Below are 143,054 nucleotides of genomic sequence, written 5' to 3' on the forward strand. Positions count from 1 at the left end.
AATGTAAAAACTCTACTTTGTGCACTTCCTCTGTAATCCCTCCTGGAAATGTAAGAAATCTACTTTGTGCACTTCCTCTGTAATCCCTCCTGGAAATGTAAGAAATCTACTTTGTGCACTTCCTCTGTAATCCCTCCTGGGAATGTAAGAATGTTGTGCATTTCCTCTGTAATTCTTCCTGGAAATGTAAGAACTTTACTTTATGCACTTCCTCTGTAAATCCTTCTGGAAATGTAAGAACTTTACTTTGTGCACTTCCTCTGTAATCCCTCCTGGAAATGTAAGGACTCTACTTTGTGCACTTCCTCTGTAATCCCTCCTGGAAATGTAAGAACTTTACTTTATGCACTTCCTCTGTAATCCCTCCTGGAAATGTAAGAACTTTACTTTATGCACTTCTTCTGTAATCCCTCCTGGAAATGTAAGAACTCTACTTTGTGCACTTCCTCTGTAATCCCTCCTGGAAATGTAAGAACTTTACTATTCTGCACTTCCTCTTTAATCCCTCCTGGAAATGAAAAAAGTCTACTTTGTGCACTTCCTCTGTAATCCCTCCTGGAAATGTAAGAACTTTGTGCACTTCCTCTGTAATTCCTCCTGGAAATGTAAGAACTCTACTTTGTGCATTTCCTCTATAATTGCCCCTGGATATGTAAGAACTTTACTTTATGCACTTCCTCAGTAATCTCTCCTGGAAATGTAAGTACTTTACTTTATGCACTTCCTCTGTAATCCCTCCTGGAAATGTAAGAAATCTACTTTGTGCACTTCCTCTGTAATCCCTCCTGGAAATGTAAGAAATCTACTTTGTGCACTTCCTCTGTAATCCCTCCTGGGAATGCAAGAATGTTGTGCATTTCCTCTGTAATTCTTCCTGGAAATGTAAGAACTTTACTTTATGCACTTCCTCTGTAAATCCTCCTGGAAATGTAAGAACTTTACTTTGTGCACTTCCTCTGTAATCCCTCCTGGAAATGTAAGGACTCTACTTTGTGCACTTCCTCTGTAATCCCTCCTGGAAATGTAAGAACTTTACTTTATGCTCTTCCTCTGTAATCCCTCCTGGAAATGTAAGAACTTTACTTTATGCACTTCTTCTGTAATCCCTCCTGGAAATGTAAGAACTCTACTTTGTGCACTTCCTCTGTAGTCCCTCCTGGAAATGTAAGAACTTTACTATTCTGTACTTCCTCTTTAATCCCTCCTGGAAATGAAAAAACTCAACTTTGTGCACTTCCTCTGTAATCCCTCCTGGAAATGTAAGAACTTTGTGCACTTCCTCTGTAATTCCTCCTGGAAATGTAAGAACTCTACTTTATGCAATTCCTCTGTAATTCCTCCTGGAAATGTAAGAACTCTACTTTGTGCATTTCCTCTATAATTCCTCCTGGATATGTAAGAACTTTACTTTATGCACTTCCTCAGTAACCCCTCCTGGAAATGTAAGATCTTTACTTTGTGCACTTCCTCTGTAAATCCTCCTGGAAATGTAAGAACTTTACTTTATGCACTTCCTCTGTAATCCCTCCTGGAAATGTAACGACTCTACTTTGTGCATTTCCTCTATAATTCCTCCTGGAAATGTAAGAACTTTACTTTATGCACTTCCTCTGTAATCCCTCCTGGAAATGTAAGAAATCTACTTTGTGCACTTCCTCTGTAATCCCTCCTGGAAATGTAAGAACGTTGTGCATTTCTTCTGTAATTGCTCCTGGAAATGTAAGAACAATACTTTATGCACATCCCCTGTATTCCCTCCTGGAAATGTAAGAACTTTGCTTTATGCACTTCCTCCTGGAAATGTAAGAACTTTACTTTGTGCACATCCCCTGTAATCCCTCCTGGAAATGTAAGAACTTTACTTTATGCACTTCCTCTGTAAATCCTCCTGGAAATGTAAGAACTTTACTTTATGCACTTCCTCTGTTATCCCTCCTGGAAATGTAAGAACTCTACTTTGTGCATTTCCTCTATAATTCCTCCTGGTAATGTAAGAACTTTATACACTTCTTCTGTAATCCCACCTGGAAATGTAAGAACTCTACTTTGTGCACTTCCTCTGTAAATCCTCCTGGAAATGTAAGAACTTTACTTTATGCACTTCCTCTGTAATACCTCCTGGAAATGTAAGAACTCTACTTTGTGCACTTCCTCTTTAATTCCTCATGGAAATGTAAGAACTTTACTTTATGCACTTCCTCTGTAATCCCTCCTGGAAATGTAAGAACTCTACTTTATGCACATCCCCTGTAATCCCTCCTGGAAATGTAAGGACTCTACTTTGTGCACTTCCTCTGTAATCCCTCCTGGAAATGTAAGAATGTTGTGCATTTCCTCTGTAATTCTTCCTGGAAATGTAAGAACTTTACTTTATGCACTTCCTCTGTAAATCCTTCTGGAAATGTAAGAACTTTACTTTGTGCACTTCCTCTGTAATCCCTCCTGGAAATGTAAGGACTCTACTTTGTGCACTTCCTCTGTAATCCCTCCTGGAAATGTAAGAACTTTACTTTATGCACTTCCTCTGTAATCCCTCCTGGAAATGTAAGAACTTTACTTTATGCACTTCTTCTGTAATCCCTCCTGGAAATGTAAGAACTCTACTTTGTGCACTTCCTCTGTAATCCCTCCTGTAAATGTAAGAACTTTACTATTCTGCACTTCCTCTTTAATCCCTCCTGGAAATGAAAAAAGTCTACTTTGTGCACTTCCTCTGTAATCCCTCCTGAAAATGTAAGAACTTTGTGCACTTCCTCTGTAATTCCTCCTGGAAATGTAAGAACTCTACTTTATGCAATTCCTCTGTAATTCCTCCTGGAAATGTAAGAACTCTACTTTGTGCATTTCCTCTATAATTGCCCCTGGATATGTAAGAACTTTACTTTATGCACTTCCTCAGTAATCTCTCCTGGAAATGTAAGTACTTTACTTTATGCACTTCCTCTGTAATCCCTCCTGGAAATGTAAGAAATCTACTTTGTGCACTTCCTCTGTAATCCCTCCTGGAAATGTAAGAAATCTACTTTGTGCACTTCCTCTGTAATCCCTCCTGGGAATGTAAGAATGTTGTGCATTTCCTCTGTAATTCTTCCTGGAAATGTAAGAACTTTACTTTATGCACTTCCTCTGTAAATCCTCCTGGAAATGTAAGAACTTTACTTTGTGCACTTCCTCTGTATTCCCTCCTGGAAATGTAAGGACTCTACTTTGTGCACTTCCTCTGTAATCCCTCCTGGAAATGTAAGAACTTTACTTTATGCACTTCCTCTGTAATCCCTCCTGGAAATGTAAGAACTTTACTTTATGCACTTCTTCTGTAATCCCTCCTGGAAATGTAAGAAGTCTAATTTGTGCACTTCCTCTGTAATCCCTCCTGGAAATGTAAGAACTTTACTATTCTGCACTTCCTCTTTAATCCCTCCTGGAAATGAAAAAACTCTACTTTGTGCACTTCCTCTGTAATCCCTCCTGGAAATGTAAGAACTTTGTGCACTTCCTCTGTAATTCCTCCTGGAAATGTAAGAACTCTACTTTATGCAATTCCTCTGTAATTCCTCCTGGAAATGTAAGAACTCTACTTTGTGCATTTCCTCTATAATTCCTCCTGGATATGTAAGAACTTTACTTTATGCACTTCCTCAGTAATCCCTCCTGGAAATGTAAGATCTTTCCTTTGTGCACTTCCTCTGTAAATCCTCCTGGAAATGTAAGAACTTTACTTTATGCACTTCCTCTGTAATCCCTCCTGGAAATGTAACGACTCTACTTTGTGCATTTCCTCTATAATTCCTCCTGGAAATGTAAGAACTTTACTTTATGCACTTCCTCTGTAATCCCTCCTGGAAATGTAAGAAATCTACTTTGTGCACTTCCTCTGTAATCCCTCCTGGAAATGTAAGAACGTTGTGCATTTCTTCTGTAATTGCTTCTGGAAATGTAAGAACAATACTTTATGCACATCCCCTGTGTTCCCTCCTGGAAATGTAAGAACTTTACTTTATGCACTTCCTCCTGGAAATGTAAGAACTTTACTTTGTGCACATCCCCTGTAATCCCTCCTGGAAATGTAAGAACTTTACTTTATGCACTTCCTCTGTAAATTCTCCTGGAAATGTAAGAACTTTACTTTATGCACTTCCTCTGTTATCCCTCCTGGAAATGTAAGAACTCTACTTTGTGCATTTCCTCTATAATTCCTCCTGGTAATGTAAGAACTTTACTTTATGCACTTCCTCTGTAATACCTCCTGGAAATGTAAGAACTCTACTTTGTGCACTTCCTCTTTAATTCCTCATGGAAATGTAAGAACTTTACTTTATGCACTTCCTCTGTAATCCCTCCTGGAAATGTAAGAACTCTACTTTATGCACATCCCCTGTAATCCCTCCTGGAAATGTAAGGACTCTACTTTGTGCACTTCCTCTGTAATCCCTCCTGGAAATGTAAGAAATTTACTTTATTCACTTTCTCTGTAATCCCTCCTGGAAATGTAAGGACTCTATTTTGTGCATTTCCTCTATAATTCCTCCTGGAAATGTAAGAACTTTACTTTATGCACTTCCTCTGTAATCTCTCCTGGAAGTGTAAGTACTTTACTTTATGCACTTCCTCTGTAATCCCTCCTGGAAATGTAAGAAATCTACTTTGTGCACTTCCTCTGTAATCCCTCCTGGAAATGTAAGAAATCTACTTTGTGCACTTCCTCTGTAATCCCTCCTGGGAATGTAAGAATGTTGTGCATTTCCTCTGTAATTCTTCCTGGAAATGTAACAACTTTACTTTATGCACTTCCTCTGTAAATCCTTCTGGAAATGTAAGAACTTTACTTTGTGCACTTCCTCTGTAATCCCTCCTGGAAATGTAAGGACTCTACTTTGTGCACTTCCTCTGTAATCCCTCCTGGAAATGTAAGAACTTTACTTTATGCACTTCCTCTGTAATCCCTCCTGGAAATGTAAGAACTTTACTTTATGCACTTCCTCAGTAATCCCTCCTGGAAATGTAAGAACTCTACTTTGTGCACTTCCTCTGTAATCCCTCCTGGAAATGTAAGAACTTTATGCACTTCTTCTGTAATCCCACCTGGAAAGGTAAGAACTCTACTTTGTGCACTTCCTCTGTAAATCCTCCTGGAAATGTAAGAACTTTACTTTATGCACTTCCTCTGTAATACCTCCTGTAAATGTAAGCACTCTACTTTGTGCACTTCCTCTTTAATTCCTCATGGAAATGTAAGAACTTTACTTTATTCACTTCCTCTGCAATCCCTCCTGGAAATGTAAGAACTCTACTTTGTGCACATCCCCTGTAATCCCTCCTGGAAATGTAAGGACTCTATTTTGTGCACTTCCTCTGTAATCCCTCCTGGAAATGTAAGAACTTTACTTTATGCACTTCCTCTGTAGTCCCTCCTGGAAATGTAAGAACTGTACTTTATGCACTTCTTCTGTAATCCCTCCTGGAAATGTAAGAACTCTACTTTGTGCACTTCCTCTGTAATCCCTCCTGGAAATGTAAGAACTTTACTATTCTGCACTTCCTCTTTAATCCCTCCTGGAAATGAAAAAAGTCTACTTTGTGCACTTCCTCTGTAATCCCTCCTGAAAATGTAAGAACTTTGTGCACTTCCTCTGTAATTCCTCCTGGAAATGTAAGAACTCTACTTTATGCAATTCCTCTGTAATTCCTCCTGGAAATGTAAGAACTCTACTTTGTGCATTTCCTCTATAATTGCCCCTGGATATGTAAGAACTTTACTTTATGCACTTCCTCAGTAATCTCTCCTGGAAATGTAAGTACTTTACTTTATGCACTTCCTCTGTAATCCCTCCTGGAAATGTAAGAAATCTACTTTGTGCACTTCCTCTGTAATCCCTCCTGGAAATGTAAGAAATCTACTTTGTGCACTTCCTCTGTAATCCCTCCTGGGAATGTAAGAATGTTGTGCATTTCCTCTGTAATTCTTCCTGGAAATGTAAGAACTTTACTTTATGCACTTCCTCTGTAAATCCTCCTGGAAATGTAAGAACTTTACTTTGTGCACTTCCTCTGTATTCCCTCCTGGAAATGTAAGGACTCTACTTTGTGCACTTCCTCTGTAATCCCTCCTGGAAATGTAAGAACTTTACTTTATGCACTTCCTCTGTAATCCCTCCTGGAAATGTAAGAACTTTACTTTATGCACTTCTTCTGTAATCCCTCCTGGAAATGTAAGAAGTCTAATTTGTGCACTTCCTCTGTAATCCCTCCTGGAAATGTAAGAACTTTACTATTCTGCACTTCCTCTTTAATCCCTCCTGGAAATGAAAAAACTCTACTTTGTGCACTTCCTCTGTAATCCCTCCTGGAAATGTAAGAACTTTGTGCACTTCCTCTGTAATTCCTCCTGGAAATGTAAGAACTCTACTTTATGCAATTCCTCTGTAATTCCTCCTGGAAATGTAAGAACTCTACTTTGTGCATTTCCTCTATAATTCCTCCTGGATATGTAAGAACTTTACTTTATGTACTTCCTCAGTAATCCCTCCTGGAAATGTAAGATCTTTCCTTTGTGCACTTCCTCTGTAAATCCTCCTGGAAATGTAAGAACTTTACTTTATGCACTTCCTCTGTAATCCCTCCTGGAAATGTAACGACTCTACTTTGTGCATTTCCTCTATAATTCCTCCTGGAAATGTAAGAACTTTACTTTATGCACTTCCTCTGTAATCCCTCCTGGAAATGTAAGAAATCTACTTTGTGCACTTCCTCTGTAATCCCTCCTGGAAATGTAAGAACGTTGTGCATTTCTTCTGTAATTGCTCCTGGAAATGTAAGAACAATACTTTATGCACATCCCCTGTATTCCCTCCTGGAAATGTAAGAACTTTACTTTATGCACTTCCTCCTGGAAATGTAAGAACTTTACTTTGTGCACATCCCCTGTAATCCCTCCTGGAAATGTAAGAACTTTACTTTATGCACTTCCTCTGTAAATCCTCCTGGAAATGTAAGAACTTTACTTTATGCACTTCCTCTGTTATCCCTCCTGGAAATGTAAGAACTCTACTTTGTGCATTTCCTCTATAATTCCTCCTGGTAATGTAAGAACTTTATACACTTCTTCTGTAATCCCACCTGGAAATGTAAGAACTCTACTTTGTGCACTTCCTCTGTAAATCCTCCTGGAAATGTAAGAACTTTACTTTATGCACTTCCTCTGTAATACCTCCTGGAAATGTAAGAACTCTACTTTGTGCACTTCCTCTTTAATTCCTCATGGAAATGTAAGAACTTTACTTTATGCACTTCCTCTGTAATCCCTCCTGGAAATGTAAGAACTCTACTTTATGCACATCCCCTGTAATCCCTCCTGGAAATGTAAGGACTCTACTTTGTGCACTTCCTCTGTAATCCCTCCTGGAAATGTAAGAAATTTACTTTATTCACTTTCTCTGTAATCCCTCCTGGAAATGTAAGGACTCTATTTTGTGCATTTCCTCTATAATTCCTCCTGGAAATGTAAGAACTTTACTTTATGCACTTCCTCTGTAATCTCTCCTGGAAATGTAAGTACTTTACTTTATGCACTTCCTCTGTAATCCCTCCTGGAAATGTAAGAAATCTACTTTGTGCACTTCCTCTGTAATCCCTCCTGGGAATGTAAGAATGTTGTGCATTTCCTCTGTAATTCTTCCTGGAAATGTAAGAACTTTACTTTATGCACTTCCTCTGTAAATCCTTCTGGAAATGTAAGAACTTTACTTTGTGCACTTCCTCTGTAATCCCTCCTGGAAATGTAAGGACTCTACTTTGTGCACTTCCTCTGTAATCCCTCCTGGAAATGTAAGAACTTTACTTTATGCACTTCCTCTGTAATCCCTCCTGGAAATGTAAGAACTTTACTTTATGCACTTCTTCTGTAATCCCTCCTGGAAATGTAAGAACTCTACTTTGTGCACTTCCTCTGTAATCCCTCCTGGAAATGTAAGAACTTTACTATTCTGCACTTCCTCTTTAATCCCTCCTGGAAATGAAAAAAGTCTACTTTGTGCACTTCCTCTGTAATCCCTCCTGGAAATGTAAGAACTTTGTGCACTTCCTCTGTAATTCCTCCTGGAAATGTAAGAACTCTACTTTATGCAATTCCTCTGTAATTCCTCCTGGAAATGTAAGAACTCTACTTTGTGCATTTCCTCTATAATTGCCCCTGGATATGTAAGAACTTTACTTTATGCACTTCCTCAGTAATCTCTCCTGGAAATGTAAGTACTTTACTTTATGCACTTCCTCTGTAATCCCTCCTGGAAATGTAAGAAATCTACTTTGTGCACTTCCTCTGTAATCCCTCCTGGAAATGTAAGAAATCTACTTTGTGCACTTCCTCTGTAATCCCTCCTGGGAATGTAAGAATGTTGTGCATTTCCTCTGTAATTCTTCCTGGAAATGTAAGAACTTTACTTTATGCACTTCCTCTGTAAATCCTTCTGGAAATGTAAGAACTTTACTTTGTGCACTTCCTCTGTAATCCCTCCTGGAAATGTAAGGACTCTACTTTGTGCACTTCCTCTGTAATCCCTCCTGGAAATGTAAGAACTTTACTTTATGCACTTCCTCTGTAATCCCTCCTGGAAATGTAAGAACTTTACTTTATGCACTTCTTCTGTAATCCCTCCTGGAAATGTAAGAACTCTACTTTGTGCACTTCCTCTGTAATCCCTCCTGGAAATGTAAGAACTTTACTATTCTGCACTTCCTCTTTAATCCCTCCTGGAAATGAAAAAAGTCTACTTTGTGCACTTCCTCTGTAATCCCTCCTGGAAATGTAAGAACTTTGTGCACTTCCTCTGTAATTCCTCCTGGAAATGTAAGAACTCTACTTTATGCAATTCCTCTGTAATTCCTCCTGGAAATGTAAGAACTCTACTTTGTGCATTTCCTCTATAATTGCCCCTGGATATGTAAGAACTTTACTTTATGCACTTCCTCAGTAATCTCTCCTGGAAATGTAAGTACTTTACTTTATGCACTTCCTCTGTAATCCCTCCTGGAAATGTAAGAAATCTACTTTGTGCACTTCCTCTGTAATCCCTCCTGGGAATGTAAGAATGTTGTGCATTTCCTCTGTAATTCTTCCTGGAAATGTAAGAACTTTACTTTATGCACTTCCTCTGTAAATCCTCCTGGAAATGTAAGAACTTTACTTTGTGCACTTCCTCTGTAATCCCTCCTGGAAATGTACGGACTCTACTTTGTGCACTTCCTCTGTAATCCCTCCTGGAAATGTAAGAACTTTACTATTCTGTACTTCCTCTTTAATCCCTCCTGGAAATGAAAAAACTCTACTTTGTGCACTTCCTCTGTAATCCCTCCTGGAAATGTAAGAACTTTGTGCACTTCCTCTGTAATTCCTCCTGGAAATGTAAGAACTCTACTTTATGCAATTCCTCTGTAATTCCTCCTGGAAATGTAAGAACTCTACTTTGTGCATTTCCTCTATAATTCCTCCTGGATATGTAAGAACTTTACTTTATGCACTTCCTCAGTAATCCCTCCTGGAAATGTAAGATCTTTACTTTGTGCACTTCCTCTGTAAATCCTCCTGGAAATGTAAGAACTTTACTTTATGCACTTCCTCTGTAATCCCTCCTGGAAATGTAACGACTCTACTTTGTGCATTTCCTCTATAATTCCTCCTGGAAATGTAAGAACTTTACTTTATGCAGTTCCTCTGTAATCCCTCCTGGAAATGTAAGAAATCTACTTTGTGCACTTCCTCTGTAATCCCTCCTGGAAATGTAAGAACGTTGTGCATTTCTTCTGTAATTGCTCCTGGAAATGTAAGAACAATACTTTATGCACATCCCCTGTATTCCCTCCTGGAAATGTAAGAACTTTACTTTATGCACTTCCTCCTGGAAATGTAAGAACTTTACTTTGTGCACATCCCCTGTAATCCCTCCTGGAAATGTAAGAACTTTACTTTATGCACTTCCTCTGTAAATCCTCCTGGAAATGTAAGAACTGTACTTTATGCACTTCCTCTGTTATCCCTCCTGGAAATGTAAGAACTCTACTTTGTGCATTTCCTTTATAATTCCTCCTGGTAATGTAAGAACTTTATACACTTCTTCTGTAATCCCACCTGGAAATGTAAGAACTCTACTTTGTGCACTTCCTCTGTAAATCCTCCTGGAAATGTAAGAACTTTACTTTATGCACTTCCTCTGTAATACCTCCTGGAAATGTAAGAACTCTACTTTGTGCACTTCCTCTTTAATTCCTCATGGAAATGTAAGAACTTTACTTTATGCACTTCCTCTGTAATCCCTCCTGGAAATGTAAGAACTCTACTTTATGCACATCCCCTGTAATCCCTCCTGGAAATGTAAGGACTCTACTTTGTGCACTTCCTCTGTAATCCCTCCTGGAAATGTAAGAAATTTACTTTATTCACTTTCTCTGTAATCCCTCCTGGAAATGTAAGGACTCTATTTTGTGCATTTCCTCTATAATTCCTCCTGGAAATGTAAGAACTTTACTTTATGCACTTCCTCTGTAATCCCTCCTGGGAATGTAAGAATGTTGTGCATTTCCTCTGTAATTCTTCCTGGAAATGTAAGAACTTTACTTTATGCACTTCCTCTGTAAATCCTTCTGGAAATGTAAGAACTTTACTTTGTGCACTTCCTCTGTAATCCCTCCTGGAAATGTAAGGACTCTACTTTGTGCACTTCCTCTGTAATCCCTCCTGGAAATGTAAGAACTTTACTTTATGCACTTCCTCTGTAATCCCTCCTGGAAATGTAAGAACTTTACTTTATGCACTTCTTCTGTAATCCCTCCTGGAAATGTAAGAACTCTACTTTGTGCACTTCCTCTGTAATCCCTCCTGGAAATGTAAGAACTTTACTATTCTGCACTTCCTCTTTAATCCCTCCTGGAAATGAAAAAAGTCTACTTTGTGCACTTCCTCTGTAATCCCTCCTGGAAATGTAAGAACTTTGTGCACTTCCTCTGTAATTCCTCCTGGAAATGTAAGAACTCTACTTTATGCAATTCCTCTGTAATTCCTCCTGGAAATGTAAGAACTCTACTTTGTGCATTTCCTCTATAATTGCCCCTGGATATGTAAGAACTTTACTTTATGCACTTCCTCAGTAATCCCTCCTGGAAATGTAAGATCTTTACTTTGTGCACTTCCTCTGTAAATCCTCCTGGAAATGTAAGAACTTTACTTTATGCACTTCCTCTGTAATCCCTCCTGGAAATGTAACGACTCTACTTTGTGCATTTCCTCTATAATTCCCCCTGGAAATGTAAGAACTTTACTTTATGCACTTCCTCTGTAATCCCTCCTGGAAATGTAAGAAATCTACTTTGTGCACTTCCTCTGTAATCCCTCCTGGAAATGTAAGAATGTTGTGCATTTCTTCTGTAATTGCTCCTGGAAATGTAAGAACATTACTTTATGCACATCCCCTGTAATCCCTCCTGGAAATGTAAGAACTTTACTTTATGCACTTCCTCCTGGAAATGTAAGAACTTTACTTTGTGCACATCCCCTGTAATCCCTCCTGGAAATGTAAGAACTTTACTTTATGCACTTCCTCTGTAAATCCTCCTGGAAATGTAAGAACTTTACTTTATGCACTTCCTCTGTTATCCCTCCTGGAAATGTAAGAACTCTACTTTGTGCATTTCCTCTATAATTTCTCCTGGTAATGTAAGAACTTTATGCACTTCTTCTGTAATCCCACCTGGAAATGTAAGAACTCTACTTTATGCACTTCCTGTGTAATACCTCATGGAAATGTAAGAACTCTACTTTGTGCACTTCCTCTGTAAATCCTCCTGGAAATGTAAGAACTTTACTTTATGCACTTCCTGTGTAATACCTCATGGAAATGTAAGAACTCTACTTTGTGCACTTCCTCTTTAATTCCTCATGGAAATGTATGAACTTTACTTTATGCACTTCCTCTGTAATCCCTCCTGGAAATGTAAGAACTCTACTTTGTGCACATCCCCTGTAATCCCTCCTGGAAATGTAAGGACTATACTTTGTGCACTTCCTCTGTAATCCTTCCTGGAAATGTAAGAAATTTACTTCATGCACTTTCTCTGTAATCCCTCCTGGAAATGTAAGGACTCTATTTTGTGCATTTCCTCTATAATTCCTCCTGGAAATGTAAGAACTTTACTTTATGCACTTCCTCTGTAATCTCTCCTGGAAATGTAAGTACTTTACTTTATGCACTTCCTCTGTAATCCCTCCTGGAAATGTAAGAAATCTACTTTGTGCACTTCCTCTGTAATCCCTCCTGGAAATGTAAGAAATCTACTTTGTGCACTTCCTCTGTAATCCCTCCTGGGGATGTAAGAATGTTGTGCATTTCCTCTGTAATTCTTCCTGGAAATGTAAGAACTTTACTTTATGCACTTCCTCTGTAAATCCTTCTGGAAATGTAAGAACTTTACTTTGTGCACTTCCTCTGTAATCCCTCCTGGAAATGTAAGAACTTTACTTTATGCACTTCTTCTGTAATCCCTCCTGGAAATGTAAGAACTCTACTTTGTGCACTTCCTCTGTAATCCCTCCTGGAAATGTAAGAACTTTACTATTCTGCACTTCCTCTTTAATCCCTCCTGGAAATGAAAAAACTCTACTTTGTGCACTTCCTCTGTAATCCCTCCTGGAAATGTAAGAACTTTGTGCACTTCCTCTGTAATTCCTCCTGGAAATGTAAGAACTCTACTTTATGCAATTCCTCTGTAATTCCTCCTGGAAATGTAAGAACTTTACTTTATGCACTTCCTCAGTAATCCCTCCTGGAAATGTAAGATCTTTACTTTGTGCACTTCCTCTGTAAATCCTCCTGGAAATGTAAGAACTTTACTTTATGCACTTCCTCTGTAATCCCTCTTGGAAATGTAACGACTCTACTTTGTGCATTTCCTCTATAATTCCTCCTGGAAATGTAAGAACTTTACTTTATGCACTTCCTCTGTAATCCCTCCTGGAAATGTAAGAAATCTACTTTGTGCACTTCCTCTGTAATCCCTCCTGGAAATGTAAGAACGTTGTGCATTTCTTCTGTAATTGCTCCTGGAAATGTAAGAACATTACTTTATGCACATCCCCTGTAATCCCTCCTGGAAATGTAAGATCTTTACTTTATGCACTTCCTCCTGGAAATGTAAGAACTTTACTTTGTGCACATCCCCTGTAATCCCTCCTGGAAATGTAAGAACTTTACTTTATGCACTTCCTCTGTAAATCCTCCTGGAAATGTAAGAACTTTACTTTATGCACTTCCTCTGTTATCCCTCCTGGAAATGTAAGAACTCTACTTTGTGCACTTCCTCTGTAAATCCTCCTGGAAATGTAAGAACTTTACTTTATGCACTTCCTCTGTAATACCTCCTGGAAATGTAAGAACTCTACTTTGTGCACTTCCTCTTTAATTCCTCATGGAAATGCAAGAACTTTACTTTATGCACTTCCTCTGTAATCCCTCCTGGAAATGTAAGAACTCTACTTTGTGCACATCCCCTGTAATCCCTCCTGGAAATGTAAGGACTCTACTTTGTGCACTTCCTCTGTAATCCCTCCTGGAAATGTAAGAAATTTACTTTATGCACTTTCTCTGTAATCCCTCCTGGAAATGTAAGGACTCTATTTTGTGCATTTCCTCTATAATTCCTCCTGGAAATGTAAGAACTTTACTTTATGGACTTCCTCTGTAATCTCTCCTGGAAATGTAAGTATTTTACTTTATGCACTTCCTCTGTAATCCCTCCTGGAAATGTAAGAAATCTACTTTGTGCACTTCCTCTGTAATCCCTCCGGGAAATATAAGAAATCTACTTTGTGCACTTCCTCTGTAATCCCTCCTGGGAATGTAAGAATGTTGTGCATTTCCTCTGTAATTCTTCCTGGAAATGTAAGAACTTTACTTTATGCACTTCCTCTGTAATCCTTCCTGGAAATGTAAGAACTCTACTTTGTGCACTTCCTCTTTAATTCCTCATGGAAATGTAAGAACGTTACTTTATGCACTTCCTCTGTAATCCCTCCTGGAAATGTAAGAACTCTACTTTGTGCAAATCCCCTGTAATCCCTCCTGGAAATGTAAGAACTTTACTTTATGCACTTCCTCTGTAAATCCTGCTGGAAATGTAAGAACTTTACTTTATGCACTTCCTCTGTTATCCCTCCTGGAAATGTAAGAACTCTACTTTGTGCATATCCTCTATAATTCCTCCTGGTAATGTAAGAACTTTATACACTTCTTCTGTAATCCCACCTGGAAATGTAAGAACTCTACTTTGTGCACTTCCTCTGTAAATCCTCCTGGAAATGTAAGAACTTTACTTTATGCACTTCCTCTGTAATACCTCCTGGAAATGTAAGAACTCTACTTTGTGCACTTCCTCTTTAATTCCTCATGGAAATGTAAGAACTTTACTTTATGCACTTCCTCTGTAATCCCTCCTGGAAATGTAAGAACTCTACTTTATGCACATCCCCTGTAATCCCTCCTGGAAATGTAAGGACTCTACTTTGTGCACTTCCTCTGTAATCCCTCCTGGAAATGTAAGAAATTTACTTTATTCACTTTCTCTGTAATCCCTCCTGGAAATGTAAGGACTCTATTTTGTGCATTTCCTCTATAATTCCTCCTGGAAATGTAAGAACTTTACTTTATGCACTTCCTCTGTAATCTCTCCTGGAAATGTAAGTACTTTACTTTATGCACTTCCTCTGTAATCCCTCCTGGAAATGTAAGAAATCTACTTTGTGCACTTCCTCTGTAATCCCTCCTGGAAATGTAAGAAATCTACTTTGTGCACTTCCTCTGTAATCCCTCCTGGGAATGTAAGAATGTTGTGCATTTCCTCTGTAATTCTTCCTGGAAATGTAAGAACTTTACTTTATGCACTTCCTCTGTAAATCCTTCTGGAAATGTAAGAACTTTACTTTGTGCACTTCCTCTTTAATCCCTCCTGGAAATGTAAGGACTCTACTTTGTGCACTTCCTCTGTAATCCCTCCTGGAAATGTAAGAACTTTACTTTATGCACTTCCTCTGTAATCCCTCCTGGAAATGTAAGAACTTTACTTTATGCACTTCTTCTGTAATCCCTCCTGGAAATGTAAGAACTCTACTTTGTGCACTTCCTCTTTAATCCCTCCTGGAAATGAAAAAAGTCTACTTTGTGCACTTCCTCTGTAATCCCTCCTGGAAATGTAAGAACTTTGTGCACTTCCTCTGTAATTCCTTCTGGAAATGTAAGAACTCTACTTTATGCAATTCCTCTGTAATTCCTCCTGGAAATGTAAGAACTCTACTTTGTGCATTTCCTCTATAATTGCCCCTGGATATGTAAGAACTTTACTTTATGCACTTCCTCAGTAATCCCTCCTGGAAATGTAAGATCTTTACTTTGTGCACTTCCTCTGTAAATCCTCCTGGAAATGTAAGAACTTTACTTTATGCACTTCCTCTGTAATCCCTCCTGGAAATGTAACGACTCTACTTTGTGCATTTCCTCTATAATTCCTCCTGGAAATGTAAGAACTTTACTTTATGCACTTCCTCTGTAATCCCTCCTGGAAATATAAGAAATCTACTTTGTGCACTTCCTCTGTAATCCCTCCTGGGAATGTAAGAATGTTGTGCATTTCCTCTGTAATTCTTCCTGGAAATGTAAGAACTTTACTTTATGCACTTCCTCTGTAATCCTTCCTGGAAATGTAAGAACTCTACTTTGTGCACTTCCTCTTTAATTCCTCATGGAAATGTAAGAACGTTACTTTATGCACTTCCTCTGTAATCCCTCCTGGAAATGTAAGAACTCTACTTTGTGCACATCCCCTGTAATCCCTTCTGGAAATGTAAGAACTTTACTTTATGCACTTCCTCTGTAAATCCTCCTGGAAATGTAAGAACTTTACTTTATGCACTTCCTCTGTTATCCCTCATGGAAATGTAAGAACTCTACTTTGTGCATATCCTCTATAATTCCTCCTGGTAATGTAAGAACTTTATACACTTCTTCTGTAATCCCACCTGGAAATGTAAGAACTCTACTTTGTGCACTTCCTCTGTAAATCCTCCTGGAAATGTAAGAACTTTACTTTATGCACTTCCTCTGTAATACCTCCTGGAAATGTAAGAACTCTACTTTGTGCACTTCCTCTTTAATTCCTCATGGAAATGTAAGAACTTTACTTTATGCACTTCCTCTGTAATCCCTCCTGGAAATGTAAGAACTCTACTTTATGCACATCCCCTGTAATCCCTCCTGGAAATGTAAGGACTCTACTTTGTGCACTTCCTCTGTAATCCCTCCTGGAAATGTAAGAAATTTACTTTATTCACTTTCTCTGTAATCCCTCCTGGAAATGTAAGGACTCTATTTTGTGCATTTCCTCTATAATTCCTCCTGGAAATGTAAGAACTTTACTTTATGCACTTCCTCTGTAATCTCTCCTGGAAATGTAAGTACTTTACTTTATGCACTTCCTCTGTAATCCCTCCTGGAAATGTAAGAAATCTACTTTGTGCACTTCCTCTGTAATCCCTCCTGGAAATGTAAGAAATCTACTTTGTGCACTTCCTCTGTAATCCCTCCTGGGAATGTAAGAATGTTGTGCATTTCCTCTGTAATTCTTCCTGGAAATGTAAGAACTTTACTTTATGCACTTCCTCTGTAAATCCTTCTGGAAATGTAAGAACTTTACTTTGTGCACTTCCTCTGTAATCCCTCCTGGAAATGTAAGGACTCTACTTTGTGCACTTCCTCTGTAATCCCTCCTGGAAATGTAAGAACTTTACTTTATGCACTTCCTCTGTAATCCCTCCTGGAAATGTAAGAACTTTATGCACTTCTTCTGTAATCCCTCCTGGAAATGTAAGAACTCTACTTTGTGCACTTCCTCTGTAATCCCTCCTGGAAATGAAAAAAGTCTACTTTGTGCACTTCCTCTGTAATCCCTCCTGGAAATGTAAGAACTTTGTGCACTTCCTCTGTAATTCCTTCTGGAAATGTAAGAACTCTACTTTATGCAATTCCTCTGTAATTCCTCCTGGAAATGTAAGAACTCTACTTTGTGCATTTCCTCTATAATTGCCCCTGGATATGTAAGAACTTTACTTTATGCACTTCCTCAGTAATCCCTCCTGGAAATGTAAGATCTTTACTTTGTGCACTTCCTCTGTAAATCCTCCTGGAAATGTAAGAACTTTACTTTATGCACTTCCTCTGTAATCCCTCCTGGAAATGTAACGACTCTACTTTGTGCATTTCCTCTATAATTCCTCCTGGAAATGTAAGAACTTTACTTTATGCACTTCCTCTGTAATCCCTCCTGGAAATATAAGAAATCTACTTTGTGCACTTCCTCTGTAATCCCTCCTGGGAATGTAAGAATGTTGTGCATTTCCTCTGTAATTCTTCCTGGAAATGTAAGAACTTTACTTTATGCACTTCCTCTGTAATCCTTCCTGGAAATGTAAGAACTCTACTTTGTGCACTTCCTCTTTAATTCCTCATGGAAATGTAAGAACGTTACTTTATGCACTTCCTCTGTAATCCCTCCTGGAAATGTAAGAACTCTACTTTGTGCACATCCCCTGTAATCCCTCCTGGAAATGTAAGAACTTTACTTTATGCACTTCCTCTGTAAATCCTCCTGGAAATGTAAGAACTTTACTTTATGCACTTCCTCTGTTATCCCTCATGGAAATGTAAGAACTCTACTTTGTGCATATCCTCTATAATTCCTCCTGGTAATGTAAGAACTTTATACACTTCTTCTGTAATCCCACCTGGAAATGTAAGAACTCTACTTTGTGCACTTCCTCTGTAAATCCTCCTGGAAATGTAAGAACTTTACTTTATGCACTTCCTCTGTAATACCTCCTGGAAATGTAAGAACTCTACTTTGTGCACTTCCTCTTTAATTCCTCATGGAAATGTAAGAACTTTACTTTATGCACTTCCTCTGTAATCCCTCCTGGAAATGTAAGAACTCTACTTTATGCACATCCCCTGTAATCCCTCCTGGAAATGTAAGGACTCTACTTTGTGCACTTCCTCTGTAATCCCTCCTGGAAATGTAAGAAATTTACTTTATTCACTTTCTCTGTAATCCCTCCTGGAAATGTAAGGACTCTATTTTGTGCATTTCCTCTATAATTCCTCCTGGAAATGTAAGAACTTTACTTTATGCACTTCCTCTGTAATCTCTCCTGGAAATGTAAGTACTTTACTTTATGCACTTCCTCTGTAATCCCTCCTGGAAATGTAAGAAATCTACTTTGTGCACTTCCTCTGTAATCCCTCCTGGAAATGTAAGAAATCTACTTTGTGCACTTCCTCTGTAATCCCTCCTGGGAATGTAAGAATGTTGTGCATTTCCTCTGTAATTCTTCCTGGAAATGTAAGAACTTTACTTTATGCACTTCCTCTGTAAATCCTTCTGGAAATGTAAGAACTTTACTTTGTGCACTTCCTCTGTAATCCCTCCTGGAAATGTAAGGACTCTACTTTGTGCACTTCCTCTGTAATCCCTCCTGGAAATGTAAGAACTTTACTTTATGCACTTCCTCTGTAATCCCTCCTGGAAATGTAAGAACTTTATGCACTTCTTCTGTAATCCCTCCTGGAAATGTAAGAACTCTACTTTGTGCACTTCCTCTGTAATCCCTCCTGGAAATGTAAGAACTTTACTATTCTGCACTTCCTCTTTAATCCCTCCTGGAAATGAAAAAAGTCTACTTTGTGCACTTCCTCTGTAATCCCTCCTGGAAATGTAAGAACTTTGTGCACTTCCTCTGTAATTCCTCCTGGAAATGTAAGAACTCTACTTTGTGCATTTCCTCTATAATTGCCCCTGGATATGTAGGAACTTTACTTTATGCACTTCCTCAGTAATCCCTCCTGGAAATGTAAGATCTTTACTTTGTGCACTTCCTCTGTAAATCCTCCTGGAAATGTAAGAACTTTACTTTATGCACTTCCTCTGTAATCCCTCCTGGAAATGTAACGACTCTACTTTGTGCATTTCCTCTATAATTCCTCCTGGAAATGTAAGAACTTTACTTTATGCACTTGCTCTGTAATCCCTCCTGGAAATGTAAGAAATCTACTTTGTGCACTTCCTCTGTAATCCCTCCTGGAAATGTAAGAACGTTGTGCATTTCTTCTGTAATTGCTCCTGGAAATGTAAGAACATTACTTTATGCACATCCCCTGTAATCCATCCTGGAAATGTAAGAACTTTACTTTATGCACTTCCTCCTGGAAATGTAAGAACTTTACTTTGTGCACATCCCCTGTAATCCCTCCTGGAAATGTAAGAACTTTACTTTATGCACTTCCTCTGTAAATCCTCCTGGAAATGTAAGAACTTTACTTTATGCACTTCCTCTATAATTTCTCCTGGTAATGTAAGAACTTTATGCACTTCTTCTGTAATCCCACCTGGAAATGTAAGAACTCTACTTTGTGCACTTCCTCTGTAAATCCTCCTGGAAATGTAAGAACTTTACTTTATGCACTTCCTGTGTAATACCTCATGGAAATGTAAGAACTCTACTTTGTGCACTTCCTCTTTAATTCCTCATGGAAATGTAAGAACTTTACTTTATGCACTTCCTCTGTAATCCCTCCTGGAAATGTAAGAACTCTACTTTGTGCACATCCCCTGTAATCCCTCCTGGAAATGTAAGGACTATACTTTGTGCACTTCCTCTGTAATCCCTCCTGGAAATGTAAGAAATTTACTTCATGCACTTTCTCTGTAATCCCTCCTGGAAATGTAAGGACTCTATTTTGTGCATTTCCTCTATAATTCCTCCTGGAAATGTAAGAACTTTACTTTATGCACTTCCTCTGTAATCTCTCCTGGAAATGTAAGTACTTTACTTTATGCACTTCCTCTGTAATCCCTCCTGGAAATGTAAGAAATCTACTTTGTGCACTTCCTCTGTAATCCCTCCTGGGAATGTAAGAATGTTGTGCATTTCCTCTGTAATTCTTCCTGGAAATGTAAGAACTTTACTTTATGCACTTCCTCTGTAAATCCTTCTGGAAATGTAAGAACTTTACTTTGTGCACTTCCTCTGTAATCCCTCCTGGAAATGTAAGAACTTTATGCACTTCTTCTGTAATCCCTCCTGGAAATGTAAGAACTCTACTTTGTGCACTTCCTCTGTAATCCCTCCTGGAAATGTAAGAACTTTACTATTCTGCACTTCCTCTTTAATCCCTCCTGGAAATGAAAAAACTCTACTTTGTGCACTTCCTCTGTAATCCCTCCTGGAAATGTAAGAACTTTGTGCACTTCCTCTGTAATTCCTCCTGGAAATGTAAGAACTCTACTTTATGCAATTCCTCTGTAATTCCTCCTGGAAATGTAAGAACTTTACTTTATGCACTTCCTCAGTAATCCCTCCTGGAAATGTAAGATCTTTACTTTGTGCACTTCCTCTGTAAATCCTCCTGGAAATGTAAGAACTTTACTTTATGCACTTCCTCTGTAATCCCTCCTGGAAATGTAACGACTCTACTTTGTGCATTTCCTCTTTAATTCCTCCTGGAAATGTAAGAACTTTACTTTATGCACTTCCTCTGTAATCCCTCCTGGAAATGTAAGAAATCTACTTTGTGCACTTCCTCTGTAATCCCTCCTGGAAATGTAAGAACGTTGTGCATTTCTTCTGTAATTGCTCCTGGAAATGTAAGAACATTACTTTATGCACATCCCCTGTAATCCCTCCTGGAAATGTAAGATCTTTACTTTATGCACTTCCTCCTGGAAATGTAAGAACTTTACTTTGTGCACATCCCCTGTAATCCATCCTGGAAATGTAAGAACTTTACTTTATGCACTTCCTCTGTAAATCCTCCTGGAAATGTAAGAACTTTACTTTATGCACTTCCTCTGTTATCCCTCCTGGAAATGTAAGAACTCTACTTTGTGCACTTCCTCTGTAAATCCTCCTGGAAATGTAAGAACTTTACTTTATGCACTTCCTCTGTAATACCTCCTGGAAATGTAAGAACTCTACTTTGTGCACTTCCTCTTTAATTCCTCATGGAAATGCAAGAACTTTACTTTATGCACTTCCTCTGTAATCCCTCCTGGAAATGTAAGAACTCTACTTTGTGCACATCCCCTGTAATCCCTCCTGGAAATGTAAGGACTCTACTTTGTGCACTTCCTCTGTAATCCCTCCTGGAAATGTAAGAAATTTACTTTATGCACTTTCTCTGTAATCCCTCCTGGAAATGTAAGGACTCTATTTTGTGCATTTCCTCTATAATTCCTCCTGGAAATGTAAGAACTTTACTTTATGCACTTCCTCTGTAATCTCTCCTGGAAATGTAAGTACTTTACTTTATGCACTTCCTCTGTAATCCCTCCTGGAAATGTAAGAAATCTACTTTGTGCACTTCCTCTGTAATCCCTCCTGGAAATATAAGAAATCTACTTTGTGCACTTCCTCTGTAATCCCTCCTGGGAATGTAAGAATGTTGTGCATTTCCTCTGTAATTCTTCCTGGAAATGTAAGAACTTTACTTTATGCACTTCCTCTGTAATCCTTCCTGGAAATGTAAGAACTCTACTTTGTACACTTCCTCTTTAATTCCTCATGGAAATGTAAGAACGTTACTTTATGCACTTCCTCTGTAATCCCTCCTGGAAATGTAAGAACTCTACTTTGTGCACATCCCCTGTAATCCCTCCTGGAAATGTAAGGACTCTACTTTGTGCACTTCCTCTGTAAATCCTCCTGGAAATGTAACGACTCTACTTTGTGCATTTCCTCTATAATTCCTCCTGCAAATGTAAGAACTTTACTTTATGCACTTCCTCTGTAATCCCTCCTGGAAATGTAAGATCTTTACTTTGTGCACTTCCTCTGTAAATCCTCCTGGAAATGTAACGACTCTACTTTGTGCATTTCCTCTATAATTCCTCCTGGAAATGTAAGAACTTTACTTTATGCACTTCCTCTGTAATCCCTCCTGGAAATGTAAGAAATCTACTTTGTGCACTTCCTCTGTAATCCCTCCTGGAAATGTAAGAACGTTGTGCATTTCTTCTGTAATTGCTCCTGGAAATGTAAGAACTTTACTTTATGCACTTCCTCTGTAATCCCTCCTGGAAATGTAAGAAATCTACTTTGTGCACATCCCCTGTAATCCCTCCTGGAAATGTAAGAACTTTACTTTATGCACTTCCTCCTGGAAATGTAAGAACTTTACTTTGTGCACATCCCCTGTAATCCCTCCTGGAAATGTAAGAACTTTACTTTATGCACTTCCTCTGTAAATCCTCCTGGAAATGTAAGAACTTTACTTTATGCACTTCCTCTGTTATCCCTCCTGGAAATGTAAGAACTCTACTTTGTGCATTTCGTCTATAATTTCTCCTGGTAATGTAAGAACTTTATGCACTTCTTCTGTAATCCCACCTGGAAATGTAAGAACTCTACTTTGTGCACTTCCTCTGTAAATCCTCCTGGAAATGTAAGAACTTTACTTTATGCACTTCCTCTGTAATACCTCCTGGAAATGTAAGAACTCTACTTTGTGCACTTCCTCTTTAATTCCTCATGGAAATGTAAGAACTTTACTTTATGCACTTCCTCTGTAATCCCTCCTGGAAATGTAAGAACTCTACATTGTGCACATCCCCTGTAATCCCTCCTGGAAATGTAAGGACTATACTTTGTGCACTTCCTCTGTAATCCCTCCTGGAAATGTAAGAAATTTACTTCATGCACTTTCTCTGTAATCCCTCCTGGAAATGTAAGGACTCTATTTTGTGCATTTCCTCTATAATTCCTCCTGGAAATGTAAGAACTTTACTTTATGCACTTCCTCTGTAATCTCTCCTGGAAATGTAAGTACTTTACTTTATGCACTTCCTCTGTATTCCCTCCTGGAAATGTAAGAAATCTACTTTGTGCACTTCCTCTGTAATCCCTCCTGGAAATGTAAGAAATCTACTTTGTGCACTTCCTCTGTAATCCCTCCTGGGAATGTAAGAATGTTGTGCATTTCCTCTGTAATTCTTCCTGGAAATGTAAGAACTTTACTTTATGCACTTCCTCTGTAATCCCTCCTGGAAATGTAAGAACTTTACTTTATGCACTTCCTCTGTAATACCTCCTGGAAATGTAAGAACTCTACTTTGTGCACTTCCTCTTTAATTCCTCATGGAAATGTAAGAACTTTACTTTATGCACTTCCTCTGTAATCCCTCCTGGAAATGTAAGAACTCTACTTTATGCACATCCCCTGTAATCCCTCCTGGAAATGTAAGGACTCTACTTTGTGCACTTCCTCTGTAATCCCTCCTGGAAATGTAAGAAATTTACTTTATGCACTTTCTCTGTAATCTCTCCTGGAAAAGTAAGGACTCTATTTTGTGCATTTCCTCTATAATTCCTCCTGGAAATGTAAGAACTTTACTTTATGCACTTCCTCTGTAATCTCTCCTGGAAATGTAAGTACTTTACTTTATGCACTTCCTCTGTAATCCCTCCTGGAAATGTAAGAAATCTACTTTGTGCACTTCCTCTGTAATCCCTCCTGGAAATGTAAGAAATCTACTTTGTGCACTTCCTCTGTAATCCCTCCTGGGAATGTAAGAATGTTGTGCATTTCCTCTGTAATTCTTCCTGGAAATGTAAGAACTTTACTTTATGCACTTCCTCTGTAAATCCTTCTGGAAATGTAAGAACTTTACTTTGTGCACTTCCTCTGTAATCCCTCCTGGAAATGTAAGGACTCTACTTTGTGCACTTCCTCTGTAATCCCTCCTGGAAATGTAAGAACTTTACTTTATGCACTTCCTCTGTAATCCCTCCTGGAAATGTAAGAACTTTACTTTATGCACTTCTTCTGTAATCCCTCCTGGAAATGTAAGAAATCTACTTTGTGCACTTCCTCTGTAATCCCTCCTGGGAATGTAAGAATGTTGTGCATTTCCTCTGTAATTCTTCCTGGAAATGTAAGAACTTTACTTTATGCACTTCCTCTGTAATCCCTCCTGGAAATGTAAGAACTTTACTTTATGCACTTCCTCTGTAATACCTCCTGGAAATGTAAGAACTCTACTTTGTGCACTTCCTCTTTAATTCCTCATGGAAATGTAAGAACTTTACTTTATGCACTTCCTCTGTAATCCCTCCTGGAAATGTAAGAGCTCTACTTTATGCACATCCCCTGTAATCCCTCCTGGAAATGTAAGGACTCTACTTTGTGCACTTCCTCTGTAATCCCTCCTGGAAATGTAAGAAATTTACTTTATGCACTTTCTCTGTAATCTCTCCTGGAAAAGTAAGGACTCTATTTTGTGCATTTCCTCTATAATTCCTCCTGGAAATGTAAGAACTTTACTTTATGCACTTCCTCTGTAATCTCTCCTGGAAATGTAAGTACTTTACTTTATGCACTTCCTCTGTAATCCCTCCTGGAAATGTAAGAAATCTACTTTGTGCACTTCCTCTGTAATCCCTCCTGGAAATGTAAGAAATCTACTTTGTGCACTTCCTCTGTAATCCCTCCTGGGAATGTAAGAATGTTGTGCATTTCCTCTGTAATTCTTCCTGGAAATGTAAGAACTTTACTTTATGCACTTCCTCTGTAAATCCTTCTGGAAATGTAAGAACTTTACTTTGTGCACTTCCTCTGTAATCCCTCCTGGAAATGTAAGGACTCTACTTTGTGCACTTCCTCTGTAATCCCTCCTGGAAATGTAAGAACTTTACTTTATGCACTTCCTCTGTAATCCCTCCTGGAAATGTAAGAACTTTACTTTATGCACTTCTTCTGTAATCCCTCCTGGAAATGTAAGAACTCTACTTTGTGCACTTCCTCTGTAATCCCTCCTGGAAATGTAAGAACTTTACTATTCTGCACTTCCTCTTTAATCCCTCCTGGAAATGAAAAAAGTCTACTTTGTGCATTTCCTCTGTAATCCCTCCTGGAAATGTAAGAACTTTGTGCACTTCCTCTGTAATTCCTCCTGGAAATGTAAGAACTCTACTTTATGCAATTCCTCTGTAATTTCTCCTGGAAATGTAAGAACTCTACTTTGTGCATTTCCTCTATAATTGCCCCTGGATATGTAAGAACTTTACTTTATGCACTTCCTCAGTAATCCCTCCTGGAAATGTAAGATCTTTACTTTGTGCACTTCCTCTGTAAATCCTCCTGGAAATGTAACGACTCTACTTTGTGCATTTCCTCTATAATTCCTCCTGGAAATGTAAGAACTTTACTTTATGCACTTCCTCTGTAATCCCTCCTGGAAATGTAAGAAATCTACTTTGTGCACTTCCTCTGTAATCCCTCCTGGAAATGTAAGAACGTTGTGCATTTCTTCTGTAATTGCTCCTGGAAATGTAAGAACATTACTTTATGCACATCCCCTGTAATCCCTCCTGGAAATGTAAGAACTTTACTTTATGCACTTCCTCCTGGAAATGTAAGAACTTTACTTTGTGCACATCCCCTGTAATCCCTCCTGGAAATGTAAGAACTTTACTTTATGCACTTCCTCTGTAAATCCTCCTGGAAATGTAAGAACTTTACTTTATGCACTTCCTCTGTTATCCCTTCTGGAAATGTAAGAACTCTACTTTGTGCATTTCCTCTATAATTTCTCCTGGTAATGTAAGAACTTTATGCACTTCTTCTGTAATCCCACCTGGAAATGTAAGAACTCTACTTTGTGCACTTCCTCTGTAAATCCTCCTGGAAATGTAAGAACTTTACTTTATGCACTTCCTCTGTAATACCTCCTGGAAATGTAAGAACTCTACTTTGTGCACTTCCTCTTTAATTCCTCCTGGAAATGTAAGAACTCTACTTTGTGCACATCCCCTGTAATCCCTCCTGGAAATGTAAGGACTATACTTTGTGCACTTCCTCTGTAATCCCTCCTGGAAATGTAAGAAATTTACTTCATGCACTTTCTCTGTAATCCCTCCTGGAAATGTAAGGACTCTATTTTGTGCATTTCCTCTATAATTCCTCCTGGAAATGTAAGAACTTTACTTTATGCACTTCCTCTGTAATCTCTCCTGGAAATGTAAGTACTTTACTTTATGCACTTCCTCTGTAATCCCTCCTGGAAATGTAAGAAATCTACTTTGTGCACTTCCTCTGTAATCCCTCCTGGAAATGTAAGAAATCTACTTTGTGCACTTCCTCTGTAATCCCTCCTGGGAATGTAAGAATGTTGTGCATTTCCTCTGTAATTCTTCCTGGAAATGTAAGAACTTTACTTTATGCACTTCCTCTGTAAATCCTTCTGGAAATGTAAGAACTTTACTTTGTGCACTTCCTCTGTAATCCCTCCTGGAAATGTAAGAACTTTACTTTATGCACTTCTTCTGTAATCCCTCCTGGAAATGTAAGAACTCTACTTTGTGCACTTCCTCTGTAATCCCTCCTGGAAATGTAAGAACTTTACTATTCTGCACTTCCTCTTTAATCCCTCCTGGAAATGAAAAAACTCTACTTTGTGCACTTCCTCTGTAATCCCTCCTGGAAATGTAAGAACTTTGTGCACTTCCTCTGTAATTCCTCCTGGAAATGTAAGAACATTACTTTATGCACATCCCCTGTAATCCCTCCTGGAAATGTAAGATCTTTACTTTATGCACTTCCTCCTGGAAATGTAAGAACTTTACTTTGTGCACATCCCCTGTAATCCCTCCTGGAAATGTAAGAACTTTACTTTATGCACTTCCTCTGTAAATCCTCCTGGAAATGTAAGAACTTTACTTTATGCACTTCCTCTGTTTTCCCTCCTGGAAATGTAAGAACTCTACTTTGTGCACTTCCTCTGTAAATCCTCCTGGAAATGTAAGAACTTTACTTTATGCACTTCCTCTGTAATACCTCCTGGAAATGTAAGAACTCTACTTTGTGCACTTCCTCTTTAATTCCTCATGGAAATGCAAGAACTTTACTTTATGCACTTCCTCTGTAATCCCTCCTGGAAATGTAAGAACTCTACTTTGTGCACATCCCCTGTAATCCCTCCTGGAAATGTAAGGACTCTACTTTGTGCACTTCCTCTGTAATCCCTCCTGGAAATGTAAGAAATTTACTTTATGCACTTTCTCTGTAATCCCTCCTGGAAATGTAAGGACTCTATTTTGTGCATTTCCTCTATAATTCCTCCTGGAAATGTAAGAACTTTACTTTATGCACTTCCTCTGTAATCTCTCCTGGAAATGTAAGTACTTTACTTTATGCACTTCCTCTGTAATCCCTCCTGGAAATGTAAGAAATCTACTTTGTGCACTTCCTCTGTAATCCCTCCTGGAAATATAAGAAATCTACTTTGTGCACTTCCTCTGTAATCCCTCCTGGGAATGTAAGAATGTTGTGCATTTCCTCTGTAATTCTTCCTGGAAATGTAAGAACTTTACTTTATGCACTTCCTCTGTAATCCTTCCTGGAAATGTAAGAACTCTACTTTGTGCACTTCCTCTTTAATTCCTCATGGAAATGTAAGAATGTTACTTTATGCACTTCCTCTGTAATCCCTCCTGGAAATGTAAGAACTCTACTTTGTGCACATCCCCTGTAATCCCTCCTGGAAATGTAAGGACTCTACTTTGTGCACTTCCTCTGTAATCCCTCCTGGAATTGTAAGAAATTTACTTTATGCACTTTCTCTGTAATCCCTCCTGGAAATGTAAGGACTCTATTTTGTGCATTTCCTCTATAATTCCTCCTGGAAATGTAAGAACTTTACTTTATGCACTTCCTCTGTAATCTCTCCTGGAAATGTAAGTACTTTACTTTATGCACTTCCTCTGTAATCCCTCTTGGAAATGTAAGAAATCTACTTTGTGCACTTCCTCTGTAATCCCTCCTGGGAATGTAAGAATGTTGTGCATTTCCTCTGTAATTCTTCCTGGAAATGTAAGAACTTTACTTTATGCACTTCCTCTGTAATCCCTCCTGGAAATGTAAGAACTTTACTTTATGCACTTCCTCTGTAATACCTCCTGGAAATGTAAGAACTCTACTTTGTGCACTTCCTCTTTAATTCCTCATGGAAATGTAAGAACTTTACTTTATGCACTTCCTCTGTAATCCCTCCTGGAAATGTAAGAACTCTACTTTATGCACATCCCCTGTAATCCCTCCTGGAAATGTAAGGACTCTACTTTGTGCACTTCCTCTGTAATCCCTCCTGGAAATGTAAGAAATTTACTTTATGCACTTTCTCTGTAATCCCTCCTGGAAATGTAAGGACTCTATTTTGTGCATTTCCTCTATAATTCCTCCTGGAAATGTAAGAACTTTACTTTATGCACTTCCTCTGTAATCTCTCCTGGAAATGTAAGTACTTTACTTTATGCACTTCCTCTGTAATCCCTCCTGGAAATGTAAGAAATCTACTTTGTGCACTTCCTCTGTAATCCCTCCTGGAAATGTAAGAAATCTACTTTGTGCACTTCCTCTGTAATCCCTCCTGGGAATGTAAGAATGTTGTGCATTTCCTCTGTAATTCTTCCTGGAAATGTAAGAACTTTACTTTATGCACTTCCTCTGTAAATCCTTCTGGAAATGTAAGAACTTTACTTTGTGCACTTCCTCTGTAATCCCTCCTGGAAATGTAAGGACTCTACTTTGTGCACTTCCTCTGTAATCCCTCCTGGAAATGTAAGAACTTTACTTTATGCACTTCCTCTGTAATCCCTCCTGGAAATGTAAGAACTTTACTTTATGCACTTCTTCTGTAATCCCTCCTGGAAATGTAAGAACTCTACTTTGTGCACTTCCTCTGTAATCCCTCCTGGAAATGTAAGAACTTTACTATTCTGCACTTCCTCTTTAATCCCTCCTGGAAATGAAAAAACTCTACTTTGTGCACTTCCTCTGTAATCCCTCCTGGAAATGTAAGAACTTTGTGCACTTCCTCTGTAATTCCTCCTGGAAATGTAAGAACTCTACTTTATGCAATTCCTCTGTAATTCCTCCTGGAAATGTAAGAACTCTACTTTGTGCATTTCCTCTATAATTGCCCCTGGATATGTAAGAACTTTACTTTATGCACTTCCTCAGTAATCCCTCCTGGAAATGTAAGATCTTTACTTTGTGCACTTCCTCTGTAAATCCTCCTGGAAATGTAAGAACTTTACTTTATGCACTTCCTCTGTAATCCCTCCTGGAAATGTAACAACTCTACTTTGTGCATTTCCTCTATAATTCCTCCTGGAAATGTAAGAACTTTACTTTATGCACTTCCTCTGTAATCCCTCCTGGAAATGTAAGAAATCTACTTTGTGCACTTCCTCTGTAATCCCTCCTGGAAATGTAAGAACGTTGTGCATTTCTTCTGTAATTGCTCCTGGAAATGTAAGAACATTACTTTATGCACATCCCCTGTAATCCCTCCTGGAAATGTAAGAACTTTACTTTATGCACTTCCTCCTGGAAATGTAAGAACTTTACTTTGTGCACATCCCCTGTAATCCCTCCTGGAAATGTAAGAACTTTACTTTATGCACTTCCTCTGTAAATCCTCCTGGAAATGTAAGAACTTTACTTTATGCACTTCCTCTGTTATCCCTCCTGGAAATGTAAGAACTCTCCTTTGTGCATTTCCTCTATAATTTCTCCTGGTAATGTAAGAACTTTATGCACTTCTTCTGTAATCCCACCTGGAAATGTAAGAACTCTACTTTGTGCACTTCCTCTGTAAATCCTCCTGGAAATGTAAGAACTTTACTTTATGCACTTCCTCTGTAATACCTCTTGGAAATGTAAGAACTCTACTTTGTGCACATCCCCTGTAATCCCTCCTGGAAATGTAAGGACTATACTTTGTGCACTTCCTCTGTAATCCCTCCTGGAAATGTAAGAAATTTACTTCATGCACTTTCTCTGTAATCCCTCCTGGAAATGTAAGGACTCTATTTTGTGCATTTCCTCTATAATTCCTCCTGGAAATGTAAGAACTTTACTTTATGCACTTCCTCTGTAATCTCTCCTGGAAATGTAAGTACTTTACTTTATGCACTTCCTCTGTAATCCCTCCTGGAAATGTAAGAAATCTACTTTGTGCACTTCCTCTGTAATCCCTCCTGGAAATGTAAGAAATCTACTTTGTGCACTTCCTCTGTAATCCCTCCTGGGAATGTAAGAATGTTGTGCATTTCCTCTGTAATTTTTCCTGGAAATGTGAGAACTTTACTTTATGCACTTCCTCTGTAAATCCTTCTGGAAATGTAAGAACTTTACTTTGTGCACTTCCTCTGTAATCCCTCCTGGAAATGTAAGAACTTTACTTTATGCACTTCTTCTGTAATCCCTCCTGGAAATGTAAGAACTCTACTTTGTGCACTTCCTCTGTAATCCCTCCTGGAAATGTAAGAACTTTACTATTCTGCACTTCCTCTTTAATCCCTCCTGGAAATGAAAAAACTCTACTTTGTGCACTTCCTCTGTAATCCCTCCTGGAAATGTAAGAACTTTGTGCACTTCCTCTGTAATTCCTCCTGGAAATGTAAGAACATTACTTTATGCACATCCCCTGTAATCCCTCCTGGAAATGTAAGATCTTTACTTTATGCACTTCCTCCTGGAAATGTAAGAACTTTACTTTGTGCACATACCCTGTAATCCCTCCTGGAAATGTAAGAACTTTACTTTATGCACTTCCTCTGTAAATCCTCCTGGAAATGTAAGAACTTTACTTTATGCACTTCCTCTGTTATCCCTCCTGGAAATGTAAGAACTCTACTTTGTGCACTTCCTCTGTAAATCCTCCTGGAAATGTAAGAACTTTACTTTATGCACTTCCTCTGTAATACCTCCTGGAAATGTAAGAACTCTACTTTGTGCACTTCCTCTTTAATTCCTCATGGAAATGCAAGAACTTTACTTTATGCACTTCCTCTGTAATCCCTCCTGGAAATGTAAGAACTCTACTTTGTGCACATCCCCTGTAATCCCTCCTGGAAATGTAAGGACTCTACTTTGTGCACTTCCTCTGTAATCCCTCCTGGAAATGTAAGAAATTTACTTTATGCACTTTCTCTGTAATCCCTCCTGGAAATGTAAGGACTCTATTTTGTGCATTTCCTCTATAATTCCTCCTGGAAATGTAAGAACTTTACTTTATGCACTTCCTCTGTAATCTCTCCTGGAAATGTAAGTACTTTACTTTATGCACTTCCTCTGTAATCCCTCTTGGAAATGTAAGAAATCTACTTTGTGCACTTCCTCTGTAATCCCTCCTGAAAATGTAAGCAATCTACTTTGTGCACTTCCTCTGTAATCCCTCCTGGGAATGTAAGAATGTTGTGCACTTCCTCTGTAATCCCTCCTGGAAATGTAAGAACTTTACTTTATGCACTTCCTCTGTAATACCTCCTGGAAATGTAAGAACTCTACTTTGTGCACTTCCTCTTTAATTCCTCATGGAAATGTAAGAACTTTACTTTATGCACTGCCTCTGTAATCCCTCCTGGAAATGTAAGAACTTTACTTTATGCACTTCTTCTGTAATCCCTCCTGGAAATGTAAGAACTCTACTTTGTGCACTTCCTCTGTAATCCCTCCTGGAAATGTAAGAACTTTACTATTCTGCACTTCCTCTTTAATCCCTCCTGGAAATGAAAAAACTCTACTTTGTGCACTTCCTCTGTAATCCCTCCTGGAAATGTAAGAACTTTGTGCACTTCCTCTGTAATTCCTCCTGGAAATGTAAGAACTCTACTTTATGCAATTCCTCTGTAATTCCTCCTGGAAATGTAAGAACTCTACTTTGTGCATTTCCTCTATAATTGCCCCTGGATATGTAAGAACTTTACTTTATGCACTTCCTCAGTAATCCCTCCTGGAAATGTAAGATCTTTACTTTGTGCACTTCCTCTGTAAATCCTCCTGGAAATGTAAGAACTTTACTTTATGCACTTCCTCTGTAAATCCTTCTGGAAATGTAAGAACTTTACTTTGTGCACTTCCTCTGTAATCCCTCCTGGAAATGTAAGAACTTTACTTTATGCACTTCTTCTGTAATCCCTCCTGGAAATGTAAGAACTCTACTTTGTGCACTTCCTCTGTAATCCCTCCTGGAAATGTAAGAACTTTACTATTCTGCACTTCCTCTTTAATCCCTCCTGGAAATGAAAAAACTCTACTTTGTGCACTTCCTCTGTAATCCCTCCTGGAAATGTAAGAACTTTGTGCACTTCCTCTGTAATTCCTCCTGGAAATGTAAGAACATTACTTTATGCACATCCCCTGTAATCCCTCCTGGAAATGTAAGATCTTTACTTTATGCACTTCCTCCTGGAAATGTAAGAACTTTACTTTGTGCACATCCCCTGTAATCCCTCCTGGAAATGTAAGAACTTTACTTTATGCACTTCCTCTGTAAATCCTCCTGGAAATGTAAGAACTTTACTTTATGCACTTCCTCTGTTATCCCTCCTGGAAATGTAAGAACTCTACTTTGTGCACTTCCTCTGTAAATCCTCCTGGAAATGTAAGAACTTTACTTTATGCACTTCCTCTGTAATACCTCCTGGAAATGTAAGAACTCTACTTTGTGCACTTCCTCTTTAATTCCTCATGGAAATGCAAGAACTTTACTTTATGCACTTCCTCTGTAATCCCTCCTGGAAATGTAAGAACTCTACTTTGTGCACATCCCCTGTAATCCCTCCTGGAAATGTAAGGACTCTACTTTGTGCACTTCCTCTGTAATCCCTCCTGGAAATGTAAGAAATTTACTTTATGCACTTTCTCTGTAATCCCTCCTGGAAATGTAAGGACTCTATTTTGTGCATTTCCTCTATAATTCCTCCTGGAAATGTAAGAACTTTACTTTATGCACTTCCTCTGTAATCTCTCCTGGAAATGTAAGTACTTTACTTTATGCACTTCCTCTGTAATCCCTCCTGGAAATGTAAGAAATCTACGTTGTGCACTTCCTCTGTAATCCCTCCTGGAAATATAAGAAATCTACTTTGTGCACTTCCTCTGTAATCCCTCCTGGAATTGTAAGAAATTTACTTTATGCACTTTCTCTGTAATCCCTCCTGGAAATGTAAGGACTCTATTTTGTGCATTTCCTCTATAATTCCCCCTGGAAATGTAAGAACTTTACTTTATGCACTTCCTCTGTAATCTCTCCTGGAAATGTAAGTACTTTACTTTATGCACTTCCTCTGTAATCCCTCTTGGAAATGTAAAAAATCTACTTTGTGCACTTCCTCTGTAATCCCTCCTAAAAATGTAAGCAATCTACTTTGTGCACTTCCTCTGTAATCCCTCCTGGGAATGTAAGAATGTTGTGCATTTCCTCTGTAATTCTTCCTGGAAATGTAAGAACTTTACTTTATGCACTTCCTCTGTAATCCCTCCTGGAAATGTAAGAACTTTACTTTATGCACTTCCTCTGTAATACCTCCTGGAAATGTAAGAACTCTACTTTGTGCACTTCCTCTTTAATTCCTCATGGAAATGTAAGAACTTTACTTTATGCACTTCCTCTGTAATCCCTCCTGGAAATGTAAGAACTCTACTTTATGCACATCCCCTGTAATCCCTCCTGGAAATGTAAGGACTCTACTTTGTGCAATTCCTCTGTAATCCCTCCTGGAAATGTAAGAAATTTACTTTATGCACTTTCTCTGTAATCCCTCCTGGAAATGTAAGGACTCTATTTTGTGCATTTCCTCTATAATTCCTCCTGGAAATGTAAGAACTTTACTTTATGCACTTCCTCTGTAATCTCTCCTGGAAATGTAAGTACTTTACTTTATGCACTTCCTCTGTAATCCCTCCTGGAAATGTAAGAAATCTACTTTGTGCACTTCCTCTGTAATCCCTCCTGGAAATGTAAGAAATCTACTTTGTGCACTTCCTCTGTAATCCCTCCTGGGAATGTAAGAACTTTACTTTATGCACTTCCTCTGTAATCCCTCCTGGAAATGTAAGAACTTTACTTTATGCACTTCTTCTGTAATCCCTCCTGGAAATGTAAGAACTCTACTTTGTGCACTTCCTCTGTAATCCCTCCTGGAAATGTAAGAACTTTACTATTCTGCACTTCCTCTTTAATCCCTCCTGGAAATGAAAAAAGTCTACTTTGTGCACTTCCTCTGTAATCCCTCCTGGAAATGTAAGAACTTTACTTTATGCACTTCCTCTGTAATCCCTCCTGGAGATGTAACAACTCTACTTTTTGCATTTCCTCTATAATTCCTCCTGGAAATGTAAGAACTTTATGCACTTCTTCTGTAATCCCACCTGGAAATGTAAGAACTCTACTTCGTGCACTTCCTCTGTAAATCCTCCTGGAAATGTAAGAACTTTACTTTATGCACTTCCTCTGTAATACCTCCTGTAAATGTAAGCACTCTACTTTGTGCACTTCCTCTTTAATTCCTCATGGAAATGTAAGAACTTTACTTTATTCACTTCCTCTGCAATCCCTCCTGGAAATGTAAGAACTCTACTTTGTGCACATCCCCTGTAATCCCTCCTGGAAAAGTAAGGACTCTACTTTGTGCACTTCCTCTGTAATCCCTCCTGGAAATGTAAGGAATTTACGTTATGCACTTTCTCTGTAATCCCTCCTGGAAATGTAAGGACTCTATTTTGTGCATTTCCTCTATAATTCCTCCTGGAAATGTAAGAACTTTACTTTATGCACTTCCTCTGTAATCCCTCCTGGAAATGTAAGAACTCTACTTTATGCACATCCCCTGTAATCCCTCCTGGAAATGTAAGGACTCTACTTTGTGCAATTCCTCTGTAATCCCTCCTGGAAATGTAAGAAATTTACTTTATGCACTTTCTCTGTAATCCCTCCTGGAAATGTAAGGACTCTATTTTGTGCATTTCCTCTATAATTCCCCCTGGAAATGTAAGAACTTTACTTTATGCACTTCCTCTGTAATTTCTCCTGGAAATGTAAGTACTTTACTTTATGCACTTCCTCTGTAATCCCTCTTGGAAATGTAAAAAATCTACTTTGTGCACTTCCTCTGTAATCCCTCCTAAAAATGTAAGCAATCTACTTTGTGCACTTCCTCTGTAATCCCTCCTGGGAATGTAAGAATGTTGTGCATTTCCTCTGTAATTCTTCCTGGAAATGTAAGAACTTTACTTTATGCACTTCCTCTGTAATCCCTCCTGGAAATGTAAGAACTTTACTTTATGCACTTCCTCTGTAATACCTCCTGGAAATGTAAGAACTCTACTTTGTGCACTTCCTCTTTAATTCCTCATGGAAATGTAAGAACTTTACTTTATGCACTTCCTCTGTAATCCCTCCTGGAAATGTAAGAACTCTACTTTATGCACATCCCCTGTAATCCCTCCTGGAAATGTAAGGACTCTACTTTGTGCAATTCCTCTGTAATCCCTCCTGGAAATGTAAGAAATTTACTTTATGCACTTTCTCTGTAATCCCTCCTGGAAATGTAAGGACTCTATTTTGTGCATTTCCTCTATAATTCCTCCTGGAAATGTAAGAACTTTACTTTATGCACTTCCTCTGTAATCTCTCCTGGAAATGTAAGTACTTTACTTTATGCACTTCCTCTGTAATCCCTCCTGGAAATGTAAGAAATCTACTTTGTGCACTTCCTCTGTAATCCCTCCTGGAAATGTAAGAAATCTACTTTGTGCACTTCCTCTGTAATCCCTCCTGGGAATGTAAGAACTTTACTTTATGCACTTCCTCTGTAATCCCTCCTGGAAATGTAAGAACTTTACTTTATGCACTTCTTCTGTAATCCCTCCTGGAAATGTAAGAACTCTACTTTGTGCACTTCCTCTGTAATCCCTCCTGGAAATGTAAGAACTTTACTATTCTGCACTTCCTCTTTAATCCCTCCTGGAAATGAAAAAAGTCTACTTTGTGCACTTCCTCTGTAATCCCTCCTGGAAATGTAAGAACTTTACTTTATGCACTTCCTCTGTAATCCCTCCTGGAGATGTAACAACTCTACTTTTTGCATTTCCTCTATAATTCCTCCTGGAAATGTAAGAACTTTATGCACTTCTTCTGTAATCCCACCTGGAAATGTAAGAACTCTACTTCGTGCACTTCCTCTGTAAATCCTCCTGGAAATGTAAGAACTTTACTTTATGCACTTCCTCTGTAATACCTCCTGTAAATGTAAGCACTCTACTTTGTGCACTTCCTCTTTAATTCCTCATGGAAATGTAAGAACTTTACTTTATTCACTTCCTCTGCAATCCCTCCTGGAAATGTAAGAACTCTACTTTGTGCACATCCCCTGTAATCCCTCCTGGAAAAGTAAGGACTCTACTTTGTGCACTTCCTCTGTAATCCCTCCTGGAAATGTAAGGAATTTACGTTATGCACTTTCTCTGTAATCCCTCCTGGAAATGTAAGGACTCTATTTTGTGCATTTCCTCTATAATTCCTCCTGGAAATGTAAGAACTTTACTTTATACACTTCCTCTGTAATCTCTCCTGGAAATGTAAGAACTCTACTTTATGCACATCCCCTGTAATCCCTCCTGGAAATGTAAGAACTTTACTTTGTGCACTTCCTCTGTAATCCCTCCTGGGAATGTAAGAATGTTGTGCATTTCCTCTGTAATTCTTCCTGGAAATGTAAGAACTTTACTTTATGCACTTCCTCTGTAATCCCTCCTGGAAATGTAAGAACTTTACTTTATGCACTTCCTCAGTAATCCCTCCTGGAAATGTAAGAACTTTACTTTGTGCACTTCCTCTGTAATCCCTCCTGGAAATGTAAGGACTCTACATTGTGCACTTCCTCTGTAATCCCTCTTGGAAATGTAAGAACTTTACTTTATGCACTTCCTCTGTAATCCCTCCTGGAAATGTAAGAACTTTACTTTATGCACTTCTTCTGTAATCTCTCCTGGAAATGTAAGAACTCTACTTTGTGCACTTCCTCTGTAATCCCTCCTGGAAATGTAAGAACTTTACTTTCTGCTCTTCCTCTTTAATCCCTCCTGGAAATGTAAAAACTCTACTTTGTGCACTTCCACTGTAATCCCTCCTGGAAATGTAAGAACTTTGTGCACTTCCTCTGTAATTCCTCCTGGAAATGTAAGAACTCTACTTTATGCAATTCCTCTGTAATTCCTCCTGGAAATGTAAGAACTTTACTTTGTGCATTTCCTCTATAATTCCTCCTAGAAATGTAAGAATTTTACTTTATGCACTTCCTCAGTAATACCTCCTGGAAATGTAAGAACTTTACTTTGTGCACTTCCTCTGTAAATCCTCCTGGAAATGTAAAAACTTTACTTTATGCACTTTCTCTGTAATCCCTCCTGGAAATATAAGAACTTTACTTTATGCACTTCCACTGTAATCCCTCCTGAAAATGTAACGACTCTACTTTGTGCATTTCCTCTATAATTCCTCCTGCAAATGTAAGAACTTTACTTTATGCACTTCCTCTGTAATCCCTCCTGGAAATGTAAGAAATCTACTTTGTGCACTTCCTCTGTAATCCCTCCTGGAAATGTAAGAACGTTGTGCATTTCCTCTGTAATTGCTCCTGGAAATGTAAGAACATTACTTCATGCACATCCCCTGTAATCCCTCCTGGAAATGTAAGAACTTTACTTTATGCACTTGCTCTGTAAATCCTCCTGGAAATGTAAGAACTTTACATTGTGCACATCCCCTGTAATCCCTCCTGGAAATGTAAGAACTTTACTTTATACACTTCCTCTGTAAATCCTCCTGGAAATGTAAGAACTTTACTTTATGCACTTTCTCTGTAAATCCTCCTGGAAATGTAAGAACTTTACTATATGCAATTCCTCTGTAAATCCTCCTGGAAATATAAGAACTTTACTTTATGCACTTCCTCTGTAATACCTCCTGGAAATGTAAGAACTCTACTTTGTGCACTTCCTCTTTAATTCCTCATGGAAATGTGAGAACTTTACTTTATGCACTTCCTCTGTAATCCCTCTTGGAAATGTAAGAACTCTACTTTGTGCACATCCCATGTAATCCCTCCTGGAAATGTAAGGACTCTACTTTGTGCACTTCCTCTGTAATCCCTCCTGGAAATGTAAGAAATTTACTGTATGCACTTTCTGTGCAATACCTCCTGGAAATGTAAGGACTCTATTTTGTGCATTTCCTCTATAATTCCTCCTGGAAATGTAAGAACTTTACTTTATGCACTTCCTCTGTAATCTCTCCTGGAAATGTAAGTACTTTACTTTATGCACCTCCTCTGTAATCCCTCCTGGAAATGTAAGAAATCTACTTTGTGCACTTCCTCTGTAATCCCTCCTGGAAATTTAAGAAATCTACTTTGTGCACTTCCTCTGTAATCCCTCCTGGGAATGTAAGAATGTTGTGCATTTCCTCTGTAATTCTTCCTGGAAATGTAAGAACTTTCCTTTATGCACGTCCTGTGTAATCCCTCCTGGAAATGTAAGAACTCTACTTTGTGCACATCCCCTGTAATCCCTCCTGGAAATGTAAGGACTCTACTTTGTGCACTTCCTCTGTAGTCCCTCCTGGAAATGTAAGGACTCTATTTTGTGCATTTCCTCTATAATTCCTCCTGGAAATGTAAGAACGTTATGCACTTCCTCTGTAATCTCTCCTGGAAATGTAAGAAATCTACTTTGTACACTTCCTCTGTAATCCCTCCTGGAAATGTAAGAAATCTACTTTGTGCATTTCCTCTGTAATCCCTCCTGGGAATGTAAGAATGTTGTGCATTTCCTCTGTAATTCTTCCTGGAAATGTAAGAACTTTACTTTATGCACTTCCTCTGTAATCCCTCCTGGAAATGTAAGAAATTTACTTTATGCACTTCCTCAGTAATCCCTCCTGGAAATGTAAGAACTTTACTTTATGCACTTCCTCTGTAAATCCTTCTGGAAATGTAAGAACTTTACTTTGTGCACTTCCTCTGTAATCCCTCCTGGAAATGTAAGGACTCTACATTGTGCACTTCCTCTGTAATCCCTCTTGGAAATGTAAGAACTTTACTTTATGCACTTCCTCTGTAATCCCTCCTGGAAATGTAAGAACTTTACTTTATGCACTTCTTCTGTAATCCCTCCTGGAAATGTAAGAACTCTACTTTGTGCACTTCCTCTGTAATCCCTCCTGGAAATGTAAGAACTTTACTTTCTGCTCTTCCTCTTTAATCCCTCCTGGAAATGTAAAAACTCTACTTTGTGCACTTCCTCTGTAATCCCTCCTGGAAATGTAAGAACTTTGTGCACTTCCTCTGTAATTCCTCCTGGAAATGTAAGAACTCTACTTTATGCAATTCCTCTGTAATTCCTCCTGGAAATGTAAGAACTCTACTTTGTGCATTTCCTCTATAATTCCTCCTAGAAATGTAAGAATTTTACTTTATGCACTTCCTCAGTAATACCTCCTGGAAATGTAAGAACTTTACTTTGTGCACTTCCTCTGTAAATCCTCCTGGAAATGTAAGAACTTTACTTTATGCACTTTCTCTGTAATCCCTCCTGAAAATGTAACGACTCTACTTTGTGCATTTCCTCTATAATTCCTCCTGCAAATGTAAGAACTTTACTTTATGCACTTCCTCTGTTATCCCTCCTGGAAATGTAAGAAATCTACTTTGTGCACTTCCTCTGTAATCCCTCCTGGAAATGTAAGAACGTTGTGCATTTCCTCTGTAATTGCTCCTGGAAATGTAAGAACATTACTTCATGCACATCCCCTGTAATCCCTCCTGGAAATGTAAGAACTTTACTTTATGCACTTGCTCTGTAAATCCTCCTGGAAATGTAAGAACTTTACATTGTGCACATCCCCTGTAATCCCTCCTGGAAATGTAAGAACTTTACTTTATGCACTTCCTCTGTAAATCCTCCTGGAAATGTAAGAACTTTACTTTATGCACTTTCTCTGTAAATCCTCCTGGAAATGTAAGAACTTTACTATATGCAATTCCTCTGTAAATCCTCTTGGAAATATAAGAACTTTACTTTATGCACTTCCTCTGTAATACCTCCTGGAAATGTAAGAACTCTACTTTGTGCACTTCCTCTTTAATTCCTCATGGAAATGTGAGAACTTTACTTTATGCACTTCCTCTGTAATCCCTCTTGGAAATGTAAGAACTCTACTTTGTGCACATCCCATGTAATCCCTCCTGGAAATGTAAGGACTCTACTTTGTGCACTTCCTCTGTAATCCCTCCTGGAAATGTAAGAAATTTACTTTATGCACTTTCTGTGCAATCCCTCCTGGAAATGTAAGGACACTATTTTGTGCATTTCCTCTATAATTCCTCCTGGAAATGTAAGAACTTTACTTTATGCACTTCCTCTGTAATCTCTCCTGGAAATGTAAGTACTTTACTTTATGCACCTCCTCTGTAATCCCTCCTGGAAATGTAAGAAATCTACTTTGTGCACTTCCTCTGTAATCCCTCCTGGAAATTTAAGAAATCTACTTTGTGCACTTCCTCTGTAATCCCTCCTGGGAATGTAAGAATGTTGTGCATTTCCTCTGTAATTCTTCCTGGAAATGTAAGAACTTTCCTTTATGCACGTCCTCTGTAATCCCTCCTGGAAATGTAAGAACTTTACTTTATGCACTTCCTCTGTAAATCCTTCTGGAAATGTAAGAACTTTACTTTGAGCACTTCCTCTGTAATCCCTCCTGGAAATTTAAGGACTCTACTTTGTGCACTTCCTCTGTAATCCCTCCTGGAAATGTAAGAACTTTACTGTATGCACTTCCTCTGTAATCCCTCTTGGAAATGTAAGAACTTTACTTTATGCACTTCTTCTGTAAATCCTTCTGGAAATGTAAGAACTTTCCTTTATGCACTTCTTCTGTAATCCCTCCTGGAAATGTAAGAACTTTACTTTATGCACTTCCTCTGTAAATCCTTCTGGAAATGTAAGAACTTTACTTTGTGCACTTCCTCTGTAATCCCTCCTGGAAATGTAAGGACTCTACTTTGTGCACTTCCTCTGTAATCCCTCCTGGAAATGTAAGGACTCTACTTTGTGCACTTCCTCTGTAATCCCTCCTGGAAATGTAAGAACTTTACTTTCTGCACTTCCTCTTTAATCCCTCCTGGAAATGTAAAAACTCTATTTTGTGCACTTCCTCTGTAATCCCTCCTGGAAATGTAATAACTTTGTGCACTTCCTCTGTAATTCCTCCTGGAAATGTAAGAACTCTACTTTATGCAATTCCTCTGTAATTCCTCCTGGAAATGTAGGAACTCTACTTTATGCATTTCCTCTATAATTCCTCCTGGAAATGTAAGAACTTTACTTTATGCACTTCCTCAGTAATCCCTCCTGGAAATGTAAGAACTTTACTTTGTGCACTTCCTCTGTAAATCCTCCTGGAAATGTAAGAACTTTACTTTATGCACTCACTCTGTAATCCCTCCTGGAAATGTAAGAACTTTACTTTATGCACTTCCTCTGTAATCCCTCCTGGAAAAGTAACGACTCTACTTCGTGCATTTCCTCTATAATTCCTCCTGGAAATGTAAGAACTTTACTTTATGCACTTCCTCTGTAATCCCTCCTGGAAATGTAAGAAATCTACTTTGTGCACTTCCTCTGTAATCCCTCCTGGAAATGTAAGAACGTTGTGCATTTCCTCTGTAATCCCTCCTGGAAATGTAAGGACTCCACTTTGTGCACTTCCTCTGTAATCCCTCCTGGAAATGTAAGAACTTTACTTTATGCACTTCCTCTGTAATCCCTCCTGGAAATGTAAGAACTTTACTTTATGCACTTCTTCTGTAATCCCTCCTGGAAATGTAAGAACTCTACTTTGTGCACTTCCTCTGCATTCCCTCCTGGAAATGTAAGAACTTTACTTTCTGCACTTCCTCCTTAATCCCTCCTGGAAATTTAAAAACTCTACTTTGTGCACTTCCTCTGTAATCCCTCCTGGAAATGTAAGAACTTTGTGCACTTCCTCTGTAATTCCTCCTGGAAATGTAAGAACTCTACTTTATGCAATTCCTCTGTAATCCCTCCTGGAAATGTAAGAACTCTACTTTGTGCATTCCCTCTATAATTCCTCCTGGAAATGAAAGAACTTTACTTTATGCACTTCCTCAGTAATCCGTCCTGGAAATGTAAGAACTTTACTTTGTGCACTTCCTCTGTAAATCCTCCTGGAAATGTAAGAACTTTACTTTATGCACTTCCTCTGTAATCCCTCCTGGAAATGTAATGACTCTACTTTGTGCATTTCCTCTATAATTCCTCCTGGAAATGTAAGAACTTTACTTTATGCACTTCCTCTGTAATCCCTCCTGGAAATGTAAGAAATCTACTTTGTGCACTTCCTCTGTAATCCCTCCTAGAAATGTAAGAACGTTGTGCATTTCTTCTGTAATTGCTCCTGGAAATGTAAGAACATTACTTTATGCACATCCCCTGTAATCCCTCCTGGAAATGTAAGAACTTTACTTTATGCACTTCCTCCTGGAAATGTAAGAACTTTACTTTGTGCACATCCCCTGTTATCCCTCCTGGAAATGTAAGAACTTTACTTTATGCACTTCCTCCTGGAAATGTAAGAACTTTATTTTATGCACTTCCTCTGTTATCCCTCCTGGAAATGTAAGAACTCTACTTTGTGCATTTCCTCTATAATTCCTCCTGGTAATGTAAGAACTTTATGCACTTCTTCTGTAATCCCACCTGGAAATGAAAGAACTCTACTTTGTGCACTTCCTCTGTAAATCCTCCTGGAAATGTAAGAACTTTACTTTATGCACTTCCTCTGTAATACCTCCTGGAAATGTAAGAACTCTACTTTGTGCACTTCCTCTGTAATCCCTCCTGGAAATGTAAGAACTCTACTTTGTGCACATCCCCTGTAATCCCTCCTGGAAATGTAAGGACTCTACTTTGTGCACTTCCTCTGTAATCCCTCCTGGAAATGTAAGGACTCTATCTTGTGCATTTCCTCTATAATTCCTCCTGGAAATGTAAGAACGTTATGCACTTCCTCTGTAATCTCTCCTGGAAATGTAAGTACTTTATGCACTTCCTCTGTAATCCATCCTGGAAATGTAAGAAATCTACTTTGTGCACTTCCTCTGTAATCCCTCCTGGAAATGTAAGAACGTTGTGCATTTCCTCTGTAATTGCTCCTGGAAATGTAAGAATATTACTTTATGCACATCCCCTGTAATCCCTCCTGGAAATGTAAGAACTTTACTTTATGCACTTCCTCTGTAAATCCTCCTGGAAATGTAAGAACTTTACTTTGTGCACATCCCCTGTAATCCCTCCTGGAAATGTAAGAACTTTACTTTATGCACTTCCTCTGTAAATCCTCCTGGAATGTAAGAACTTTACTTTATGCACTTCCTCTGTAAATCCTCCTGGAAATATAAGAGCTTTACTTTATGCACTTCCTCTGTAAATCCTCCTGGAAATGTAAGAACTTTCCTTTATGCACTTCTTCTGTAATCCCTCCTGGAAATGTAAGAACTCTACTTTGTACATTTCCTCTATAATTCCTCCTGGAAATGTAAGAACTTTATGCACTTCTGTAATCCCACCTGGAAATGCAAGAACTCTACTTTGTGCACATCCTCTGTAAGTCATCCTGGAAATGTAAGAACTTTACTTTATGCACTTCTTCTGTAATTCCTCATGGAAATGTAAGAACTTTACTTCATGTACTTCCTCTGCAATCACTCCTGGAAATGTAAGAACTCTACTTTGTGCACATCCCCTGTAATCCCTCCTGGAAATTTAAGAACTCTACTTTATGCACTTCCTCTGTAATCCCTCCTAGAAATGTAAGTACTCTATTTTGTGCATTTCCTCTATAATTCCTCCTGGAAATGTAAGAACTTTACTTTATGCACTTCCTCTGTAATCTCTCCTGGAAATGTAAGTTCTTTACTTTATACACTTCCTCTGTAATCCCTCCTGGGAATGTAAGAATGTTGTGCATTTCCTCTGTAATTCCTCCTGGAAATGTAAGAACTTTACTTTATGCACTTCCTCTGTAATCCCTCCTGGAAATGTAAGAACTTTACTTTATGCACTTCCTCAGTAATCCCTCCTGGAAATGTAAGAACTCTACTTTGTGCACTTCCTCTGTAATCCCTCCTGGAAATGTAAGAACTTTACTTTATGCACTTCCTCTGTAAATCCTTCTGGAAATGTAAGAACTTTACTTTGTGCACTTCCTCTGTAATCCCTCCTGGAAATGTAAGGACTCTACTTTGTGGACTTCCTTTGTAATCCCTCCTGGAAATGTAAGAAATTTACTTCATGCATTTTCTCTGTAATCCCTCCTGGAAATGTAAGGACTCTATTTTGTGCATTTCCTCTATAATTCCTCCTGGAAATGTAAGAACTTTACTTTATGCACTTCCTCTGTAATCACTCCTAGAAAAGTAAGTACTTTACTTTAGGCACTTCCTCTGTAATCCCTCCTGGAAATGTAAGAAATCTACTTTGTGCACTTCCTCTGTAATCCCTCCTGGGAATGTAAGAATGTTGTGCATTTCCTCTGTAATTTTTCCTGGAAATGTAAGAACTTTACTTTATGCACTTCCTCTGTAATCCCTCCTGGAAATGTAAGAACTTTACTTCATGCACTTCCTCAGTAATCCCTCCTGGAAATGTAAGAACTCTACTTTGTGCACTTCCTCTGTAATCCCTCCTGGAAATGTAAGAACTTTACTTTCTGCAATTCCTCTGTAAATCCTTCTGGAAATGTAAGAACTGTACTTTGTGCACTTCCTCTGTAATCCCTCCTGGAAATGTAAGGACTCTACTTTGTGCACTTCCTCTGTAATCCCTCCTGGAAATGTAAGAACTTTACTTTATGCACTTCCTCTGTAATCCCTCCTGGAAATGTAAGAACTTTACTTTATGCACTTCTTCTGTAATCCCTCCTGGAAATGTAAGAACTCTACTTTCTGCACTTCCTCTTTAATCCCTCCTGAAAATGTAAAAACTCTACTTTGTGCACTTCCTCTGTAATCCCTCCTGGAAATGTAAGAACTTTGTGCACTTCCTCTGTAATTCCTCCTTGAAATGTAAGAACTCTACTTCATGCAATTCCTCTGTATTTCCTCCTGGAAATGTAAGAACTCTACTTTGTGCATTTCCTCTATAATTCCTCCTGGAAATGTAAGAACTTTACTTTATGCACTTCCTTAGTAATCCCTCCTGGAAATGTAAGAACTTTACTTTGTGCACTTCCTCTGTAAATCCTCCTGGAAATGTAAGAACTTTACTTTATGCACTTACTCTGTAATCCCTCCTGGAAATGTGAGAACTTTATTTATGCACTTCCTCTGTAATCCCTCCTGGAAATGTAATGACTCTACTTTGTGCATTTCCTCTATAATTCCTCCTGGAAATGTAAGAACTTTACTTTATGCACTTCCTCTGTAATCCCTCCTGGAAATGTAAGAAATCTACTTTGTGCACTTCCTCTGTAATCCCTCCTGGAAATGTAAGAACGTTGTGCATTTCCTCTGTAATTGCTCCTGGAAATGTAAGAACATTACTTTATGCACATCCCCTGTAATTCCTCCTGGAAATGTAAGTACTTTACTTTATGCACTTCCTCTGTAAATCCTCCTGAAAATGTAAGAACTTTACTTTGTGCACATCCCCTGTAATCCCTCCTGGAAATGTAAGAACTTTACTTTATGCACTTCCTCTGTAAATCCTCCTGGAATGTAAGAACTTTACTTTATGCACTTCCTCTGTACATCCTCCTGGAAATGTAAGAGCTTTACTTTATGCACTTCCTTCTTAAATCCTCCTGGAAATGTAAGAACTTTCCTTTATGCACTTCTTCTGTAATCCCTCCTGGAAATGTAAGAACTCTACTTTGTACATTTCCTCTATAATTCCTCCTGGAAATGTAAGAACTTTATGCACTTCTTCTGTAATCCCACCTGGAAATGGAAGAACTCTACTTTGTGCACATCCTCTGTAAGTCATCCTGGAAATGTAAGAACTTTACTTTATGCACTTCTTCTGTAATTCCTCATGGAAATGTAAGAACTTTACTTCATGTACTTCCTCTGCAATCACTCCTGGAAATGTAAGAACTCCACTTTGCACATCCCCTGTAATCCCTCCTGGAAATGTAAGAACTCTACTTTGTGCACTTCCTCTGTAATCCCTACTAGAAATGTAAGTACTCTATTTTGTGCATTTCCTCTATAATTCCTCCTGGAAATGTAAGAACTTTACTTTATGCACTTCCTCTGTAATCTCTCCTGGAAATGTAAGTACTTTACTTTATGCACTTCCTCTGTAATCCCTCCTGGGAATGTAAGAATGTTGTGCATTTCCTCTGTAATTCCTCCTGGAAATGTAAGAACTTTACTTTATGCACTTCCTCTGTAATCCCTCCTGGAAATGTAAGAACTTTACTTTATGCACTTCCTCAGTAATCCCTCCTGGAAATGTAAGAACTCTACTTTGTGCACTTCCTCTGTAATCCCTCCTGGAAATGTAAGAACTTTACTTTATGCACTTCCTCTGTAAATCCTTCTGGAAATGTAAGAACTTTACTTTGTGCACTTCCTCTGTAATCCCTCCTGGAAATGTAAGAAATCTACTTTGTGCACTTCCTCTGTAATCCCTCCTGGAAATGTAAGAACTTTACTTCATGCACTTTCTCTGTAATCCCTCCTGGAACTGTAAGGACTCTATTTTGTGTATTTCCTCTATAATTCCTCCTGGAAATGTAAGAACTTTACTTTATGCACTTCCTCTGTAATCTCTCCTAGAAAAGTAAGTACTTTACTTTAGGCACTTCCTCTGTAATCCCTCCTGGAAATGTAAGAAATCTACTTTGTGCACTTCCTCTGTAATCCCTCCTGGGATTGTAAGAATGTTGTGCATTTCCTCTGTAATTTTTCCTCGAAATGTAAGAACTTTACTTTATGCACTTCCTCTGTAATCCCTCCTGGAAATGTAAGAACTTTACTTTATGCACTTCCTCAGTAATCCCTCCTGGAAATGTAAGAACTCTACTTTGTGCACTTCCTCTGTAATCCCTCCTGGAAATGTAAGAACTTTACTTTCTGCAATTCCTCTGTAAATCCTTCTGGAAATGTAAGAAGTGTACTTTGTGCACTTCCTCTGTAATCCCTCCTGGAAATGTAAGGACTCTACTTTGTGCACTTCCTCTGTAATCCCTCCTGGAAATGTAAGAACTTTACTTTATGCACTTCCTCTGTAATCCCTCCTGGAAATGTAAGAACTTTACTTTATGCACTTCTTCTGTAATCCCTCCTGGAAATGTAAGAACTTTACTTTCTGCACTTCCTCTTTAATCCCTCCTGGAAATGTAAAAACTCTACTTTGTGCACTTCCTCTGTAATCCCTCCTGGAAATGTAAGAACTTTGTGCACTTCCTCTGTATTTCCTCCTGGAAATGTAAGAACTTTACTTTGTGCATTTCCTCTATAATTCCTCCTGGAAATGTAAGAACTTTACTTTATGCACTTCCTCAGTAATCCCTCCTGGAAATGTAAGAACTTTACTTTGTGCACTTCCTCTGTAAATCCTCCTGGAAATGTAAGAACTTTACTTTATGCACTTACTCTGTAATCCCTCCTGGAAATGTGAGAACTTTATTTATGCACTTCCTCTGTAATCCCTCCTGGAAATGTAATGACTCTACTTTGTGCATTTCCTCTATAATTCCTCCTGGAAATGTAAGAACTTTACTTTATGCACTTCCTCTGTAATCCCTCCTGGAAATGTAAGAAATCTACTTTGTGCACTTCTTCTGTAATCCCTCCTGGAAATGTAAGAACGTTGTGCATTTCCTCTGTAATTGCTCCTGGAAATGTAAGAACATTACTTTATGCACATCCCCTGTAAATCCTCCTGGAAATGTAAGAACTTTACTTTGTGCACATCCCCTGTAATCCCTCCTGGAAATGTAAGAACTTTACTTTATGCACTTCCTCTGTAAATCCTCCTGTAAATGTAAGAACTTTACTTTATTCACTTCCTCTGTAAATCCTCCTGGAAATGTAAGAACTTTACTTTATGCACTTCCTCTGTAAATCCTCCTGGAAATGTAAGAACTTTACTTTATGCACTTCTTCTGTAATCCCACCTGGAAATGTAAGAACTCTACTTTGTGCACTTCCTCTGTAAGTCATCCTGAAAATGTAAGAACTTTACTTTATGCACTTCCTCTGTAATACCTCCTGGAAATGTAAGAACTTTACTTTGTGCACTTCCTCTTTAATTCCTCATGGAAATGTAAGAACTTAACTTTATGTACTTCCTCTGCAATCCCTCCTGGAAATGTAAGAACTCTACTTTGTGCACATCCCCTGTAATCCCTCCTGGAAATGTAAGGACTCTATTTTGTGCATTTCCTCTATAATTCCTCCTGGAAATGTAAGAACTTTAATTTATGCACTTCCTCTGTAATCTCTCCTGGAAATGTAAGTACTTTACTTTATGCACTTCCTCTGTAATCCCTCCTGGAAATATAAGAAATCTACTTTGTGCACTTCCTATGTAATCCCTCCTGGAAATGTAAGAAATCTACTTTGTGCACTTCCTCTTTAATCCCTCCTGGAAATGTAAGAAATCTACTTTGTGCACTTCCTCTGTAATCCCTCCTGGGAATGTAAGAATGTTGTGCATTTCCTCTGTAATTCCTCCTGGAAATGTAAGAACTTTACTTTATGCACTTCCTCTGTAATCCCTCCTGAAATGTAAGAACATTATTTTATGCACTTCCTCAGTAATCCCTCCTGGAAATGTAAGAACTCTACTTTGTGCACTTCCTCTGTAATCCCTCCTGGAAATGTAAGAACTTTACTTTATGCACTTCCTCTGTAAATCCTTCTGGAAATTAAAGAAATCTACTTTGTGCACTTCCTCTGTAATCCCTCCTGGAAATGTAAGAAATCTACTTTGTGCACTTCCTCTGTAATCCCTCCTGGAAATGTAAGAAATCTACTTCATGCACTTCCTCAGTAATCCCTCCTGGAAATGTAAGAACTCTACTTTGTGCACTTCCTCTGTAATCCCTCCTGGAAATGTAAGAACTTTACTTTATGCACTTCCTCTGTAATCCCTCCTGGAAATGTAAGAAATCTACCTTGTGCACTTCCTCTGTAATCCCTCCTGGAAATGTAAGAAATCTACTTTGTGCACTTCCTCTGTAATCCCTACTGGGAATGTAAGAATGTTGTGCATTTCCTCGGTAATTCCTCCTGGAAATGTAAGAACTTTACTTTCTGCACTTCCTCTTTAATCCCTCCTGGAAATGTAAGAACTTTACTTTCTGCACTTCCTCTTTAATCCCTCTTGGAAATGTAAAAACTCTACTTTGTGCACTTCCTCTGTAATCCGTCCTGGAAATGTAAGAACTTTGTGCACTTCCTCTGTAATTCCTCCTGGAAATGTAAGAACTCTACTTTATGCAATTCCTCTGTAATTCCTCCTGGAAATATAAGAACTCTACTTTGTGCATTTCCTCTATAATTCCTCCTGGAAATGTAAGAACTTTACTTTATGCACTTCCTCAGTAATCCCTCCTGGAAATGTAAGAAATTTACTTTGTGCACTTCCTATGTAAATCTTCCTGGAAATGTAAGAACTTTACTTTATGCACTTCCTCTGTAATCCCTCCTGGAAATGTAAGAAATCTACTTTGTGCACTTCCTCTGTAATCCCTCCTGGAAATGTAAGAACGTTGTGCATTTCCTCTGTAATTGCTCCTGGAAATGTAAGAACAATACTTTATGCACATCCCCTGTAATCCCTCCTGGAAATGTAAGAACTTTACTTTATGCACTTCCTCTGTAAATCCTCCTGGAAATGTAAGAACTTTACTTAGTGCACATCCCCTGTAATCCCGCCTGGAAATGTAAGAACTTTACTTTATGCACTTCCTCTGTAAATCCTCCTGGAAATGTAAGAACTTTACTTTATGCACTTCATCTGTAAATCCTCCTGGAAATGTAAGAACTTTACTTTATGCACTTCTTCTGTAATCCCTCCTGGAAATGTAAGAACTCTACTTTGTGCATTTCCTCTATAATTCCTCCTGGAAATGTAAGAACTTTATGCACTTCTTCTGTAATCCCACCTGGAAATGTAAGAACTCTACTTTGTGCACATCCTCTGTAAGTCATCCTGGAAATGTAAGAACTTTACTTTATGCACTTCCTCTGTAATACCTCCTGGAAATGTAAGAACTTTACTTTGTGCACTTCCTCTTTAATTCCTCATGGAAATGTAAGAACTTTACTTTATGTACTTCCTCTGCAATCCCTCCTGGAAATGTAAGAACTCTACTTTGTGCACATCCCCTGTAATCCCTCCTGGAAATGTAAGAACTTTACTTTATGCACTTCCTCTGTAAATCCTCCTGGAAATGTAAGAACTTTACTTTGTTCACATCCCCTGTAATCCCTCCTGGAAATGTAAGAACTTTACTTTATGCACTTCCTCTGTAAATCCTCCTGGAAATGTAAGAACTTTATTTTATGCACTTCATCTGTAAACCCTCCTGGAAATGTAAGAACTTTACTTTATGCACTTCCTCTGTAAATCCTCCTGGAAATGTAAGAACTCTACTTTGTGCACTTCCTCTGTAATCCCTCCTGGAAATGTAAGAACTTTACTTTATGCACTTCCTCTGTAAATCCTCCTGGAAATGTAAGAACTCTACTTTGTGCACTTCCTCTGTAATCCCTCCTGGAAATGTAAGAACTTTACTTTATGCACTTCCTATGTAATCCCTCCTGGAAATGTAAGAAATCTACTTTGTGCACTTCCTCTGTAATCCCTCCTGGAAAAGTAATAAATCTACTTTGTGCACTTCCTCTGTAATCCCTCCTGGGAATGTAAGAATGTTGTGCGTTTCCTCTGTAATTCCTCCTGGAAATGTAAGAACTTTACTTTCTGCACTTCCTCTTTAATCCCTCCTGGAAATGTAAGAACTTTACTTTCTGCACTTCCTCTTTAATCCCTCCTGGAAATGTAAAAACTCTACTTTGTGCACTTCCTCTGTAATCCGTCCTGGAAATGTAAGAACTTTGTGCACTTCCTCTGTAATTCCTCCTGGAAATGTAAGAACTCTACTTTATGCAATTCCTCTGTAATTCCTCCTGGAAATGTAAGAACTCTACTTTGTGCATTTCCTCTATAATTCCTCCTGGAAATGTAAGAACTTTACTTTATGCACTTCCTCAGTAATCCCTCCTGGAAATGTAAGAACTTTACTTTGTGCACTTTCTATGTAAATCCTCCTGGAAATGTAAGAACTTTACTTTATGCACTTACTCTGTAATCCCTCCTGGAAATGTAAGAACTTTACTTTATGCACTTCCTCTGTAATCCCTCCTGGAAATGTAAGAAATCTACTTTGTGCACTTCCTCTGTAATCCCTCCTGGAAATGTAAGAACGTTGTGCATTTCCTCTGTAATTGCTCCTGGAAATGTAAGAACATTACTTTATGCACATCCCCTGTAATCCCTCCTGGAAATGTAAGAACTTTACTTTATGCACTTCCTCTGTAAATCCTCCTGGAAATGTAAGAACTTTACTTTGTGCACATCCCCTGTAATCCCTCCTGGAAATGTAAGAACTTTACTTTATGCACTTCCTCTGTAAATCCTCCTGGAAATGTAAGAACTTTACTTTATGCACTTCATCTGTAAATCCTCCTGGAAATGTAAGAACTTTACTTTATGCACTTCTTCTGTAATCCCTCCTGGAAATGAAAGAACTCTACTTTGTGCATTTCCTCTATAATTCCTCCTGGAAATGTAAGAACTTTATGCACTTCTTCTGTAATCCCACCTGGAAATGTAAGAACTCTACTTTGTGCACATCCTCTGTAAGTCATCCTGGAAATGTAAGAACTCTACTTTGTGCACATCCCCTGTAATCCCTCCTGGAAATGTAAGGACTCTACTTTGTGCACTTCCTCTGTAATCCCTCCTGGAAATGTAAGGACTCTATTTTGTGCATTTCCTCTATAATTCCTCCTGGAAATGTGAGAACTTTACTTTATGCACTTCCTCTGTAATCCCTCCAGGAAATATAAGAACTTTACTTTATGCACTTACTCTGTAAATACTCCTGGAAATGTAAGAACTCTACTTTCTGCACTTCCTCTTTAATTCCTCATGGAAATGTAAGAACTTTACTTTATGCGCTTCCTCTGTAATCCCTCCTGAAAATGTAAGGACTCTATTTTGTGCACTTCCTCTGTAATCCCTCCTGGAAATGTAAGGACTCTACTTTCTGCACTTCCTCTTTAATTCCTCATGGAAATGTAAGAACTTTACTATATGCAATTCCTCTGTAATCCCTCCTGGAAATGTAAGAACTTTACTTTATGCACTTCCTCTGTAATCCCTCCTGGAAATGTAAGAACTTTACTTTATGCACTTCCTCTTTAATCCCTCCTGGAAATGTAAGAAATCTACTTCGTGCACTTCCTCTGTAATCCCTCCTGGAAATGTAAGAATGTTGTGCATTTCCTCTGTAATTCCTCCTGGAAATTTAAGAACTTTACTTTATGCACTTCCTCTGTAATCCCTCCTGGAAATGTAAGAACTTTACTTTATGCACTTCCTCTGTAATCCCTCCTGGAAATGTAAGAACTTTACTTTGTGCACTTCCTCTGTAAATCCTCCTGGAAACGTAAGAACTTTACTTTATGCACTTCCTCTGTAATCCCTTCTGGAAATGTAAGAACTATACTTTGTGCATTTCCACTATAATTCCTCCTGGAAATGTAAGAACTTTACTTTATGCAAGTCCACTGTAATCCCTCCTGGAAATGTAAGAACTTTACTTTATGCACTTCCTCTGTAATCCCTCCTGGAAATGTAAGAAATCTACTTTGTGCACTTCCTCTGTAAGTCCTCCTGGAAATGTAAGAACTTTACTTTATGCACTTCCTCTGTAATCCCTTCTGGAAATGTAAGAACTTTACTTTATGCACTTCCTCTGTAATCCCTCCTGGAAATGTAAGAACTTTACTTTGTGCACTTCCTCTGTAAGTCCTCCTGGAAATGTAAGAACTTTACTTTATGCACTTCCTCTGTAATCCCTCCTGGAAATGTAAGAACTTTACTTTATGCACTTCCTCTTTAATCCCTCCTGGAAATGTAAGAAATCTACTTCGTGCACTTCCTCTGTAATCCCTCCTGGAAATGTAAGAATGTTGTGCATTTCCTCTGTAATTCCTCCTGGAAATTTAAGAACTTTACTTTATGCACTTCCTCTGTAATCCCTCCTGGAAATGTAAGAACTTTACTTTATGCACTTCCTCTGTAATCCCTCCTGGAAATGTAAGAACTTTACTTTGTGCACTTCCTCTGTAAATCCTCCTGGAAACGTAAGAACTTTACTTTATGCACTTCCTCTGTAATTCCTTCTGGAAATGTAAGAACTATACTTTGTGCATTTCCACTATAATTCCTCCTGGAAATGTAAGAACTTTACTTTATGCAAGTCCACTGTAATCCCTCCTGGAAATGTAAGAACTTTACTTTATGCACTTCCTCTGTAATCCCTCCTGGAAATGTAAGAAATCTACTTTGTGCACTTCCTCTGTAAGTCCTCCTGGAAATGTAAGAACTTTACTTTATGCACTTCCTCTGTAATCCCTTCTGGAAATGTAAGAACTTTACTTTATGCACTTCCTCTGTAATCCCTCCTGGAAATGTAAGAACTTTACTTTGTGCACTTCCTCTGTAAGTCCTCCTGGAAATGTAAGAACTTTACTTTATGCACTTCCTCTGTAATCCCTTCTGGAAATGTAAGAACTTTACTTTATGCACTTCCTCTGTAATCCCTCCTGGAAATGTAAGGACTCTACTTTGTGCATTTCCTCTATAATTCCTCCTGGAAATGTAAGAACTTTACTTTATGCACTTCCTCTGTAATCCCTCCTGGAAATGTAAGAACTTTACTTTATGCACTTCCTCTGTAATCCCTCCCGGAAATGTAAGAAATCTTCTTTGTGCACCTCCTTTGTAATCCCTCCTGGAAATGTAAGAAATCTACGTTGTGCACTTCCTCTTTAATCCCTCCTGTATATGTAAGAATGTTGTGCATTTCCTCTGTAATTCCTCCTGGAAATGTAAGAACTTTACTTTATGCACTTCCTCTGTAATCCCTTCTGGAAATTTAAGAACTTTACTTTATGCACTTCCTGTGTAATCCCTCCTGGAAATGTAAGAACTTTACTTTATGCACTTCCTCTGTAAATCCTTCTGGAAATCTAAGAACTTTACTTTGTGCACATCCCCTGTAATCCCTCCTGGAAATGTAAGGACTCTACTTTGTGCACTTCCTCTGTAATCCCTCCTGGAAATGTAAGAACTTTACTTTCTGCACTTCCTCTTTAATCCCTCCTGGAAATGTAAAAACTCTACTTTGTGCACTTCCTTTGTAATCCCTCCTGGAAATGTAAGAACTTTACTTTATGCACTTCCTCTGTAATCCCTCCTGGAAATGTAAGAACTTTACTTTATGCACTTCCTCTGTAATCCCTCCTGGAAATGTAAGAAATCTTCTTTGTGCATTTCCTCTGTAATCCCTCCTGGAAATGTAAGAAATCTACTTTGTGCACTTCCTCTGTAATCCCTCCTGGAAATGTAAGAATGTTGTGCATTTCCTCTGTAATCCCTCCTGGAAATGTAAGAACTTTACTTTATGCACTTCCTCTGTAATCCCTCCTGGAAATGTAAGAACTTTACTTTATACACTTCCTCTGTAAATCCTTCTGGAAATGTAAGAACTTTACTTTGTGCACATCCCCTGTAATCCCTCCTGGAAATGTAAGGACTCTACTTTGTGCACTTCCTCTGTAATCCCTCCTGGAAATGTAAGGACTCTACTTTGTGCACTTCCTCTGTAATCCCTCCTGGAAATGTAAGAACTTTACTTTCTGCACTTCCTCTTTAATCCCTCCTGGAAATGTAAAAACTCTACTTTGTGCACTTCCTTTGTAATCCCTCCTGGAAATGTAAGAACTTTGTGTAGTTCCTCTGTAATTTCTCCTGGAAATGTAAGAACTCTACTTTATGCAGTTCCTCTGTAATTCCTCCTGGAAATGTAAGAACTCTACTTTGTGCATTTCCTCTATAATTCCTCCTGGAAATGTAAGCACTTTACTTTATGCACTTCCTCTGTAATCCCTCCTGGAAATGTAAGAATTTTACTTTATGCACTTCCTCTGTAATCCCTCCTGGAAATTTAAGAACTCTACTTTGCGCATTTCCTCTATAATTCCTCCTGGAAATGTAAGAACTTTACTTTATGCACTTCCTCTGTAATCCCTCCTGGAATTGTAAGAACTTTACTTTATGCCCTTCCTCTGTAAATACTCCTGGAAATGTAAGAACTCTACTTTCTGCACTTCCTCTTTAATTTCTCATGGAAATGTAAGAACTTTACTTTAGGCACTTCCTCTGTAATCCCTCCTGGAAATGTAAGAACTTTACTTTTTGCACTTCCTCTGTAAATACTCCTGGAAATGTAAGAACTTTGCTATATGCACTTCCTCTGTAATCCCTCCTGGAAATGTAAGAACGTTGTGCATTTCCTCTGCAATTGCTCCTAGAAATGTAATAAATTTACTTTATGCACTTCCTCTGTAAATCCTCCTGGAAATGTAAGAACTTTACTTTATGCACTTCCTCTATAATCCCTCCTGGAAATGTAAGAACTTTACTTTATGCACTTCCTCTGTAAATCCTCCTGGAAATGTAAGAACTTTACTTTATGCACTTCCTCTGTAAATCCTCCTGGAAATGTAAGAACTTTACTTTATGCACTTCCTCTGTAATCCCTCCTGGAAATGTAAGAACTTTACTTTATGCACTTCCTCTGTAAATCCTCCTGGAAATGTAAGAACTTTACTTTGTGCACATCCCCTGTAATCTCTCCTGGAAATGTAAGGACTCTACTTTATGCACTTCTTCTGTAATCCCTCCTGGAAATGTAAGAACTCTACTTTGTACACTTCCTCTGTAATCCCTCCTGGAAATGTAACAACTTTACGTTATGCACTTCCTCTGTAAATACTCCTGGAAATGTAAGAACTCTACTTTCTGCACTTCCTCTTTAATTCCTCATGGAAATGTAAGAACTTAACTTTATTCTCTTCCTCTGTAATCCCTCCTGGAAATGCAAGAACTTAACATTTTGCAATTCCTCTGTAAATACTCCTGGAAATGTAAGAACTTTACTTTATGCACTTCCTCTGTAATCCCTCCTGGAAATGTAAGAACTTTACTTTGTGCACTTCCTCTGTAATCCCTCCTGGAAATGTAAGGACTCTACTTTGTGCACTTCCTCTGTAATCCCTCCTGGAAATGTAAGAACTTTACTTTATGCACTTCCTCTGTAATCCCTCCTGGAAATTTAAGAAATCTACTTTGTGCACTTCCTCTGTAATCCCTCCTGGAAATGTAAGAACGTTGTGCATTTCCTCTGTAATTCCTCCTGGAAATGTAAGAACTTTACTTTATGCACATCCCCTGTAATCCCTCCTGTAAATGTAAGAACTTTACTACATGCACTTCCTCTGTAATCCCTCCTGAAAATGTAAGAACTTTACTTTATGCACTGCCTCTGTACATCCTCCTGGAAATGTAAGAACTTTACTTTATGCACTTCCTCTGTAATTCCTCCTGGAAATGTAAGAAATCTACTTTGTGCACTTCCTCTGTAATCCCTCCTGGAAATGTAAGAACGTTGTGCATTTCCTCTGTAATTCCTCCTGGAAAGGTAAGAACTTTACTTTATGCACTTCCTCTGTAATCCTTCCTGGAAATATAAAAAAAAAACATAAAAAATTGACAGCTCTCCTGACAGGTTTATTTTAGTCTATTCCTCAATGAAATACCAATTCAGAAACCTCATTTTTTAAGTAAGGTTTATGCAGTTCCTCTGTTATCCCTCCTGGAAATGTGTGATTAATTTGATTGTTGGTGTTTCCATTCTCCTTGTCAATGGGTTGTATCCATACATATACTGTCTTTCCTTAATGGGGAGGGTTACACCCAGCTTTCATTTATTCATACATTTCCAGGAGGGCTAACAAGAGGAACAGTACTGTATAAAGCAGAGTTAAATAAAAGATATTACAAAATTCAGCTATCCAGACATGTTTGTTTTTAATAAATTCCCATATTTCTCATGAAATACCTTTTCAGAAGCCTCATTTCTAAGAACTAAGCTCTATGCAGTTCCTCTGTTATCTCTCCTGGAAATGTGTGAATAAATTGACAGCCAAAGTCCCCATTCTGTTTGTCAATGGGATGTCTAATCAAGTGTGTCAATGGCAGACTGTGTAGAGACATCTCCATGGGGAAAGGCAAAGCCTAGCTGTCAATTAAAAAAAAAACATTTCCAGGAGGGGTAAAAGAGGAAAAGCACAAAACAGAGTTCAATAAAATATTTTATAGAATTATCCTTTCCAGACATATCTGTTTTAGTACACTCCCATATTCTGCATGAAATGACAATTTTAGATTATCTCTACTTTCACCCTCTGTTGTCCCTCCTGGGAATGAATGAGTAATCTGAAAACTGGGTGTTGCCATTCCCTTGTCCATACCCACTGTGCAATCAATGATAAAACTGTGTAGAATAACATCCCATGGAGCACGGTAATACTAAGCTGTCAATTTATTTCTACATTTCCAGGAGGGAGAGCAGAGAAACGGCACAACAGTGAGTTCTAAAATGCTCAGAAGTATCTACTAAAACAGATGGAATTAAGCCCATAGAGATCGTTTGTAAATTGCCGACTTCTCGGAGTCATTTCTCTACACCTAAAAATGCAAATTTTCCTTTCGTACAACAAATAAAAAAAAGATTATTATTCGTTTTATGCAGAACGGAGTGAAAGAAATAAGGGATTATTATTACCGATCTCCTCCTCCCTCCGCGTATATAGCAGGAGGAAAGATCCAAGGATTGTTTTTTAATATGGTTTCACATAAAAGGTTGGATGACAAACATCTTCAAGGAGTTCAACCCCTATTATGTGCGGCATAAAGCAGGATGGAACAGCCACTCGCTCAGTGAGCTCTGCTCGCTCTGCGGCTGCTGCCAGGGGATTATACACAGTGACATATTATTTTTTAGCCAATAGATTACTCATCTAAATGGCGGTAAATAAAGATTACCCAAAATAAGGTGCACGTAAGCCGTCCAGTATTGTTATGGGTGTTTTCTAAAAAATAGAGTGAGGAAGCACAGGAATGGTGGAGGAGTGAGGAAGCACAGGAATGGTGGTGGACTGAGGAAGCACAGGAATGGTGGAGGAGTGAGGAAGCACAGGAATGGTGGTGGACTGAGGAAGCACAGGAATGGTGGAGGAGTGAGGAAGCACAGGAATGGTGGAGGGGTGAGGAAGCACAGGAATGGTGGAGGAGTGAGGAAGCACAGGAATGGTGGTGGACTGAGGAAGCACAGGAATGGTGGGGGAGTAAGGAAGCACAGGAATGGTGGAGGACTGAGAAAGCACAGGAATGGTGGAGGAGTGAGGAAGCACAGGAATGGTGGAGGGGTGACGAAACACAGGAATGGTGGAGGAGTGAGGAAGCACAGGAATGGTGGAGGGGTGAGGAAGCACAGGAATGGTGGAGGGGTGAGGAAGCACAGGAATGGTGGAGGGGTGAGGAAGCACAGGAATGGTGGAGGAGTGAGGAAGCACAGGAATGGTGAAGGAGTGAGGAAGCACAGGAATGGTGAAGGAGTGAGGAAGCACAGGAATGGCAGAAGACTGAGGAAGCACAGGAATGGTGGAGGGGTCAGGAAGCACAGGAATGGTGGAGGGGTCAGGAAGCACAGGAATGGTGGAGGAGTGAGGAAGCACAGGAATGGCAGAAGACTGAGGAAGCACAGGAATGGCAGAAGACTGAGGAAGCACAGGAATGGCAGAAGACTGAGGAAGCACAGGAATGGCAGAGGACTGAGGAAGCACAGGAATGGCAGAGGGCTGAGGAAGCAGAGAAATGGGGGAGGACTGACTGAGGAAGCACAGGAATGGCAGAGGACTAAGGAAGCACAGGAATGGCAGAAGACTGAGGAAGCAGAGGAATGGTGGAGGACTGACTGAGGAAGCACAGGAATGGCAGAGGACTAAGGAAGCACAGGAATGGCAGAAGACTGAGGAAGCAGAGGAATGGTGGAGGACTGACTGAGGAAGCACAAGAATGGCGGAGGACTGACTGAAGAAGCACAGGATTGGCGGAGGACTAAGGAAGCACAGGGATGGCAGAAGACTGAGGAAGCACAGGAATGGCAGAAGACTGAGGAAGCACAGGAATGGTGGAGGAGTGAGGAAGCACAGGAATGGCAGAAGACTGAGGAAGCACAGGAATGGCAGAGGACTGAGGAAGCACAGGAATGGCAGAAGACTGTGGATGCCCAGGAATGGCAGAAGACTGAGGAAGCAAAGTTGTTAGCTAACCATTACTTACAAATTGCAGGGGATCCTTGCACTGGACGCCCCACCAAGAACCTGTCACCTCCTAAAAATTGGGCTCTGGGTCCTGGAAGCCAGACTCTCAGCCTAAAAGGAGCAGTAGGGCACATGCTTGACCTCAGCTCCATTCATACAGGACTGTTGGAAACGGTGGAGCGCTGTACTGGGCTTTCTCCAGCAGTAGCAGTCCTATAGACAATGATTCACATGGAGGTTGAGCATTCAAGATGGGACTGATCCTCAAGATCCATAACCGTCTTCCATGGGGAACCTCAAGTAGCGAGTAAACTACCCCCCCCCCCATCCTGTAATTTTGGGATTACTTTAAATTCTGGGAATCCTCTCTTCGTAGGGTCTGCAGTGGGATCTCTGAAGGTCAAGGAACCTATGGAGTACTCCCTTTTCTATGGCCCCTGCAATAAAACAATTGAAAGGGGAGAATGGTCCAACGATCAAGGAGGGGCCAGCACCCTTTTCTCTATGTACGCCCCTGAATATGTCACCGCATTTTTATGAAGAACCACAAATCCTGAAATCCTGTAGGCTCTTGAAATTTGCTGGTGGGTAATCGGAGCCCACTTTTACTCAGCTCCCAATTAACCCTTTGCATGCTACACCGTATATATATATATGTGTATATATATATATATATATCTGTAGCTTTGTCGCGATAAAAACATGGGGGCTCGGACACATTTCTTGCACTTGGGCCACAAGCTGTTAATGTCCACCCCAACTTTTTTCAACCTATGTAACTATGTAGAATGCACATAAGGAAAATGCTTGAAATGCAATTCCCAATAATATTATTGGTGTATGGCATTACATGTTAAGCAGTTGTCTTTGGTGTATGGCATTGTCTGTTAAGCAGTTGTCTTTAGTTTTTGGCATTGTCTGCTAAGCAGTTGTCTTTAGTTTATGGCTTTGCCTGTTAAGCAGTTGTCTTTGGTGTATGGCATTGCCTGTTAAGCAGTTGTCTTTGGTGTATGGCATTGTCTGTTAAGCAGTTGTCTTTGGTGTATGGCATTGTCTGCTAAGCAGTTGTCTTTAGTTTATGGCGTTTTCTGTTAAGCAGTTGTCTTTGGTGTATGGCATTGTCTGTTAAGCAGTTGTCTTTGGTGTATGGCATTGTCTGTTAAGCAGTTGTGTTTGGTGTATGGCATTGTCTGTTAAGCAGTTGTCTTTGGTGTATGACATTGTCTGTTAAGCAGTTGTCTTTGGTGTATGGCATTGTCTGTTAAGCAGTTGTCTTTGGTGTATGGCATTGCCTGTTAAGCAGTAATCTTTGGTGTATGGCATTGTCTGTTAAGCAGTTGTCTTTAGTTTATGGCGTTGTCTGTTAAGCAGTTGTCTTTGGTGTATGGCATTGTCTGTTAAGCAGTTGTCTTTAGTTTATGGCGTTGTCTGTTAAGCAGTTGTCTTTGGTGTATGGCATTGTCTGTTAAGCAGTTGTCTTTGGTGTATGGCATTGTCTGTTAAGCAGTTGTCTTTAGTTTATGGCGTTGTCTGTTAAGCAGTTGTCTTTGGTGTATGGCATTGTCTGTTAAGCAGTTGTCTTTGGTGTATGGCATTGTCTGTTAAGCAGTTGTCTTTGGTGTATGGCATTGTCTGTTAAGCAGTTGTCTTTAGTTTATGGCGTTGTCTGTTAAGCAGTTGTCTTTGGTGTATGGCATTGTCTGATAAGCAGTTGTCTTTAGTGTATGGCATTGTCTGTTAAGCAGTTGTATTTGGTGTATGGCATTGTCTGTTAAGCAGTTGTCTTTGGTGTATGGCATTGTCTGTTAAGCAGTTGTCTTTGGTGTATGGCATTGTCTGTTAAGCAGTTGTCTTTGGTGTATGGCATTGTCTGTTAAGAAGTTGTCTTTGGTGTATGGCATTGTCTGTTAAGCAGTTGTCTTTAGATTATGGCGTTGTCTGTTAAGCATTTGTCTTTGGTGTATGGCATTGTCTGTTAAGCAGTTGTCTTTGGTGTATGGCATTGTCTGTTAAGCAGTTGTCTTTGGTGTATGGCATTGTCTGTTAAGCAGTTGTCTTTGGTGTATGGCATTGTCTGTTAAGCAGTTGTCTTTGGTGTATGGCATTGTCTGTTAAGCAGTTGTCTTTGGTGTATGGCAGTGTCTGTTAAGCAGTTGTCTTTGGTGTATGGCATTGTCTGTTAAGCAGTTGTCTTTGGTGTATGGCATTGTCTGTTAAGCAGTTGTCTTTGGTGTATGACATTGTCTGTTAAGCAGTTGTCTTTGGTGTATGGCATTGTCTGTTAAGTAGTTGTCTTTGGTGTATGGCATTGTCTGTTAAGCAGTTGTCTTTGGTGTATGGCAGTGTCTGTTAAGCAGTTGTCTTTAGTTTATGGCGTTGTCTGTTAAGCAGTTGTCTTTAGTTTATGGCGTTGTCTGTTAAGCAGTTGTCTTTGGTGTATGGCATTGTCTGCTAAGCAGTTGTCTTTAGTTTATGGCATTGTCTGTTAAGCAGTTGTCTTTGGTGTATGGCATTGTCTGTTAAGCAGTTGTCTTTGGTGTATGGCATTGTCTGCTAAGCAGTTGTCTTTGGTGTATGGCATTGTCTGCTAAGCAGTTGTCTTTAGTTTATGGCGTTGTCTGTTAAGCAGTTGCATTTAGTTTATGGCGTTGTCTGTTAAGCAGTTGTCTTTGGTGTATGGCATTGTCTGCTAAGCAGTTGTCTTTAGTTTATGGCATTGCCTGTTAAGCAGTTGTCTTTAGTGTATGGCATTGTCTGTTAAGCAGTTGTCTTTGGTGTATGGCATTGTCTGTTAAGCAGTTGTCTTTGGTGTATGGCTGTGTCTGTTAAGCAGTTGTATTTGGTGTATGGCATTGTCTGTTAAGCAGTTGTCTTTGGTGTATGGCATTGTCTGTTAAGCAGTTGTCTTTGGTGTATGGTGTTGTCTGTTAAGCAGTTGTCTTTGGTGTATGGCATTGTCTGCTAAGCAGTTGTCTTTAGTTTATGGTGTTGTCTGTTAAGCAGTTGTATTTAGTTTATGGCGTTGTCTGTTAAGCAGTTGTCTTTGGTGTATGGCATTGTCTGTTAAGCAGTTCTCTTCGGTGTATGGCATTGTCTGTTAAGCAGTTGTCTTTGGTGTATGGCATTGTCTGTTAAGCAGTTGTCTTTGGTGTATGGCATTGCCTGTTAAGCAGTTGTCTTTGGTGTATGGCGTTGTCTGCTAAGCAGTTGTCTTTAGTTTATGGCATTGTCTGTTAAGCAGTTGTCTTTGGTGTATGGCATTGTCTGTTAAACAGTTGTCTTTGGTGTATGGCATTGTCTGTTAAGCAGTTGTCTTTGGTGTATGGCATTGCCTGTTAAGCAGTTGTCTTTAGTTTTTAGCATTGTCTGCTAAGCAGTTGTCTTTAGTTTATGGCATTGCCTGTTAAGCAGTTGTCTTTAGTGTATGGCATTGTCTATTAAGCAGTTGTCTTTGGTGTATGGCATTGCTTGTTAAGCAGTTGTCTTTGGTGTATGGCATTGCCTGTTAAGCAGTTGTCTTTGGTGTATGTCATTGTCTGCTAAGCAGTTGTCTTTAGTTTATGGCGTTGTCTGTTATGCAGTTGTCTTTGGTGTATGGCATTGTCTGTTAAGCAGTTGTCTTTGGTGTATGGCATTGCCTGTTAAGCAGTTGTCTTTGGTGTATGTCATTGTCTGCTAAGCAGTTGTCTTTAGTTTATGGCGTTGTCTGTTATGCAGTTGTCTTTGGTGTATGGCATTGTCTGTTAAGCAGTTGTCTTTGGTGTATGGCATTGCCTGTTAAGCAGTTGTCTTTGGTGTATGGCAGTGTCTGCTAACCAGTTGTCTTTAGTTTATGGCATTGTCTGTTAAGCAGTTGTCTTTGGTGTATGGCATTGTCTGTTAAACAGTTGTCTTTGGTGTATGGCATTGTCTGTTAAGCAGTTGTCTTTGGTGTATGGCATTGCCTGTTAAGCAGTTGTCTTTAGTTTTTAGCATTGTCTGCTAAGCAGTTGTCTTTAGTTTATGGCATTGCCTGTTAAGCAGTTGTCTTTAGTGTATGGCATTGTCTATTAAGCAGTTGTCTTTGGTGTATGGCATTGCTTGTTAAGCAGTTGTCTTTGGTGTATGGCATTGTCTGTTAAGCAGTTGTCTTTGGTGTATGGCATTGCCTGTTAAGCAGTTGTCTTTGGTGTATGGCGTTGTCTGCTAAGCAGTTGTCTTTAGTTTATGGCATTGTCTGTTAAGCAGTTGTCTTTGGTGTATGGCATTGTCTGTTAAACAGTTGTCTTTGGTGTATGGCATTGTCTGTTAAGCAGTTGTCTTTGGTGTATGGCATTGCCTGTTAAGCAGTTGTCTTTAGTTTTTAGCATTGTCTGCTAAGCAGTTGTCTTTAGTTTATGGCATTGCCTGTTAAGCAGTTGTCTTTAGTGTATGGCATTGTCTATTAAGCAGTTGTCTTTGGTGTATGGCATTGCTTGTTAAGCAGTTGTCTTTGGTGTATGGCATTGCCTGTTAAGCAGTTGTCTTTGGTGTATGTCATTGTCTGCTAAGCAGTTGTCTTTAGTTTATGGCGTTGTCTGTTATGCAGTTGTCTTTGGTGTATGGCATTGTCTGTTAAGCAGTTGTCTTTGGTGTATGGCATTGCCTGTTAAGCAGTTGTCTTTGGTGTATGTCATTGTCTGCTAAGCAGTTGTCTTTAGTTTATGGCGTTGTCTGTTATGCAGTTGTCTTTGGTGTATGGCATTGTCTGTTAAGCAGTTGTCTTTGGTGTATGGCATTGCCTGTTAAGCAGTTGTCTTTGTTGTATGGCAGTGTCTGTTAAGCAGTTGTCTTTGGTATATGGCATTGCCTGTTAAGCAGTTGTCTTTGGTGTATGTCATTGTCTGCTAAGCAGTTGTCTTTAGTTTATGGCGTTGTCTGTTATGCAGTTGTCTTTGGTGTATGGCATTGTCTGTTAAGCAGTTGTCTTTGGTGTATGGCATTGCCTGTTAAGCAGTTGTCTTTGGTGTATGGCAGTGTCTGTTAAGCAGTTGTCTTTGGTGTATGGCATTGCCTGTTAAGCAGTTGTCTTTGGTGTATGTCATTGTCTGCTAAGCAGTTGTCTTTAGTTTATGGCGTTGTCTGTTAAGCAGTTGTCTTTGGTGTATGGCATTGCCTGTTAAGCAGTTGTCTTTGGTGTATGGCAATGTCTGTTAAGCAGTTGTCTTTGGTGTATGGCATTGTCTGTTAAGCAGTTGTCTTTGGTGTATGGCATTGTCTGTTAAGCAGTTGTCTTTGGTGTATGGCATTGTCTGTTAAGCAGTTGTCTTTTGTGTATGGCATTGCCTGTTAAGCAGTTGTCTATAGTGTATGGCATTGTCTGTTAAGCAGTTGTCTTTGGTGTATGGCATTGTCTGTTAAGCAGTTGTCTTTAGTTTATGGCGTTGTCTGTTAAGCAGTTGTCTTTGGTGTATGTCATTGTCTGCTAAGCAGTTGTCTTTAGTTTATGGCGTTGTCTGTTAAGCAGTTGTATTTGGTGTATGGCATTGCCTGTTAAGCAGTTGTCTTTGGTGTATGGCATTGCCTGTTAAGCAGTTGTCTTCGGTGTATGTCATTGTCTGCTAAGCAGTTGTCTTTAGTTTATGGCGTTGTCTGTTAAGCAGTTGTCTTTGGTGTATGGCATTGCCTGTTAAGCAGTTGTCTTTGGTGTATGGCAGTGTCTGTTAAGCAGTTGTCTTTGGTGTATGGCATTGCCTGTTAAGCAGTTGTCTTTGGTGTATGGCATTGTCTGTTATGTAGTTGTCTTTGGTGTATGGCAGTGTCTGTTAAGCAGTTGTCTTTGGTGTATGGCATTGCCTGTTAAGCAGTTGTCTTTGGTGTATGGCATTGTCTGTTAAGCAGTTGTCTTTAGTTTTTGGCATTGTCTGCTAAGCAGTTGTCTTTAGTTTATGGCGTTGCCTGTTAAGCAGTTGTCTTTGGTGTATGGCATTGCCTGTTAAGCAGTTGTCTTTGGTGTATGGCATTGCCTGTTAAGCAGTTGTCTTTGGTGTATGGCATTGTCTGTTAAGCAGTTGTCTTTGGTGTATGGCATTGCCTGTTAAGCAGTTGTCTTTGATGTATGGCATTGTCTGTTAAGCAGTTGTCTTTGGTGTATGGCATTGCCTGTTAAGCAGTTGTATTTGGTGCATGGCAGTGTCTGTTAAGCAGTTGTCTTTGGTGTATGGCATTGCCTGTTAAGCAGTTGTCTTTGTTGTATGGCATTGTCTGTTAAGCAGTTGTCTTTGGTGTATGGCATTGCCTGTTAAGCAGTTGTCTTTAGTTTTTGGCATTGTCTGCTAAGCAGTTGTCTTTAGTTTATGGCGTTGCCTGTTAAGCAGTTGTCTTTGGTGTATGGCATTGCCTGTTAAGCAGTTGTCTTTGGTGTATGGCATTGTCTGTTAAGCAGTTGTCTTTGGTGTATGGCATTGCCTGTTAAGCAGTTGTCTTTAGTGTATGGCATTGTCTGTTAAGCAGTTGTATTTGGTGTATGGCATTGTCTGTTAAGCAGTTGTCTTTGGTGTATGGCATTGCCTGTTAAGCAGTAATCTTTGGTGTACGGTAGTGTCTGTTAAGCAGTTGTCTTTGGTGTATGGCATTGTCTGTTAAGCAGTTGTCTTTGGTGTATGGCATTGTCTGTTAAGCAGTTGTCTTTGGTGTATGGCATTGCCTGTTAACCAGTTGTCTTTGGTGTATGGCATTGTCTGTTAAGCAGTTGTCTTTGGTGTATGGCATTGTCTGTTAAGCAGTTGTCTTTGGTGTACGGCATTGCCTGTTAAGCAGTTGTCTATAGTGTATGGCATTGCCTGTTAAGCAGTTGTCTTTGGTGTATGGCATTGTCTGTTAAGCAGTTGTCTTTGGTGTATGGCATTGTCTGTTAAGCAGTTGTCTTTGGTGTATGGCATTGTCTATTAAGCAGTTGTCTTTGGTGTATGGCATTGTCTGTTAAGCAGTTGTCCTTGGTGTATGGCATTGCCTGTTAAGCAGTTGTCTTTGGTGTATGGCATTGCCTGTTGAGCAGCTGTCTTCAGTGTATGGCATTGCCTGTTAAGCAGTTGTCTTTAGTGTATGTCATTGCCTGTTAAGCAGTTGTCTTTGGTGTATGGGATTGCCTGTTTAGCAGTTGTCTTTGGTGTATGTCATTGTCTGCTAAGCAGTTGTCTTTAGTTTATGGCGTTGTCTGTTAAGCAGTTGTCTTTGGTGTATGGCGTTGTCTGTTAAGCAGTTGTCTTTGGTGTATGGCATTGTCTGTTAAGCAGTTGTCTTTGGTGTATGGCATTGTCTGTTAAGCAGTTGTCTTTGGTGTATGGCATTGTCTGTTAAGCAGTTGTCTTTGGTGTATGGCATTGTCTGTTAAGCAGTTGTCTTTGGTGTATGGCATTGCCTGTTAAGCAGTTGTCTTTGGTGTATGGCATTGCCTGTTAAGCAGTTGTCTTTAGTGTATGGCATTGTCTGTTAAGCAGTTTTATTTGGTGTATGGCATTGTCTGTTAAGCAGTTGTCTTTGGTGTATGGCATTGCCTGTTAAGCAGTCATCTTTGGTGTACGGTAGTGTCTGTTAAGCAGTTGTCTTTGGTGTATGGCATTGTCTGTTAAGCAGTTGTCTTTGGTGTATGGCATTGCCTGTTAAGCAGTTGTCTTTGGTGTATGGCAGTGTCTGTTAAGCAGTTGTATTTGCTGCATGGCATTGTCTGTTAAGCAGTTGTCTTTTGTGTATGGCATTGCCTGTTAAGCAGTTGTCTATAGTGTATGGCATTGCCTGTTAAGCAGTTGTCTTTGGTGTATGGCATTGTCTGCTAAGCAGTTGTCTTTGGTGTATGGCATTGTCTGTTAAGCAGTTGTCTTTGGTGTATGGCAGTGTCTGTTAAGCAGTTGTCTTTGGTGTATGGCATTGTCTGTTAAGCAGTTGTCTTTGGTGTATGGCATTGCCTGTTAAGCAGTTGTCTTTGGTGTATGGCATTTCCTGTTAAGCAGTTGTCTTTGGTGTATGGCATTGTCTGTTAAGCAGTTGTCTTTGGTGTATGGCATTGTCTGTTAAGCAGTTGTCTTTGGTGTATGGCAGTGTCTGTTAAGCAGTTGTCTTTGGTGTATGGCATTGCCTGTTAAGCAGTAATCTTTGGTGTATGGCAGTGTCTCTTAAGCAGTTGTCTTTGGTGTATGGCATTGTCTGTTAAGCACTTGTCTTTGGTGTATGGCATTGCCTGTTAAGCAGTTGTCTTTGGTGTATGGCATTGTCTGTTAAGCAGTTGTCTTTGGTGTATGGCATTGTCTGTTAAGCAGTTGTCTTTGGTGTATGGCATTGCCTGTTAAGCAGTTGTCTTTGGTGTATGGCATTGTCTGTTAAGCAGTTGTCTTTGGTGTATGGCATTGTCTGTTAAGCAGTTGTCTTTGGTGTATGGCATTGTCTATTAAGCAGTTGTCTTTGGTGTATGGCATTGTCTGTTAAGCAGTTGTCCTTGGTGTATGGCATTGCCTGTTAAGCAGTTGTCTTTGGTGTATGGCATTGCCTGTTGAGCAGCTGTCTTCAGTGTATGGCATTGCCTGTTAAGCAGTTGTCTTTAGTGTATGTCATTGCCTGTTAAGCAGTTGTCTTTGGTGTATGGGATTGCCTGTTTAGCAGTTGTCTTTGGTGTATGTCATTGTCTGCTAAGCAGTTGTCTTTAGTTTATGGCGTTGTCTGTTAAGCAGTTGTCTTTGGTGTATGGCGTTGTCTGTTAAGCAGTTGTCTTTGGTGTATGGCATTGTCTGTTAAGCAGTTGTCTTTGGTGTATGGCATTGTCTGTTAAGCAGTTGTCTTTGGTGTATGGCATTGTCTGTTAAGCAGTTGTCTTTGGTGTATGGCATTGTCTGTTAAGCAGTTGTCTTTGGTGTATGGCATTGCCTGTTAAGCAGTTGTCTTTGGTGTATGGCATTGCCTGTTAAGCAGTTGTCTTTAGTGTATGGCATTGTCTGTTAAGCAGTTGTATTTGGTGTATGGCATTGTCTGTTAAGCAGTTGTCTTTGGTGTATGGCATTGCCTGTTAAGCAGTCATCTTTGGTGTACGGTAGTGTCTGTTAAGCAGTTGTCTTTGGTGTATGGCATTGTCTGTTAAGCAGTTGTCTTTGGTGTATGGCATTGCCTGTTAAGCAGTTGTCTTTGGTGTATGGCAGTGTCTGTTAAGCAGTTGTATTTGCTGCATGGCATTGTCTGTTAAGCAGTTGTCTTTTGTGTATGGCATTGCCTGTTAAGCAGTTGTCTATAGTGTATGGCATTGCCTGTTAAGCAGTTGTCTTTGGTGTATGGCATTGTCTGCTAAGCAGTTGTCTTTGGTGTATGGCATTGTCTGTTAAGCAGTTGTCTTTGGTGTATGGCAGTGTCTGTTAAGCAGTTGTCTTTGGTGTATGGCATTGTCTGTTAAGCAGTTGTCTTTGGTGTATGGCATTGCCTGTTAAGCAGTTGTCTTTGGTGTATGGCATTTCCTGTTAAGCAGTTGTCTTTGGTGTATGGCATTGTCTGTTAAGCAGTTGTCTTTGGTGTATGGCATTGTCTGTTAAGCAGTTGTCTTTGGTGTATGGCAGTGTCTGTTAAGCAGTTGTCTTTGGTGTATGGCATTGCCTGTTAAGCAGTAATCTTTGGTGTATGGCAGTGTCTCTTAAGCAGTTGTCTTTGGTGTATGGCATTGTCTGTTAAGCACTTGTCTTTGGTGTATGGCGTTGTCTGTTAAGCAGTTGTCTTTGGTGTATGGCACTGTCTGTTAAGCAGTTGTCTTTGGTGTATGGCATTGTCTGTTAAGCTGTTGTCTTTGGTGTATGGCATTGTCTGTTAAGCAGTTGTCTTTGGTGTATGGCATTGCCTATTAAGCAGTTGTCTTTGGTGTATGGCACTGTCTGTTAAGCAGTTGTCTTTGGTGTATGGCATTGTCTGTTAAGCTGTTGTCTTTGGTGTATGGCATTGTCTGTTAAGCAGTTGTCTTTGGTGTATGGCATTGCCTATTAAGCAGTTGTCTTTGGTGTATGGCATTGTCTGCTAAGCAGTTGTCTTTAGTTTATGGCGTTGTCTGTTAAGCAGTTGTCTTTAGTTTATGGCGTTGTCTGTTAAGCAGTTGTCTTTGGTGTATAGCATTGTCTGTTAAGCAGTTGTCTTTGGTGTATGGCATTGTCTGTTAAGCAGTTGTCTTTGGTGTATGGCATTGTCTGTTAAGCAGTTGTCTTTGGTGTATGGCATTGCCTGTTAAGCAGTTGTCTTTGGTGTATGGCATTGCCTGTTAAGCAGTTGTCTTTGGTGTATGGCATTGCCTGTTAAGCAGTTGTCTTTGGTGTATGGCATTGTCTGTTAAGCAGTTGTCTTTGGTGTATGGCATTGTCTGTTAAGCAGTTGTCTTTGGTGTATGGCATTGCCTGTTAAGCAGTTGTCTTTGGTGTATGGCATTGCCTGTTAAGCAGTTGTCTTTGGTGTATGGCATTGCCTGTTAAGCAGTTGTCTTTGGTGTATGGCATTGCCTGTTAAGCAGTTGTCTTTGGTGTATGGCATTGCCTGTTAAGCAGTTGTCTTTGGTATATGGCATTGTCTGTTAAGCAGTTGTCTTTGGTATATGGCATTGTCTGTTAAGCAGTTGTCTTTTGTGTATGGCATTGCCTGTTAAGCAGTTGTCTATAGTGTATGGCATTGCCTGTTAAGCAGTTGTCTTTGGTGTATGGCAGTGTCTGTTAAGCAGTTGTCTTTGGTGTATGGCAGTGTCTGTTAAGCAGTTGTCTTTGGTGTATGGCATTGCCTGTTAAGCAGTAATCTTTGGTGTATGGCAGTGTCTGTTAAGCAGTTGTCTTTGGTGTATGGCATTGTCTGTTAAGAAGTTGTCTTTGGTGTATGGCAGTGTCTGTTAAGCAGTTGTCTTTGGTGTATGGCATTGTCTGTTAAGCAGTTGTCTTTGGTGTATGGCATTGCCTATTAAGCAGTTGTCTTTGGTGTATGGCATTGCCTGTTAAGCAGTTGTCTTTGGTGTATGGCATTGTCTGCTAAGCAGTTGTCTTTAGTTTATGGCGTTGTCTGTTAAGCAGTTGTCTTTAGTTTATGGCGTTGTCTGTTAAGCAGTTGTCTTTGGTGTATAGCATTGTGTGTTAAGCAGTTGTCTTTGGTGTGTGGCATTGTCTGTTAAACAGTTGTCTTTGGTGTATGGCATTGTCTGTTAAGCAGTTGTCTTTGGTGTATGGCAGTGTCTGTTAAGCAGTTGTCTTTGGTGTATGGCATTGTCTGTTAAGCAGTTGTCTTTGGTGTATGGCATTGCCTGTTAAGCAGTTGTCTTTGGTGTATGGCATTGTCTGTTAAGCAGTTGTCTTTGGTGTATGGCATTGTCTGTTAAGCAGTTGTCTTTGGTGTATGGCATTGTCTGTTAAGCAGTTGTCTTTGGTGTATGGCATTGCCTGTTAAGCAGTTGTCTTTGGTGTATGGCATTGCCTGTTAAGCAGTTGTCTTTGGTGTATGGCATTGCCTGTTAAGCAGTTGTCTTTGGTGTAGGGCATTGTCTGTTAAACAGTTGTCTTTGGTGTATGGCATTGTCTGTTAAGCAGTTGTCTTTGGTGTATGGCATTGCCTGTTAAGCAGTTGTCTTTGGTGTATGGCATTGTCTGTTAAGCAGTTGTCTTTGGTGTATGGCATTGTCTGTTAAGCAGTTGTCTTTGGTGCATGGCATTGTCTGTTAAGCAGTTGTCTTTGGTGCATGGCTTTGTCTGTTAAGCAGTTGTCTTTGGTGTATGGCATTGTCTTAAGCAGTTGTCTTTGGTGTATGGCGTTGCCTGTTAAGCAGTTGTCTTTGGTGTATGGCGTTGCCTGTTAAGCAGTTGTCTTTGGTGTATGGCATTGTCTGTTAAGCAGTTGTCTTTGGTGTATGGCATTGTCTGTTAAGCAGTTGTCTTTGGTGCATGGCATTGCCTGTTAAGCAGTTGTCTTTGGTGTATGGCGTTGCCTGTTAAGCAGTTGTCTTTGGTGTATGGCGTTGCCTGTTAAGCAGTTGTCTTTGGTGTATGGCATTGTCTGTTAAGCAGTTGTCTTTGGTGTATGGCATTGACTGTTAAGCAGTTGTCTTTGGTGTATGGCATTGCCTGTTAAGCAGTTGTCTTTGGTGTATGGCATTGCCTGTTAAGCAGTTGTCTTTGGTGTATGGCATTGCCTGTTAAGCAGTTGTCTTTGGTATATGGCATTGTCTGTTAAGCAGTTGTCTTTGGTGTATGACATTGCCTGTTAAGCAGTTGTCTTTGGTGTATGGCTGTGTCTGTTAAGCAGTTGTCTTTGGTGTATGGCATTGTCTGTTAAGCAGTTGTCTTTGGTGTATGGCATTGCCTGTTAAGCAGTTGTCCTTGGTGTATGGCAGTGTCTGTTAAGCAGTTGTCTTTGGTGTATGGCATTGTCTGTTAAGCAGTTGTCTTTGGTGTATGGCATTGCCTGTTAAGCAGTTGTCTTTGGTGTATGGCATTGTCTGTTAAGCAGTTGTCTTTAGTTTTTGGCATTGTCTGCTAAGCAGTTGTCTTTAGTTTATGGCGTTGCCTGTTAAGCAGTTGTCTTTGGTGTATGGCATTGCCTGTTAAGCAGTTGTCTTTGGTGTATGGCATTGCCTGTTAAGCAGTTGTCTTTGGTGTATGGCATTGTCTGTTAAGCAGTTGTCTTTGGTGTATGGCATTGCCTGTTAAGCAGTTGTCTTTGATGTATGGCATTGTCTGTTAAGCAGTTGTCTTTGGTGTATGGCATTGCCTGTTAAGCAGTTGTATTTGGTGCATGGCAGTGTCTGTTAAGCAGTTGTCTTTGGTGTATGGCATTGCCTGTTAAGCAGTTGTCTTTGTTGTATGGCATTGTCTGTTAAGCAGTTGTATTTGGTGTATGGCATTGCCTGTTAAGCAGTTGTCTTTAGTTTTTGGCATTGTCTGCTAAGCAGTTGTCTTTAGTTTATGGCGTTGCCTGTTAAGCAGTTGTCTTTGGTGTATGGCATTGCCTGTTAAGCAGTTGTCTTTGGTGTATGGCATTGTCTGTTAAGCAGTTGTCTTTGGTGTATGGCATTGCCTGTTAAGCAGTTGTCTTTAGTGTATGGCATTGTCTGTTAAGCAGTTGTATTTGGTGTATGGCATTGTCTGTTAAGCAGTTGTCTTTGGTGTATGGCATTGCCTGTTAAGCAGTAATCTTTGGTGTACGGTAGTGTCTGTTAAGCAGTTGTCTTTGGTGTATGGCATTGTCTGTTAAGCAGTTGTCTTTGGTGTATGGCATTGTCTGTTAAGCAGTTGTCTTTGGTGTATGGCATTGCCTGTTAACCAGTTGTCTTTGGTGTATGGCAGTGTCTGTTAAGCAGTTGTCTTTGGTGTATGGCATTGTCTTTTAAGCAGTTGTCTTTGGTGTATGGCATTGTCTGTTAAGCAGTTGTCTTTGGTGTATGGCATTGTCTGTTAAGCAGTTGTCTTTGGTGTATGGCATTGTCTATTAAGCAGTTGTCTTTGGTGTATGGCATTGTCTATTAAGCAGTTGTCTTTGGTGTATGGCATTGCCTGTTAAGCAGTTGTCTTTGGTGTATGGCATTGCCTGTTGAGCAGCTGTCTTCAGTGTATGGCATTGCCTGTTAAGCAGTTGTCTTTAGTGTATGTCATTGCCTGTTAAGCAGTTGTCTTTGGTGTATGGCATTGCCTGTTTAGCAGTTGTCTTTGGTGTATGTCATTGTCTGCTAAGCAGTTGTCTTTAGTTTATGGCGTTGTCTGTTAAGCAGTTGTCTTTGGTGTATGGCATTGTCTGTTAAGCAGTTGTCTTTGGTGTATGGCATTGTCTGTTAAGCAGTTGTCTTTGGTTTATGGCATTGTCTGTTAAGCAGTTGTCTTTGGTGTATGGCATTGTCTGTTAAGCAGTTGTCTTTGGTGTATGGCATTGTCTGTTAAGCAGTTGTCTTTGGTGTATGGCATTGCCTGTTAAGCAGTTGTCTTTGGTGTATGGCATTGCCTGTTAAGCAGTTGTCTTTAGTGTATGGCATTGTCTGTTAAGCAGTTGTATTTGGTGTATGGCATTGTCTGTTAAGCAGTTGTCTTTGGTGTATGGCATTGCCTGTTAAGCAGTCATCTTTGGTGTACGGTAGTGTCTGTTAAGCAGTTGTCTTTGGTGTATGGCATTGTCTGTTAAGCAGTTGTCTTTGGTGTATGGCATTGCCTGTTAAGCAGTTGTCTTTGGTGTATGGCAGTGTCTGTTAAGCAGTTGTATTTGCTGCATGGCATTGTCTGTTAAGCAGTTGTCTTTTGTGTATGGCATTGCCTGTTAAGCAGTTGTCTATAGTGTATGGCATTGCCTGTTAAGCAGTTGTCTTTGGTGTATGGCATTGTCTGCTAAGCAGTTGTCTTTGGTGTATGGCATTGTCTGTTAAGCAGTTGTCTTTGGTGTATGGCAGTGTCTGTTAAGCAGTTGTCTTTGGTGTATGGCATTGTCTGTTAAGCAGTTGTCTTTGGTGTATGGCATTGCCTGTTAAGCAGTTGTCTTTGGTGTATGGCATTGCCTGTTAAGCAGTTGTCTTTGGTGTATGGCATTGTCTGTTAAGCAGTTGTCTTTGGTGTATGGCATTGTCTGTTAAGCAGTTGTCTTTAGTGTATGGCAGTGTCTGTTAAGCAGTTGTCTTTGGTGTATGGCATTGCCTGTTAAGCAGTAATCTTTGGTGTATGGCAGTGTCTGTTAAGCAGTTGTCTTTGGTGTATGGCATTGTCTGTTAAGCACTTGTCTTTGGTGTATGGCGTTGTCTGTTAAGCAGTTGTCTTTGGTGTATGGCACTGTCTGTTAAGCAGTTGTCTTTGGTGTATGGCATTGTCTGTTAAGCTGTTGTCTTTGGTGTATGGCATTGTCTGTTAAGCAGTTGTCTTTGGTGTATGGCATTGCCTATTAAGCAGTTGTCTTTGGTGTATGGCACTGTCTGTTAAGCAGTTGTCTTTGGTTTATGGCGTTGTCTGTTAAGCAGTTGTCTTTAGTTTATGGCGTTGTCTGTTAAGCAGTTGTCTTTAGTTTATGGCGTTGTCTGTTAAGCAGTTGTCTTTGGTGTATAGCATTGTCTGTTAAGCAGTTGTCTTTGGTGTATGGCATTGTCTGTTAAGCAGTTGTCTTTGGTGTATGGCATTGTCTGTTAAGCAGTTGTCTTTGGTGTATGGCATTGCCTGTTAAGCAGTTGTCTTTAGTTTATGGCGTTGTCTGTTAAGCAGTTGTCTTTAGTTTATGGCGTTGTCTGTTAAGCAGTTGTCTTTAGTTTATGGCGTTGTCTGTTAAGCAGTTGTCTTTGGTGTATAGCATTGTCTGTTAAGCAGTTGTCTTTGGTGTATGGCATTGTCTGTTAAGCAGTTGTCTTTGGTGTATGGCATTGTCTGTTAAGCAGTTGTCTTTGGTGTATGGCATTGCCTGTTAAGCAGTTGTCTTTGGTGTATGGCATTGCCTGTTAAGCAGTTGTCTTTGGTGTATGGCATTGCCTGTTAAGCAGTTGTCTTTGGTGTATGGCATTGTCTGTTAAGCAGTTGTCTTTGGTGTATGGCATTGTCTGTTAAGCAGTTGTCTTTGGTGTATGGCATTGCCTGTTAAGCAGTTGTCTTTGGTGTATGGCATTGCCTGTTAAGCAGTTGTCTTTGGTGTATGGCATTGCCTGTTAAGCAGTTGTCTTTGGTGTATGGCATTGCCTGTTAAGCAGTTGTCTTTGGTGTATGGCATTGCCTGTTAAGCAGTTGTCTTTGGTATATGGCATTGTCTGTTAAGCAGTTGTCTTTGGTATATGGCATTGTCTGTTAAGCAGTTGTCTTTTGTGTATGGCATTGCCTGTTAAGCAGTTGTCTATAGTGTATGGCATTGCCTGTTAAGCAGTTGTCTTTGGTGTATGGCAGTGTCTGTTAAGCAGTTGTCTTTGGTGTATGGCAGTGTCTGTTAAGCAGTTGTCTTTGGTGTATGGCATTGCCTGTTAAGCAGTAATCTTTGGTGTATGGCAGTGTCTGTTAAGCAGTTGTCTTTGGTGTATGGCATTGTCTGTTAAGAAGTTGTCTTTGGTGTATGGCAGTGTCTGTTAAGCAGTTGTCTTTGGTGTATGGCATTGTCTGTTAAGCAGTTGTCTTTGGTGTATGGCATTGCCTATTAAGCAGTTGTCTTTGGTGTATGGCATTGCCTGTTAAGCAGTTGTCTTTGGTGTATGGCATTGTCTGCTAAGCAGTTGTCTTTAGTTTATGGCGTTGTCTGTTAAGCAGTTGTCTTTAGTTTATGGCGTTGTCTGTTAAGCAGTTGTCTTTGGTGTATAGCATTGTGTGTTAAGCAGTTGTCTTTGGTGTGTGGCATTGTCTGTTAAGCAGTTGTCTTTGGTGTATGGCATTGTCTGTTAAGCAGTTGTCTTTGGTGTATGGCAGTGTCTGTTAAGCAGTTGTCTTTGGTGTATGGCATTGCCTGTTAAGCAGTAATCTTTGGTGTATGGCAGTGTCTGTTAAGCAGTTGTCTTTGGTGTATGGCATTGTCTGTTAAGCAGTTGTCTTTGGTGTATGGCATTGCCTGTTAAGCAGTTGTCTTTGGTGTATGGCATTGTCTGTTAAGCAGTTGTCTTTGGTGTATGGCATTGTCTGTTAAGCAGTTGTCTTTGGTGTATGGCATTGTCTGTTAAGCAGTTGTCTTTGGTGTATGGCATTGCCTGTTAAGCAGTTGTCTTTGGTGTATGGCATTGCCTGTTAAGCAGTTGTCTTTGGTGTATGGCATTGCCTGTTAAGCAGTTGTCTTTAGTTTATGGCGTTGTCTGTTAAGCAGTTGTCTTTAGTTTATGGCGTTGTCTGTTAAGCAGTTGTCTTTAGTTTATGGCGTTGTCTGTTAAGCAGTTGTCTTTGGTGTATAGCATTGTCTGTTAAGCAGTTGTCTTTGGTGTATGGCATTGTCTGTTAAGCAGTTGTCTTTGGTGTATGGCATTGCCTGTTAAGCAGTTGTCTTTGGTGTATGGCATTGCCTGTTAAGCAGTTGTCTTTGGTGTATGGCATTGCCTGTTAAGCAGTTGTCTTTGGTGTATGGCATTGTCTGTTAAGCAGTTGTCTTTGGTGTATGGCATTGTCTGTTAAGCAGTTGTCTTTGGTGTATGGCATTGCCTGTTAAGCAGTTGTCTTTGGTGTATGGCATTGCCTGTTAAGCAGTTGTCTTTGGTGTATGGCATTGCCTGTTAAGCAGTTGTCTTTGGTGTATGGCATTGCCTGTTAAGCAGTTGTCTTTGGTGTATGGCATTGCCTGTTAAGCAGTTGTCTTTGGTATATGGCATTGTCTGTTAAGCAGTTGTCTTTGGTATATGGCATTGTCTGTTAAGCAGTTGTCTTTTGTGTATGGCATTGCCTGTTAAGCAGTTGTCTATAGTGTATGGCATTGCCTGTTAAGCAGTTGTCTTTGGTGTATGGCAGTGTCTGTTAAGCAGTTGTCTTTGGTGTATGGCAGTGTCTGTTAAGCAGTTGTCTTTGGTGTATGGCATTGCCTGTTAAGCAGTAATCTTTGGTGTATGGCAGTGTCTGTTAAGCAGTTGTCTTTGGTGTATGGCATTGTCTGTTAAGAAGTTGTCTTTGGTGTATGGCAGTGTCTGTTAAGCAGTTGTCTTTGGTGTATGGCATTGTCTGTTAAGCAGTTGTCTTTGGTGTATGGCATTGCCTATTAAGCAGTTGTCTTTGGTGTATGGCATTGCCTGTTAAGCAGTTGTCTTTGGTGTATGGCATTGTCTGCTAAGCAGTTGTCTTTAGTTTATGGCGTTGTCTGTTAAGCAGTTGTCTTTAGTTTATGGCGTTGTCTGTTAAGCAGTTGTCTTTGGTGTATAGCATTGTGTGTTAAGCAGTTGTCTTTGGTGTGTGGCATTGTCTGTTAAGCAGTTGTCTTTGGTGTATGGCATTGTCTGTTAAGCAGTTGTCTTTGGTGTATGGCAGTGTCTGTTAAGCAGTTGTCTTTGGTGTATGGCATTGCCTGTTAAGCAGTAATCTTTGGTGTATGGCAGTGTCTGTTAAGCAGTTGTCTTTGGTGTATGGCATTGTCTGTTAAGCAGTTGTCTTTGGTGTATGGCATTGCCTGTTAAGCAGTTGTCTTTGGTGTATGGCATTGTCTGTTAAGCAGTTGTCTTTGGTGTATGGCATTGTCTGTTAAGCAGTTGTCTTTGGTGTATGGCATTGTCTGTTAAGCAGTTGTCTTTGGTGTATGGCATTGCCTGTTAAGCAGTTGTCTTTGGTGTATGGCATTGCCTGTTAAGCAGTTGTCTTTGGTGTATGGCATTGCCTGTTAAGCAGTTGTCTTTGGTGTAGGGCATTGTCTGTTAAACAGTTGTCTTTGGTGTATGGCATTGTCTGTTAAGCAGTTGTCTTTGGTGTATGGCATTGCCTGTTAAGCAGTTGTCTTTGGTGTATGGCATTGTCTGTTAAGCAGTTGTCTTTGGTGTATGGCATTGTCTGTTAAGCAGTTGTCTTTGGTGCATGGCATTGTCTGTTAAGCAGTTGTCTTTGGTGCATGGCTTTGTCTGTTAAGCAGTTGTCTTTGGTGTATGGCATTGTTTTAAGCAGTTGTCTTTGGTGTATGGCGTTGCCTGTTAAGCAGTTGTCTTTGGTGTATGGCGTTGCCTGTTAAGCAGTTGTCTTTGGTGTATGGCATTGTCTGTTAAGCAGTTGTCTTTGGTGTATGGCATTGTCTGTTAAGCAGTTGTCTTTGGTGCATGGCATTGCCTGTTAAGCAGTTGTCTTTGGTGTATGGCGTTGCCTGTTAAGCAGTTGTCTTTGGTGTATGGCGTTGCCTGTTAAGCAGTTGTCTTTGGTGTATGGCATTGTCTGTTAAGCAGTTGTCTTTGGTGTATGGCATTGACTGTTAAGCAGTTGTCTTTGGTGTATGGCATTGCCTGTTAAGCAGTTGTCTTTGGTGTATGGCATTGCCTGTTAAGCAGTTGTCTTTGGTGTATGGCATTGCCTGTTAAGCAGTTGTCTTTGGTATATGGCATTGTCTGTTAAGCAGTTGTCTTTGGTGTATGACATTGCCTGTTAAGCAGTTGTCTTTGGTGTATGGCTGTGTCTGTTAAGCAGTTGTCTTTGGTGTATGGCATTGTCTGTTAAGCAGTTGTCTTTGGTGTATGGCATTGCCTGTTAAGCAGTTGTCCTTGGTGTATGGCAGTGTCTGTTAAGCAGTTGTCTTTGGTGTATGGCATTGTCTGTTAAGCAGTTGTCTTTGGTGTATGGCATTGCCTGTTAAGCAGTTGTCCTTGGTGTATGGCAGTGTCTGTTAAGCAGTTGTCTTTGGTGTATGGCATTGTCTGTTAAGCAGTTGTCTTTGGTGTATGGCATTGACTGTTGAGCAGTTGTCTTTGGTGTATGGCATTGCCTGTTAAGCAGTTGTCCTTGGTGTATGGCAGTGTCTGTTAAGCAGTTGTCTTTGGTGTATGGCATTGCCTGTTAAGCAGTTGTCCTTGGTGTATGGCAGTGTCTGTTAAGCAGTTGTCTTTGGTGTATGGCATTGTCTGTTAAGCAGTTGTCTTTGGTGTATGGCATTGTCTGTTAAGCAGTTGTCTTTGGTGTATGGCATTCTCTGTTAAGCAGTTGTCTTTGGTGTATGGCATTGTCTGTTAAGCAGTTGTCTTTGGTGTATGGCATTGCCTGTTAAGCAGTTGTCCTTGGTGTATGGCAGTGTCTGTTAAGCAGTTGTCTTTGGTGTATGGCATTCTCTGTTAAGCAGTTGTCTTTGGTGTATGGCATTGCCTGTTAAGCAGTTGTCTTTGGTGTATGGCAGTGTCTGTTAAGCAGTTGTCTTTGGTGTATGGCAGTGTCTGTTAAGCAGTTGTCTTTAGTTTATGGCGTTGTCTCTTAAGCAGTTGTCTTTGGTGTATGGCATTGCCTGTTAAGCAGTTGTCTTTGGTGTATGGCATTGCCTGTTAAGCAGTTGTCTTTAGTGTATGGCATTGTCTCTTAAGCAGTTGTCTTTGGTATATGGCATTGCATGTTAAGCAGTTGTCTTTAGTGTATGGCATTGTCTCTTAAGCAGTTGTCTTTGGTATATGGCGTTGCCTGTTAAGCAGTTGTCTTTGGTGTATAGCAGTGTCTGTTAAGCAGTTGTCTTTGGTGTATGACATTACCTGTTAAGCAGTTGTCTTTGGTATATGGCATTGCATGTTAAGCAGTTGTCTTTGGTGTATGGCATTGTCTGTTAAGAAGTTGTCTTTGGTATATGGCATTGCCTGTTAAGCAGTTGTCTTTGGTGTATGGCAGTGTCTGTTAAGAAGTTGTCTTTGGTGTATGGCATTGCCTGTTAAGCAGTTGTCTTTGGTGTATGGCATTGCCTGTTAAGCAGTTGTCTTTGGTGTATGGCAGTGTCTGTTAATCAGTTGTCTTTGGTGTATGGAATTGTCTCTTAAGCAGTTGTCTTTGGTATATGGCATTGCCTGTTAAGCAGTTGTCTTTGGTGTATGGCATTGTCTGTTAAGCAGTTGTCTTTGGTGTATGGCATTGCCTGTTAAGCAGTTGTCTTTGGTGTATGGCATTGTCTGTTAAGCAGTTGTCTTTTGTGTATGGCATTGCCTGTTAAGCAGTTGTCTATAGTGTATGGCATTGCCTGTTAAGCAGTTGTCTTTGGTGTATGGCATTGCCTGTTAAGCAGTTGTCTTTGGTGTATGGCAGTGTCTGTTAAGCAGTTGTCTTTGGTGTATGGCAGTGTCTGTTAAGCAGTTGTCTTTGGTGTATGGCATTGCCTGTTAAGCAGTAATCTTTGGTGTATGGCAGTGTCTGTTAAGCAGTTGTCTTTGGTGTATGGCATTGTCTGTTAAGCAGTTGTCTTTGGTGTATGGCATTGTCTGTTAAGCAGTTGTCTTTGGTGTATGGCATTGTCTGTTAAGCAGTTGTCTTTGGTGTATGGCATTGCCTATTAAGCAGTTGTCTTTGGTGTATGGCATTGCCTGTTAAGGAGTTGTCTTTGGTGTATGGCATTGTCTGCTAAGCAGTTGTCTTTAGTTTATGGCATTGTCTGTTAAGCAGTTGTCTTTAGTTTATGGCGTTGTCTGTTAAGCAGTTGTCTTTGGTGTATAGCATTGTGTGTTAAGCAGTTGTCTTTGGTGTATGGCATTGTCTGTTAAGCAGTTGTCTTTGGTGTATGGCATTGCCTGTTAAGCAGTTGTCTTTGGTGTATGGCATTGCCTGTTAAGCAGTTGTCTTTGGTGTATGGCATTGTCTGTTAAGCAGTTGTCTTTGGTGTATGGCATTGTCTGTTAAGCAGTTGTCTTTGGTGTATGGCATTGCCTGTTAAGCAGTTGTCTTTGGTGTATGGCATTGCCTGTTAAGCAGTTGTCTTTGGTGTATGGCATTGCCTGTTAAGCAGTTGTCTTTGGTGTATGGCATTGTCTGTTAAGCAGTTGTCTTTGGTGTATGGCATTGTCTGTTAAGCAGTTGTCTTTGGTGTATGGAATTGCCTGTTAAGCAGTTGTCTTTGGTGTATGGCATTGTCTGTTAAGCAGTTGTCTTTGGTGTATGGCATTGTCTGTTAAGCAGTTGTCTTTGGTGTATGGCATTGTCTGTTAAGCAGTTGTCTTTGGTGCATGGCTTTGTCTGTTAAGCAGTTGTCTTTGGTGTATGGCATTGTCTGTTAAGCAGTTGTCTTTGGTGTATGGCATTGTCTGTTAAGCAGTTGTCTTTGGTGCATGGCATTGTCTGTTAAGCAGTTGTCTTTTGTGTATGGCATTGTCTGTTAAGCAGTTGTCTTTGGTGTATGGCATTGCCTGTTAAGCAGTTGTCTTTGGTGTATGGCATTGCCTGTTAAGCAGTTGTCTTTGGTGTATGGCATTGTCTGTTAAGCAGTTGTCTTTGGTGTATGGCATTGCCTGTTAAGCAGTTGTCTTTGGTGTATGGCATTGTCTGTTAAGCAGTTGTCTTTGGTGCATGGCATTGTCTGTTAAGCAGTTGTCTTTTGTGTATGGCATTGTCTGTTAAGCAGTTGTCTTTGGTGTATGGCATTGCCTGTTAAGCAGTTGTCTTTGGTGTATGGCATTGTTTGTTAAGCAGTTGTCTTTGGTGTATGGCAATGTCTCTTAAGCAGTTGTCTTTGGTGTATGGCGTTGCCTGTTAAGCAGTTGTCTTTGGTGTATGGCGTTGCCTGTTAAGCAGTTGTCTTTGGTGTATGGCATTGTCTGTTAAGCAGTTGTCTTTGGTGTATGGCATTTCCTGTTAAGCAGTTGTCTTTGGTGTATGGCAGTGTCTGTTAAGCAGTTGTCTTTGGTGTATGGCAGTGTCTGTTAAGCAGTTGTCTTTGGTGTATGGCATTGCCTGTTAAGCAGTTGTCTTTGGTGTATGGCAGTGTCTGTTAAGCAGTTGTCTTTGGTGTATGGCATTGTCTGTTAAGCAGTTGTCTTTAGTGTATGGCATTGTCTGCTAAGCAGTTGTCTTTAGTTTATGGCGTTGTCTGTTAAACAGTTGTCTTTGGTGTATGGCATTGTCTGTTAAGCAGTTGTCTTTGGTGTATGGCATTGTCTGTTAAGCAGTTGTCTTTGGTGTATGGCAGTGTCTGTTAAGCAGTTGTCTTTGGTGTATGGCATTGTCTGTTAAGCAGTTGTCTTTAGTGTATGGCATTGTCTGCTAAGCAGTTGTCTTTAGTTTATGGCGTTGTCTGTTAAGCAGTTGTCTTTAGTTTATGGCGTTGTCTGTTAAGCAGTTGTCTTTGGTGTATGGCATTGTCTGTTAAGCAGTTGTCTTTGGTGTATGGCATTGTCTGTTAAGCAGTTGTCTTTGGTGTATGGCATTGCCTGTTAAGCAGTTGTCTTTGGTGTATGGCATTGCCTGTTAAGCAGTTGTCTTTGGTGTATGGCATTGCCTGTTAAGCAGTTGTCTTTGGTGTATGGCATTGCCTGTTAAGCAGTTGTCTTTGGTGTATGGCATTGCCTGTTAAGCAGTTGTCTTTGGTGTATGGCATTGCCTGTTAAGCAGTTGTCTTTGGTGTATGGCAGTGTCTGTTAAGCAGTTGTATTTGCTGCATGGCATTGTCTGTTAAGCAGTTGTCTTTTGTGTATGGCATTGCCTGTTAAGCAGTTGTCTATAGTGTATGGCATTGCCTGTTAAGCAGTTGTCTTTGGTGTATGGCAGTGTCTGTTAAGCAGTTGTCTTTGGTGTATGGCAGTGTCTGTTAAGCAGTTGTCTTTGGTGTATGACATTGCCTGTTAAGCAGTAATCTTTGGTGTATGGCAGTGTCTGTTAAGCAGTTGTCTTTGGTGTATGGCATTGTCTGTTAAGCAGTTGTCTTTGGTGTATGGCAGTGTCTGTTAAGCAGTTGTCTTTGGTGTATGGCATTGTCTGTTAAGCAGTTGTCTTTGGTGTATGGCATTGCCTATTAAGCAGTTGTCTTTGGTGTATGGCATTGCCTGTTAAGCAGTTGTCTTTGGTGTATGGCATTGTCTGCTAAGCAGTTGTCTTTAGTTTATGGCGTTGTCTGTTAAGCAGTTGTCTTTAGTTTATGGCGTTGTCTGTTAAGCAGTTGTCTTTGGTGTATAGCATTGTGTGTTAAGCAGTTGTCTTTAGTTTATGGCGTTGTCTGTTAAGCAGTTGTCTTTGGTGTATAGCATTGTGTGTTAAGCAGTTGTCTTTGGTGTATGGCATTGTCTGTTAAGCAGTTGTCTTTGGTGTATGGCATTGCCTGTTAAGCAGTTGTCTTTGGTGTATGGCATTGCCTGTTAAGCAGTTGTCTTTGGTGTATGGCATTGTCTGTTAAGCAGTTGTCTTTGGTGTATGGCATTGTCTGTTAAGCAGTTGTCTTTGGTGTATGGCATTGCCTGTTAAGCAGTTGTCTTTGGTGTATGGCATTGCCTGTTAAGCAGTTGTCTTTGGTGTATGGCATTGCCTGTTAAGCAGTTGTCTTTGGTGTATGGCATTGTCTGCTAAGCAGTTGTCTTTAGTTTATGGCGTTGTCTGTTAAGCAGTTGTCTTTGGTGTATAGCATTGTGTGTTAAGCAGTTGTCTTTGGTGTATGGCATTGTCTGTTAAGCAGTTGTCTTTGGTGTATGGCATTGCCTGTTAAGCAGTTGTCTTTGGTGTATGGCATTGCCTGTTAAGCAGTTGTCTTTGGTGTATGGCATTGTCTGTTAAGCAGTTGTCTTTGGTGTATGGCATTGTCTGTTAAGCAGTTGTCTTTGGTGTATAGCATTGCCTGTTAAGCAGTTGTCTTTGGTGTATGGCATTGCCTGTTAAGCAGTTGTCTTTGGTGTATGGCATTGCCTGTTAAGCAGTTGTCTTTGGTGTATGGCATTGTCTGTTAAGCAGTTGTCTTTGGTGTATGGCATTGCCTGTTAAGCAGTTGTCTTTGGTGTATGGCATTGTCTGTTAAGCAGTTGTCTTTGGTGTATGGCATTGTCTGTTAAGCAGTTGTCTTTGGTGTATGGCATTGTCTGTTAAGCAGTTGTCTTTGGTGCATGGCTTTGTCTGTTAAGCAGTTGTCTTTGGTGTATGGCATTGTCTGTTAAGCAGTTGTCTTTGGTGTATGGCATTGTCTGTTAAGCAGTTGTCTTTGGTGTATGGCTTTGCCTGTTAAGCAGTTGTCTTTGGTGTATGGCATTGTCTGTTAAGCAGTTGTCTTTTGTGTATGGCATTGTCTGTTAAGCAGTTGTCTTTGGTGTATGGCATTGCCTGTTAAGCAGTTGTCTTTGGTGTATGGCATTGCCTGTTAAGCAGTTGTCTTTGGTGTATGGCATTGTCTGTTAAGCAGTTGTCTTTGGTGTATGGCATTGCCTGTTAAGCAGTTGTCTTTGGTGTATGGCATTGTCTGTTAAGCAGTTGTCTTTGGTGCATGGCATTGTCTGTTAAGCAGTTGTCTTTTGTGTATGGCATTGTCTGTTAAGCAGTTGTCTTTGGTGTATGGCATTGCCTGTTAAGCAGTTGTCTTTGGTGTATGGCATTGTTTGTTAAGCAGTTGTCTTTGGTGTATGGCAATGTCTCTTAAGCAGTTGTCTTTGGTGTATGGCGTTGCCTGTTAAGCAGTTGTCTTTGGTGTATGGCGTTGCCTGTTAAGCAGTTGTCTTTGGTGTATGGCATTGTCTGTTAAGCAGTTGTCTTTGGTGTATGGCATTGACTGTTAAGCAGTTGTCTTTGGTGTATGGCATTGCCTGTTAAGCAGTTGTCTTTGGTGTATGGCATTGCCTGTTAAGCAGTTGTCTTTGGTGTATGGCATTGCCTGTTAAGCAGTTGTCTTTGGTGTATGGCATTGTCTGTTAAGCAGTTGTCTTTGGTGTATGACATTGCCTGTTAAGCAGTTGTCTTTGGTGTAGGGCTGTGTCTGTTAAGCAGTTGTCTTTGGTGTATGGCATTGTCTGTTAAGCAGTTGTCTTTGGTGTATGGCTTTGCCTGTTAAGCAGTTGTCCTTGGTGTATGGCAGTGTCTGTTAAGCAGTTGTCTTTGGTGTATGGCATTGTCTGTTAAGCAGTTGTCTTTGTTGCATGGCGTTACGTGTTAAGCAGTTGTCTTTGGTGTATGGCGTTGCCTGTTAAGCAGTTGTCTTTGGTGTATGGCAGTGTCTGTTAAGCAGTTGTCTTTGGTGTATGGCATTGTCTCTTAAGCAGTTGTCTTTGGTGTATGGCATTGCCTGTTAAGCAGTTGTCTTTGGTTTATGGCATTGCCTGTTAAGCAGTTGTCTTTAGTGTATGGCATTGTCTCTTAAGCAGTTGTCTTTGGTATATGGCATTGCATGTTAAGCAGTTGTCTTTAGTGTATGGCATTGTCTCTTAAGCAGTTGTCTTTGGTATATGGCGTTGCCTGTTAAGCAGTTGTCTTTGGTGTATAGCAGTGTCTGTTAAGCAGTTGTCTTTGGTGTATGACATTACCTGTTAAGCAGTTGTCTTTGGTATATGGCATTGCATGTTAGGCAGTTCTCTTTGGTGTATGGCATTGTCTGTTAAGAAGTTGTCTTTGGTATATGGCATTGCCTGTTAAGCAGTTGTCTTTGGTGTATGGCATTGTCTGTTAAGCAGTTGTCTTTGGTGTATGGCAGTGTCTGTTAAGCAGTTGTCTTTGGTGTATGGCATTGTCTCTTAAGCAGTTGTCTTTGGTATATGGCATTGCCTGTTAAGCAGTTGTCTTTGGTGTATGGCATTGTCTGTTAAGCAGTTGTCTTTGGTGTATGGCATTGTCTGTTAAGCAGTTATCTTTGGTGTATGGCATTGTCTGTTAAGCAGTTGTCTTTGGTGTATGGCATTGTCTGCTAAGCAGTTGTCTTTAGTTTATGGCATTGTCTGTTAAGCAGTTGTCTTTAGTTTACGGCGTTGTCTGTTAAGCAGTTGTCTTTGGTGTATAGCATTGTGTGTTAAGCAGTTGTCTTTGGTGTATGGCATTGTCTGTTAAGCAGTTGTCTTTGGTGTATGGCATTGCCTGTTAAGCAGTTGTCTTTGGTGTATGGCATTGCCTGTTAAGCAGTTGTCTTTGGTGTATGGCATTGTCTGTTAAGCAGTTGTCTTTGGTGTATGGCATTGTCTGTTAAGCAGTTGTCTTTGGTGTATGGCATTGCCTGTTAAGCAGTTGTCTTTGGTGTATGGCATTGCCTGTTAAGCAGTTGTCTTTGGTGTATGGCATTGCCTGTTAAGCAGTTGTCTTTGGTGTATGGCATTGTCTGTTAAGCAGTTGTCTTTGGTGTATGGCATTGTCTGTTAAGCAGTTGTCTTTGGTGTATGGAATTGCCTGTTAAGCAGTTGTCTTTGGTGTATGGCATTGTCTGTTAAGCAGTTGTCTTTGGTGTATGGCATTGTCTGTTAAGCAGTTGTCTTTGGTGTATGGCATTGTCTGTTAAGCAGTTGTCTTTGGTGCATGGCTTTGTCTGTTAAGCAGTTGTCTTTGGTGTATGGCATTGTCTGTTAAGCAGTTGTCTTTGGTGTATGGCATTGTCTGTTAAGCAGTTGTCTTTGGTGCATGGCATTGTCTGTTAAGCAGTTGTCTTTTGTGTATGGCATTGTCTGTTAAGCAGTTGTCTTTGGTGTATGGCATTGCCTGTTAAGCAGTTGTCTTTGGTGTATGGCATTGCCTGTTAAGCAGTTGTCTTTGGTGTATGGCATTGTCTGTTAAGCAGTTGTCTTTGGTGTATGGCATTGCCTGTTAAGCAGTTGTCTTTGGTGTATGGCATTGTCTGTTAAGCAGTTGTCTTTGGTGCATGGCATTGTCTGTTAAGCAGTTGTCTTTTGTGTATGGCATTGTCTGTTAAGCAGTTGTCTTTGGTGTATGGCATTGCCTGTTAAGCAGTTGTCTTTGGTGTATGGCATTGTTTGTTAAGCAGTTGTCTTTGGTGTATGGCAATGTCTCTTAAGCAGTTGTCTTTGGTGTATGGCGTTGCCTGTTAAGCAGTTGTCTTTGGTGTATGGCGTTGCCTGTTAAGCAGTTGTCTTTGGTGTATGGCATTGTCTGTTAAGCAGTTGTCTTTGGTGTATGGCATTTCCTGTTAAGCAGTTGTCTTTGGTGTATGGCAGTGTCTGTTAAGCAGTTGTCTTTGGTGTATGGCAGTGTCTGTTAAGCAGTTGTCTTTGGTGTATGGCATTGCCTGTTAAGCAGTTGTCTTTGGTGTATGGCAGTGTCTGTTAAGCAGTTGTCTTTGGTGTATGGCATTGTCTGTTAAGCAGTTGTCTTTAGTGTATGGCATTGTCTGCTAAGCAGTTGTCTTTAGTTTATGGCGTTGTCTGTTAAACAGTTGTCTTTGGTGTATGGCATTGTCTGTTAAGCAGTTGTCTTTGGTGTATGGCATTGTCTGTTAAGCAGTTGTCTTTGGTGTATGGCAGTGTCTGTTAAGCAGTTGTCTTTGGTGTATGGCATTGTCTGTTAAGCAGTTGTCTTTAGTGTATGGCATTGTCTGCTAAGCAGTTGTCTTTAGTTTATGGCGTTGTCTGTTAAGCAGTTGTCTTTAGTTTATGGCGTTGTCTGTTAAGCAGTTGTCTTTGGTGTATGGCATTGTCTGTTAAGCAGTTGTCTTTGGTGTATGGCATTGTCTGTTAAGCAGTTGTCTTTGGTGTATGGCATTGCCTGTTAAGCAGTTGTCTTTGGTGTATGGCATTGCCTGTTAAGCAGTTGTCTTTGGTGTATGGCATTGCCTGTTAAGCAGTTGTCTTTGGTGTATGGCATTGCCTGTTAAGCAGTTGTCTTTGGTGTATGGCATTGCCTGTTAAGCAGTTGTCTTTGGTGTATGGCATTGCCTGTTAAGCAGTTGTCTTTGGTGTATGGCAGTGTCTGTTAAGCAGTTGTATTTGCTGCATGGCATTGTCTGTTAAGCAGTTGTCTTTTGTGTATGGCATTGCCTGTTAAGCAGTTGTCTATAGTGTATGGCATTGCCTGTTAAGCAGTTGTCTTTGGTGTATGGCAGTGTCTGTTAAGCAGTTGTCTTTGGTGTATGGCAGTGTCTGTTAAGCAGTTGTCTTTGGTGTATGACATTGCCTGTTAAGCAGTAATCTTTGGTGTATGGCAGTGTCTGTTAAGCAGTTGTCTTTGGTGTATGGCATTGTCTGTTAAGCAGTTGTCTTTGGTGTATGGCAGTGTCTGTTAAGCAGTTGTCTTTGGTGTATGGCATTGTCTGTTAAGCAGTTGTCTTTGGTGTATGGCATTGCCTATTAAGCAGTTGTCTTTGGTGTATGGCATTGCCTGTTAAGCAGTTGTCTTTGGTGTATGGCATTGTCTGCTAAGCAGTTGTCTTTAGTTTATGGCGTTGTCTGTTAAGCAGTTGTCTTTAGTTTATGGCGTTGTCTGTTAAGCAGTTGTCTTTGGTGTATAGCATTGTGTGTTAAGCAGTTGTCTTTAGTTTATGGCGTTGTCTGTTAAGCAGTTGTCTTTGGTGTATAGCATTGTGTGTTAAGCAGTTGTCTTTGGTGTATGGCATTGTCTGTTAAGCAGTTGTCTTTGGTGTATGGCATTGCCTGTTAAGCAGTTGTCTTTGGTGTATGGCATTGCCTGTTAAGCAGTTGTCTTTGGTGTATGGCATTGTCTGTTAAGCAGTTGTCTTTGGTGTATGGCATTGTCTGTTAAGCAGTTGTCTTTGGTGTATGGCATTGCCTGTTAAGCAGTTGTCTTTGGTGTATGGCATTGCCTGTTAAGCAGTTGTCTTTGGTGTATGGCATTGCCTGTTAAGCAGTTGTCTTTGGTGTATGGCATTGTCTGCTAAGCAGTTGTCTTTAGTTTATGGCGTTGTCTGTTAAGCAGTTGTCTTTGGTGTATAGCATTGTGTGTTAAGCAGTTGTCTTTGGTGTATGGCATTGTCTGTTAAGCAGTTGTCTTTGGTGTATGGCATTGCCTGTTAAGCAGTTGTCTTTGGTGTATGGCATTGCCTGTTAAGCAGTTGTCTTTGGTGTATGGCATTGTCTGTTAAGCAGTTGTCTTTGGTGTATGGCATTGTCTGTTAAGCAGTTGTCTTTGGTGTATAGCATTGCCTGTTAAGCAGTTGTCTTTGGTGTATGGCATTGCCTGTTAAGCAGTTGTCTTTGGTGTATGGCATTGCCTGTTAAGCAGTTGTCTTTGGTGTATGGCATTGTCTGTTAAGCAGTTGTCTTTGGTGTATGGCATTGCCTGTTAAGCAGTTGTCTTTGGTGTATGGCATTGTCTGTTAAGCAGTTGTCTTTGGTGTATGGCATTGTCTGTTAAGCAGTTGTCTTTGGTGTATGGCATTGTCTGTTAAGCAGTTGTCTTTGGTGCATGGCTTTGTCTGTTAAGCAGTTGTCTTTGGTGTATGGCATTGTCTGTTAAGCAGTTGTCTTTGGTGTATGGCATTGTCTGTTAAGCAGTTGTCTTTGGTGTATGGCTTTGCCTGTTAAGCAGTTGTCTTTGGTGTATGGCATTGTCTGTTAAGCAGTTGTCTTTTGTGTATGGCATTGTCTGTTAAGCAGTTGTCTTTGGTGTATGGCATTGCCTGTTAAGCAGTTGTCTTTGGTGTATGGCATTGCCTGTTAAGCAGTTGTCTTTGGTGTATGGCATTGTCTGTTAAGCAGTTGTCTTTGGTGTATGGCATTGCCTGTTAAGCAGTTGTCTTTGGTGTATGGCATTGTCTGTTAAGCAGTTGTCTTTGGTGCATGGCATTGTCTGTTAAGCAGTTGTCTTTTGTGTATGGCATTGTCTGTTAAGCAGTTGTCTTTGGTGTATGGCATTGCCTGTTAAGCAGTTGTCTTTGGTGTATGGCATTGTTTGTTAAGCAGTTGTCTTTGGTGTATGGCAATGTCTCTTAAGCAGTTGTCTTTGGTGTATGGCGTTGCCTGTTAAGCAGTTGTCTTTGGTGTATGGCGTTGCCTGTTAAGCAGTTGTCTTTGGTGTATGGCATTGTCTGTTAAGCAGTTGTCTTTGGTGTATGGCATTGACTGTTAAGCAGTTGTCTTTGGTGTATGGCATTGCCTGTTAAGCAGTTGTCTTTGGTGTATGGCATTGCCTGTTAAGCAGTTGTCTTTGGTGTATGGCATTGCCTGTTAAGCAGTTGTCTTTGGTGTATGGCATTGTCTGTTAAGCAGTTGTCTTTGGTGTATGACATTGCCTGTTAAGCAGTTGTCTTTGGTGTAGGGCTGTGTCTGTTAAGCAGTTGTCTTTGGTGTATGGCATTGTCTGTTAAGCAGTTGTCTTTGGTGTATGGCTTTGCCTGTTAAGCAGTTGTCCTTGGTGTATGGCAGTGTCTGTTAAGCAGTTGTCTTTGGTGTATGGCATTGTCTGTTAAGCAGTTGTCTTTGTTGCATGGCGTTACGTGTTAAGCAGTTGTCTTTGGTGTATGGCGTTGCCTGTTAAGCAGTTGTCTTTGGTGTATGGCAGTGTCTGTTAAGCAGTTGTCTTTGGTGTATGGCATTGTCTCTTAAGCAGTTGTCTTTGGTGTATGGCATTGCCTGTTAAGCAGTTGTCTTTGGTTTATGGCATTGCCTGTTAAGCAGTTGTCTTTAGTGTATGGCATTGTCTCTTAAGCAGTTGTCTTTGGTATATGGCATTGCATGTTAAGCAGTTGTCTTTAGTGTATGGCATTGTCTCTTAAGCAGTTGTCTTTGGTATATGGCGTTGCCTGTTAAGCAGTTGTCTTTGGTGTATAGCAGTGTCTGTTAAGCAGTTGTCTTTGGTGTATGACATTACCTGTTAAGCAGTTGTCTTTGGTATATGGCATTGCATGTTAGGCAGTTCTCTTTGGTGTATGGCATTGTCTGTTAAGAAGTTGTCTTTGGTATATGGCATTGCCTGTTAAGCAGTTGTCTTTGGTGTATGGCATTGTCTGTTAAGCAGTTGTCTTTGGTGTATGGCAGTGTCTGTTAAGCAGTTGTCTTTGGTGTATGGCATTGTCTCTTAAGCAGTTGTCTTTGGTATATGGCATTGCCTGTTAAGCAGTTGTCTTTGGTGTATGGCATTGTCTGTTAAGCAGTTGTCTTTGGTGTATGGCATTGTCTGTTAAGCAGTTATCTTTGGTGTATGGCATTGCCTGTTAAGCAGTTGTCTTTGGTGTATGGCATTGCCTGTTAAGCAGTTGTCTTTGGTGTATGGCATTGTCTGTTAAGCAGTTGTCTTTGGTGTATGGCATTGCATGTTAAGCAGTTGTCTATAGTGTATGGCATTTCCTGTTAAGCAGTTGTCTTTGGTGTATGGCAGTGTCTGTTACGCAGTTGTCTTTGGTGTATGGCAGTGTCTGTTAAGCAGTTGTCTTTGGTGTATGGCATTGCCTGTTAAGCAGTAATCTTTGGTGTATGGCAGTGTCTGTTAAGCAGTTGTCTTTGGTGTATGGCATTGTCTGTTAAGCAGTTGTCTTTGGTGTATGGCAGTGTCTGTTAAGCAGTTGTCTTTGGTGTATGGCATTGTCTGTTAAGCAGTTGTCTTTGGTGTATGGCATTGCCTATTAAGCAGTTGTCTTTGGTGTATGGCATTGCCTGTTAAGCAGTTGTCTTTGGTGTATGGCATTGTCTGCTAAGCAGTTGTCTTTAGTTTATGGCGTTGTCTGTTAAGCAGTTGTCTTTAGTTTATGGCGTTGTCTGTTAAGCAGTTGTCTTTGGTGTATGGCATTGTCTGTTAAGCAGTTGTCTTTGGTGTATGGCATTGTCTGTTAAGCAGTGGTCTTTGGTGTATGGCATTGTCTGTTAAGCAGTTGTCTTTGGTGTATGGCATTGTCTGTTAAGCAGTTGTCTTTGGTGTATGGCATTGTCTGTTAAGCAGTTGTCTTTGGTGTATGGCATTGTCTGTTAAGCAGTTGTCTTTGGTGTATGGCATTGCCTGTTAAGCAGTTGTCTTTAGTGTATAGCATTGTCTGTTAAGCAGTTGTCTTTGGTGTATGGCATTGTCTGTTAAGCAGTTGTCTTTGGTGTATGGCATTGTCTGTTAAGCAGTTGTCTTTGGTGTATGGCATTGCCTGTTAAGCAGTTTTCTTTGGTGTATGGCATTGCCTGTTAAGCAGTTGTCTTTGGTGTATGGCATTGTCTGTTAAGCAGTTGTCTTTGGTGTATGGCATTGCCTGTTAAGCAGTTGTCTTTGGTGTATAGCATTGTCTGTTAAGCAGTTGTCTTTGGTGTATGGCATTGTCTGTTAAGCAGTTGTCTTTGGTGTATGGCATTGTCTGTTAAGCAGTTGTCTTTGGTGTATGGCATTGCCTGTTAAGCAGTTGTCTTTGGTGTATGGCATTGTCTGTTAAGCAGTTGTCTTTGGTGTATGGCATTGCCTGTTAAGCAGTTGTCTTTGGTGTATGGCATTGCCTGTTAAGCAGTTGTCTTTGGTGTATGGCATTGCCTGTTAAGCAGTTGTCTTTGGTGTATGGCATTGTCTGTTAAGCAGTTGTCTTTGGTGTATGGCATTGTCTGTTAAGCAGTTGTCTTTGGTGTATGGCATTGCCTGTTAAGCAGTTGTCTTTGGTGTATGGCATTGCCTGTTAAGCAGTTGTCTTTGGTGTATGGCATTGCCTGTTAAGCAGTTGTCTTTGGTGTATGGCATTGCCTGTTAAGCAGTTGTCTTTGGTGTATGGCATTGCCTGTTAAGCAGTTGTCTTTGGTGTATGGCATTGCCTGTTAAGCAGTTGTCTTTGGTATTTGGCATTGTCTGTTAAGCAGTTGTCTTTGGTATATGGCATTGTCTGTTAAGCAGTTGTCTTTTGTGTATGGCATTGCCTGTTAAGCAGTTGTCTATAGTGTATGGCATTGCCTGTTAAGCAGTTGTCTTTGGTGTATGGCAGTGTCTGTTAAGCAGTTGTCTTTGGTGTATGGCATTGCCTGTTAAGCAGTAATCTTTGGTGTATGGTAGTGTCTGTTAAGCAGTTGTCTTTGGTGTATGGCATTGTCTGTTAAGCAGTTGTCTTTGGTGTATGGCAGTGTCTGTTAAGCAGTTGTCTTTGGTGTATGGCATTGTCTGTTAAGCAGTTGTCTTTGGTGTATGGCATTGCCTATTAAGCAGTTGTCTTTGGTGTATGGCATTGCCTGTTAAGCAGTTGTCTTTGGTGTATGGCATTGTCTGCTAAGCAGTTGTCTTTAGTTTATGGCGTTGTCTGTTAAGCAGTTGTCTTTAGTTTATGGCGTTGTCTGTTAAGCAGTTGTCTTTGGTGTATAGCATTGTGTGTTAAGCAGTTGTCTTTGGTGTGTGGCATTGTCTGTTAAGCAGTTGTCTTTGGTGTATGGCATTGTCTGTTAAGCAGTGGTCTTTGGTGTATGGCATTGTCTGTTAAGCAGTTGTCTTTGGTGTATGGCATTGCCTGTTAAGCAGTTGTCTTTGGTGTATGGCATTGTCTGTTAAGCAGTTGTCTTTGGTGTATGGCATTGTCTGTTAAGCAGTTGTCTTTGGTGTATGGCATTGTCTGTTAAGCAGTTGTCTTTGGTGTATGGCATTGCCTGTTAAGCAGTTGTCTTTGGTGTATGGCATTGCCTGTTAAGCAGTTGTCTTTGGTGTATGGCATTGCCTGTTAAGCAGTTGTCTTTGGTGTAGGGCATTGTCTGTTAAGCAGTTGTCTTTGGTGTATGGCATTGCCTGTTAAGCAGTTGTCTTTGGTGTATGGCATTGCCTGTTAAGCAGTTGTCTTTGGTGTATGGCATTGCCTGTTAAGCAGTTGTCTTTGGTGTATGGCATTGCCTGTTAAGCAGTTGTCTTTGGTGTAGGGCATTGTCTGTTAAGCAGTTGTCTTTGGTGTAGGGCATTGTCTGTTAAGCAGTTGTCTTTGGTGTATGGCATTGTCTGTTAAGCAGTTGTCTTTGGTGTATGGCATTGTCTGTTAAGCAGTTGTCTTTGGTGCATGGCATTGTCTGTTAAGCAGTTGTCTTTGGTGCATGGCTTTGTCTGTTAAGCAGTTGTCTTTGGTGTATGGCATTGTCTTAAGCAGTTGTCTTTGGTGTATGGCGTTGCCTGTTAAGCAGTTGTCTTTGGTGTATGGCGTTGCCTGTTAAGCAGTTGTCTTTGGTGTATGGCATTGTCTGTTAAGCAGTTGTCTTTGGTGTATGGCATTGTCTGTTAAGCAGTTGTCTTTGGTGCATGGCATTGCCTGTTAAGCAGTTGTCTTTGGTGTATGGCGTTGCCTGTTAAGCAGTTGTCTTTGGTGTATGGCGTTGCCTGTTAAGCAGTTGTCTTTGGTGTATGGCATTGTCTGTTAAGCAGTTGTCTTTGGTGTATGGCATTGACTGTTAAGCAGTTGTCTTTGGTGTATGGCATTGCCTGTTAAGCAGTTGTCTTTGGTGTATGGCATTGCCTGTTAAGCAGTTGTCTTTGGTGTATGGCATTGCCTGTTAAGCAGTTGTCTTTGGTATATGGCATTGTCTGTTAAGCAGTTGTCTTTGGTGTATGACATTGCCTGTTAAGCAGTTGTCTTTGGTGTATGGCTGTGTCTGTTAAGCAGTTGTCTTTGGTGTATGGCATTGTCTGTTAAGCAGTTGTCTTTGGTGTATGGCATTGCCTGTTAAGCAGTTGTCCTTGGTGTATGGCAGTGTCTGTTAAGCAGTTGTCTTTGGTGTATGGCATTGTCTGTTAAGCAGTTGTCTTTGGTGTATGGCATTGCCTGTTAAGCAGTTGTCCTTGGTGTATGGCATTGCCTGTTAAGCAGTTGTCCTTGGTGTATGGCAGTGTCTGTTAAGCAGTTGTCTTTGGTGTATGGCATTGCCTGTTAAGCAGTTGTCCTTGGTGTATGGCAGTGTCTGTTAAGCAGTTGTCTTTGGTGTATGGCATTGTCTGTTAAGCAGTTGTCTTTGGTGTATGGCATTGTCTGTTAAGCAGTTGTCTTTGGTGTATGGCTGTGTCTGTTAAGCAGTTGTCTTTGGTGTATGGCATTGTCTGTTAAGCAGTTGTCTTTGGTGTATGGCATTGCCTGTTAAGCAGTTGTCCTTGGTGTATGGCAGTGTCTGTTAAGCAGTTGTCTTTGGTGTATGGCATTGTCTGTTAAGCAGTTGTCTTTGGTGTATGGCATTGCCTGTTAAGCAGTTGTCTTTGGTGTATGGCAGTGTCTGTTAAGCAGTTGTCTTTGGTGTATGGCAGTGTCTGTTAAGCAGTTGTCTTTAGTTTATGGCGTTGTCTCTTAAGCAGTTGTCTTTGGTGTATGGCATTGCCTGTTAAGCAGTTGTCTTTGGTGTATGGCATTGCCTGTTAAGCAGTTGTCTTTAGTGTATGGCATTGTCTCTTAAGCAGTTGTCTTTGGTATATGGCATTGCATGTTAAGCAGTTGTCTTTAGTGTATGGCATTGTCTCTTAAGCAGTTGTCTTTGGTATATGGCGTTGCCTGTTAAGCAGTTGTCTTTGGTGTATAGCAGTGTCTGTTAAGCAGTTGTCTTTGGTGTATGACATTACCTGTTAAGCAGTTGTCTTTGGTATATGGCATTGCATGTTAAGCAGTTGTCTTTGGTGTATGGCATTGTCTGTTAAGAAGTTTTCTTTGGTATATGGCATTGCCTGTTAAGCAGTTGTCTTTGGTGTATGGCAGTGTCTGTTAAGAAGTTGTCTTTGGTGTATGGCATTGCCTGTTAAGCAATTGTCTTTGGTGTATGGCATTGCCTGTTAAGCAGTTGTCTTTGGTGTATGGCAGTGTCTGTTAATCAGTTGTCTTTGGTGTATGGAATTGTCTGTTAAGCAGTTGTCTTTGGTATATGGCATTGCCTGTTAAGCAGTTGTCTTTGGTGTATGGCATTGTCTGTTAAGCAGTTGTCTTTGGTGTATGGCATTGCCTGTTAAGCAGTTGTCTTTGGTGTATGGCATTGCCTGTTAAGCAGTTGTCTTTGGTGTATGGCATTGTCTGTTAAGCAGTTGTCTTTGGTGTATGGCATTTCCTGTTAAGCAGTTGTCTTTGGTGTATGGCAGTGTCTGTTAAGCAGTTGTCTTTGGTGTATGGCAGTGTCTGTTAAGCAGTTGTCTTTGGTGTATGGCATTGCCTGTTAAGCAGTAATCTTTGTTGTATGGCAGTGTCTGTTAAGCAGTTGTCTTTGGTGTATGGCATTGTCTGTTAAGCAGTTGTCTTTGGTGTATGGCAGTGTCTGTTAAGCAGTTGTCTTTGGTGTATGGCATTGTCTGTTAAGCAGTTGTCTTTAGTGTATGGCATTGTCTGCTAAGCAGTTGTCTTTAGTTTATGGCGTTGTCTGTTAAGCAGTTGTCTTTAGTTTATGGCGTTGTCTGTTATGCAGTTGTCTTTGGTGTATGGCATTGTCTGTTAAGCAGTGGTCTTTGGTGTATGGCATTGTCTGTTAAGCAGTTGTCTTTGGTGTATGGCATTGCCTGTTAAGCAGTTGTCTTTGGTGTATGGCATTGCCTGTTAAGCAGTTGTCTTTGGTGTATGGCATTGCCTGTAAAGCAGTTGTCTTTGGTGTATGGCATTGCCTGTTAAGCAGTTGTCTTTGGTGTATGGCATTGCCTGTTAAGCAGTTGTCTTTGGTGTATGGCATTGCCTGTTAAGCAGTTGTCTTTGGTGTATGGCATTGCCTGTTAAGCAGTAATCTTTGGTGTATGGCAGTGTCTGTTAAGCAGTTGTCTTTGGTGTATGGCATTGTCTGTTAAGCAGTTGTCTTTTGTGTATGGCATTGCCTGTTAAGCAGTTGTCTTTGGTGTATGGCAGTGTCTGTTAAGCAGTTGTCTTTGGTGTATGGCAGTGTCTTTTAAGCAGTTGTCTTTGGTGTATGGCATTGCCTGTTAAGCAGTTGTCTTTGGTGTATGGCAGTGTCTGTTACGCAGTTGTCTTTGGTGTATGGCATTGTCTGTTAAGCAGTTGTCTTTGGTGTATGGCATTGTCTGTTAAGCAGTTGTCTTTGGTGTATGGCATTGTCTGTTAAGCAGTTGTCTTTGGTGTATGGCATTGCCTGTTAAGCAGTTGTCTTTAGTGTATAGCATTGTCTGTTAAGCAGTTGTCTTTGGTGTATGGCATTGTCTGTTAAGCAGTTGTCTTTGGTGTATGGCATTGTCTGTTAAGCAGTTGTCTTTGGTGTATGGCATTGCCTGTTAAGCAGTTTTCTTTGGTGTATGGCATTGCCTGTTAAGCAGTTGTCTTTGGTGTATGGCATTGTCTGTTAAGCAGTTGTCTTTGGTGTATGGCATTGTCTGTTAAGCAGTTGTCTTTGGTGTATGGCATTGTCTGTTAAGCAGTTGTCTTTGGTGTATGGCATTGCGTGTTAAGCAGTTGTCTTTGGTGTATGGCATTGCCTGTTAAGCAGTTGTCTTTGGTGTATGGCAGTGTCTGTTAAGCAGTTGTATTTGCTGCATGGCATTGTCTGTTAAGCAGTTGTCTTTTGTGTATGGCATTGCCTGTTAAGCAGTTGTCTATAGTGTATGGCATTGCCTGTTAAGCAGTTGTCTTTGGTGTATGGCAGTGTCTGTTAAGCAGTTGTCTTTGGTGTATGGCAGTGTCTGTTAAGCAGTTGTCTTTGGTGTATGGCATTGCCTGTTAAGCAGTAATCTTTGGTGTATGGCAGTGTCTGTTAAGCAGTTGTCTTTGGTGTATGGCATTGTCTGTTAAGCAGTTGTCTTTGGTGTATGGCAGTGTCTGTTAAGCAGTTGTCTTTGGTGTATGGCATTGTCTGTTAAGCAGTTGTCTTTGGTGTATGGCATTGGCTATAAAGCAGTTGTCTTTGGTGTATGGCATTGCCTGTTAAGCAGTTGTCTTTGGTGTATGGCATTGTCTGCTAAGCAGTTGTCTTTAGTTTATGGCGTTGTCTGTTAAGCAGTTGTCTTTGGTGTATGGCATTGTCTGTTAATCAGTTGTCTTTGGTGTATGGCATTGTCTGTTAAGCAGTGGTCTTTGGTGTATGGCATTGTCTGTTAAGAAGTTGTCTTTGGTGTATGGCATTGCCTGTTAAGCAGTTGTCTTTGGTGTATGGCATTGCCTGTTAAGCAGTTGTCTTTGGTGTATGGCATTGTCTGTTAAGCAGTTGTCTTTGGTGTATGGCATTGTCTGTTAAGCAGTTGTCTTTGGTGTATGGCATTGCCTGTTAAGCAGTTGTCTTTGGTGTATGGCATTGCCTGTTAAGCAGTTGTCTTTGGTGTATGGCATTGCCTGTTAAGCAGTTGTCTTTGGTGTATGGCATTGTCTGTTAAGCAGTTGTCTTTGGTGTATGGCATTGTCTGTTAAGCAGTTGTCTTTGGTGTATGGCATTGCCTGTTAAGCAGTTGTCTTTGGTGTATGGCATTGTCTGTTAAGCAGTTGTCTTTGGTGTATGGCATTGTCTGTTAAGCAGTTGTCTTTGGTGTATGGCAGTGTCTGTTAAGCAGTTGTCTTTGGTGTATGGCATTGTCTGTTAAGCACTTGTCTTTGGTGTATGGCGTTGTCTGTTAAGCAGTTGTCTTTGGTGTATGGCACTGTCTGTTAAGCAGTTGTCTTTGGTGTATGGCATTGTCTGTTAAGCTGTTGTCTTTGGTGTATGGCATTGTCTGTTAAGCAGTTGTCTTTGGTGTATGGCATTGCCTATTAAGCAGTTGTCTTTGGTGTATGGCATTGCCTGTTAAGCAGTTGTCTTTAGTGTATGGCATTGTCTGCTAAGCAGTTGTCTTTAGTTTATGGCGTTGTCTGTTAAGCAGTTGTCTTTAGTTTATGGCGTTGTCTGTTAAGCAGTTGTCTTTGGTGTATAGCATTGTCTGTTAAGCAGTTGTCTTTGGTGTATGGCATTGTCTGTTAAGCAGTTGTCTTTGGTGTATGGCATTGTCTGTTAAGCAGTTGTCTTTGGTGTATGGCATTGCCTGTTAAGCAGTTGTCTTTGGTGTATGGCATTGCCTGTTAAGCAGTTGTCTTTGGTGTATGGCATTGCCTGTTAAGCAGTTGTCTTTGGTGTATGGCATTGTCTGTTAAGCAGTTGTCTTTGGTGTATGGCATTGTCTGTTAAGCAGTTGTCTTTGGTGTATGGCATTGCCTGTTAAGCAGTTGTCTTTGGTGTATGGCATTGCCTGTTAAGCAGTTGTCTTTGGTGTATGGCATTGCCTGTTAAGCAGTTGTCTTTGGTGTATGGCATTGCCTGTTAAGCAGTTGTCTTTGGTGTATGGCATTGCCTGTTAAGCAGTTGTCTTTGGTATATGGCATTGTCTGTTAAGCAGTTGTCTTTGGTATATGGCATTGTCTGTTAAGCAGTTGTCTTTTGTGTATGGCATTGCCTGTTAAGCAGTTGTCTATAGTGTATGGCATTGCCTGTTAAGCAGTTGTCTTTGGTGTATGGCAGTGTCTGTTAAGCAGTTGTCTTTGGTGTATGGCATTGCCTGTTAAGCAGTAATCTTTGGTGTATGGCAGTGTCTGTTAAGCAGTTGTCTTTGGTGTATGGCATTGTCTGTTAAGCAGTTGTCTTTGGTGTATGGCAGTGTCTGTTAAGCAGTTGTCTTTGGTGTATGGCATTGTCTGTTAAGCAGTTGTCTTTGGTGTATGGCATTGCCTATTAAGCAGTTGTCTTTGGTGTATGGCATTGCCTGTTAAGCAGTTGTCTTTGGTGTATGGCATTGTCTGCTAAGCAGTTGTCTTTAGTTTATGGCGTTGTCTGTTAAGCAGTTGTCTTTAGTTTATGGCGTAATCTGTTAAGCAGTTGTCTTTGGTGTATAGCATTGTGTGTTAAGCAGTTGTCTTTGGTGTGTGGCATTGTCTGTTAAGCAGTTGTCTTTGGTGTATGGCATTGTCTGTTAAGCAGTGGTCTTTGGTGTATGGCATTGTCTGTTAAGCAGTTGTCTTTGGTGTATGGCATTGCCTGTTAAGCAGTTGTCTTTGGTGTATGGCATTGTCTGTTAAGCAGTTGTCTTTGGTGTATGGCATTGTCTGTTAAGCAGTTGTCTTTGGTGTATGGCATTGTCTGTTAAGCAGTTGTCTTTGGTGTATGGCATTGCCTGTTAAGCAGTTGTCTTTGGTGTATGGCATTGCCTGTTAAGCAGTTGTCTTTGGTGTATGGCATTGCCTGTTAAGCAGTTGTCTTTGGTGTAGGGCATTGTCTGTTAAGCAGTTGTCTTTGGTGTATGGCATTGCCTGTTAAGCAGTTGTCTTTGGTGTATGGCATTGCCTGTTAAGCAGTTGTCTTTGGTGTATGGCATTGCCTGTTAAGCAGTTGTCTTTGGTGTATGGCATTGCCTGTTAAGCAGTTGTCTTTGGTGTAGGGCATTGTCTGTTAAGCAGTTGTCTTTGGTGTAGGGCATTGTCTGTTAAGCAGTTGTCTTTGGTGTATGGCATTGTCTGTTAAGCAGTTGTCTTTGGTGTATGGCATTGTCTGTTAAGCAGTTGTCTTTGGTGCATGGCATTGTCTGTTAAGCAGTTGTCTTTGGTGCATGGCTTTGTCTGTTAAGCAGTTGTCTTTGGTGTATGGCATTGTCTTAAGCAGTTGTCTTTGGTGTATGGCGTTGCCTGTTAAGCAGTTGTCTTTGGTGTATGGCGTTGCCTGTTAAGCAGTTGTCTTTGGTGTATGGCATTGTCTGTTAAGCAGTTGTCTTTGGTGTATGGCATTGTCTGTTAAGCAGTTGTCTTTGGTGCATGGCATTGCCTGTTAAGCTGTTGTCTTTGGTGTATGGCGTTGCCTGTTAAGCAGTTGTCTTTGGTGTATGGCGTTGCCTGTTAAGCAGTTGTCTTTGGTGTATGGCATTGTCTGTTAAGCAGTTGTCTTTGGTGTATGGCATTGACTGTTAAGCAGTTGTCTTTGGTGTATGGCATTGCCTGTTAAGCAGTTGTCTTTGGTGTATGGCATTGCCTGTTAAGCAGTTGTCTTTGGTGTATGGCATTGCCTGTTAAGCAGTTGTCTTTGGTATATGGCATTGTCTGTTAAGCAGTTGTCTTTGGTGTATGACATTGCCTGTTAAGCAGTTGTCTTTGGTGTATGGCTGTGTCTGTTAAGCAGTTGTCTTTGGTGTATGGCATTGTCTGTTAAGCAGTTGTCTTTGGTGTATGGCATTGCCTGTTAAGCAGTTGTCCTTGGTGTATGGCAGTGTCTGTTAAGCAGTTGTCTTTGGTGTATGGCATTGTCTGTTAAGCAGTTGTCTTTGGTGTATGGCATTGCCTGTTAAGCAGTTGTCCTTGGTGTATGGCATTGCCTGTTAAGCAGTTGTCCTTGGTGTATGGCAGTGTCTGTTAAGCAGTTGTCTTTGGTGTATGGCATTGCCTGTTGAGCAGTTGTCCTTGGTGTATGGCAGTGTCTGTTAAGCAGTTGTCTTTGGTGTATGGCATTATCTGTTAAGAAGTTGTCTTTGGTATATGGCATTGCCTGTTAAGCAGTTGTCTTTGGTGTATGGCATTGTCTGTTAAGCAGTTGTCTTTGGTGTATGGCATTGCCTGTTAAGCAGTTGTCTTTGGTGTATGGCATTGCCTGTTAAGCAGTTGTCTTTGGTGTATGGCATTGTCTGTTAAGCAGTTGTCTTTTGTGTATGGCATTGCCTGTTAAGCAGTTGTCTATAGTGTATGGCATTGCCTGTTAAGCAGTTGTCTTTGGTGTATGGCAGTGTCTGTTAAGCAGTTGTCTTTGGTGTATGGCAGTGTCTGTTAAGCAGTTGTCTTTGGTGTATGGCATTGCCTGTTAAGCAGTAATCTTTGGTGTATGGCAGTGTCTGTTAAGCAGTTGTCTTTGGTGTATGGCATTGTCTGTTAAGCAGTTGTCTTTGGTGTATGGCATTGTCTGTTAAGCAGTTGTCTTTGGTGTATGGCATTGTCTGTTAAGCAGTTGTCTTTGGTGTATGGCATTGCCTATTAAGCAGTTGTCTTTGGTGTATGGCATTGCCTGTTAAGGAGTTGTCTTTGGTGTATGGCATTGTCTGCTAAGCAGTTGTCTTTAGTTTATGGCATTGTCTGTTAAGCAGTTGTCTTTAGTTTATGGCGTTGTCTGTTAAGCAGTTGTCTTTGGTGTATAGCATTGTGTGTTAAGCAGTTGTCTTTGGTGTATGGCATTGTCTGTTAAGCAGTTGTCTTTGGTGTATGGCATTGCCTGTTAAGCAGTTGTCTTTGGTGTATGGCATTGCCTGTTAAGCAGTTGTCTTTGGTGTATGGCATTGTCTGTTAAGCAGTTGTCTTTGGTGTATGGCATTGTCTGTTAAGCAGTTGTCTTTGGTGTATGGCATTGCCTGTTAAGCAGTTGTCTTTGGTGTATGGCATTGCCTGTTAAGCAGTTGTCTTTGGTGTATGGCATTGCCTGTTAAGCAGTTGTCTTTGGTGTATGGCATTGTCTGTTAAGCAGTTGTCTTTGGTGTATGGCATTGTCTGTTAAGCAGTTGTCTTTGGTGTATGGAATTGCCTGTTAAGCAGTTGTCTTTGGTGTATGGCATTGTCTGTTAAGCAGTTGTCTTTGGTGTATGGCATTGTCTGTTAAGCAGTTGTCTTTGGTGTATGGCATTGTCTGTTAAGCAGTTGTCTTTGGTGCATGGCTTTGTCTGTTAAGCAGTTGTCTTTGGTGTATGGCATTGTCTGTTAAGCAGTTGTCTTTGGTGTATGGCATTGTCTGTTAAGCAGTTGTCTTTGGTGCATGGCATTGTCTGTTAAGCAGTTGTCTTTTGTGTATGGCATTGTCTGTTAAGCAGTTGTCTTTGGTGTATGGCATTGCCTGTTAAGCAGTTGTCTTTGGTGTATGGCATTGCCTGTTAAGCAGTTGTCTTTGGTGTATGGCATTGTCTGTTAAGCAGTTGTCTTTGGTGTATGGCATTGCCTGTTAAGCAGTTGTCTTTGGTGTATGGCATTGTCTGTTAAGCAGTTGTCTTTGGTGCATGGCATTGTCTGTTAAGCAGTTGTCTTTTGTGTATGGCATTGTCTGTTAAGCAGTTGTCTTTGGTGTATGGCATTGCCTGTTAAGCAGTTGTCTTTGGTGTATGGCATTGTTTGTTAAGCAGTTGTCTTTGGTGTATGGCAATGTCTCTTAAGCAGTTGTCTTTGGTGTATGGCGTTGCCTGTTAAGCAGTTGTCTTTGGTGTATGGCGTTGCCTGTTAAGCAGTTGTCTTTGGTGTATGGCATTGTCTGTTAAGCAGTTGTCTTTGGTGTATGGCATTTCCTGTTAAGCAGTTGTCTTTGGTGTATGGCAGTGTCTGTTAAGCAGTTGTCTTTGGTGTATGGCAGTGTCTGTTAAGCAGTTGTCTTTGGTGTATGGCATTGCCTGTTAAGCAGTTGTCTTTGGTGTATGGCAGTGTCTGTTAAGCAGTTGTCTTTGGTGTATGGCATTGTCTGTTAAGCAGTTGTCTTTAGTGTATGGCATTGTCTGCTAAGCAGTTGTCTTTAGTTTATGGCGTTGTCTGTTAAGCAGTTGTCTTTGGTGTATGGCATTGTCTGTTAAGCAGTTGTCTTTGGTGTATGGCATTGTCTGTTAAGCAGTTGTCTTTGGTGTATGGCAGTGTCTGTTAAGCAGTTGTCTTTGGTGTATGGCATTGTCTGTTAAGCAGTTGTCTTTAGTGTATGGCATTGTCTGCTAAGCAGTTGTCTTTAGTTTATGGCGTTGTCTGTTAAGCAGTTGTCTTTAGTTTATGGCGTTGTCTGTTAAGCAGTTGTCTTTGGTGTATGGCATTGTCTGTTAAGCAGTTGTCTTTGGTGTATGGCATTGTCTGTTAAGCAGTTGTCTTTGGTGTATGGCATTGCCTGTTAAGCAGTTGTCTTTGGTGTATGGCATTGCCTGTTAAGCAGTTGTCTTTGGTGTATGGCATTGCCTGTTAAGCAGTTGTCTTTGGTGTATGGCATTGCCTGTTAAGCAGTTGTCTTTGGTGTATGGCATTGCCTGTTAAGCAGTTGTCTTTGGTGTATGGCATTGCCTGTTAAGCAGTTGTCTTTGGTGTATGGCATTGCCTGTTAAGCAGTTGTCTTTGGTGTATGGCAGTGTCTGTTAAGCAGTTGTATTTGCTGCATGGCATTGTCTGTTAAGCAGTTGTCTTTTGTGTATGGCATTGCCTGTTAAGCAGTTGTCTATAGTGTATGGCATTGCCTGTTAAGCAGTTGTCTTTGGTGTATGGCAGTGTCTGTTAAGCAGTTGTCTTTGGTGTATGGCAGTGTCTGTTAAGCAGTTGTCTTTGGTGTATGACATTGCCTGTTAAGCAGTAATCTTTGGTGTATGGCAGTGTCTGTTAAGCAGTTGTCTTTGGTGTATGGCATTGTCTGTTAAGCAGTTGTCTTTGGTGTATGGCAGTGTCTGTTAAGCAGTTGTCTTTGGTGTATGGCATTGTCTGTTAAGCAGTTGTCTTTGGTGTATGGCATTGCCTATTAAGCAGTTGTCTTTGGTGTATGGCATTGCCTGTTAAGCAGTTGTCTTTGGTGTATGGCATTGTCTGCTAAGCAGTTGTCTTTAGTTTATGGCGTTGTCTGTTAAGCAGTTGTCTTTAGTTTATGGCGTTGTCTGTTAAGCAGTTGTCTTTGGTGTATAGCATTGTGTGTTAAGCAGTTGTCTTTAGTTTATGGCGTTGTCTGTTAAGCAGTTGTCTTTGGTGTATAGCATTGTGTGTTAAGCAGTTGTCTTTGGTGTATGGCATTGTCTGTTAAGCAGTTGTCTTTGGTGTATGGCATTGCCTGTTAAGCAGTTGTCTTTGGTGTATGGCATTGCCTGTTAAGCAGTTGTCTTTGGTGTATGGCATTGTCTGTTAAGCAGTTGTCTTTGGTGTATGGCATTGTCTGTTAAGCAGTTGTCTTTGGTGTATGGCATTGCCTGTTAAGCAGTTGTCTTTGGTGTATGGCATTGCCTGTTAAGCAGTTGTCTTTGGTGTATGGCATTGCCTGTTAAGCAGTTGTCTTTGGTGTATGGCATTGCCTGTTAAGCAGTTGTCTTTGGTGTATGGCATTGCCTGTTAAGCAGTTGTCTTTGGTGTATGGCATTGCCTGTTAAGCAGTTGTCTTTGGTGTATGGCATTGTCTGTTAAGCAGTTGTCTTTGGTGTATGGCATTGCCTGTTAAGCAGTTGTCTTTGGTGTATGGCATTGCCTGTTAAGCAGTTGTCTTTGGTGTATGGCATTGCCTGTTAAGCAGTTGTCTTTGGTGTATGGCATTGCCTGTTAAGCAGTTGTCTTTGGTGTATGGCATTGCCTGTTAAGCAGTTGTCTTTGGTGTATGGCATTGTCTGTTAAGCAGTTGTCTTTTGTGTATGGCATTGCCTGTTAAGCAGTTGTCTATAGTGTATGGCATTGCCTGTTAAGCAGTTGTCTTTGGTGTATGGCAGTGTCTGTTAAGCAGTTGTCTTTGGTGTATGGCAGTGTCTGTTAAGCAGTTGTCTTTGGTGTATGACATTGCCTGTTAAGCAGTAATCTTTGGTGTATGGCAGTGTCTGTTAAGCAGTTGTCTTTGGTGTATGGCATTGTCTGTTAAGCAGTTGTCTTTGGTGTATGGCAGTGTCTGTTAAGCAGTTGTCTTTGGTGTATGGCATTGTCTGTTAAGCAGTTGTCTTTGGTGTATGGCATTGCCTATTAAGCAGTTGTCTTTGGTGTATGGCATTGCCTGTTAAGCAGTTGTCTTTGGTGTATGGCATTGTCTGCTAAGCAGTTGTCTTTAGTTTATGGCGTTGTCTGTTAAGCAGTTGTCTTTAGTTTATGGCGTTGTCTGTTAAGCAGTTGTCTTTGGTGTATAGCATTGTGTGTTAAGCAGTTGTCTTTAGTTTATGGCGTTGTCTGTTAAGCAGTTGTCTTTGGTGTATAGCATTGTGTGTTAAGCAGTTGTCTTTGGTGTATGGCATTGTCTGTTAAGCAGTTGTCTTTGGTGTATGGCATTGCCTGTTAAGCAGTTGTCTTTGGTGTATGGCATTGCCTGTTAAGCAGTTGTCTTTGGTGTATGGCATTGTCTGTTAAGCAGTTGTCTTTGGTGTATGGCATTGTCTGTTAAGCAGTTGTCTTTGGTGTATGGCATTGCCTGTTAAGCAGTTGTCTTTGGTGTATGGCATTGCCTGTTAAGCAGTTGTCTTTGGTGTATGGCATTGCCTGTTAAGCAGTTGTCTTTGGTGTATGGCATTGTCTGCTAAGCAGTTGTCTTTAGTTTATGGCGTTGTCTGTTAAGCAGTTGTCTTTGGTGTATAGCATTGTGTGTTAAGCAGTTGTCTTTGGTGTATGGCATTGTCTGTTAAGCAGTTGTCTTTGGTGTATGGCATTGCCTGTTAAGCAGTTGTCTTTGGTGTATGGCATTGCCTGTTAAGCAGTTGTCTTTGGTGTATGGCATTGTCTGTTAAGCAGTTGTCTTTGGTGTATGGCATTGTCTGTTAAGCAGTTGTCTTTGGTGTATGGCATTGCCTGTTAAGCAGTTGTCTTTGGTGTATGGCATTGCCTGTTAAGCAGTTGTCTTTGGTGTATGGCATTGCCTGTTAAGCAGTTGTCTTTGGTGTATGGCATTGTCTGTTAAGCAGTTGTCTTTGGTGTATGGCATTGTCTGTTAAGCAGTTGTCTTTGGTGTATGGCATTGCCTGTTAAGCAGTTGTCTTTGGTGTATGGCATTGTCTGTTAAGCAGTTGTCTTTGGTGTATGGCATTGTCTGTTAAGCAGTTGTCTTTGGTGTATGGCATTGTCTGTTAAGCAGTTGTCTTTGGTGCATGGCTTTGTCTGTTAAGCAGTTGTCTTTGGTGTATGGCATTGTCTGTTAAGCAGTTGTCTTTGGTGTATGGCATTGTCTGTTAAGCAGTTGTCTTTGGTGTATGGCTTTGCCTGTTAAGCAGTTGTCTTTGGTGTATGGCATTGTCTGTTAAGCAGTTGTCTTTTGTGTATGGCATTGTCTGTTAAGCAGTTGTCTTTGGTGTATGGCATTGCCTGTTAAGCAGTTGTCTTTGGTGTATGGCATTGCCTGTTAAGCAGTTGTCTTTGGTGTATGGCATTGTCTGTTAATCAGTTGTCTTTGGTGTATGGCATTGCCTGTTAAGCAGTTGTCTTTGGTGTATGGCATTGTCTGTTAAGCAGTTGTCTTTGGTGCATGGCATTGTCTGTTAAGCAGTTGTCTTTTGTGTATGGCATTGTCTGTTAAGCAGTTGTCTTTGGTGTATGGCATTGCCTGTTAAGCAGTTGTCTTTGGTGTATGGCATTGTTTGTTAAGCAGTTGTCTTTGGTGTATGGCAATGTCTCTTAAGCAGTTGTCTTTGGTGTATGGCGTTGCCTGTTAAGCAGTTGTCTTTGGTGTATGGCGTTGCCTGTTAAGCAGTTGTCTTTGGTGTATGGCATTGTCTGTTAAGCAGTTGTCTTTGGTGTATGGCATTTCCTGTTAAGCAGTTGTCTTTGGTGTATGGCATTGCCTGTTAAGCAGTTGTCTTTGGTGTATGGCAGTGTCTGTTAAGCAGTTGTCTTTGGTGTATGGCATTGTCTGTTAAGCAGTTGTCTTTAGTGTATGGCATTGTCTGCTAAGCAGTTGTCTTTAGTTTATGGCGTTGTCTGTTAAGCAGTTGTCTTTGGTGTATGGCATTGTCTGTTAAGCAGTTGTCTTTGGTGTATGGCATTGTCTGTTAAGCAGTTGTCTTTGGTGTATGGCAGTGTCTGTTAAGCAGTTGTCTTTGGTGTATGGCATTGTCTGTTAAGCAGTTGTCTTTAGTGTATGGCATTGTCTGCTAAGCAGTTGTCTTTAGTTTATGGCGTTGTCTGTTAAGCAGTTGTCTTTAGTTTATGGCGTTGTCTGTTAAGCAGTTGTCTTTGGTGTATGGTATTGTCTGTTAAGCAGTTGTCTTTGGTGTATGGCATTGTCTGTTAAGCAGTTGTCTTTGGTGTATGGCATTGCCTGTTAAGCAGTTGTCTTTGGTGTATGGCATTGCCTGTTAAGCAGTTGTCTTTGGTGTATGGCATTGCCTGTTAAGCAGTTGTCTTTGGTGTATGGCATTGCCTGTTAAGCAGTTGTCTTTGGTGTATGGCATTGCCTGTTAAGCAGTTGTCTTTGGTGTATGGCATTGCCTGTTAAGCAGTTGTCTTTGGTGTATGGCAGTGTCTGTTAAGCAGTTGTATTTGCTGCATGGCATTGTCTGTTAAGCAGTTGTCTTTTGTGTATGGCATTGCCTGTTAAGCAGTTGTCTATAGTGTATGGCATTGCCTGTTAAGCAGTTGTCTTTGGTGTATGGCAGTGTCTGTTAAGCAGTTGTCTTTGGTGTATGGCAGTGTCTGTTAAGCAGTTGTCTTTGGTGTATGACATTGCCTGTTAAGCAGTAATCTTTGGTGTATGGCAGTGTCTGTTAAGCAGTTGTCTTTGGTGTATGGCATTGTCTGTTAAGCAGTTGTCTTTGGTGTATGGCAGTGTCTGTTAAGCAGTTGTCTTTGGTGTATGGCATTGTCTGTTAAGCAGTTGTCTTTGGTGTATGGCATTGCCTATTAAGCAGTTGTCTTTGGTGTATGGCATTGCCTGTTAAGCAGTTGTCTTTGGTGTATGGCATTGTCTGCTAAGCAGTTGTCTTTAGTTTATGGCGTTGTCTGTTAAGCAGTTGTCTTTAGTTTATGGCGTTGTCTGTTAAGCAGTTGTCTTTGGTGTATAGCATTGTGTGTTAAGCAGTTGTCTTTAGTTTATGGCGTTGTCTGTTAAGCAGTTGTCTTTGGTGTATAGCATTGTGTGTTAAGCAGTTGTCTTTGGTGTATGGCATTGTCTGTTAAGCAGTTGTCTTTGGTGTATGGCATTGCCTGTTAAGCAGTTGTCTTTGGTGTATGGCATTGCCTGTTAAGCAGTTGTCTTTGGTGTATGGCATTGTCTGTTAAGCAGTTGTCTTTGGTGTATGGCATTGTCTGTTAAGCAGTTGTCTTTGGTGTATGGCATTGCCTGTTAAGCAGTTGTCTTTGGTGTATGGCATTGCCTGTTAAGCAGTTGTCTTTGGTGTATGGCATTGCCTGTTAAGCAGTTGTCTTTGGTGTATGGCATTGTCTGCTAAGCAGTTGTCTTTAGTTTATGGCGTTGTCTGTTAAGCAGTTGTCTTTGGTGTATAGCATTGTGTGTTAAGCAGTTGTCTTTGGTGTATGGCATTGTCTGTTAAGCAGTTGTCTTTGGTGTATGGCATTGCCTGTTAAGCAGTTGTCTTTGGTGTATGGCATTGCCTGTTAAGCAGTTGTCTTTGGTGTATGGCATTGTCTGTTAAGCAGTTGTCTTTGGTGTATGGCATTGTCTGTTAAGCAGTTGTCTTTGGTGTATGGCATTGCCTGTTAAGCAGTTGTCTTTGGTGTATGGCATTGCCTGTTAAGCAGTTGTCTTTGGTGTATGGCATTGCCTGTTAAGCAGTTGTCTTTGGTGTATGGCATTGTCTGTTAAGCAGTTGTCTTTGGTGTATGGCATTGTCTGTTAAGCAGTTGTCTTTGGTGTATGGCATTGCCTGTTAAGCAGTTGTCTTTGGTGTATGGCATTGTCTGTTAAGCAGTTGTCTTTGGTGTATGGCATTGTCTGTTAAGCAGTTGTCTTTGGTGTATGGCATTGTCTGTTAAGCAGTTGTCTTTGGTGCATGGCTTTGTCTGTTAAGCAGTTGTCTTTGGTGTATGGCATTGTCTGTTAAGCAGTTGTCTTTGGTGTATGGCATTGTCTGTTAAGCAGTTGTCTTTGGTGTATGGCTTTGCCTGTTAAGCAGTTGTCTTTGGTGTATGGCATTGTCTGTTAAGCAGTTGTCTTTTGTGTATGGCATTGTCTGTTAAGCAGTTGTCTTTGGTGTATGGCATTGCCTGTTAAGCAGTTGTCTTTGGTGTATGGCATTGCCTGTTAAGCAGTTGTCTTTGGTGTATGGCATTGTCTGTTAAGCAGTTGTCTTTGGTGTATGGCATTGCCTGTTAAGCAGTTGTCTTTGGTGTATGGCATTGTCTGTTAAGCAGTTGTCTTTGGTGCATGGCATTGTCTGTTAAGCAGTTGTCTTTTGTGTATGGCATTGTCTGTTAAGCAGTTGTCTTTGGTGTATGGCATTGCCTGTTAAGCAGTTTTCTTTGGTGTATGGCATTGTTTGTTAAGCAGTTGTCTTTGGTGTATGGCAATGTCTCTTAAGCAGTTGTCTTTGGTGTATGGCGTTGCCTGTTAAGCAGTTGTCTTTGGTGTATGGCGTTGCCTGTTAAGCAGTTGTCTTTGGTGTATGGCATTGTCTGTTAAGCAGTTGTCTTTGGTGTATGGCATTGACTGTTAAGCAGTTGTCTTTGGTGTATGGCATTGCCTGTTAAGCAGTTGTCTTTGGTGTATGGCATTGCCTGTTAAGCAGTTGTCTTTGGTGTATGGCATTGCCTGTTAAGCAGTTGTCTTTGGTATATGGCATTGTCTGTTAAGCAGTTGTCTTTGGTGTATGACATTGCCTGTTAAGCAGTTGTCTTGGTGTATGGCTGTGTCTGTTAAGCAGTTGTCTTTGGTGTATGGCATTGTCTGTTAAGCAGTTGTCTTTGGTGTATGGCATTGCCTGTTAAGCAGTTGTCCTTGGTGTATGGCAGTGTCTGTTAAGCAGTTGTCTTTGGTGTATGGCATTGTCTGTTAAGCAGTTGTCTTTGGTGTATGGCATTGCCTGTTAAGCAGTTGTCCTTGGTGTATGGCATTGCCTGTTAAGCAGTTGTCCTTGGTGTATGGCAGTGTCTGTTAAGCAGTTGTCTTTGGTGTATGGCATTGCCTGTTAAGCAGTTGTCCTTGGTGTATGGCAGTGTCTGTTAAGCAGTTGTCTTTGGTGTATGGCATTGTCTGTTAAGCAGTTGTCTTTGGTGTATGGCATTGTCTGCTAAGCAGTTGTCTTTGGTGTATGGCTGTGTCTGTTAAGCAGTTGTCTTTGGGGTATGGCATTGTCTGTTAAGCAGTTGTCTTTGGTGTATGGCTTTGCCTGTTAAGCAGTTGTCCTTGGTGTATGGCAGTGTCTGTTAAGCAGTTGTCTTTGGTGTATGGCATTGTCTGTTAAGCAGTTGTCTTTGTTGCATGGCGTTACGTGTTAAGCAGTTGTCTTTGGTGTATGGCGTTGCCTGTTAAGCAGTTGTCTTTGGTGTATGGCAGTGTCTGTTAAGCAGTTGTCTTTGGTGTATGGCATTGTCTCTTAAGCAGTTGTCTTTGGTGTATGGCATTGCCTGTTAAGCAGTTGTCTTTGGTGTATGGCATTGCCTGTTAAGCAGTTGTCTTTAGTGTATGGCATTGTCTCTTAAGCAGTTGTCTTTGGTATATGGCATTGCATGTTAAGCAGTTGTCTTTAGTGTATGGCATTGTCTCTTAAGCAGTTGTCTTTGGTGTATGGCATTGCCTGTTAAGCAGTTGTCTTTGGTGTATAGCAGTGTCTGTTAAGCAGTTGTCTTTGGTGTATGACATTACCTGTTAAGCAGTTGTCTTTGGTATATGGCATTGCATGTTAGGCAGTTGTCTTTGGTGTATGGCATTGTCTGTTAAGAAGTTGTCTTTGGTATATGGCATTGCCTGTTAAGCAGTTGTCTTTGGTGTATGGCATTGTCTGTTAAGCAGTTGTCTTTGGTGTATGGCAGTGTCTGTTAAGCAGTTGTCTTTGGTGTATGGCATTGTCTCTTAAGCAGTTGTCTTTGGTATATGGCATTGCCTGTTAAGCAGTTGTCTTTGGTGTATGGCATTGTCTGTTAAGCAGTTGTCTTTGGTGTATGGCATTGTCTGTTAAGCAGTTATCTTTGGTGTATGGCATTGCCTGTTAAGCAGTTGTCTTTGGTGTATGGCATTGCCTGTTAAGCAGTTGTCTTTGGTGTATGGCATTGTCTGTTAAGCAGTTGTCTTTGGTGTATGGCATTGCATGTTAAGCAGTTGTCTATAGTGTATGGCATTTCCTGTTAAGCAGTTGTCTTTGGTGTATGGCAGTGTCTGTTACGCAGTTGTCTTTGGTGTATGGCAGTGTCTGTTAAGCAGTTGTCTTTGGTGTATGGCATTGCCTGTTAAGCAGTAATCTTTGGTGTATGGCAGTGTCTGTTAAGCAGTTGTCTTTGGTGTATGGCATTGTCTGTTAAGCAGTTGTCTTTGGTGTATGGCAGTGTCTGTTAAGCAGTTGTCTTTGGTGTATGGCATTGTCTGTTAAGCAGTTGTCTTTGGTGTATGGCATTGCCTATTAAGCAGTTGTCTTTGGTGTATGGCATTGCCTGTTAAGCAGTTGTCTTTGGTGTATGGCATTGTCTGCTAAGCAGTTGTCTTTAGTTTATGGCGTTGTCTGTTAAGCAGTTGTCTTTAGTTTATGGCGTTGTCTGTTAAGCAGTTGTCTTTGGTGTATGGCATTGTCTGTTAAGCAGTTGTCTTTGGTGTATGGCATTGTCTGTTAAGCAGTTGTCTTTGGTGTATGGCATTGTCTGTTAAGCAGTTGTCTTTGGTGTATGGCATTGCCTGTTAAGCAGTTGTCTTTAGTGTATAGCATTGTCTGTTAAGCAGTTGTCTTTGGTGTATGGCATTGTCTGTTAAGCAGTTGTCTTTGGTGTATGGCATTGTCTGTTAAGCAGTTGTCTTTGGTGTATGGCATTGCCTGTTAAGCAGTTTTCTTTGGTGTATGGCATTGCCTGTTAAGCAGTTGTCTTTGGTGTATGGCATTGTCTGTTAAGCAGTTGTCTTTGGTGTATGGCATTGTCTGTTAAGCAGTTGTCTTTGGTGTATAGCATTGTCTGTTAAGCAGTTGTCTTTGGTGTATGGCATTGTCTGTTAAGCAGTTGTCTTTGGTGTATGGCATTGTCTGTTAAGCAGTTGTCTTTGGTGTATGGCATTGCCTGTTAAGCAGTTGTCTTTGGTGTATGGCATTGCCTGTTAAGCAGTTGTCTTTGGTGTATGGCATTGCCTGTTAAGCAGTTGTCTTTGGTGTATGGCATTGTCTGTTAAGCAGTTGTCTTTGGTGTATGGCATTGTCTGTTAAGCAGTTGTCTTTGGTGTATGGCATTGCCTGTTAAGCAGTTGTCTTTGGTGTATGGCATTGCCTGTTAAGCAGTTGTCTTTGGTGTATGGCATTGCCTGTTAAGCAGTTGTCTTTGGTGTATGGCATTGCCTGTTAAGCAGTTGTCTTTGGTGTATGGCATTGCCTGTTAAGCAGTTGTCTTTGGTATATGGCATTGTCTGTTAAGCAGTTGTCTTTGGTATATGGCATTGTCTGTTAAGCAGTTGTCTTTTGTGTATGGCATTGCCTGTTAAGCAGTTGTCTATAGTGTATGGCATTGCCTGTTAAGCAGTTGTCTTTGGTGTATGGCAGTGTCTGTTAAGCAGTTGTCTTTGGTGTATGGCAGTGTCTGTTAAGCAGTTGTCTTTGGTGTATGGCATTGCCTGTTAAGCAGTAATCTTTGGTGTATGGCAGTGTCTGTTAAGCAGTTGTCTTTGGTGTATGGCATTGTCTGTTAAGCAGTTGTCTTTGGTGTATGGCAGTGTCTGTTAAGCAGTTGTCTTTGGTGTATGGCATTGTCTGTTAAGCAGTTGTCTTTGGTGTATGGCATTGCCTATTAAGCAGTTGTCTTTGGTGTATGGCATTGCCTGTTAAGCAGTTGTCTTTGGTGTATGGCATTGTCTGCTAAGCAGTTGTCTTTAGTTTATGGCGTTGTCTGTTAAGCAGTTGTCTTTAGTTTATGGCGTTGTCTGTTAAGCAGTTGTCTTTGGTGTATAGCATTGTGTGTTAAGCAGTTGTCTTTGGTGTGTGGCATTGTCTGTTAAGCAGTTGTCTTTGGTGTATGGCATTGTCTGTTAAGCAGTGGTCTTTGGTGTATGGCATTGTCTGTTAAGCAGTTGTCTTTGGTGTATGGCATTGCCTGTTAAGCAGTTGTCTTTGGTGTATGGCATTGTCTGTTAAGCAGTTGTCTTTGGTGTATGGCATTGTCTGTTAAGCAGTTGTCTTTGGTGTATGGCATTGTCTGTTAAGCAGTTGTCTTTGGTGTATGGCATTGCCTGTTAAGCAGTTGTCTTTGGTGTATGGCATTGCCTGTTAAGCAGTTGTCTTTGGTGTATGGCATTGCCTGTTAAGCAGTTGTCTTTGGTGTAGGGCATTGTCTGTTAAGCAGTTGTCTTTGGTGTATGGCATTGCCTGTTAAGCAGTTGTCTTTGGTGTATGGCATTGCCTGTTAAGCAGTTGTCTTTGGTGTATGGCATTGCCTGTTAAGCAGTTGTCTTTGGTGTATGGCATTGCCTGTTAAGCAGTTGTCTTTGGTGTAGGGCATTGTCTGTTAAGCAGTTGTCTTTGGTGTAGGGCATTGTCTGTTAAGCAGTTGTCTTTGGTGTATGGCATTGTCTGTTAAGCAGTTGTCTTTGGTGTATGGCATTGTCTGTTAAGCAGTTGTCTTTGGTGCATGGCATTGTCTGTTAAGCAGTTGTCTTTGGTGTATGGCTTTGTCTGTTAAGCAGTTGTCTTTGGTGTATGGCATTGTCTTAAGCAGTTGTCTTTGGTGTATGGCGTTGCCTGTTAAGCAGTTGTCTTTGGTGTATGGCGTTGCCTGTTAAGCAGTTGTCTTTGGTGTATGGCATTGTCTGTTAAGCAGTTGTCTTTGGTGTATGGCATTGTCTGTTAAGCAGTTGTCTTTGGTGCATGGCATTGCCTGTTAAGCAGTTGTCTTTGGTTTATGGCGTTGCCTGTTAAGCAGTTGTCTTTGGTGTATGGCGTTGCCTGTTAAGCAGTTGTCTTTGGTGTATGGTATTGTCTGTTAAGCAGTTGTCTTTGGTGTATGGCATTGACTGTTAAGCAGTTGTCTTTGGTGTATGGCATTGCCTGTTAAGCAGTTGTCTTTGGTGTATGGCATTGCCTGTTAAGCAGTTGTCTTTGGTGTATGGCATTGCCTGTTAAGCAGTTGTCTTTGGTATATGGCATTGTCTGTTAAGCAGTTGTCTTTGGTGTATGACATTGCCTGTTAAGCAGTTGTCTTTGGTGTATGGCTGTGTCTGTTAAGCAGTTGTCTTTGGTGTATGGCATTGTCTGTTAAGCAGTTGTCTTTGGTGTATGGCATTGCCTGTTAAGCAGTTGTCCTTGGTGTATGGCAGTGTCTGTTAAGCAGTTGTCTTTGGTGTATGGCATTGTCTGTTAAGCAGTTGTCTTTGGTGTATGGCATTGCCTGTTAAGCAGTTGTCCTTGGTGTATGGCATTGCCTGTTAAGCAGTTGTCCTTGGTGTATGGCAGTGTCTGTTAAGCAGTTGTCTTTGGTGTATGGCATTGCCTGTTAAGCAGTTGTCCTTGGTGTATGGCAGTGTCTGTTAAGCAGTTGTCTTTGGTGTATGGCATTGTCTGTTAAGCAGTTGTCTTTGGTGTATGGCATTGTCTGTTAAGCAGTTGTCTTTGGTGTATGGCTGTGTCTGTTAAGCAGTTGTCTTTGGTGTATGGCATTGTCTGTTAAGCAGTTGTCTTTGGTGTATGGCATTGCCTGTTAAGCAGTTGTCCTTGGTGTATGGCAGTGTCTGTTAAGCAGTTGTCTTTGGTGTATGGCATTGTCTGTTAAGCAGTTGTCTTTGGTGTATGGCATTGCCTGTTAAGCAGTTGTCTTTGGTGTGTGGCAGTGTCTGTTAAGCAGTTGTCTTTGGTGTATGGCAGTGTCTGTTAAGCAGTTGTCTTTAGTTTATGGCGTTGTCTCTTAAGCAGTTGTCTTTGGTGTATGGCATTGCCTGTTAAGCAGTTGTCTTTGGTGTATGGCATTGCCTGTTAAGCAGTTGTCTTTAGTGTATGGCATTGTCTCTTAAGCAGTTGTCTTTGGTATATGGCATTGCATGTTAAGCAGTTGTCTTTAGTGTATGGCATTGTCTCTTAAGCAGTTGTCTTTGGTATATGGCGTTGCCTGTTAAGCAGTTGTCTTTGGTGTATAGCAGTGTCTGTTAAGCAGTTGTCTTTGGTGTATGACATTACCTGTTAAGCAGTTGTCTTTGGTATATGGCATTGCATGTTAAGCAGTTGTCTTTGGTGTATGGCATTGTCTGTTAAGAAGTTGTCTTTGGTATATGGCATTGCCTGTTAAGCAGTTGTCTTTGGTGTATGGCAGTGTCTGTTAAGAAGTTGTCTTTGGTGTATGGCATTGCCTGTTAAGCAATTGTCTTTGGTGTATGGCATTGCCTGTTAAGCAGTTGTCTTTGGTGTATGGCAGTGTCTGTTAATCAGTTGTCTTTGGTGTATGGAATTGTCTGTTAAGCAGTTGTCTTTGGTATATGGCATTGCCTGTTAAGCAGTTGTCTTTGGTGTATGGCATTGTCTGTTAAGCAGTTGTCTTTGGTGTATGGCATTGCCTGTTAAGCAGTTGTCTTTGGTGTATGGCATTGCCTGTTAAGCAGTTGTCTTTGGTGTATGGCATTGTCTGTTAAGCAGTTGTCTTTGGTGTATGGCATTTCCTGTTAAGCAGTTGTCTTTGGTGTATGGCAGTGTCTGTTAAGCAGTTGTCTTTGGTGTATGGCAGTGTCTGTTAAGCAGTTGTCTTTGGTGTATGGCATTGCCTGTTAAGCAGTAATCTTTGTTGTATGGCAGTGTCTGTTAAGCAGTTGTCTTTGGTGTATGGCATTGTCTGTTAAGCAGTTGTCTTTGGTGTATGGCAGTGTCTGTTAAGCAGTTGTCTTTGGTGTATGGCATTGTCTGTTAAGCAGTAGTCTTTAGTGTATGGCATTGTCTGCTAAGCAGTTGTCTTTAGTTTATGGCGTTGTCTGTTAAGCAGTTGTCTTTAGTTTATGGCGTTGTCTGTTAAGCAGTTGTCTTTGGTGTATGGCATTGTCTGTTAAGCAGTGGTCTTTGGTCTATGGCATTGTCTGTTAAGCAGTTGTCTTTGGTGTATGGCATTGCCTGTTAAGCAGTTGTCTTTGGTGTATGGCATTGCCTGTTAAGCAGTTGTCTTTGGTGTATGGCATTGTCTGTTAAGCAGTTGTCTTTGGTGTATGGCATTGCCTGTTAAGCAGTTGTCTTTGGTGTATGGCATTGCCTGTTAAGCAGTTGTCTTTGGTGTATGGCATTGCCTGTTAAGCAGTTGTCTTTGGTGTATGGCATTGCCTGTTAAGCAGTTGTCTTTGGTGTATGGCAGTGTCTGTTAAGCAGTTGTCTTTTGTGTATGGCATTGCCTGTTAAGCAGTTGTCTTTGGTGTATGGCAGTGTCTGTTAAGCAGTTGTCTTTGGTGTATGGCAGTGTCTGTTAAGCAGTTGTCTTTGGTGTATGGCATTGCCTGTTAAGCAGTAATCTTTGGTGTATGGCAGTGTCTGTTAAGCAGTTGTCTTTGGTGTATGGCATTGTCTGTTAAGCAGTTGTCTTTTGTGTATGGCATTGCCTGTTAAGCAGTTGTCTTTGGTGTATGGCAGTGTCTGTTAAGCAGTTGTCTTTGGTGTATGGCAGTGTCTTTTAAGCAGTTGTCTTTGGTGTATGGCATTGCCTGTTAAGCAGTTGTCTTTGGTGTATGGCAGTGTCTGTTACGCAGTTGTCTTTGGTGTATGGCATTGTCTGTTAAGCAGTTGTCTTTGGTGTATGGCATTGTCTGTTAAGCAGTTGTCTTTGGTGTATGGCATTGTCTGTTAAGCAGTTGTCTTTGGTGTATGGCATTGCCTGTTAAGCAGTTGTCTTTAGTGTATAGCATTGTCTGTTAAGCAGTTGTCTTTGGTGTATGGCATTGTCTGTTAAGCAGTTGTCTTTGGTGTATGGCATTGCCTGTTAAGCAGTTGTCTTTGGTGTATGGCAATGTCTCTTAAGCAGTTGTCTTTGGTGTATGGCGTTGCCTGTTAAGCAGTTGTCTTTGGTGTATGGCGTTGCCTGTTAAGCAGTTGTCTTTGGTGTATGGCATTGTCTGTTAAGCAGTTGTCTTTGGTGTATGGCATTTCCTGTTAAGCAGTTGTCTTTGGTGTATGGCAGTGTCTGTTAAGCAGTTGTCTTTGGTGTATGGCAGTGTCTGTTAAGCAGTTGTCTTTGGTGTATGGCATTGTCTGTTAAGCAGTTGTCTTTGGTGTATGGCATTGCCTGTTAAGCAGTTGTCTTTGGTGTATGGCATTGCCTGTTAAGCAGTTGTCTTTGGTGTATGGCATTGTCTGTTAAGCAGTTGTCTTTGGTGTATGGCATTGTCTGTTAAGCAGTTGTCTTTGGTGTATGGCAGTGTCTGTTAAGCAGTTGTCTTTGGTGTATGGCATTGCCTGTTAAGCAGTAATCTTTGGTGTATGGCAGTGTCTCTTAAGCACTTCCTCTGTAAATCCTCCTGGAAATGTAAGAACTTTACTTTATGCACTTCCTCTGTTATCCCTCCTGGAAATGTAAGAACTCTACTTTGTGCACTTCCTCTGTAAATCCTCCTGGAAATGTAAGAACTTTACTTTATGCACTTCCTCTGTAATACCTCCTGGAAATGTAAGAACTCTACTTTGTGCACTTCCTCTTTAATTCCTCATGGAAATGCAAGAACTTTACTTTATGCACTTCCTCTGTAATCCCTCCTGGAAATGTAAGAACTCTACTTTGTGCACATCCCCTGTAATCCCTCCTGGAAATGTAAGGACTCTACTTTGTGCACTTCCTCTGTAATCCCTCCTGGAAATGTAAGAAATTTACTTTATGCACTTTCTCTGTAATCCCTCCTGGAAATGTAAGGACTCTATTTTGTGCATTTCCTCTATAATTCCTCCTGGAAATGTAAGAACTTTACTTTATGCACTTCCTCTGTAATCTCTCCTGGAAATGTAAGTACTTTACTTTATGCACTTCCTCTGTAATCCCTCCTGGAAATGTAAGAAATCTACTTTGTGCACTTCCTCTGTAATCCCTCCTGGAAATATAAGAAATCTACTTTGTGCACTTCCTCTGTAATCCCTCCTGGGAATGTAAGAATGTTGTGCATTTCCTCTGTAATTCTTCCTGGAAATGTAAGAGCTTTACTTTATGCACTTCCTCTGTAATCCTTCCTGGAAATGTAAGAACTCTACTTTGTGCACTTCCTCTTTAATTCCTCATGGAAATGTAAGAATGTTACTTTATGCACTTCCTCTGTAATCCCTCCTGGAAATGTAAGAACTCTACTTTGTGCACATCCCCTGTAATCCCTCCTGGAAATGTAAGGACTCTACTTTGTGCACTTCCTCTGTAATCCCTCCTGGAATTGTAAGAAATTTACTTTATGCACTTTCTCTGTAATCCCTCCTGGAAATGTAAGGACTCTATTTTGTGCATTTCCTCTATAATTCCTCCTGGAAATGTAAGAACTTTACTTTATGCACTTCCTCTGTAATCTCTCCTGGAAATGTAAGTACTTTACTTTATGCACTTCCTCTGTAATCCCTCTTGGAAATGTAAGAAATCTACTTTGTGCACTTCCTCTGTAATCCCTCCTGGGAATGTAAGAATGTTGTGCATTTCCTCTGTAATTCTTCCTGGAAATGTAAGAACTTTACTTTATGCACTTCCTCTGTAATCCCTCCTGGAAATGTAAGAACTTTACTTTATGCACTTCCTCTGTAATACCTCCTGGAAATGTAAGAACTCTACTTTGTGCACTTCCTCTTTAATTCCTCATGGAAATGTAAGAACTTTACTTTATGCACTTCCTCTGTAATCCCTCCTGGAAATGTAAGAACTCTACTTTATGCACATCCCCTGTAATCCCTCCTGGAAATGTAAGGACTCTACTTTGTGCACTTCCTCTGTAATCCCTCCTGGAAATGTAAGAAATTTACTTTATGCACTTTCTCTGTAATCCCTCCTGGAAATGTAAGGACTCTATTTTGTGCATTTCCTCTATAATTCCTCCTGGAAATGTAAGAACTTTACTTTATGCACTTCCTCTGTAATCTCTCCTGGAAATGTAAGTACTTTACTTTATGCACTTCCTCTGTAATCCCTCCTGGAAATGTAAGAAATCTACTTTGTGCACTTCCTCTGTAATCCCTCCTGGAAATGTAAGAAATCTACTTTGTGCACTTCCTCTGTAATCCCTCCTGGGAATGTAAGAATGTTGTGCATTTCCTCTGTAATTCTTCCTGGAAATGTAAGAACTTTACTTTATGCACTTCCTCTGTAAATCCTTCTGGAAATGTAAGAACTTTACTTTGTGCACTTCCTCTGTAATCCCTCCTGGAAATGTAAGGACTCTACTTTGTGCACTTCCTCTGTAATCCCTCCTGGAAATGTAAGAACTTTACTTTATGCACTTCCTCTGTAATCCCTCCTGGAAATGTAAGAACTTTACTTTATGCACTTCTTCTGTAATCCCTCCTGGAAATGTAAGAACTCTACTTTGTGCACTTCCTCTGTAATCCCTCCTGGAAATGTAAGAACTTTACTATTCTGCACTTCCTCTTTAATCCCTCCTGGAAATGAAAAAACTCTACTTTGTGCACTTCCTCTGTAATCCCTCCTGGAAATGTAAGAACTTTGTGCACTTCCTCTGTAATTCCTCCTGGAAATGTAAGAACTCTACTTTATGCAATTCCTCTGTAATTCCTCCTGGAAATGTAAGAACTCTACTTTGTGCATTTCCTCTATAATTGCCCCTGGATATGTAAGAACTTTACTTTATGCACTTCCTCAGTAATCCCTCCTGGAAATGTAAGATCTTTACTTTGTGCACTTCCTCTGTAAATCCTCCTGGAAATGTAAGAACTTTACTTTATGCACTTCCTCTGTAATCCCTCCTGGAAATGTAACAACTCTACTTTGTGCATTTCCTCTATAATTCCTCCTGGAAATGTAAGAACTTTACTTTATGCACTTCCTCTGTAATCCCTCCTGGAAATGTAAGAAATCTACTTTGTGCACTTCCTCTGTAATCCCTCCTGGAAATGTAAGAACGTTGTGCATTTCTTCTGTAATTGCTCCTGGAAATGTAAGAACATTACTTTATGCACATCCCCTGTAATCCCTCCTGGAAATGTAAGAACTTTACTTTATGCACTTCCTCCTGGAAATGTAAGAACTTTACTTTGTGCACATCCCCTGTAATCCCTCCTGGAAATGTAAGAACTTTACTTTATGCACTTCCTCTGTAAATCCTCCTGGAAATGTAAGAACTTTACTTTATGCACTTCCTCTGTTATCCCTCCTGGAAATGTAAGAACTCTCCTTTGTGCATTTCCTCTATAATTTCTCCTGGTAATGTAAGAACTTTATGCACTTCTTCTGTAATCCCACCTGGAAATGTAAGAACTCTACTTTGTGCACTTCCTCTGTAAATCCTCCTGGAAATGTAAGAACTTTACTTTATGCACTTCCTCTGTAATACCTCTTGGAAATGTAAGAACTCTACTTTGTGCACATCCCCTGTAATCCCTCCTGGAAATGTAAGGACTATACTTTGTGCACTTCCTCTGTAATCCCTCCTGGAAATGTAAGAAATTTACTTCATGCACTTTCTCTGTAATCCCTCCTGGAAATGTAAGGACTCTATTTTGTGCATTTCCTCTATAATTCCTCCTGGAAATGTAAGAACTTTACTTTATGCACTTCCTCTGTAATCTCTCCTGGAAATGTAAGTACTTTACTTTATGCACTTCCTCTGTAATCCCTCCTGGAAATGTAAGAAATCTACTTTGTGCACTTCCTCTGTAATCCCTCCTGGAAATGTAAGAAATCTACTTTGTGCACTTCCTCTGTAATCCCTCCTGGGAATGTAAGAATGTTGTGCATTTCCTCTGTAATTTTTCCTGGAAATGTGAGAACTTTACTTTATGCACTTCCTCTGTAAATCCTTCTGGAAATGTAAGAACTTTACTTTGTGCACTTCCTCTGTAATCCCTCCTGGAAATGTAAGAACTTTACTTTATGCACTTCTTCTGTAATCCCTCCTGGAAATGTAAGAACTCTACTTTGTGCACTTCCTCTGTAATCCCTCCTGGAAATGTAAGAACTTTACTATTCTGCACTTCCTCTTTAATCCCTCCTGGAAATGAAAAAACTCTACTTTGTGCACTTCCTCTGTAATCCCTCCTGGAAATGTAAGAACTTTGTGCACTTCCTCTGTAATTCCTCCTGGAAATGTAAGAACATTACTTTATGCACATCCCCTGTAATCCCTCCTGGAAATGTAAGATCTTTACTTTATGCACTTCCTCCTGGAAATGTAAGAACTTTACTTTGTGCACATACCCTGTAATCCCTCCTGGAAATGTAAGAACTTTACTTTATGCACTTCCTCTGTAAATCCTCCTGGAAATGTAAGAACTTTACTTTATGCACTTCCTCTGTTATCCCTCCTGGAAATGTAAGAACTCTACTTTGTGCACTTCCTCTGTAAATCCTCCTGGAAATGTAAGAACTTTACTTTATGCACTTCCTCTGTAATACCTCCTGGAAATGTAAGAACTCTACTTTGTGCACTTCCTCTTTAATTCCTCATGGAAATGCAAGAACTTTACTTTATGCACTTCCTCTGTAATCCCTCCTGGAAATGTAAGAACTCTACTTTGTGCACATCCCCTGTAATCCCTCCTGGAAATGTAAGGACTCTACTTTGTGCACTTCCTCTGTAATCCCTCCTGGAAATGTAAGAAATTTACTTTATGCACTTTCTCTGTAATCCCTCCTGGAAATGTAAGGACTCTATTTTGTGCATTTCCTCTATAATTCCTCCTGGAAATGTAAGAACTTTACTTTATGCACTTCCTCTGTAATCTCTCCTGGAAATGTAAGTACTTTACTTTATGCACTTCCTCTGTAATCCCTCTTGGAAATGTAAGAAATCTACTTTGTGCACTTCCTCTGTAATCCCTCCTGAAAATGTAAGCAATCTACTTTGTGCACTTCCTCTGTAATCCCTCCTGGGAATGTAAGAATGTTGTGCACTTCCTCTGTAATCCCTCCTGGAAATGTAAGAACTTTACTTTATGCACTTCCTCTGTAATACCTCCTGGAAATGTAAGAACTCTACTTTGTGCACTTCCTCTTTAATTCCTCATGGAAATGTAAGAACTTTACTTTATGCACTGCCTCTGTAATCCCTCCTGGAAATGTAAGAACTTTACTTTATGCACTTCTTCTGTAATCCCTCCTGGAAATGTAAGAACTCTACTTTGTGCACTTCCTCTGTAATCCCTCCTGGAAATGTAAGAACTTTACTATTCTGCACTTCCTCTTTAATCCCTCCTGGAAATGAAAAAACTCTACTTTGTGCACTTCCTCTGTAATCCCTCCTGGAAATGTAAGAACTTTGTGCACTTCCTCTGTAATTCCTCCTGGAAATGTAAGAACTCTACTTTATGCAATTCCTCTGTAATTCCTCCTGGAAATGTAAGAACTCTACTTTGTGCATTTCCTCTATAATTGCCCCTGGATATGTAAGAACTTTACTTTATGCACTTCCTCAGTAATCCCTCCTGGAAATGTAAGATCTTTACTTTGTGCACTTCCTCTGTAAATCCTCCTGGAAATGTAAGAACTTTACTTTATGCACTTCCTCTGTAATCCCTCCTGGAAATGTAACAACTCTACTTTGTGCATTTCCTCTATAATTCCTCCTGGAAATGTAAGAACTTTACTTTATGCACTTCCTCTGTAATCCCTCCTGGAAATGTAAGAAATCTACTTTGTGCACTTCCTCTGTAATCCCTCCTGGAAATGTAAGAACGTTGTGCATTTCTTCTGTAATTGCTCCTGGAAATGTAAGAACATTACTTTATGCACATCCCCTGTAATCCCTCCTGGAAATGTAAGAACTTTACTTTATGCACTTCCTCCTGGAAATGTAAGAACTTTACTTTGTGCACATCCCCTGTAATCCCTCCTGGAAATGTAAGAACTTTACTTTATGCACTTCCTCTGTAAATCCTCCTGGAAATGTAAGAACTTTACTTTATGCACTTCCTCTGTTATCCCTCCTGGAAATGTAAGAACTCTACTTTGTGCATTTCCTCTATAATTTCTCCTGGTAATGTAAGAACTTTATGCACTTCTTCTGTAATCCCACCTGGAAATGTAAGAACCCTACTTTGTGCACTTCCTCTGTAAATCCTCCTGGAAATGTAAGAACTTTACTTTATGCACTTCCTCTGTAATACCTCTTGGAAATGTAAGAACTCTACTTTGTGCACATCCCCTGTAATCCCTCCTGGAAATGTAAGGACTATACTTTGTGCACTTCCTCTGTAATCCCTCCTGGAAATGTAAGAAATTTACTTCATGCACTTTCTCTGTAATCCCTCCTGGAAATGTAAGGACTCTATTTTGTGCATTTCCTCTATAATTCCTCCTGGAAATGTAAGAACTTTACTTTATGCACTTCCTCTGTAATCTCTCCTGGAAATGTAAGTACTTTACTTTATGCACTTCCTCTGTAATCCCTCCTGGAAATGTAAGAAATCTACTTTGTGCACTTCCTCTGTAATCCCTCCTGGAAATGTAAGAAATCTGCTTTGTGCACTTTCTCTGTAATCCCTCCTGGGAATGTAAGAATGTTGTGCATTTCCTCTGTAATTTTTCCTGGAAATGTAAGAACTTTACTTTATGCACTTCCTCTGTAAATCCTTCTGGAAATGTAAGAACTTTACTTTGTGCACTTCCTCTGTAATCCCTCCTGGAAATGTAAGAACTTTACTTTATGCACTTCTTCTGTAATCCCTCCTGGAAATGTAAGAACTCTACTTTGTGCACTTCCTCTGTAATCCCTCCTGGAAATGTAAGAACTTTACTATTCTGCACTTCCTCTTTAATCCCTCCTGGAAATGAAAAAACTCTACTTTGTGCACTTCCTCTGTAATCCCTCCTGGAAATGTAAGAACTTTGTGCACTTCCTCTGTAATTCCTCCTGGAAATGTAAGAACATTACTTTATGCACATCCCCTGTAATCCCTCCTGGAAATGTAAGATCTTTACTTTATGCACTTCCTCCTGGAAATGTAAGAACTTTACTTTGTGCACATCCCCTGTAATCCCTCCTGGAAATGTAAGAACTTTACTTTATGCACTTCCTCTGTAAATCCTCCTGGAAATGTAAGAACTTTACTTTATGCACTTCCTCTGTTATCCCTCCTGGAAATGTAAGAACTCTACTTTGTGCACTTCCTCTGTAAATCCTCCTGGAAATGTAAGAACTTTACTTTATGCACTTCCTCTGTAATACCTCCTGGAAATGTAAGAACTCTACTTTGTGCACTTCCTCTTTAATTCCTCATGGAAATGCAAGAACTTTACTTTATGCACTTCCTCTGTAATCCCTCCTGGAAATGTAAGAACTCTACTTTGTGCACATCCCCTGTAATCCCTCCTGGAAATGTAAGGACTCTACTTTGTGCACTTCCTCTGTAATCCCTCCTGGAAATGTAAGAAATTTACTTTATGCACTTTCTCTGTAATCCCTCCTGGAAATGTAAGGACTCTATTTTGTGCATTTCCTCTATAATTCCTCCTGGAAATGTAAGAACTTTACTTTATGCACTTCCTCTGTAATCTCTCCTGGAAATGTAAGTACTTTACTTTATGCACTTCCTCTGTAATCCCTCCTGGAAATGTAAGAAATCTACGTTGTGCACTTCCTCTGTAATCCCTCCTGGAAATATAAGAAATCTACTTTGTGCACTTCCTCTGTAATCCCTCCTGGAATTGTAAGAAATTTACTTTATGCACTTTCTCTGTAATCCCTCCTGGAAATGTAAGGACTCTATTTTGTGCATTTCCTCTATAATTCCCCCTGGAAATGTAAGAACTTTACTTTATGCACTTCCTCTGTAATCTCTCCTGGAAATGTAAGTACTTTACTTTATGCACTTCCTCTGTAATCCCTCTTGGAAATGTAAAAAATCTACTTTGTGCACTTCCTCTGTAATCCCTCCTAAAAATGTAAGCAATCTACTTTGTGCACTTCCTCTGTAATCCCTCCTGGGAATGTAAGAATGTTGTGCATTTCCTCTGTAATTCTTCCTGGAAATGTAAGAACTTTACTTTATGCACTTCCTCTGTAATCCCTCCTGGAAATGTAAGAACTTTACTTTATGCACTTCCTCTGTAATACCTCCTGGAAATGTAAGAACTCTACTTTGTGCACTTCCTCTTTAATTCCTCATGGAAATGTAAGAACTTTACTTTATGCACTTCCTCTGTAATCCCTCCTGGAAATGTAAGAACTCTACTTTATGCACATCCCCTGTAATCCCTCCTGGAAATGTAAGGACTCTACTTTGTGCAATTCCTCTGTAATCCCTCCTGGAAATGTAAGAAATTTACTTTATGCACTTTCTCTGTAATCCCTCCTGGAAATGTAAGGACTCTATTTTGTGCATTTCCTCTATAATTCCTCCTGGAAATGTAAGAACTTTACTTTATGCACTTCCTCTGTAATCTCTCCTGGAAATGTAAGTACTTTACTTTATGCACTTCCTCTGTAATCCCTCCTGGAAATGTAAGAAATCTACTTTGTGCACTTCCTCTGTAATCCCTCCTGGAAATGTAAGAAATCTACTTTGTGCACTTCCTCTGTAATCCCTCCTGGGAATGTAAGAACTTTACTTTATGAACTTCCTCTGTAATCCCTCCTGGAAATGTAAGAACTTTACTTTATGCACTTCTTCTGTAATCCCTCCTGGAAATGTAAGAACTCTACTTTGTGCACTTCCTCTGTAATCCCTCCTGGAAATGTAAGAACTTTACTATTCTGCACTTCCTCTTTAATCCCTCCTGGAAATGAAAAAAGTCTACTTTGTGCACTTCCTCTGTAATCCCTCCTGGAAATGTAAGAACTTTACTTTATGCACTTCCTCTGTAATCCCTCCTGGAGATGTAACAACTCTACTTTTTGCATTTCCTCTATAATTCCTCCTGGAAATGTAAGAACTTTATGCACTTCTTCTGTAATCCCACCTGGAAATGTAAGAACTCTACTTCGTGCACTTCCTCTGTAAATCCTCCTGGAAATGTAAGAACTTTACTTTATGCACTTCCTCTGTAATACCTCCTGTAAATGTAAGCACTCTACTTTGTGCACTTCCTCTTTAATTCCTCATGGAAATGTAAGAACTTTACTTTATTCACTTCCTCTGCAATCCCTCCTGGAAATGTAAGAACTCTACTTTGTGCACATCCCCTGTAATCCCTCCTGGAAAAGTAAGGACTCTACTTTGTGCACTTCCTCTGTAATCCCTCCTGGAAATGTAAGGAATTTACGTTATGCACTTTCTCTGTAATCCCTCCTGGAAATGTAAGGACTCTATTTTGTGCATTTCCTCTATAATTCCTCCTGGAAATGTAAGAACTTTACTTTATACACTTCCTCTGTAATCTCTCCTGGAAATGTAAGTACTTTACTTTATGCACTTCCTCTGTAATCCCTCCTGGAAATGTAAGAAATCTACTTTGTGCACTTCCTCTGTAATCCCTCCTGGAAATGTAAGAAATCTACTTTGTGCACTTCCTCTGTAATGCCTTCTGGGAATGTAAGAATGTTGTGCATTTCCTCTGTAATTCTTCCTGGAAATGTAAGAACTTTACTTTATGCACTTCCTCTGTAAATCCTCCCGGAAATGTAAGAACTTTACTTTGTGCACTTCCTCTGTAATCCCTCCTGGAAATGTAAGGACTCTACTTTGTGCACTTCCTCTGTAATCCCTCCTGGAAATGTAAGAACTTTACTTTATGCACTTCCTCTGTAATCCCTCCTGGAAATGTAAGAACTTTACTTTATGCACTTCTTCTGTAATCCCTCCTGGAAATGTAAGAACTCTACTTTGTGCACTTCCTCTGTAATCCCTCCTGGAAATGTAAGAACTTTACTTTCTGCACTTCCTCTTTAATCCCTCCTGGAAATGTAAAAACTCTACTTTGTGCACTTCCTCTGTAATCCCTCCTGGAAATGTAAGAACTTTGTGCACTTCCTCTGTAATTCCTCCTGGAAATGTAAGAACTCTACTTCATGCAATTCCTCTGTAATCCCTCCTGGAAATGTAAGAACTCTACTTTGTGCATTTCCTCTATAATTCCTCCTGGAAATGAAAGAACTTTACTTTATGCACTTCCTCAGTAATCCCTCCTGGAAATGTAAGAACTTTACTTTGTGCACTTCCTCTGTAAATCCTCCTGGAAATGTAAGAACTTTACTTTATGCACTTCCTCTGTAATCCCTCCTGGAAATGTAATGACTCTACTTTGTGCATTTCCTCTATAATTCCTCCTGGAAATGTAAGAACTTTACTTTATGCACTTCCTCTGTAATCGCTCCTGGAAATGTAAGAAATCTACTTTGTGCACTTCCTCTGTAATCCCTCCTAGAAATGTAAGAACGTTGTGCATTTCTTCTGTAATTGCTCCTGGAAATGTAAGAACATTACTTTATGCATATCCCCTGTAATCCCTCCTGGAAATGTAAGAACTTTACTTTATGCACTTCCTCCTGGAAATGTAAGAACTTTACTTTGTGCACATCCCCTGTTATCCCTCCTGGAAATGTAAGAACTTTACTTTATGCACTTCCTCCTGGAAATGTAAGAACTTTACTTTATGCACTTCCTCTGTTATCCCTCCTGGAAATGTAAGAACTCTAATTTGTGCATTTCCTCTATAATTCCTCCTGGTAATGTAAGAACTTTATGCACTTCTTCTGTAATCCCACCTGGAAATGAAAGAACTCTACTTTGTGCACTTCCTCTGTAAATCCTCCTGGAAATGTAAGAACTTTACTTTATGCACTTCCTCTGTAATACCTCCTGGAAATGTAAGAACTCTACTTTGTGCACTTCCTCTGTAATCCCTCCTGGAAATGTAAGAACTCTACTTTGTGCACATCCCCTGTAATCCCTCCTGGAAATGTAAGGACTCTACTTTGTGCACTTCCTCTGTAATCCCTCCTGGAAATGTAAGGACTCTATTTTGTGCATTTCCTCTATAATTCCTCCTGGAAATGTAAGAACGTTATGCACTTCCTCTGTCATCTCTCCTGGAAATGTAAGTACTTTACTTTATGCACTTCCTCTGTAATCCATCCTGGAAATGTAAGAAATCTACTTTGTACACTTCCTCTGTAATCCCTCTTGGAAATGTAAGAAATCTACTTTGTGCATTTCCTCTGTAATCCCTCCTGGGAATGTAAGAATGTTGTGCATTTCCTCTGTAATTCTTCCTGGAAATGTAAGAACTTTACTTTATGCACTTCCTCTGTAATCCCTCCTGGAAATGTAAGAACTTTACTTTATGCACTTCCTCAGTAATCCCTCCTGGAAATGTAAGAACTTTACTTTGTGCACTTCCTCTGTAATCCCTCCTGGAAATGTAAGGACTCTACATTGTGCACTTCCTCTGTAATCCCTCTTGGAAATGTAAGAACTTTACTTTATGCACTTCCTCTGTAATCCCTCCTGGAAATGTAAGAACTTTACTTTATGCACTTCTTCTGTAATCTCTCCTGGAAATGTAAGAACTCTACTTTGTGCACTTCCTCTGTAATCCCTCCTGGAAATGTAAGAACTTTACTTTCTGCTCTTCCTCTTTAATCCCTCCTGGAAATGTAAAAACTCTACTTTGTGCACTTCCACTGTAATCCCTCCTGGAAATGTAAGAACTTTGTGCACTTCCTCTGTAATTCCTCCTGGAAATGTAAGAACTCTACTTTATGCAATTCCTCTGTAATTCCTCCTGGAAATGTAAGAACTTTACTTTGTGCATTTCCTCTATAATTCCTCCTAGAAATGTAAGAATTTTACTTTATGCACTTCCTCAGTAATACCTCCTGGAAATGTAAGAACTTTACTTTGTGCACTTCCTCTGTAAATCCTCCTGGAAATGTAAAAACTTTACTTTATGCACTTTCTCTGTAATCCCTCCTGGAAATATAAGAACTTTACTTTATGCACTTCCACTGTAATCCCTCCTGAAAATGTAACGACTCTACTTTGTGCATTTCCTCTATAATTCCTCCTGCAAATGTAAGAACTTTACTTTATGCACTTCCTCTGTAATCCCTCCTGGAAATGTAAGAAATCTACTTTGTGCACTTCCTCTGTAATCCCTCCTGGAAATGTAAGAACGTTGTGCATTTCCTCTGTAATTGCTCCTGGAAATGTAAGAACATTACTTCATGCACATCCCCTGTAATCCCTCCTGGAAATGTAAGAACTTTACTTTATGCACTTGCTCTGTAAATCCTCCTGGAAATGTAAGAACTTTACATTGTGCACATCCCCTGTAATCCCTCCTGGAAATGTAAGAACTTTACTTTATACACTTCCTCTGTAAATCCTCCTGGAAATGTAAGAACTTTACTTTATGCACTTTCTCTGTAAATCCTCCTGGAAATGTAAGAACTTTACTATATGCAATTCCTCTGTAAATCCTCCTGGAAATATAAGAACTTTACTTTATGCACTTCCTCTGTAATACCTCCTGGAAATGTAAGAACTCTACTTTGTGCACTTCCTCTTTAATTCCTCATGGAAATGTGAGAACTTTACTTTATGCACTTCCTCTGTAATCCCTCTTGGAAATGTAAGAACTCTACTTTGTGCACATCCCATGTAATCCCTCCTGGAAATGTAAGGACTCTACTTTGTGCACTTCCTCTGTAATCCCTCCTGGAAATGTAAGAAATTTACTTTATGCACTTTCTGTGCAATACCTCCTGGAAATGTAAGGACTCTATTTTGTGCATTTCCTCTATAATTCCTCCTGGAAATGTAAGAACTTTACTTTATGCACTTCCTCTGTAATCTCTCCTGGAAATGTAAGTACTTTACTTTATGCACCTCCTCTGTAATCCCTCCTGGAAATGTAAGAAATCTACTTTGTGCACTTCCTCTGTAATCCCTCCTGGAAATTTAGGAAATCTACTTTGTGCACTTCCTCTGTAATCCCTCCTGGGAATGTAAGAATGTTGTGCATTTCCTCTGTAATTCTTCCTGGAAATGTAAGAACTTTCCTTTATGCACGTCCTGTGTAATCCCTCCTGGAAATGTAAGAACTCTACTTTGTGCACATCCCCTGTAATCCCTCCTGGAAATGTAAGGACTCTACTTTGTGCACTTCCTCTGTAGTCCCTCCTGGAAATGTAAGGACTCTATTTTGTGCATTTCCTCTATAATTCCTCCTGGAAATGTAAGAACGTTATGCACTTCCTCTGTAATCTCTCCTGGAAATGTAAGAAATCTACTTTGTACACTTCCTCTGTAATCCCTCCTGGAAATGTAAGAAATCTACTTTGTGCATTTCCTCTGTAATCCCTCCTGGGAATGTAAGAATGTTGTGCATTTCCTCTGTAATTCTTCCTGGAAATGTAAGAACTTTACTTTATGCACTTCCTCTGTAATCCCTCCTGGAAATGTAAGAAATTTACTTTATGCACTTCCTCAGTAATCCCTCCTGGAAATGTAAGAACTTTACTTTATGCACTTCCTCTGTAAATCCTTCTGGAAATGTAAGAACTTTACTTTGTGCACTTCCTCTGTAATCCCTCCTGGAAATGTAAGGACTCTACATTGTGCACTTCCTCTGTAATCCCTCTTGGAAATGTAAGAACTTTACTTTATGCACTTCCTCTGTAATCCCTCCTGGAAATGTAAGAACTTTACTTTATGCACTTCTTCTGTAATCCCTCCTGGAAATGTAAGAACTCTACTTTGTGCACTTCCTCTGTAATCCCTCCTGGAAATGTAAGAACTTTACTTTCTGCTCTTCCTCTTTAATCCCTCCTGGAAATGTAAAAACTCTACTTTGTGCACTTCCTCTGTAATCCCTCCTGGAAATGTAAGAACTTTGTGCACTTCCTCTGTAATTCCTCCTGGAAATGTAAGAACTCTACTTTATGCAATTCCTCTGTAATTCCTCCTGGAAATGTAAGAACTCTACTTTGTGCATTTCCTCTATAATTCCTCCTAGAAATGTAAGAATTTTACTTTATGCACTTCCTCAGTAATACCTCCTGGAAATGTAAGAACTTTACTTTGTGCACTTCCTCTGTAAATCCTCCTGGAAATGTAAGAACTTTACTTTATGCACTTTCTCTGTAATCCCTCCTGAAAATGTAACGACTCTACTTTGTGCATTTCCTCTATAATTCCTCCTGCAAATGTAAGAACTTTACTTTATGCACTTCCTCTGTAATCCCTCCTGGAAATGTAAGAAATCTACTTTGTGCACTTCCTCTGTAATCCCTCCTGGAAATGTAAGAACGTTGTGCATTTCCTCTGTAATTGCTCCTGGAAATGTAAGAACATTACTTCATGCACATCCCCTGTAATCCCTCCTGGAAATGTAAGAACTTTACTTTATGCACTTGCTCTGTAAATCCTCCTGGAAATGTAAGAACTTTACATTGTGCACATCCCCTGTAATCCCTCCTGGAAATGTAAGAACTTTACTTTATGCACTTCCTCTGTAAATCCTCCTGGAAATGTAAGAACTTTACTTTATGCACTTTCTCTGTAAATCCTCCTGGAAATGTAAGAACTTTACTATATGCAATTCCTCTGTAAATCCTCTTGGAAATATAAGAACTTTACTTTATGCACTTCCTCTGTAATACCTCCTGGAAATGTAAGAACTCTACTTTGTGCACTTCCTCTTTAATTCCTCATGGAAATGTGAGAACTTTACTTTATGCACTTCCTCTGTAATCCCTCTTGGAAATGTAAGAACTCTACTTTGTGCACATCCCATGTAATCCCTCCTGGAAATGTAAGGACTCTACTTTGTGCACTTCCTCTGTAATCCCTCCTGGAAATGTAAGAAATTTACTTTATGCACTTTCTGTGCAATCCCTCCTGGAAATGTAAGGACACTATTTTGTGCATTTCCTCTATAATTCCTCCTGGAAATGTAAGAACTTTACTTTATGCACTTCCTCTGTAATCTCTCCTGGAAATGTAAGTACTTTACTTTATGCACCTCCTCTGTAATCCCTCCTGGAAATGTAAGAAATCTACTTTGTGCACTTCCTCTGTAATCCCTCCTGGAAATTTAAGAAATCTACTTTGTGCACTTCCTCTGTAATCCCTCCTGGGAATGTAAGAATGTTGTGCATTTCCTCTGTAATTCTTCCTGGAAATGTAAGAACTTTCCTTTATGCACGTCCTCTGTAATCCCTCCTGGAAATGTAAGAACTTTACTTTATGCACTTCCTCTGTAAATCCTTCTGGAAATGTAAGAACTTTACTTTGAGCACTTCCTCTGTAATCCCTCCTGGAAATTTAAGGACTCTACTTTGTGCACTTCCTCTGTAATCCCTCCTGGAAATGTAAGAACTTTACTGTATGCACTTCCTCTGTAATCCCTCTTGGAAATGTAAGAACTTTACTTTATGCACTTCTTCTGTAAATCCTTCTGGAAATGTAAGAACTTTCCTTTATGCACTTCTTCTGTAATCCCTCCTGGAAATGTAAGAACTTTACTTTATGCACTTCCTCTGTAAATCCTTCTGGAAATGTAAGAACTTTACTTTGTGCACTTCCTCTGTAATCCCTCCTGGAAATGTAAGGACTCTACTTTGTGCACTTCCTCTGTAATCCCTCCTGGAAATGTAAGGACTCTACTTTGTGCACTTCCTCTGTAATCCCTCCTGGAAATGTAAGAACTTTACTTTCTGCACTTCCTCTTTAATCCCTCCTGGAAATGTAAAAACTCTATTTTGTGCACTTCCTCTGTAATCCCTCCTGGAAATGTAATAACTTTGTGCACTTCCTCTGTAATTCCTCCTGGAAATGTAAGAACTCTACTTTATGCAATTCCTCTGTAATTCCTCCTGGAAATGTAGGAACTCTACTTTATGCATTTCCTCTATAATTCCTCCTGGAAATGTAAGAACTTTACTTTATGCACTTCCTCAGTAATCCCTCCTGGAAATGTAAGAACTTTACTTTGTGCACTTCCTCTGTAAATCCTCCTGGAAATGTAAGAACTTTACTTTATGCACTCACTCTGTAATCCCTCCTGGAAATGTAAGAACTTTACTTTATGCACTTCCTCTGTAATCCCTCCTGGAAAAGTAACGACTCTACTTCGTGCATTTCCTCTATAATTCCTCCTGGAAATGTAAGAACTTTACTTTATGCACTTCCTCTGTAATCCCTCCTGGAAATGTAAGAAATCTACTTTGTGCACTTCCTCTGTAATCCCTCCTGGAAATGTAAGAACGTTGTGCATTTCCTCTGTAATCCCTCCTGGAAATGTAAGGACTCCACTTTGTGCACTTCCTCTGTAATCCCTCCTGGAAATGTAAGAACTTTACTTTATGCACTTCCTCTGTAATCCCTCCTGGAAATGTAAGAACTTTACTTTATGCACTTCTTCTGTAATCCCTCCTGGAAATGTAAGAACTCTACTTTGTGCACTTCCTCTGCATTCCCTCCTGGAAATGTAAGAACTTTACTTTCTGCACTTCCTCCTTAATCCCTCCTGGAAATTTAAAAACTCTACTTTGTGCACTTCCTCTGTAATCCCTCCTGGAAATGTAAGAACTTTGTGCACTTCCTCTGTAATTCCTCCTGGAAATGTAAGAACTCTACTTTATGCAATTCCTCTGTAATCCCTCCTGGAAATGTAAGAACTCTACTTTGTGCATTCCCTCTATAATTCCTCCTGGAAATGAAAGAACTTTACTTTATGCACTTCCTCAGTAATCCGTCCTGGAAATGTAAGAACTTTACTTTGTGCACTTCCTCTGTAAATCCTCCTGGAAATGTAAGAACTTTACTTTATGCACTTCCTCTGTAATCCCTCCTGGAAATGTAATGACTCTACTTTGTGCATTTCCTCTATAATTCCTCCTGGAAATGTAAGAACTTTACTTTATGCACTTCCTCTGTAATCCCTCCTGGAAATGTAAGAAATCTACTTTGTGCACTTCCTCTGTAATCCCTCCTAGAAATGTAAGAACGTTGTGCATTTCTTCTGTAATTGCTCCTGGAAATGTAAGAACATTACTTTATGCACATCCCCTGTAATCCCTCCTGGAAATGTAAGAACTTTACTTTATGCACTTCCTCCTGGAAATGTAAGAACTTTACTTTGTGCACATCCCCTGTTATCCCTCCTGGAAATGTAAGAACTTTACTTTATGCACTTCCTCCTGGAAATGTAAGAACTTTATTTTATGCACTTCCTCTGTTATCCCTCCTGGAAATGTAAGAACTCTACTTTGTACATTTCCTCTATAATTCCTCCTGGTAATGTAAGAACTTTATGCACTTCTTCTGTAATCCCACCTGGAAATGAAAGAACTCTACTTTGTGCACTTCCTCTGTAAATCCTCCTGGAAATGTAAGAACTTTACTTTATGCACTTCCTCTGTAATACCTCCTGGAAATGTAAGAACTCTACTTTGTGCACTTCCTCTGTAATCCCTCCTGGAAATGTAAGAACTCTACTTTGTGCACATCCCCTGTAATCCCTCCTGGAAATGTAAGGACTCTACTTTGTGCACTTCCTCTGTAATCCCTCCTGGAAATGTAAGGACTCTATCTTGTGCATTTCCTCTATAATTCCTCCTGGAAATGTAAGAACGTTATGCACTTCCTCTGTAATCTCTCCTGGAAATGTAAGTACTTTATGCACTTCCTCTGTAATCCATCCTGGAAATGTAAGAAATCTACTTTGTGCACTTCCTCTGTAATCCCTCCTGGAAATGTAAGAACGTTGTGCATTTCCTCTGTAATTGCTCCTGGAAATGTAAGAATATTACTTTATGCACATCCCCTGTAATCCCTCCTGGAAATGTAAGAACTTTACTTTATGCACTTCCTCTGTAAATCCTCCTGGAAATGTAAGAACTTTACTTTGTGCACATCCCCTGTAATCCCTCCTGGAAATGTAAGAACTTTACTTTATGCACTTCCTCTGTAAATCCTCCTGGAATGTAAGAACTTTACTTTATGCACTTCCTCTGTAAATCCTCCTGGAAATATAAGAGCTTTACTTTATGCACTTCCTCTGTAAATCCTCCTGGAAATGTAAGAACTTTCCTTTATGCACTTCTTCTGTAATCCCTCCTGGAAATGTAAGAACTCTACTTTGTACATTTCCTCTATAATTCCTCCTGGAAATGTAAGAACTTTATGCACTTCTGTAATCCCACCTGGAAATGCAAGAACTCTACTTTGTGCACATCCTCTGTAAGTCATCCTGGAAATGTAAGAACTTTACTTTATGCACTTCTTCTGTAATTCCTCATGGAAATGTAAGAACTTTACTTCATGTACTTCCTCTGCAATCACTCCTGGAAATGTAAGAACTCTACTTTGTGCACATCCCCTGTAATCCCTCCTGGAAATTTAAGAACTCTACTTTATGCACTTCCTCTGTAATCCCTCCTAGAAATGTAAGTACTCTATTTTGTGCATTTCCTCTATAATTCCTCCTGGAAATGTAAGAACTTTACTTTATGCACTTCCTCTGTAATCTCTCCTGGAAATGTAAGTACTTTACTTTATACACTTCCTCTGTAATCCCTCCTGGGAATGTAAGAATGTTGTGCATTTCCTCTGTAATTCCTCCTGGAAATGTAAGAACTTTACTTTATGCACTTCCTCTGTAATCCCTCCTGGAAATGTAAGAACTTTACTTTATGCACTTCCTCAGTAATCCCTCCTGGAAATGTAAGAACTCTACTTTGTGCACTTCCTCTGTAATCCCTCCTGGAAATGTAAGAACTTTACTTTATGCACTTCCTCTGTAAATCCTTCTGGAAATGTAAGAACTTTACTTTGTGCACTTCCTCTGTAATCCCTCCTGGAAATGTAAGGACTCTACTTTGTGGACTTCCTTTGTAATCCCTCCTGGAAATGTAAGAAATTTACTTCATGCATTTTCTCTGTAATCCCTCCTGGAAATGTAAGGACTCTATTTTGTGCATTTCCTCTATAATTCCTCCTGGAAATGTAAGAACTTTACTTTATGCACTTCCTCTGTAATCACTCCTAGAAAAGTAAGTACTTTACTTTAGGCACTTCCTCTGTAATCCCTCCTGGAAATGTAAGAAATCTACTTTGTGCACTTCCTCTGTAATCCCTCCTGGGAATGTAAGAATGTTGTGCATTTCCTCTGTAATTTTTCCTGGAAATGTAAGAACTTTACTTTATGCACTTCCTCTGTAATCCCTCCTGGAAATGTAAGAACTTTACTTCATGCACTTCCTCAGTAATCCCTCCTGGAAATGTAAGAAATCTACTTTGTGCACTTCCTCTGTAATCCCTCCTGGAAATGTAAGAACTTTACTTTCTGCAATTCCTCTGTAAATCCTTCTGGAAATGTAAGAACTGTACTTTGTGCACTTCCTCTGTAATCCCTCCTGGAAATGTAAGGACTCTACTTTGTGCACTTCCTCTGTAATCCCTCCTGGAAATGTAAGAACTTTACTTTATGCACTTCCTCTGTAATCCCTCCTGGAAATGTAAGAACTTTACTTTATGCACTTCTTCTGTAATCCCTCCTGGAAATGTAAGAACTCTACTTTCTGCACTTCCTCTTTAATCCCTCCTGAAAATGTAAAAACTCTACTTTGTGCACTTCCTCTGTAATCCCTCCTGGAAATGTAAGAACTTTGTGCACTTCCTCTGTAATTCCTCCTTGAAATGTAAGAACTCTACTTCATGCAATTCCTCTGTATTTCCTCCTGGAAATGTAAGAACTCTACTTTGTGCATTTCCTCTATAATTCCTCCTGGAAATGTAAGAACTTTACTTTATGCACTTCCTTAGTAATCCCTCCTGGAAATGTAAGAACTTTACTTTGTGCACTTCCTCTGTAAATCCTCCTGGAAATGTAAGAACTTTACTTTATGCACTTACTCTGTAATCCCTCCTGGAAATGTGAGAACTTTATTTATGCACTTCCTCTGTAATCCCTCCTGGAAATGTAATGACTCTACTTTGTGCATTTCCTCTATAATTCCTCCTGGAAATGTAAGAACTTTACTTTATGCACTTCCTCTGTAATCCCTCCTGGAAATGTAAGAAATCTACTTTGTGCACTTCCTCTGTAATCCCTCCTGGAAATGTAAGAACGTTGTGCATTTCCTCTGTAATTGCTCCTGGAAATGTAAGAACATTACTTTATGCACATCCCCTGTAATTCCTCCTGGAAATGTAAGTACTTTACTTTATGCACTTCCTCTGTAAATCCTCCTGAAAATGTAAGAACTTTACTTTGTGCACATCCCCTGTAATCCCTCCTGGAAATGTAAGAACTTTACTTTATGCACTTCCTCTGTAAATCCTCCTGGAATGTAAGAACTTTACTTTATGCACTTCCTCTGTACATCCTCCTGGAAATGTAAGAGCTTTACTTTATGCACTTCCTTCTTAAATCCTCCTGGAAATGTAAGAACTTTCCTTTATGCACTTCTTCTGTAATCCCTCCTGGAAATGTAAGAACTCTACTTTGTACATTTCCTCTATAATTCCTCCTGGAAATGTAAGAACTTTATGCACTTCTTCTGTAATCCCACCTGGAAATGGAAGAACTCTACTTTGTGCACATCCTCTGTAAGTCATCCTGGAAATGTAAGAACTTTACTTTATGCACTTCTTCTGTAATTCCTCATGGAAATGTAAGAACTTTACTTCATGTACTTCCTCTGCAATCACTCCTGGAAATGTAAGAACTCCACTTTGCACATCCCCTGTAATCCCTCCTGGAAATGTAAGAACTCTACTTTGTGCACTTCCTCTGTAATCCCTACTAGAAATGTAAGTACTCTATTTTGTGCATTTCCTCTATAATTCCTCCTGGAAATGTAAGAACTTTACTTTATGCACTTCCTCTGTAATCTCTCCTGGAAATGTAAGTACTTTACTTTATGCACTTCCTCTGTAATCCCTCCTGGGAATGTAAGAATGTTGTGCATTTCCTCTGTAATTCCTCCTGGAAATGTAAGAACTTTACTTTATGCACTTCCTCTGTAATCCCTCCTGGAAATGTAAGAACTTTACTTTATGCACTTCCTCAGTAATCCCTCCTGGAAATGTAAGAACTCTACTTTGTGCACTTCCTCTGTAATCCCTCCTGGAAATGTAAGAACTTTACTTTATGCACTTCCTCTGTAAATCCTTCTGGAAATGTAAGAACTTTACTTTGTGCACTTCCTCTGTAATCCCTCCTGGAAATGTAAGAAATCTACTTTGTGCACTTCCTCTGTAATCCCTCCTGGAAATGTAAGAACTTTACTTCATGCACTTTCTCTGTAATCCCTCCTGGAACTGTAAGGACTCTATTTTGTGTATTTCCTCTATAATTCCTCCTGGAAATGTAAGAACTTTACTTTATGCACTTCCTCTGTAATCTCTCCTAGAAAAGTAAGTACTTTACTTTAGGCACTTCCTCTGTAATCCCTCCTGGAAATGTAAGAAATCTACTTTGTGCACTTCCTCTGTAATCCCTCCTGGGATTGTAAGAATGTTGTGCATTTCCTCTGTAATTTTTCCTGGAAATGTAAGAACTTTACTTTATGCACTTCCTCTGTAATCCCTCCTGGAAATGTAAGAACTTTACTTTATGCACTTCCTCAGTAATCCCTCCTGGAAATGTAAGAACTCTACTTTGTGCACTTCCTCTGTAATCCCTCCTGGAAATGTAAGAACTTTACTTTCTGCAATTCCTCTGTAAATCCTTCTGGAAATGTAAGAAGTGTACTTTGTGCACTTCCTCTGTAATCCCTCCTGGAAATGTAAGGACTCTACTTTGTGCACTTCCTCTGTAATCCCTCCTGGAAATGTAAGAACTTTACTTTATGCACTTCCTCTGTAATCCCTCCTGGAAATGTAAGAACTTTACTTTATGCACTTCTTCTGTAATCCCTCCTGGAAATGTAAGAACTTTACTTTCTGCACTTCCTCTTTAATCCCTCCTGGAAATGTAAAAACTCTACTTTGTGCACTTCCTCTGTAATCCCTCCTGGAAATGTAAGAACTTTGTGCACTTCCTCTGTATTTCCTCCTGGAAATGTAAGAACTTTACTTTGTGCATTTCCTCTATAATTCCTCCTGGAAATGTAAGAACTTTACTTTATGCACTTCCTCAGTAATCCCTCCTGGAAATGTAAGAACTTTACTTTGTGCACTTCCTCTGTAAATCCTCCTGGAAATGTAAGAACTTTACTTTATGCACTTACTCTGTAATCCCTCCTGGAAATGTGAGAACTTTATTTATGCACTTCCTCTGTAATCCCTCCTGGAAATGTAATGACTCTACTTTGTGCATTTCCTCTATAATTCCTCCTGGAAATGTAAGAACTTTACTTTATGCACTTCCTCTGTAATCCCTCCTGGAAATGTAAGAAATCTACTTTGTGCACTTCTTCTGTAATCCCTCCTGGAAATGTAAGAACGTTGTGCATTTCCTCTGTAATTGCTCCTGGAAATGTAAGAACATTACTTTATGCACATCCCCTGTAAATCCTCCTGGAAATGTAAGAACTTTACTTTGTGCACATCCCCTGTAATCCCTCCTGGAAATGTAAGAACTTTACTTTATGCACTTCCTCTGTAAATCCTCCTGTAAATGTAAGAACTTTACTTTATTCACTTCCTCTGTAAATCCTCCTGGAAATGTAAGAACTTTACTTTATGCACTTCCTCTGTAAATCCTCCTGGAAATGTAAGAACTTTACTTTATGCACTTCTTCTGTAATCCCACCTGGAAATGTAAGAACTCTACTTTGTGCACTTCCTCTGTAAGTCATCCTGAAAATGTAAGAACTTTACTTTATGCACTTCCTCTGTAATACCTCCTGGAAATGTAAGAACTTTACTTTGTGCACTTCCTCTTTAATTCCTCATGGAAATGTAAGAACTTAACTTTATGTACTTCCTCTGCAATCCCTCCTGGAAATGTAAGAACTCTACTTTGTGCACATCCCCTGTAATCCCTCCTGGAAATGTAAGGACTCTATTTTGTGCATTTCCTCTATAATTCCTCCTGGAAATGTAAGAACTTTAATTTATGCACTTCCTCTGTAATCTCTCCTGGAAATGTAAGTACTTTACATTATGCACTTCCTCTGTAATCCCTCCTGGAAATATAAGAAATCTACTTTGTGCACTTCCTATGTAATCCCTCCTGGAAATGTAAGAAATCTACTTTGTGCACTTCCTCTTTAATCCCTCCTGGAAATGTAAGAAATCTACTTTGTGCACTTCCTCTGTAATCCCTCCTGGGAATGTAAGAATGTTGTGCATTTCCTCTGTAATTCCTCCTGGAAATGTAAGAACTTTACTTTATGCACTTCCTCTGTAATCCCTCCTGAAATGTAAGAACATTATTTTATGCACTTCCTCAGTAATCCCTCCTGGAAATGTAAGAACTCTACTTTGTGCACTTCCTCTGTAATCCCTCCTGGAAATGTAAGAACTTTACTTTATGCACTTCCTCTGTAAATCCTTCTGGAAATTAAAGAAATCTACTTTGTGCACTTCCTCTGTAATCCCTCCTGGAAATGTAAGAAATCTACTTTGTGCACTTCCTCTGTAATCCCTCCTGGAAATGTAAGAAATCTACTTCATGCACTTCCTCAGTAATCCCTCCTGGAAATGTAAGAACTCTACTTTGTGCACTTCCTCTGTAATCCCTCCTGGAAAAGTAAGAACTTTACTTTATGCACTTCCTATGTAATCCCTCCTGGAAATGTAAGAAATCTACCTTGTGCACTTCCTCTGTAATCCCTCCTGGAAATGTAAGAAATCTACTTTGTGCACTTCCTCTGTAATCCCTACTGGGAATGTAAGAATGTTGTGCATTTCCTCGGTAATTCCTCCTGGAAATGTAAGAACTTTACTTTCTGCACTTCCTCTTTAATCCCTCCTGGAAATGTAAGAACTTTACTTTCTGCACTTCCTCTTTAATCCCTCCTGGAAATGTAAAAACTCTACTTTGTGCACTTCCTCTGTAATCCGTCCTGGAAATGTAAGAACTTTGTGCACTTCCTCTGTAATTCCTCCTGGAAATGTAAGAACTCTACTTTATGCAATTCCTCTGTAATTCCTCCTGGAAATGTAAGAACTCTACTTTGTGCATTTCCTCTATAATTCCTCCTGGAAATGTAAGAACTTTACTTTATGCACTTCCTCAGTAATCCCTCCTGGAAATGTAAGAAATTTACTTTGTGCACTTCCTATGTAAATCTTCCTGGAAATGTAAGAACTTTACTTTATGCACTTCCTCTGTAATCCCTCCTGGAAATGTAAGAAATCTACTTTGTGCACTTCCTCTGTAATCCCTCCTGGAAATGTAAGAACGTTGTGCATTTCCTCTGTAATTGCTCCTGGAAATGTAACAACAATACTTTATGCACATCCCCTGTAATCCCTCCTGGAAATGTAAGAACTTTACTTTATGCACTTCCTCTGTAAATCCTCCTGGAAATGTAAGAACTTTACTTAGTGCACATCCCCTGTAATCCCGCCTGGAAATGTAAGAACTTTACTTTATGCACTTCCTCTGTAAATCCTCCTGGAAATGTAAGAACTTTACTTTATGCACTTCATCTGTAAATCCTCCTGGAAATGTAAGAACTTTACTTTATGCACTTCTTCTGTAATCCCTCCTGGAAATGTAAGAACTCTACTTTGTGCATTTCCTCTATAATTCCTCCTGGAAATGTAAGAACTTTATGCACTTCTTCTGTAATCCCACCTGGAAATGTAAGAACTCTACTTTGTGCACATCCTCTGTAAGTCATCCTGGAAATGTAAGAACTTTACTTTATGCACTTCCTCTGTAATACCTCCTGGAAATGTAAGAACTTTACTTTGTGCACTTCCTCTTTAATTCCTCATGGAAATGTAAGAACTTTACTTTATGTACTTCCTCTGCAATCCCTCCTGGAAATGTAAGAACTCTACTTTGTGCACATCCCCTGTAATCCCTCCTGGAAATGTAAGAACTTTACTTTATGCACTTCCTCTGTAAATCCTCCTGGAAATGTAAGAACTTTACTTTGTTCACATCCCCTGTAATCCCTCCTGGAAATGTAAGAACTTTACTTTATGCACTTCCTCTGTAAATCCTCCTGGAAATGTAAGAACTTTATTTTATGCACTTCATCTGTAAACCCTCCTGGAAATGTAAGAACTTTACTTTATGCACTTCCTCTGTAAATCCTCCTGGAAATGTAAGAACTCTACTTTGTGCACTTCCTCTGTAATCCCTCCTGGAAATGTAAGAACTTTACTTTATGCACTTCCTCTGTAAATCCTCCTGGAAATGTAAGAACTCTACTTTGTGCACTTCCTCTGTAATCCCTCCTGGAAATGTAAGAACTTTACTTTATGCACTTCCTATGTAATCCCTCCTGGAAATGTAAGAAATCTACTTTGTGCACTTCCTCTGTAATCCCTCCTGGAAAAGTAATAAATCTACTTTGTGCACTTCCTCTGTAATCCCTCCTGGGAATGTAAGAATGTTGTGCGTTTCCTCTGTAATTCCTCCTGGAAATGTAAGAACTTTACTTTCTGCACTTCCTCTTTAATCCCTCCTGGAAATGTAAGAACTTTACTTTCTGCACTTCCTCTTTAATCCCTCCTGGAAATGTAAAAACTCTACTTTGTGCACTTCCTCTGTAATCCGTCCTGGAAATGTAAGAACTTTGTGCACTTCCTCTGTAATTCCTCCTGGAAATGTAAGAACTCTACTTTATGCAATTCCTCTGTAATTCCTCCTGGAAATG

Source organism: Phyllobates terribilis, unplaced genomic scaffold (assembly GCF_046119375.1).
Source record: "Phyllobates terribilis strain yellow unplaced genomic scaffold, ASM4611937v1 Scaffold_155__1_contigs__length_4435156, whole genome shotgun sequence".
NCBI classification, from domain to species: domain Eukaryota; kingdom Metazoa; phylum Chordata; class Amphibia; order Anura; family Dendrobatidae; genus Phyllobates; species Phyllobates terribilis.